The 121,896-nt window shown below is 36.0% G+C and overlaps 5 protein-coding genes across 5 annotated transcripts; all 5 read left to right on the top strand.

Annotated features, from left to right (window-relative positions):
* Positions 1 to 266: 266 nt before the first annotated feature.
* Positions 267 to 11,885, top strand: LOC100373166 (solute carrier organic anion transporter family member 5A1-like). The gene is made up of 9 exons (XM_006816180.3): positions 267 to 586; positions 2,667 to 3,404; positions 4,067 to 4,411; positions 5,320 to 5,484; positions 7,097 to 7,328; positions 8,293 to 8,443; positions 9,587 to 9,765; positions 10,085 to 10,149; positions 10,892 to 11,885. The coding sequence occupies exons 2-9, from the start codon at positions 2,681 to 2,683 to the stop codon at positions 11,173 to 11,175; spliced, it is 2,145 nt and encodes a 714-aa protein (XP_006816243.3). The 5' UTR covers positions 267 to 586; positions 2,667 to 2,680; the 3' UTR covers positions 11,176 to 11,885.
* A 3,229-nt stretch (positions 11,886 to 15,114) lies between these two features.
* LOC146734609 (solute carrier organic anion transporter family member 5A1-like) lies at positions 15,115 to 25,763 on the top strand. The gene is made up of 9 exons (XM_085508055.1): positions 15,115 to 15,160; positions 15,689 to 16,433; positions 17,193 to 17,501; positions 18,680 to 18,844; positions 19,256 to 19,454; positions 20,938 to 21,103; positions 21,199 to 21,506; positions 23,129 to 23,193; positions 23,752 to 25,763. Exons 2-9 carry the CDS (start codon positions 15,719 to 15,721, stop codon positions 24,018 to 24,020), a joined length of 2,196 nt encoding a protein of 731 aa, XP_085364181.1. The 5' UTR covers positions 15,115 to 15,160; positions 15,689 to 15,718; the 3' UTR covers positions 24,021 to 25,763.
* A 7,546-nt stretch (positions 25,764 to 33,309) lies between these two features.
* Positions 33,310 to 60,685, top strand: LOC144355221 (solute carrier organic anion transporter family member 1B3-like). The gene is made up of 9 exons (XM_085507707.1): positions 33,310 to 33,408; positions 52,641 to 53,360; positions 54,101 to 54,445; positions 55,017 to 55,181; positions 55,831 to 56,059; positions 57,069 to 57,219; positions 58,365 to 58,543; positions 58,885 to 58,949; positions 59,692 to 60,685. Exons 2-9 carry the CDS (start codon positions 52,655 to 52,657, stop codon positions 59,973 to 59,975), a joined length of 2,124 nt encoding a protein of 707 aa, XP_085363833.1. The 5' UTR covers positions 33,310 to 33,408; positions 52,641 to 52,654; the 3' UTR covers positions 59,976 to 60,685.
* A 3,225-nt stretch (positions 60,686 to 63,910) lies between these two features.
* LOC100373020 (solute carrier organic anion transporter family member 5A1-like) lies at positions 63,911 to 74,571 on the top strand. Its single transcript, XM_085508054.1, has 9 exons — positions 63,911 to 63,977; positions 64,497 to 65,241; positions 66,001 to 66,309; positions 67,488 to 67,652; positions 68,064 to 68,262; positions 69,746 to 69,911; positions 70,007 to 70,314; positions 71,937 to 72,001; positions 72,560 to 74,571. Exons 2-9 carry the CDS (start codon positions 64,527 to 64,529, stop codon positions 72,826 to 72,828), a joined length of 2,196 nt encoding a protein of 731 aa, XP_085364180.1. The 5' UTR covers positions 63,911 to 63,977; positions 64,497 to 64,526; the 3' UTR covers positions 72,829 to 74,571.
* A 7,546-nt stretch (positions 74,572 to 82,117) lies between these two features.
* LOC102809545 (solute carrier organic anion transporter family member 1B3-like) lies at positions 82,118 to 109,727 on the top strand. The gene is made up of 9 exons (XM_006811881.3): positions 82,118 to 82,216; positions 101,438 to 102,157; positions 102,898 to 103,242; positions 103,814 to 103,978; positions 104,628 to 104,856; positions 105,866 to 106,016; positions 107,161 to 107,339; positions 107,691 to 107,755; positions 108,350 to 109,727. Exons 2-9 carry the CDS (start codon positions 101,452 to 101,454, stop codon positions 108,574 to 108,576), a joined length of 2,067 nt encoding a protein of 688 aa, XP_006811944.3. The 5' UTR covers positions 82,118 to 82,216; positions 101,438 to 101,451; the 3' UTR covers positions 108,577 to 109,727.
* Positions 109,728 to 121,896: the final 12,169 nt, after the last annotated feature.

The following is a 121,896-nucleotide window of genomic DNA, read 5'->3' as shown; positions in this document are numbered from 1 at the left end:
CCTCCCAATTAAAGCTAATTGCGATATAACCGCAAACTTAAAAAAAAAGAATATTCGCCATGATCTAAAAATATCTTTATTACATGAAGATTTGATGCATATTTCAGAAATAACACATTTTGTAGATTCTAAGTACTCAAGCACTACTATTGGAGGCTACGGACAGGCGCTTATAGCTTCCGACGTGTACCGTCAACACGCCGGTCATTGAGGTGGCTGATCTACTTACGCATAATTGAACTAGCTTGGCAGCGCTAAGTAAGTTGACGTAGGGAAGTATTTCTCATAGAAGCATCAAGCTATTCTCATGCCCTTTCGGTTGAACCTTGATGTAAATTAGCGGCGAGCAAAGAATACATGTCTAGATGGGATTGCCGTACGGGGCATGCACACTGACTGATTTCAAAGCCCGGGTCAAAACATAATGGCTACAGCTTTTGCGTGGTTGGCAGTGGACACTATCAGAACAGACCCCGTGTTTTAATTGAATTACAAGTACTCTGCAACGAAGAAACTGCGTGGAATAACCGCGACACATAGTAAGCAATTGTTCAGTTGATATTTTGCAGGGACGCCGACGGAACAGGTGAGTGTACATTGCTACAGTTTACAGGTAAAACTCGTTTAAGAGACATCGTGAAATGATTACCAAACACGCAAAACAAACTGTTTAAGTTGGCGTGATACGTCGATCTGAAGTTGCACTTCTTCTGGTTAGGTTTCCCAAAAGACGTGATGCGGCAATCATGTATCCGAGCGCGTGAGTGCAAACACATTCCGATTACACATTTGTCGCTCGTGTCGTAGAACTATGTGACAACTCCAACTAGCCACGATCAGTCATAAAACCCAGGTTAACAATAATATGTCACAACACTTTCAAATAATAATCGTGCCGTAAATTTGACAGAAACATGGATGCACTGTGTGAACGGATTAGACATTACCCTAAAATTATCGTTAACTGTAAAACATTATGGGCTGTCCTGACAAGACCACCTTTTATCGTAGGACAATGCGGCCTCGCAATTCAAAAATACCAGGTACTGACATTTGTCAACGAAGGTCAAGCTGACAGAGTGGTCTTGTCTTGTGATATATTCGCACGGTTTGTAGATTAGCCATTGGCGGTCCACGCTTTCAAATGACAATCGTCTGGGGGTGACCCCAGAGACGCACTTAGCGGTACCAACGACCCTCTTTTTTATGAGCTAGCATTATACGAGAATAAACACCTCAATAAATGAATGGCAATCTAAGTTCGACCCCAGCCACCCAGACTAGGCATTTAATGGACGAAAATGAACACTTCTGAACCGAGTACCTGTTGCCTTGCCTCAAGACAAATATACCGAGACCAAACTTGGAACTGCTGATATTTAATGATATTTATAATATCATTATTTATTTTATGGGATAGTCATTGGCAAAATGTCTTACGTCATATGTCAACTATATGCAAATTATATTAACTACTGTTTAACTTTATTACATAATAAGTTATCAAAAAATACGTTTTTCAAAAATGAGTTATCATTAATTTTAAAAGCAACGACTCGAAAAGTCATGGCGAGCAATGATGCACTTACTTGGTATAAACACACATGTTTAATGCAATATTGGACCCAGCAATGTTACACGACATAAATGCTAATAATAATATAACAAATATGTTAAAACATATTTTATACTGACCGGGAGAGTTCCCCATGCTGCGTTCACTTTCGCATGCCGGCGTGTCATGCTACAGCTCTGGTTACAGCATAATTTGTTTTAATAAAACGCAGCCGCGTTATCTACACTATTGCCCTATGTCATAGATGGAAGCGACCTGGCAATGAGACGAAATGTAAATAACGTTAATTAAACAATAAATTGGAAACGCGTATTTTATTATATCATTATATATATATTCTTGTCAACATGGCCATATTATCATACCTACACTTTCTTGCTGGCATGCCCACGTTTATCGTCAGGTTAATTAAGTTAGATGCAAGAATATTTTATGAACTGATTTGTAGAAAATACTGTGGCTGTGATGTTGTGTAAGATCGATTCTAGTGAAACTTATCTTTCAGAATGGCATTGTACGTCTTCCAACTTTTCTTTTATGCTTAAAGTTTCTAGAAGTCAAACTCCTCAAACACAGCTACGTTGCACATGCTGTACACGGGACTGGCGACATTTTTCTCTTATAAAGAAAGTTTTATTGAAATGAACGCTGAAAACATAATGCTCACACATTTTTCTAAATTATTCCCAAGAGGAACAAATTTCGGATATCCGAACTAGTATTTGGGTTATTAACCTCTATTTTATGTATTTTGAATAATTTTCAATTGAAAATAGCATTTAAAGGGAAATCATAAAACCATGGATTATTTGGAAAAAATATTCGGGCACCATATTCACAGCGCTCTTAGCCATTTATTCGATGGATCACATCGATCGGCAACATATTAGAAATTTCAAAATTGTTTGATGGTTTTTATCAGCAACGGAAGCCCGATAAAATCCTCTTAATGCCGAAACGTATCAGGGACAGTTGGCGGCGGGCCACGTCTATATATAGTTTTTCCAATGAAGTGATCTCTTCCTGGGGTTGCTGACATTTGCATTACATCGTCAAAGACTGATATACTGAACTATCATTATTATTTCAGAACCTTAGGCGGAGATGGAAATTACGGAGAACAACATAGATGGTGGCAATAGACGGATTGGAAAAGAGCAGCTCATCAACGAGAATGGAAACGAGAAGAAAGAATCGGACGACGACATCAAAGTTATTGATCCTGATATGATGTGCGGTATTGGAAGATGGCAACCCAAATTCCTCCAGTGTTTTGCAAATATAAAGTGTGTCTTCTTCCTCTTCTGTACCGCAAATTTTCTCTTCAGCTTCAGTTTCAGCGTCTTCATATCCACCATAACAAGTATCCAGAAGCGTTACGCGCTTCCGAGTTTGTTCTTCGGTCTAAATGCGACTCTTTTTGATAGCGCGACTTTACTAAGCGTCCTGTTCGTTGCGTACTTGGGAGGCAGACCCGGAAGCCATCGCCCGCGTTGGGTTGGTATAGGATTAGTGCTCGGGGCGATAAGCTTATCGTCTATTTCTTTGAACCATTTCATGTCGTCGCCATATGAATACGGTAAAGTGGATTTAAAATCAAATATAACTACACTGTGTTCCGAAGAGTATGACTACATGAAAGTAAACCGTAGCTTAACGGATTGCTCGTCGGACAGCGCACGCGCGGCAGAGTCGGATAGTGTAAGGATGGCAGTTATGATGCTATTAGGGCATACATTGGCAGGAATATGCTACACTCCGTTAGTTGTATTAACACCTACATACTTAGACGATTTCATTGGTAAAAAGAAATCACCACTATATTTAGGTAAGTTGGAATTGCACTCAGTATACAATACGATTGTAGTTATTGTGAACTATTTCAAAAGTTTTTTCTTTTACCCACAAAGTCGATGCTGGCACGCAGCTTTTATTCTAATTTTTAAATTGTCAAAATAATTATGCTTTTAATTTGATTTTTAATAACAACGTTTTTTAAAATTCGAACAAAGTCCTAACAAAAAGTTGTGACGCTGTAACCAGAAATGTTATACATTTTGTCTGGGTCTTAAAAACAGCGTTGAACTACGGTTAATTAATATAATTCGACAGTGGTATAGTGTACATTCTCTCATTTGCTCATCATTGATTCAATGCATGCCGCGTGACATTTAAAACACCGTTTCAATACATGTATGTACAGAGAACCACTATCCACAAATTGTCTGTAGAACGTGTTTGAACTTAACCCTTTTCTGTATTGGCTGTGAAGAAAGTCACAATTAATAGCATGTAAGTCGCAATCCAGTTGTAGCAAATATTGAAGTGTGACTCAGAATGGCATTACAAACCGAAGCAATTGCATTGTTCTGGCGAGAACATGAGAGAAGGAACTGATTCATCAATGCATTGTGTGTTGCTGGAAAAGTTTGTGTATGTCTGTTCCATGCTTAAATGTCACGTAATGTAAATATGTCTCTTTCTATCCAGGTATATTCTACGCTATGTATTCTCTTGGACCAGTCGTTGGATTCCCCTTCTCCTCTATCTTCGTCAGCATATATGTGGATGTGGGTCGGGTTGACTTGACAACCGTGGATTTAACTCCAGACGACGCGCGATGGGTCGGCGCTTGGTGGTTGGGGTTCATCGTGGAAGGGATTTTGACGTTGATGGTTGCCATTCCGTTGTTATTTGCACCAAAGAAACTGGCGCTGTCAAAAGATAAATTGAATGATGTGATGCAGGAGAGAAAACACGAAATATCGCTGAAAAACAACGATGGGGATGACGATGAAAACGCTGCGGGCCAAGAAGCGTTGAAACGAATCAAAGGTAGCTGGTCTACGCACGAAAGGGCGGTAGTCGTCGCGCTGCGCATGTGCGACATTTGTGTTGATAAACATTGATTTTCCCACAATACAATGCGCTCATCCATGTACGAGGTTCGACCTGGGTGCGACTAGCACTAATTACCGCTGATGACACCTTCGACACCTTCTAAATACCTAATAATATACGCAATTAAAGCTTGACAACGTCTCAGTTCGTACTCTGATCTGCGCATTAGTCAAAGTCGCAATCTTTGTTTATATAGACCCATATATCTCGCGTATGCGTGGCGCGACGACTACCGCCCTTTAATAAAAATAACATTAAAATTATTGAAGATGTTAACATAATTTTGTTTGGTCATGTGGATTGTTGGGACAGTCTGGGAAAAATGAGAAGCATTCTGGCAAAATGTGTGACAGCACAATTATTGAGTGTATTCAAAACATGAAAACTTTGACATTGACCCAAGCTTGGCCTTTAGAACATGACAACGATGGACAGTTTTTCTTTTTGTTACCTTAATGAGCTGTAATAGTCAATATAACTTTGTTATTGTGTAAACACCTGTTCTCAGCCACTGAGTTAAAAGGCAATGGTCGTCGCACCACGCATGTGCGACACTTATGCTGATAAATATTTATTTTCACATAATAAAATACATATCTTGCGCATGCGTGTCGTGACGACCACCGTCATTTAACAAACAATTTAGACAGGTATGGCAAACTGGACATATTTACTGTGCCAATAGTATTCGTATATATAATTATTTCACATGGTTAGAATCTAAGATACAGTGTTATGAATTTACTTTGAGTAGTATATATTATTTTTACATAAACAAATTACATATATTATTCTAATTCAAACTATTGGATTCATTTCTGTGTCAATAATTTATTTTATAGAATTTCCAAAAGCTCTTGGTCGGTTATTCACAAACTTGTCCCTCATTTCTATCGCAATCGCTTACGGACTAGAGGTTGCCATTATCTCGGGATTGGTGACTTTCGCCACTAAATACACAGAGGTACAATTTCGCATTTCTGCTACAATGAGCGCTAATATAACCGGTAAGTAATCATTGAGGTTACATTCACACTGTGCAAATATGTAAAATCTCCACTCTCATGTATGACAAGCAAAGCCTCGTAACTCAGCCAGTGTACATTGTTTACTATAAATCCAAATTAATTTAACATTTTCACCACCAGACTTTCTCGACCAAATTTGTCTGTACTTTTTTCTTATATTCTTCGATATTTCTGGAAAAAAACCTTAATTCTTTGAGTTAATTTTTCTGTTTTTACAATAACAATTGGCGATTCTTGTCCCAGTCTTCTGAAGGAAAGTAAAAACTATAAAAGGGAGTATTTTGTGAATTAAGAAACCTGCTCACATTCATATTTTTAGCTCCACTGTTGACAAAGTCAACACAGCGGAGCTGTTCATATTACTGGTTGTCCGTCGCCGTTGTCGTCAACTTTACAATTTCAACTTCTTCTTCGAAACCGCAAGTCAGAATGTTTATGAATTTGATATGCAAGTACCTTTGATGGTTCTTTCTCAGATTTTTTCATTTCATGTCAAAATCTCAAATACTCTATTTTTGGAGAATATTTTTGTCATTTTTGATAAAAAGTGATATTTTCGACTCGTTAAAAACTTCGAGTTCAATTCCTTTGATATTACATATATAGATACTACATGTGGACCTTTCTCAGATTTGTTCATTTTGTCATGATATCTTCAATTCTCTAATTTTGGTGAATATTTTTTGCAATTCTTGGTAAAAAGTGATATTTTCGACTTCTTGTCGAAAACCGCAAGTCAAATTGCTTTGATATTACATATATAAGTACTACATGTGGATCTCTCTCAGATTTGTTCATTTTGTAATGATATTTTTAATTCTCTAATTTTGGTGAATATTTTTGTAATTTTTGGTAAACAGTGATATTTTCGACTTCTTGTTAAAAACCCAAAGTCCAATTGCTTTGATATTACATATATAAATACTACACGTGGACTTTTCTCAGATTTGTTCATTTCGTGATGATATCTTCAATTCTCTAAATTTTGGTGAATATTTTTGTCATTTTCGGTAAAAAGTGATATTTTAGACTTCTTGTTAAAACCCGGAAGTCCAATTGCTTTGATATTACATATATAGGTACTACATGTGGACCTCTCTCAGAATTGTTCATTTTGTGATGATATCTTAAATTCTCTTATTTTAGTGAATATTTTTGTAAGTTTTGGTAAAAAGTGATATTTTCGACTTCTTGTTGAAAACTGTAAGTCCATTTGCTTTGATATTATGCATATAGGGTACTACACGTGGGCCTCTCTCATATTTGTTCATTTCATGATGATATCTTCAATTATTCTATTTTGGGGAATATTTTTGTTATTTTTGGTGAAAAGTGATATTGTTGAATTCTTGTTGAAAATAGCAATTCCGATTGCGTTGATACTATACATATTGTTTATTTTCTAATGATATCTTCAGTTATTTAATTGAAATGTGCATTGCTAACAGCGGAGCTATCTCAGCCGACAGACTGCTTGTTCATTTCAATTATATCAATCATTTTATGGTGTATATTGGCCTGAATATTGTTTGTGTAGTGAAATGTTGAACTATTTATATGTAAATGTCACCACGTGACTATTCGATTTCAGGTGTTGGTCTCGTTATATCTTCTACCATTGGTACATTGCTTGGTGGATACTTCCTGAGACGTTTCAAACCCGACCTGGTAACAACTGTCAAATATGTTGTTATTATTGCTATATTAAACGTATTTCTACCGATACCATTGTTGTTCTTGGGATGTAATAATGAAGAGTTTGCTGGGGTAACCATTCCATACCAAGAGAGAAACATCGTCACTGTCAATGACACATGGGAAAGGTAAGTTGATATACAAATGCTGGGGATTACATTTTTGTTATTATGATATTAACAGGGGTAAAACGTGACACAGATCTCTCTAACGATTACTGAATATGCTACTATAAAAACCTATACATCATCTGAAAGCTTAGATATATATGCGAATATATTTGACTGCGATGAGCCCCGATGTTACAGAGTAACTTGGCCGTTCTGAAATGTATATAAATAATAAATAAAAGAACATACGGTAGTGTATAAACTGTACAAATGCTTCCCTGGACGATTAACTGACGCTCAATTTCTCTATTGTGCTTTTTTGACTGTTGAGACGAGAATGACCTGTACATTGCACAATATGTTGGTAACGCCCAAGGCATTTATATAAATATGAATATGGTTTCTAGGTACGACCAGATAAATACAGACATGGTTCCGATAATTAGTATTTATCATGCATCATATACTAGTATTAACCTTTTTCTCACCTGTCGCTTTACATCCAATACTACGATAACGATGTTCCGTTTTCGACATGGTGTGAAAATCTTTCTTTTTTGAGAAAAAATATTTTGACAAGACAAGAAATTCATAAATATATTAAAAATAAGTCTTAGCGAAATGTATTCCATATGCACACGAATGAAAACATTCACAATTATCAATTACGCAATTATTTTACAGAAAAAAAATTGCTATATTATTTTTTGCTTTTTATTTTTCTTTACGGCTGAAAGAAGTTGAATAAAATTAGAAACTGTATTGTGTGTATGAACAATAACTTTAATACATATGATTCTACTTGGTTAAAACACTGTATTTTGTGCATAAAAACAAAATTTCACAATGTCGAAAACGATCTTTATCGTAGTGTCCACAAAGCAAATGAACATTTCCCAACAAAAACTTTATAAGAAGAGGCACCAAATAGGGTACCAAATTTGAAATTGTAATCTGCTAGATTGCTCCATTTCTGTTTCAGTGAAGACTTGTGGCCTGACTCCCCACTGGTGTCACCGTGTAACATATATTGCGACTGCACAGATAGTAGGTACGATCCGGTGTGTGGCAGTGACGGTATTACATACTTTTCCTCGTGCTTTGCAGGCTGCACTGAAACAGCCACACATAAGGTAATTAAGTGATACCGCCCATGGCGCCTTTAACATTATGTCTCAAAGTATTTTCCATGTATGATAGCCACTCGCGCTGATAGTTTCTAGGCTGAATGAATGAGTATTTGCAAATTATTTCTTTTCACTACTATATACGATGGAAACTGAGAAAATTATTATTTTAACACACATATACACATCCAAAATGCGGTAGAGCTTCGACTTTTCGTGTGAATATAAAAGATCAACACGCACTCTACCCAGCTAGTAAATATATTACACCTAAACTTGTTTTTAAAAATCGGTGCGTGACTAAATAGCAAATGACACTGGACATGAACCAGAGAATCCGAGAAAACAGTACCTCGCCTGAAACCACCAAAGTAAAAAAAATGATTCCATAGGCACAGACAAACAATACTAAACAAACGAATCTATTGAATCGTACACGAGTATGACTAATACCTCAACTTTGTTTAAGCCCATATGTAAAGAAACCATTGTCCAACACTCCACTATTAACTTACCTACGGACAACTGACACCCATTTGTGATAAAGAAGGCTCTAACATGAAAAGGATTAAGATCGAGATCTCGAAAAAAAAAATACATTGAAGCAAACTAATTGGGCAACCTTGCAAATCTAGGTCGGTAGTTAGAGTACCATTGCCCTCGAGGTGTCAAGTACGATTATTAGAAAAGTTAATCGTAGACTGTAGTTTAGCATCCCAACTGTGAAACAAGTTTTTATTTCACAATACAAGTTTCTGCACATTATCTTGGGTTATTGACATTATCAAATAGGAAGTCTTCCACATTGAGTTAACGAATTGTATAGGAATTCATAAGCGGTTTTTATTATGGTTTCACACTACAGTTACTTTATGTGTAAAGGCGTATTTTGAATTAAACAAAAAAAAACATTTTGCAAGAAGAAGCGGCATGAATGTATTTGAAACGGTTTTATTGGATATGACGCAAGAATAACCAAGTCGTATATTTGTAAGTGGCATTTTACTAAAGGGGACTACTCTGGGGAGGGGGGGGGGTGTCTAATATTTCTATAGGTAAAATAGCCCTATTTGCAGTGTTGTCTTTTTTAGGGGGATTGAACTTGATGCATAAGCAGAAAGTTTATTTTTTATTAACTTTTTTTTATAGAACTTTAGTTCGTGTTCATGTATAAACCCTGGAACGTCAGTATTATCCGAACAGACAGCCCAGATTGGCATATGTGGATGGCAGTGTACATCTATGTTGATCCTTTTCACAGTCGTCATCTTTATCGAGAGTCTCATCGCTTCACTACCACTAACTGCTTTTGTGATTATAACATTTCGGTAAGTTCGTCAAGTGCATACTAGTATCATATCTTCATATTGGTATTAATAATCCTAAAAAAAACTGTGTTTAGGTATTTCTATTTTCAATAATGTGCGTTCCGAATCCAACGCAGGTAACTGACTTGTTCGTTTGATGACCACGCAATTTGTATTGCATAGTTCTTTGTTGGTTTTGTTTTAAAATGTAAAGCGGAATACAGAAAGAAGCAAAAATGCATGACTGCAAACATATCTAGAAATACGCCTTATATGTGTTATATGTGATACATATCACATGACATTGTGTCACGATAATTATGTATAATGTATGTTTCAGTTGTGTTGCTCCCGCTGATAAACCGTTTGCCCTTGGGATTCGTCAACTGTTTGCTCAAGTACTCGGTAAGTCGATACGCAGTTATATAGTTTTCAAGCTTCTACTTAAGACAGAATGCTACTCGTACATTTTCGACATGCGTGCATATTTTAGCGTAAATAACATTGATAATATGTCGTAGCAAAAACTATAATTAATCGTTTTAGTATTAGTCAACAATATGTTGTCTTTTTAATTCACTGTCAATCTGTTTTTGAGAGAAAATGTCAAATAATATATATGCATGAAGTGACAATAGACCACAAAGAAAAAAAAACATTGAAATAATTTAATGTTTTAATTACATCTACCATGAACAAGTACATTTTTAAACACGGTATATCATTTCATGTCACGAAGGGAAATTTTGAGATATTGAGATATATCTTTGTCATAGAAAACAACGGTAAACTGACATACAACCTAATATTTTTTTCTCATCTTCGTTATATGAAATGTCATATATATATATATAAATGACATTATTTTGAAACATAATAAATAACTAATTGGGATTAGTGTGAATAATCAGTACACATGAATGCGACATGTATGGAAGGACAACAGCAAATGGCGTAATTAAGTTGGCAAGGACAAGTTACAGCTGGTAGACCTAGAATGAGATGTCTCAACCCATTTTCAACATCCGGTTAGGTGTAGTCATATTGCAGACCATGAAACGTTGTTTATTCAAATAAGTCTGCCAGTTTCACGGTCAGCTAAAATGTATTTTAGTGATCAGTTTATCATCTTTTACTTTTCCTACAGGATGGGTACCAACGCCTATTTATATGGGCATTATCATCGACTCGACCTGCTTGTTATGGAGCCAAAGTCAGTGCAGCGAATTCAGCACTTGTTGGCAATACGATCTCTTTGATTATCGTTATAAGCTATTCACCTTTCAAATAGTTCTCAAGATATTAGCTCTTCTTATGTACACCATATGTTGGCAGTCGCTAAAACGAAAAGAAGAGAAAGGTACGCTCCTTGAAATTAGGGATGTGAATCTGAATTTGAACACTGACAATGCGGAAGTTGTCTACTTATAATCGCTCATAACAACACGTGTGACGTTTAACACCCAAATACACCTCTTAGGTAAATAAATAGCGCCCTCTTACGACAAATCGCCTGTATGACATAGGTATGACGTAGGGCAGTGTTCACAGTGTCGTTATTGTTTTGATAGGTGGACGTTTTTCGATAAAACTACCGTTTCTCTTTAGAGATTTACTATATTATAAAAGGCCTACACAACAGGAAAATTAAAACTGTTTATTTGAATGATATTGTTTTACCATGTACGTCATTTTGACGTCACAGAAGCGTTTTGTCGCAGTATTTTGTATTGTAAGTTTGAGAACATATACACACTTCAACCGTATGTTAATTAGAATGTGCATTTCTTTTACATCATATTATATTGTAGATTTGAATTTGTAATAATAATAATTGAATTTCATATATTTTATTTCACTTGGATATTTACTTTGCTATTTTTACTCGTTCATTCGGATTTTAACAGAGTTAATATTAATTTTACTTCACACAAATGAAAATTAACATACTGCGTCATTCAATGTGAGTTTATTGCTTTTCACACGGGTTAGCAATTATTCGTATTTAAGTTTCCGATAATCATTTCGTAAACAGAGGTACGATAATTACAAATTAAATGATATTGTACTTACGTTTTCTATGTGAATAATAACACAATATTTGAATGTATACATTTAATAATAAAGTTCATCGAACTATACCATGGGAATTGTGGCCCTATATTTCAATAAAAAAATACGCATAACACCCTATTTAATCGAAGTTTCTGTTTCTCTTGAACCATAATCAGTGACAATCAGTAAATATTGGTATAATGTAAAATGTTGGTAAAAGGTATAATCTCATGTACCTGATATGTTCATTTTAATACCAATGTGTCCATTGCATTGCATATATAATGTTCTCGTGGATATGCATGCATTAGCAATATTCTGTAAGCACCACTGACAGATGGATACAAGTTATGATCATTTTTTGACCCACCCCCAAAAAACTATGTGTGTTTTAATTTGTGTTTCGTGACAAAAAATGATTTTGGTGTTCAAACAGTTAATCACGTATACGTTTAACCTTTATATAACCACAAGACTTGCTCGCCCAAATTATTCTACATCCTTTTTTCTTATATTCTTCAATATGTCTGGAAATTTCTGTTATTTTAAAGACCCGAAATTTGCGTCATTTTTAGTTTTTATTCAAAAAATTTGGCTATTTTTGTCCCAATTTTCTGAAGGATAGTGCAGATTATAAACGGGAATATTTTATGAATTTGTGATGAAAACAGGGAACTGGTGGTGAAAAGGTTGAAAAGTATGCGTAGTTAGCGTTGTTGTTATTACAGAGCAATGAATTACAGGACAATACCCCCGAAGGCACCAACCTGATCAATGTTTTACAGCTGTGAATGTTAACCTGACCTTAATCTGTATACGAATGTAATTCGCATGGCGATACTCACGTTGCCTCAACATTTCCTCTCGTTCACATTTGTGGATATCATGCGCGATTAATTTATTAAATTCTTGTGTATTGTAACCCCTGGAGTTTAGTCAATTTCAACTGTGATAACAGTTTTAGATATATGAAATATATCACAAATTTGATAACTTTTATTACCAGAAGTAAATACAAAATACTATTTATGTGAACAGAAATTAAAATATTGAAAAAGGAAATTACTAATAATGGTAAAACAAAATAATATTTAAAAAGATAAAAAGTATGCAACTGATATGATATGCGATTTATTTTTTAATACGATTTTTAAAACTCTATGCAAATGAGGGGAGTTTGGAAAATCATGTTGTGCGTCCTGTTTACGCATTCGAAACTTTCCAAGCGATCTGTGCGTTATCTAATGAGTTACATGACACATTCGACTCACGCGCATAGAACCTGCAACATCGGGAAATCTGCGTCGCATGTCACCGTACACCGCGCCTCGCATTCTAAGCAGACGCACGCCTTGTCATGCTAATCTAACCGCCCGCAGCTTCAGCCTGAAGAAGTAATAATTGTTACAAACATACCCGGCGCCACCCAGTGTGGAGCTTTAAACTACACGGCGTCCCGGCCAGTTCGCATTTTAACACTGAAACGAGCTGCACCCCGTAGCGGCATACTGCTTAAATATAGGATTGTTTCAACACCTTTCTCTTTCAAAAAATACTTTGTACAAAACACACAAATTGCGTAAAAATTTCAAATACAGCGGCGCTGTTCTACGACAAATTTGAGATTATAAAATTGCTCTAGTAAATGACCTGTGTTTGTCCTATTTTTACGTTAGATTTCTTGTATAACGCAGGATGATGTATGTAGCAGTAAACAAATTGTTGGTGGGCGTGGCGTATTTACTGAAATTAGTTAAACTATCAGCACACATTTGTGTCAGATAACTACCACTAAACTACACCGAAATATCATTATATTCAAATGTAATACCCAAAAGCATTCACAGTTGAGTCGAGGCATATATACAACGCATATGCGTCAAAAAACACGTCAACAAGCAAGCTGCTTTCTGATTGATCCGACTGTTACGTGTTAGCGTTGGCTGGCAAATCAGATATAATCTTGTTAGTAGCTTCGCATTCAACTTTCGTTTCGGGGGCGACGCATCGCACGCACTTGCGCAGTAACACAAAATAACACTGAATAACTGACCCGTTTGCTTAGCACGCTTCATGTAATTGGAGTCCTCGAGGCAAAGACATACCAGAAATGTTTATAATTCAAACGCGATGGACACCAATAGTACGGCACAGATTAGCATGTGCTGTTATTGTTCTCTGTTTGTTCCAGATTGTCCCGTTCACCTCGACATTCAGTCACGGTCAAGTGGATATCGAGGTATCTTTCAAAACATGGATCTGCTTGTGGTACTTTACGTTCTTGTACACAACGAATTCATTGTTTATAGGATATTATTCTACCACTAAGTATGAACATTTCAGATTCAACGCACCTGCAAATGCAATACCAGATCTAGATTTGCTGAAAGTCAAATTGAGGCCTCGACCCTGGTGATCCAATCACGCAAGCAAGCTGCGTATGATTGAGGTGGCGTGATAGGGAAAACGTTAGAATACCATGTTGTCTGTCATATTGATTTTGTTTCGTTGTATGATTTACATTTTAAATATTTACTGCGATACACCATACCGTCAATCATTTGTTGTGCATTCCATAGACTATTTCTAAGCATTCGTTGACATTTAATGTGCCGGTTGGAGATCGAAGATTTGTTCTAAACTGATTACAGAATCTTTATTGTTGAATCTAAACATAGAACATCACTAGACTAGGACACCTCCACTTCGTATCTTATATGTCGCCTTGCCGATTGCAAGGACACCCTTCAGTTTAATAGATATTAGCACGCTGATAATCTGAATATGCTAATTTTCCGAACCACGAATGCCAGTTTTATGTCCCCGCAAGCATTGTCTCAACTGTAAGGCTATCGAACCCGTTGCGTACACATTTCCATTGTTAAGTAGCTTATAAATCTCCCGTTGATGAAACGATCGGCGAGCGTAAACGCTCTTGGCAATGACGTGACATTCCGTCTTTATGCATATCACTCCGTTCCTTTGTCAACAAACACAAAGTAAATTCGAATAAAAAGTTGGAGCTATGGTATGCAATTTTATAAATATTGTCTTCATCGGATGCAGTTGTTATGGGAACGAGTGATTTGTCTGTTCATACATCTCCATTACAATCCATACTGAAGCATAACCATAAACACTGTAAAATACTGTAAAATACAACCATGTTTGATATGATTTACTACGCACTAGTTAGTTATAAAAGTTTCGAGTACTTTACAATACATTCTTGACTTGTTTAACCTTGTAAGCAAAGAACCATGAATATAACGACCACGTGACAAAATGTAAATACACAACCATTCTTTCAACTTCACCAAGGACGTCGACGCATCAGAACAGTACCTTAACAAGCACACAGGTGAGTTACTGCGCACTCGATTCTAAAAAAACATAAATCTAGATAGCATCGCCATCTTTCTTAACTGGTCTAAACAATAATATATTTTTGGATAGTTAGGACCAAGTGTATGTATAACCTTGAATGGACGAGTCATGGTGGCACAGATTTGGTAAACAACGAGTCAACGTTATTCTCAATACAAATGTATGCAGGTGATTTAACGTGACGTGAAATTCATTACATTGCCTTAGATTTCTCAATAATCTAAACTATAGAATATGTTATAAACCGTGTTTGGCTACAGTGGAGTCTTTAGTTGCAATGGAACACTGGTTCTACGGCGTCATTTGAAAATTACTACTTAGCATAAGAAAATGAAAGAAAATGGCGAGCATTGTGATATTTAGGTGGATTTACAATTGTTTGTCTGCAATGCAAAACACATATATGTCTACAGTGTTACGTGGGATTTAAGAAAAACAATCGTCCATTGATGAACAATGCTTTGTGTGTAAGTGTTTAAAAGCGTGCATGTTGGTATTTCAGGTGATTCCTGTCGTCCCCCGAGATATAAATATGGATAACAATGGGAAAAAGAACAATAACCATGATGTACGGACAGAAACGGAGGGATCTCTGCTTAATCACCCGACCGTGAATGTCACCTTTAAAACGTCTAAGACCGACGAGAATGATTATAGATGCGGAATAAGTACATGGCGCCCTTTGTGTATACAAGTATTTGCGAAGTTTCATGTTGCGCTCGCCGGTCTCGTGGTAGCAACACTGTGCGTGACTTTAAATTTTGCAAGTATGACAACCTCTGTTAGTAATTGGGAGAAACGCTATAGTTTACCGTCTAAGGTAGTCGGTCTTGCATTCACTCTCACCGATGTTGCCCAGCTTGTGGCATTGCTTCTAGTTGGTTACATTGGTGGTAGACGAAACAGCCACACGCCACGTTGGATAGGAGGCGGCATGGTACTTGCGGGAATAGGATTATACATAGTCAGCTGCCTACAGTTTATGTCTGAACCATATCAATACGGTACCATTCACAGTGACAACTCGACTTCGGTTCTCTGCAGTGCCGGAAATGACGTAGAATATTCCGTTAACGACACCGGGGATGGATGCAACGATGGGGCTATTAGTGGCGATCAGTTTAAAGTGTTGCTACTGATATTCGCAGGTCTAACGATGTTCGGCATCGGTATATCTCCAATCTTCATTCTCGGAGTCACGTATATTGACGATAACGTTGTCAAAAATAGAGCGCCGTTCTATTTAGGTATATGCATGCTATTTTTATAGAAAGTACTGAGTAGTATTAGACATTTTGTCAGTTGTTGGACCTTTTTATCACTGATTGCTAATCGCGAAGACACAGCTCATGTGTAAAATTAAACGTTGTCGCTGAAATTGAAATATTCCGACAGAAATGTAGTTTTTGGATTTTACCCATGTCTCCCCATAACTAGTTTCGCTGTTATTACATTATTCTCAATAAAACATTATATTCAAGATATTGGGACGTGTAATCCATCCATTAAAATCATACAACCGAACACATGACAGTATTTGGCAATAAAGTTCTATCATAGGATATCAATGTTAAATAAAGTCCTATCATTGTGATTTTCGGAAATCGAACTCAAAATTACAATTTCTACACAATATATTTTTTCCAAATTATATTTGTGTACCAGGGAGTAGTGTTCACTGTCAATGACACATATCTTAATATACATACTCATGTATCCTAATTTGGGCATTACTTAAACTTCTAATGGTCACGATAACACGACAGGTGTAGTTTCATCACCAATACGCCTTTCACACCCTAGTGACGAAACGTCTTTTTCTGATGTTATAAGTGTAAGCAAGCATTTAATAACATTGATATTATTTCGATATAAAAACACTATTTTTGAACGACTGCACTCAATCGTACACGATTTTGATTTCAAGGATGCAATCCACCACCATTGAGCACAATAAAAAATGGGCATGTAAATAGCTGTAATTTTTACTATATTGTTCGATCTAGGTATGATGTTTGCTATGTATGCGATTGGTCCGCTCATCGGCTTTCCGTTATCAGCCGCATATAGTAACCTTTACGTAGATTTCTACCGTGTTGATACATCAATGGTTGGTATTACTCCGTATGATCCACGCTGGGTCGGTGCATGGTGGCTACCTTTTATTATCAACGGTACATTGTGTATTATGATTGGGATACCATTTATGCTACTCCCAAAAAGGTTCCATGCTAAGATTGGAGGCGAAGATACATATAAGCAAGGAGTAGACGAATCTAAGAATGCTGCACCTGTTCGGAAGCAAAAAATGAAAGGTATGTTATTGTTTTAAGTTGGTTTCCATTATTACGATGTACAGATATTCAAGCAATAACCACCCGTCAAAGGTGGTCATACCACAATATATTGCGAGTGTATATAGGAATGAATTGTTCAATATCGCTTAATATACCCAACTTCAAGTCAGCATTTCCCTCCGTTGTTTGTAGCGACGGAAACATTAAAATGATCAAAATCAGGGTAACAAAATCAAACTGCAACGGAGCGTTTTTGATGCGTCAGGAGCAAAATATAATTGTACCTGGAACTCGCATTTTTCTATTGAAGATATACTGAGCAGCAACGTAAATAAACAAGCCATGGTTAAAATTAAGTTAGATTGTGAAGAGTATATCTTTGTGGAAACTTTGATGTGAACATAATACACCTACTTTTGAAATATATCAGTTGCCGGACAGTCAAGCTAGGCCGAGGGAACAGATTTATAATGTTATAGTACTGGTTACTCTTTTTTTTCAGCAAAGAGACTTTTCCCTTTAACAAACTGTCTAAGTATATATCACGTTTTCCCAGCATAAAACAGTTAATTCAAATTTTCGAAAGATACATATTTCGTATCAATATTTAATATTCATATTCTGGGGCATAACATTGTTACTATAACCCATGGATAATGTGCAAATATACTAACCGCAAAATGCGCGAATCTGATTGGTTGTTAGGGTTACGAGGTATAATAATATCAAATCATAGAAAAAAGGGAAATTAATGTATGAGGATAATATGATTCCTTACTATGTTCTTAATTCGCAATTAAACAATGACATGATAATTTCCACTTCCGTGGACACAGTTGCTAGTTAATTCATTCGTTTGTGGCAATATCAGACATATGCAATACAATTCAGAAGGAAAATACGCATTTTAACTATCTTTGTAGGACGCAAGAGAAACAAAAACAAAACAATTCCGTAATAAAATCATTTATTTAGAAATGTGTTGTTGTCTTACCCTTTTCGTTTTTAATGGTAGCCTCAACACATATCACCGTGCACACACCACAGATAGATACTACTATCGCCTCAGCTAATTTTTACAGCAATCTTTCTAGAGTGTATTTTGGCACATTCATAGAATTGTTTACTATCAATTTAACGAAATTGTGTTTGTAGTATTACTAAAAGTGCGAATCCGAACTTCTGTTATATTTCAGATCTACCGCAGGCACTGAAGCGTCTCATCTGCAACAAAACTTACCTGGCACTTATGTTCGTACGTACATCCGATATGGCCCTAATGGCAGCATTCGCACCTTTTTGTGTTAAATACATCAGTGACCAATTCAGAGTTACCATGTCAATAGCAGGAATCATTGTCCGTAAGTATGACAACATTTAGAACTAATGATATTGTAGATATAGAAGGTATAGTAATATAGGTATAGTAAGGTAGTAGATTCTAGTACAAACCTCGGCAAACAACAATAAACTAATCGAGAATTCTGTGTTGAATGACGTCATGTTTTGTACAAACATACGTGGTATAAGTGGTGACCACGTGACATAATCGTAAACATACACTGCGCATAAATGACGTAAGTACTAGTATCACATATTGCATTGCGCAGACGGAAATGACATAATATACTAGTATCCCACAATCGTTTGCGATGAGCGGTGATAATGTAACCGCCGTAACTGCATCAAAGATACTAGTATATAATTTTCTCACATTCCAACAGAAAAGCGTGATTGACAAACCAACGTTCGTTACTTTTATGTTTTCTCAGCTTTTGCATTTGTTATACCGAGTGGACTGGCGATTTTTGTTGGAGGCACACTCATGCGAAAATACAAACCAAAGTTAAAGACAACAGCTAGAAATATCGTAATTGCAGCGGCACTCACAGCACCTCTCTCTGTCATGCTAATTTTCATTGGTTGTAGTAATTACAGATTTACTGGCATTAATACAGAATACGCAGTCGGGTTTGTACAATTATATTATTACACAGCGTTTACAATAGGCATAAACATTACCATACAAAAATACCATCATATGATAAAACTATGTTTATTGTTTATATGCGAAATAAGGATCCTGAACCAAATTGTTGAGTGTTAATATGTTAACCTGATTATTGGGGTTAAGTACATTTTAATCCGATTTGAATGTATTCAGGTAGCAACAGGGGTAACACGATTTACAAATTTATATGTAATTCAGACATTTTCTAGAAGTTACTAAGCATGCTACTACTGTACAAAATATACATCATCTGATAGATTTGATATATGTATACGGCAGTGCGCATATGCAAATTGCAAATATGTTAATTAACCATGACCACCATGAGGGAAATTAACTACATGTTCCGTAAATTAAAAGTTTTGTTCTCTAAAGATTTTTTACTGTGAATTTAATGATTTGTTCTAAAAGTAGTCGGTATTCCTAGACCCGTACAAGATATAAAGTGACTAAATAATCCAATACGGCGGGAAATATCACTTGACCGCTATATTTCTCAAGATTTGGGAAGTCTATCGGTCGATGATGCCACACTAAAAAAATAGGAATTCTGAAACCCCTAAAGCATGGTGATAATGTTCACTTTCGGTTGTTCAATATAAGATCTCAGACAAAGTAATTGAACAATCAAAATACCAGAAAAAGATTAGACATGTACTAATCCTCATACCAAGTTTCAAAAATGCAGCTGCAATTCTGAAAAAAATATATACCCATAATGCACCATAACTGGGTCCTCTTCCCAACACTGGTTGAAAAAAATGAGCAGAAATTTTGCAATACGAAATGTCAAAACAAAATGGCTGCCATACTATGACTAATCGCCATTTTGAAGTAAGTGTTTAGCCATACTCTCTAGCGCATTGACAAAAAGGTGAGGTAAAAAAAAAGAAAAATAACAAAAGGGGCTTAGTACTTCGAGTCGGGGCCTTTAAAACCGAGAAGCGATCGTCTTGACATATTTACTAGCCTACGTTCATTTATTGGGCCGTCTCATCACAATTGTATCTTGGTAGAACTCTCACTCTAAACCTATATTTATCGTTGACAAAACCTAACACAACTTCGCGGGCTTTGGTGCGTTTCATGGTAAACCTGGTTAAGTAATTATTTTCTGAACACGATCACGCACGCTTTCCCGGCCATGGGTGGTCGTTTGTTTTCAGCGAAACCGTGTGTATGGGTCGATGTCATATAGCCTAAAGTACCACGAATGTTCGGTGCAATTCACAGGATATTCGCGTTACTAAAAACGATGTTTTCAATAATTGGAATAGTTAAAAAGCACAATAGCAGAATTTCCTGTCAAGTAATCCATTAGACATACATTGGTACGTCATATGCACAAGCGTATTCAACTATATTTAAACTTTCAGATGATACATAGGTTCTTATATTAGCATGCTGAATCAAATCACGTTTTGAGCCTGTTCATTTTTCCAGATTTTATGGCAATGATAGCAATGTGAACAATGTAACTTCCTGTAACGCTGAATGTATATGTCAAGATGATGTTTTTGATCCGGTATGTGGATCAGATGGAATAACGTATCCTTCACCATGCCATGCAGGATGTCAATCATTCAATTCCCCGATGTCACATGTAAAGGTAATGTTTAATTCAATTTATATCGACTTTGACAGGGAATACATTATATTATTATAATAAACAAGACTTTATAAAATCTGTTTTTTTTTAAATAGAACTTCACGGAATGCATCTGTACCAGCACAACTATCAGTGCCATGTCTAGTAAAATCAGTTTTGTTTTCCCAAGTAATCATTCCTTGATGGCCAGTAATAGTTCTGATACAGTGACGCACAACTATGTAATGGACAACAACCCTGCATACTTTCCCAGCGAAGACGACTTGTCAATACTTGGCTATGCTAAGACTGGTATATGCAGGGAAGCATGTACTCACTCTGTTATAGTGTTTGTTATCGTTTTCTTCATTTTTACCTTCATCGGGTTCCTTCCTGCGACATTTAGTCTGGAGCTCGTTTTAAGGTAAGTGTTTCAAACTTTTTATAATGAGCAACACATCACACAAGTCAGACCGTAAAACGCCACACACCATGTCACCCCGGACATGTCAACCCGCACCATGTCACCACACCGCAATGCACCACGTTATGCCTCGCATCGTATCAAACCAGCCAGACTGTACAACGCCACACACCATGTCACCCCGGACATGTCAACCCGTACCATGCGACCACACCGCAATGCACCACGTTATGCCTCGCATCGTATCACATCAGCCAGACCATACAACGCCACACACCATGTCACCCGCACCATGCCACCACACCGCAATGCACCACGTTATGCCTCGCATCGTATCACACCAGCCAGACCGTACAACGCCACACACAATGTCACCCCGGACATGTCAATCCGCACCATGCCACCACACCGCAATGCACCACGTTATGCCTCGCATCGTATCACACCAACCAGACCGTACAACGCCACACACCATGTCACCCCGGACATGTCAACCCGCACCATGCCACCACTCCGCAATGCACCACGTTATGCCTCACATCGTATCACACCAGCCAGACTGTACAACGCCACACACCATGTCACCCCGGACATGTCAACCCGCACCATGCCACCACACCGCAATGCACCACGTTATGCCTCGCATCGTATCACACCAGCCAGACCATACAACGCCACACACCATGCCAACCCGCACCATGCAACCACACCGCAATGCACCACGTTATGCCTCATATCGTATCACACCAGCCAGACCATACAACGCCACACACCATGTCACCCCGCACCATGCAACCACACCGCAATGCACCACGTTATGCCTCACATCGTATCACACCAGCCAGACCGTACAACGCCACACACCATGTCACCCCGGACATGTCAACCCGCACCATGCAACCACACTGCAATGCACCACGTTATGCCTCGCATCGTATCACACCAGCCAGGCCGTACAACGCCACACACCATGTCACCCCGCACCATGCAACCACACCACAATGCACCACGTTATGCCTCGCATCGTATCACACCAGCCAGACCGTACAACGCCACACACCATGTCACCCCGGACATGTCAACCCGCACCATGCAACCACACCACAATGCACCACGTTATGCCTCGCATCGTATCACACCAGCCAGACCGTACAACGCCACACACCATGTCATCCCGGACATGTCAACCCGCACCGTGCAACCACACCGCAATGTACCACGTTATGCCTCGCGTCGTATCACACCAGCCAGACCGTACAATGCCACACATCATGTCACCCCGGACATGTCAACCCGCACCATGCAACCACACCGCAATGCACCACGTTATGTCTCGCATCGTATCACACCAGCCAGACCATACTACGTACACACGCCGCACCATAACGTATATTACACTAACCACGCCTCATCACAGTGTGACACATGACATCACGCTGCGCTTCACCACACCACATCTCACCACACCACATCTCACCACACCACATCTCACCACACCACGGCCAAACCAACCATAACTCAACACGTCACACTATCAACACGACACCAATCCACACCACGCCACGCACACAAGCTACAATATTCTTTACATGTCTTGAAAACCATGTCTATCTTTGTTGTAGGTGCGTAGATCCAATTGATAAACCGTTTGCACTTGGAGTTCAAAACATGGTCACTCAGCTATTAGGTAAACAACTTATTAAGTCATACTTAAGATAAAACGACTTTGAAAGTAAAAACAGTTATACATTATATCTCATTTGCCCCCATTCAGTCAACAATATATATTTTCGAATTAAATCACAATTTTGTCGATTGGCGATGATGAATGTTACTTTCCTTACATAACGTATATTTCGACTTAACAGTAAAAGAAAAAGCGCATTTTAGGGGCAATCCTAGCAGGGCGGATCGCCAATATATTGTACAAGCTCTTGTTCACGGTGCCCGAAACACGTCACACAGTTCTTATGTGTCTTTACTTTGACAGATTATTATTAGAAACGCGAAGATAACAATTACAAAAAACTATAACTGCTTACTACGTGTTTGCTATTGTCTTTAATACAAACTTTCGACACATGAATATGCATAAAATGGTGACGTATATTGTAAATATCATGATGTTTATCGTAACATATCAGCAGTCATATTTTACACGAATGGTCACAACTGTGAAATATATGTACCATTGTCATGTGTCAAGTATTCAAATGATCTTATGTTATTTTTCTTATTATTTCAGCGTGGATTCCTACGCCCGTATTCGTTGGAGCGATCATTGATTCTTCGTGCATATTATGGGAAACAAAAGCATGTGGCGATGATGGCGCTTGTTGGATATACGACTTACCGCAATATCGCATGAAATACATGTTAGTGATATTAGCTATAAAGATCATTGGTCTGTTCTTCAAAGTGCTGACGTGGTGGACTCTTAAGGATCACGTGGATGGAGATATTAAATATGATAACGTTCCAACAAACAAACCTAAAAATGAAACAGTCTTTTAAATTACAAAATGGATTAAATATTCTTATTATATTATTCATGCTGTTCAATAAAAAAATACATGATTTCACGAAATATATTCAAAAGTTTAGCGTAAATCATATATTAGTCTATCTAGCACAATATAAGGTAATGGGAGTAAAAAAAATATACTAGTAATTTACATATAATAGTATAATTTAAATGTGATAACAAATATAGGACAGTATAATGTACAGGTGATAATAAATGTAAGACAGTATAATGTACAGGTGATAATAAATGTAAAGAGTATAATGTACAGGTGATAATAAATGTAAGACAGTATAATGTACAGGTGATAATAAATGTAATACAGTATAATGTACAGGTGATACTTAATGTAAGACAGTATAATGTATAGGTGGTAATAAATGTAAGACAGTATAATGTACAGGTGATAATAAATGTAAGACAGTATAATGTACATGTGATACTTAATGTAAGACAGTATAATGTATAGGTGATAATAAATGTAAAACAGTATAATGTACAGGTGATAATAAATGTAAGACAGTATAATGTACATGTAATAATGGGAGTAACACAGTATAATGTACTAGTGATAATAAATATAAGTCAGTATAATGTACAGGTGATACTTAATGTAAGACAGTATAATGTACAGGTGATAATAAATATAAGTCAGTATAATGTACAGGTGATACTTAATGTAAGACAGTATAATGTACAGGTGATAATAAATGTAAGACAGTATAATGTACAGGTGATACTTAATGTAAGACAGTATAATGTACATGTGATAATAAATGTAAGACAGTATAATGTACTGGTGATAATACATGTAAGACAGTATAATGTACAGGTGATACTTAATGTAAGACAGTATAATGTACAGGTGACACTTAATGTAAGACAGTATAATGTACAGGTGATAATAAATGTAAGACAGTATAATGTACTGGTGATAATACATGTAAGACAGTATAATGTACAGGTGATACTTAATGTAAGTCAGTATAATGTACAGGTGATACTTAATGTAAAACAGTATAATGTACAGGTGATAATAAATGTAAGACAGTATAATGTACATGTAATAATGGGAGTAACACAGTATAATGTACTAGTGATAATAAATATAAGTCAGTATAATGTACAGGTGATACTTAATGTAAGACAGTATAATGTACAGGTGATAATAAATATAAGTCAGTATAATGTACAGGTGATACTTAATGTAAGACAGTATAATGTACAGGTGATAATAAATGTAAGTCAGTATATTGTACAGGTGATACTAAATGTAAGACAGTATAATGTACATGTGATAATAAATATAAGTCAGTATAATGTACAGGTGATAATAAATATAAGTCAGTATAATGTACAGGTGATACTAAATGTAAGACAGTATAATGTACATGTGATAATAAATGTAAGTCAGTATATTGTACAGGTGATACTTAATGTAAGACAGTATAATGTACAGGTGATAATAAATATAACTCAGTATAATGTACAGTGATAATGAATATAAGTCAGTATATTGTATATGTGATAATTGGAGTAAACAACACTATTTTATATTGTAATATATTGTATAACATATATTAAAGACATTTTGCACAGCAAAAATATCGAATATTTATTGTCATTTTAACTATTACGCGGTGATCGCCATACTATGTTTGTTTTAACACTATCTGTTAATACATTTAATATTTTTACCGTATTCCTTATAAATAAAAGATAATATTTCACTATATCTGCAACATCAACAACGCCACCAGCAACGATGTGTACACTTCAGTACATTTATAAATGAATAAGTGAAAGCTGTCTGGTCATCGTGGCAAACATAGTACTATATCATTTATTCGAAATGGATGGGCATACCCTGCTCTATATGTGGCACCCAACTTATAGCACTCAGAGTCATAATCAAATGATAAAGTAGTCCAGTCAATTTAGCAAAAATAATAGGGAAACCTGTCACTAATTGCAACAGAACTGTGTTCTTGCCTATGCGTTTGACAATGGTCTTTAGACCCACATATAAAAAGTCTAAATAAATATAAAGAGAGCAAGTAGGTCGAATTTGCATAACTGAAAATCAGGTATTTTGCACATTTCAGAATTATCATAATATCTCTATTTTGATACAACTTTCCCCGTAGATGTCATTTTAAGCATATCTGAGTTGTCAGACTATATTTTGAGCATGGGAAATGCTACATGTACATCTGAACAACTTTCAAGGAATCACCGTCTAAATCATGTTGTCTCGACCCAATTCCCACATATTTATTCAAGAAAGTTCAATCACAGATCATACCCTGGTTCATGTATCTCATCAACCTATCTTTCCAACATTGACTCGTACCAGCTAATCTGAAGTTTGCAGTTGTCATACCACTGCTTAAAAAAAAAACACTTGATCAGCAAATACTCAATAATTACCGACCTATCTCTAACCTACCTTTCCTTTCAAAAGTTCTGGAAAAAGTCGTCACCGGGAGACTAAATGACTACCTTGCTAGGAACTCTCTTCTGGAACCTCTTCAGTCTCCATACAGGAAATTTCACAGCACCGAGACAGCACTCATCAAAGTCCACAATGAAATATCAATGTGTATTGATGCAGGACAATATGTTATCCTTTTCCTCCAAGACCTGTCTGCTGCCTTTGACACGATCGACCGTGACATCCTTCTTGCACGGCTAGCAGATATGGACATATGTGATCTTGTCTGGCAATGGCTAGCTTCATATCTCACGAACAGATATCAGTCAATTGTCATTAATGGTCATTCATCTAAAGAAACAACTCTTCATTATGGAGTTCCCCAAGGATCAGTACTCGGTCCCATGTTATTCTCAATTTACATCTCATCACTTGGTCAAATTATTCGTCACCACAATCTTCATTTTCACCAATACTCTGATGACAATCAACTTTACTTTTCTTTCACTAAAGATAACATTTCAGCTGCCACATCACAAATTGAAAATTGCCTATCTAACATCAAGGCTTGGATGGTTAACAATAAACTACAGCTAAATGATGGTAAAACAGAGATATTGCTAATCCGTTCAAAATTTGAACCCCTTGCATGGTATCAACATTGGATCAACACTCGTTAAACCAGTTAAAGCAGCTCGCAACATTGGTGTCATCTTCGATGATTAACTTCAGTTCAGTAAACACATCATCAGTACATGCCAGAGTATATACATGCATATCAGACGCATAGGACTCATTCGCCAACATCTATCTGAGCATACCTGTCTTAAACTCATTAACTCTATTATAACCGCTAAACTGGATTACGGCAATGCCTTACTCTATGGCTTACCAAAATAACAGATACACCTGCTTCAGAGGGCTCAAAACTGTGCTGCCCGTCTAATTACACGTATCAAAAAATTTGATCGAATCACTCCTGTTCTTCGTAAATTACATTGGCTGCCAGTTCACCATAGGATACACTTCAAAATTTTACTACTCACGTACAAGTCACTACATGGATTGACACCATCCTACATATCGGACCTTATTCACAAAAATCAAAACCAGAGAACCCTTTGCTCAAGTAAGAAACATACACTTGCCATACCTAGAACTCATCTCGAGAATTATGGTGACCGGTCATTCGCCTATTCCTCGCCATCTTTATGGAATCAATTACCGAATGACATCTGTTCTGCACCAAATGTTAACATCTTCAAAACCAAACTCAAATCTTACCTTTTTCAGCAAGCCTATCTGTGAAACTAAGCGTCATTGAGCATCACTGCGATGGATACTAAGCGCTATATAAACTTATATTTATTATATTATTATTTTATTATTATTACCTACCATGTGTAGTGTAAATTTTCGCACCAGAAAGCAAATTCCAAAGGAATATACTTCATGCCAAAGTGTTTCAACATTGAGTCTCAAGAACAATGTCTCAAGGTCTTGCTAAAAAGATTTTTTGTTGAAAAAAAGGTAGGTGTGAAACTGGCACCTCTTGGACAGGCCATTATGCAAGCAGTCAGACCCTGTATCCTACTCACTCCACTACAGCTGGGATTGGCAGTAAAGCTTCAGCATCATTGACTCACTTCATCATTATTGATTCTGCAGTTCCTACAATGAGGTACAGAGGTTTGGACAAAATGAATGGTAATGATACATTCCATGATATGCGGATAATTGCCACTGTAACACCTGGTACTAAACAAGGTCACCCTGTTCCAAGAAGAAGGGTCAGTCCTCAAGATATATCAACAGGTCATATTCAAATACAGTTTCATAGAGTAGAAGGTCAAGGTATAGTGGACATGTTGTACAACGACATAATTACCGAGATAGTCAAGGACACAACAGAAAATCTAAATATCTTGTGGAATACATCACTATTGTTTGGGTCATACAGACCTGCATGGTCTGGAATCATGCAGTTTGACCATCATGGACACCATCCCGGAAATCATTTGTAGTATTTCACCCTATGATTGATGTGAGTTTATGTGATTATTTGAAATTTGTCTCTGAACATGCACTGCGACATAATGTAACACCAATCGTCACATTTGACCTTCCACTGTGGTGAAAAGCTTTCACCATCCATACTGAGATGAGTTTTACTTTTGAGTATAGATCACCTTATGGCTAATTCAGGTCTCCCAGAATTGCTCAAAACAATATATGCCTCAAAAGACATATCAAGAGCTGCTCATGCACATCGTCTGGTAGATATGGTATGTTATGCACTTTGAAGTTGCAATATCAAATGCAATTTCACCTCAGACAACCCTGATCTGCAAGAAGCACATTCTGTCTATACCCGGTTAATGAAAGGACATCAATTTGCAGAGGAGGCTAGTAAATCTGAAATGTTGCGCACATTAAAAGGCCATCTCCAAAGACGGAAGGAAACGATGAAGACTAATCGAACAGCCTTCGTGTGGCTACAGTACATAGACATGTGGGCATTCGTCGGCAATTTGTGAAGGCATCTTCAAGCTGTATCAGAAATGTTCCCCTATCTAACTACTTCTGGACACAACCTGCGTGCCAAATCTGCTTGATTGTATCTACAATCCATGTCTAGCCTTGAGACTTACCTGTGTACAGGCACTTTGAAGCTTACTCATGACGAGGAGCTTGAAGATGAGTGTAAAACTCACCAGGGGACTGAACATGAACGTCTGGCGTGGCTTCTATCTATGCCAGCATGTGCCGAAGTCAATGGAGTCATGCAGAAACTCACAGGGGTAAAATACTGCACCGGAGAGCAAAACAAAAAGTTACAACAGCAAGACAACTTCGTGATATGAGAGACACCAACACCTTGTTGCTAGCTCTGACATACAAAAATCCCTTTTCACCAAATACAGGGATACGAAACATAATGAATAGTGTTAATGCTGACAGTTATGTCAATGTAAAGAAAGCTAAAAGGTATTCAATGATTAGGCAGTCAGCGGCTGAATTCACATTGAAACGAAGTTATCACATTTATTTCCAAGTCGTCAATTATAATTGATGGTCAACAAATTCAGGTAGATATATATCTTCTCTTCAACGTCTAAACATTGCTTGCAAATCGTTCGATATCATGGAATCCGTTTTCAAATTTCAGCTCTGTTTGATTCTTCACTCATACTTCGGAAGCCAGTACTTGCAGATGCTATCTTGGCTAAGTTGACTCCTGCTTTATCAGGTCCGTGGAGGAGGAGTCCAGTATGTGTTAGATGGTACATTTTCAGTCCAATATTCAGCCATAACTTCCAATAAATTTACATTTCCCAAACTTGGAAAAACTATTGTAACAGCATTCTTAATCCTGCTGTACGTCTTCTATTTTATCTTGTAATACTTGCAATATACCGTTTCCTACCTGGTGACCAATAAACTCTAAATTAGTAATTAGTAGTTAATCCTGTTAATCCTTAAACGAGCCAAAACATCCTGTACAATCTGTACATAATCCTTCGAAAATTTTGAATAAATTAAAATGTAATCAATTAAATTCTTAACTCTGCCTTCAAGACCTTCGTCACGAACTACATATGTAGCACTGACTTCTTGTGAATTATTATTTTTATTCAGACATATTAACATTGCAGCTGAATTATCCTAGCTTGGAACTTTTATAACAATTAGGACAACTGACAGAAGAGTGATTTGGAACACCGCAAATATAACAGCCTGACTTAGACCTACACCTTTACCTTTCCAACCTGTGCACAATAACTGACCTTTCTGACTACTATTTTGAAATCGGCTAGATTTCAGATTTTTACCACATGCCAGATTACGTGAATCTCTATCTTATCAGCTACGTCAGCCATTTCTTTAACTTACTTAGGTGACATTTCGCCTACGAAAATGGGAAACTTTTTACCAAAAGTGCTCATCAACTGATCTCTCATCACTAAGTCCTTAGCTTCTTCAAAACTCTTATCAACTCCAGCAGGTCTACCCATTGGTCAAAATAACTACTTAAGGTAGAGATGCAGGTTCGTGGGCACTTGGGAATGATTTTTTTTGTTGCTTTTTATTATCCAAACAGTCTTGGCAATAGACTGTTAAAATTTTGTAGAATTGTGAATAGTGGAAAGATTTAAAAATATAGATAACAGGTGCAAACATTCTCTCTTTTGAATGCTTAGCAAGATTTAGCAAGGCTGTACATAAATAATAAAAAGAAACATGGTGAAAAAAGAAATGACGGGATCTCCATATTATGCACTATACTTAACTGTTATCAAAACGATAATACATTTAAATTTGGAACTGTTACAGCCATTTTAATTATGAGCATTTTTACTGAGTGAATTGTTATGCAAATTCGCAATTATCTCAGCTTCTTTTTAGTGTACATCCCAGAACTTTAAACAAAAATAGCTCCTAGACGCTTTTACCTTTTGTTTTAAAATTTTCACAAATGATTGACAATGTGTTTATCTTCAAAACACCGTCGGGGCATTGTTTTTGGTTGAACAGTGTTACAACAATCATACAGACAACTAGCCTGGTTGTTAATTTATGCATAAACTAGTAGTAAAATTTGAGCTGCTGCCCTGCAAAATTGACAAGTGATAGAAAGTTTTTGAGACGGCACTTTCTTCATAGTAAACAGATATACCCCTTAAATACATTTTGACAGGAAACAGAAGCATGGTTGAGAAGCTATTTTTTTAAAATCACTTTTGACCGAAAAAGCACATTTTTGTTCAAACTACATAACAAAAATACTAAAAAAAAATAAAATTCATACAATAAGTTTTACGAAAATATATAGTTTTGTGGACAAGGGAGGTCATCTTGGTTTCCTAATTAACTAATTAAAATACCTGTCATCTCTACTTTAAACTAGCTGCAAATGAAAAATGCTCTATCCACTTTCTGCCCTGTTCATATCATAACGCTTCCACAAAGCTGCCTTTAAACATTTAAACATGCACTAAGAATCATAACCTAACTCTCACGTTTCTGAGATGCAGCAAATCGCTCAAACCTTAAAATAAGTGCTTTCGTCTTGCCACTAGTCTCATCAAACACTGGTAGCTTTGGAACCTTAGAACTAACAATAGGCTCAGCCCACTGTTCTATGCCTTCATTTTAACCATTTAAAGTTAAAGGTCATGGCTATAATACCTCTCAAAATAATTACAAGAAACAAAGCAAAGAATAATACAATGAATAAATTCACTAAAATATGGGATTGCCATTGATGAAGTGTGCACATAACTTACCGTTCCTGACCGTAGAAATTGATGACAGTCAATGGCTTCTGCAACACAACAACGAAATAAATACAGAAGTTTTGCTTGCAGAAGAACGCTGTTATTCTGGAGGGCACCACTGATAGCTAGAGATCACAGAGCAGTTCATACAAGTCTAAGAGAATGATGATTGAAGCCTGTCCACTTGTATCACAGTATTGCAGCAGCAGCAACACACTTGTACTCGGTTGAAATGGTGGTCCACTACTATTCTCAGTCTAGCCAATTTATAGACATAAATGGCCGAAATTCAGCATTGCAATGAAAAAGAACTACATGTGTAAAATAAATGATAAGAAATACAATTTACCCTATGTCCCCTCTCCTCATTTATAGTATGCTTTCAAATAGATTGCTAGCTCTTCTATACGTAATATTAATGAATAATGGCACTTTTGACATTAGACTATCCTAAAGTTCATAATTTTGGCGCATTCTAAAATTACTCTTCATTATTTCGACGGAACTCAATCTCAGTTTATGGTCACTGAGTTCACAACAAATTTTCAAATTAAAATTGTATTTTTATGATATTGAATGTGTTTAGCTTTTCTCCTCACCATCAACACTACCTGATTTATTTTTTGTTTGGTTATCATTTAGATTTGAAAACAATAGTAAACTGGTTAATATTTATATTTTACTCTCTTTCTATTTTCAGCAAATCATAATAACACAGGATTTTGTCTATATTCTTAAGCCTAGCTTTACCATTGGTGACTGAAAATTTACATTTGCTAGACACACACATGTGGCTGTTGGACGACCGACTCCAAGATCAGGATTCTACAGAAGTTGTAATATCACATCTCGACCTAAATGTATCTGCAAACCCGCTGCAGGAGTTGTTTGTCGACGTATCCAGCGTCGACTGTCTGCTATTTATCGCAACTATAGTAGGCGCCATTTTGTGCAATGATTTCTGGGTGTGACATGCTAATGATGTCAGAGAATGTCGAGAAAATCAAACCTTGAGATAACCAAATGTCAAGACAGTCAAATGTGAGAAAATCGAATATCAAAACAACTGAATAATAACAGATATTAACATAATATCCAAATAATTTTGAAATAACTACAAATCATGACAAGAAAATAGAACCGATAATACCTAAATTTTGATTACACAAAATGATTAGGTTACATATAAAAATACATTGATTGCGTAACTGGTCATTGTTGTACTTTTATATAGCACTTCCAAGCGCATTTTATGACTTCGATGGTATGAAATTGCATCCGTCGGAAGTCAAATCACTCATTGCTATCCACAGTGGAACACACATTTTAAAGCAATTGGCATGTATCGAATACCATCGAGTGTGGATGGCGAACGTGATAGGTAAATATTTTTTCTTGCCCTACAAGTTGTATTTACATGGACCTATTTAGGATGTAACTGTATAAACCCTGTCTGAAACCTTTCTAAATATATAAAAAAGATACTAGTTGTCACTCACAAAGGATTTCAAGAGATTAGTCGATAATATCAATAAAAATAGTTAGGGTATAAATGATGGCAGTTAAACGCGCAGCGCAAAAGCTAAAATAAACACAGTAGAACTACGAACAGGCAATACACAACAACAGTGAGTGTATATATTGAGAGACTGAATGAAAACACAGGTAAGACTATATGGTGATTTCATTTTTTTCCCTATCATATTGTTTGAATCAACACCAACACATATCATTCAGTTTTCATTTGTTGTTTGAAATTAACTAGTCACAATACACATGAATTTACTTCCGACCTGTATGCAATTTATGAAATTGGAATCTTAGGTCATAATATGAAATATATCTCCGCGTCGTATTCGATTTGGAACGGCGTACACAACACGTGTAAAATACGTTGTTTGTTTACTTGAAATTCGAACACGCGCTGCGCGACGACCACCGCCCTTTAACGCAACATATGCTTGGTGTTTTCTCCAATATGGCGGCAACCTCATCACCAAAATGTTATTCCATGCCTTGGTGATGACGAGTTAAAAAACGGAAACTTTACGTTGTAGGATGTGTTTTGTGACCACTAGTAATATTGACTAAATTAATCACTAACTCCATATTTAAGCATACAGAGTTAAACGGAAACACACACAAGTGTCTGATTCAGCGTTGAAATGATGTATTTGTATTCTGAAATTACGCATTGCAGTGTGTCAGTGAACATTATTTATTTGATTTCGTGAAATTTTGAACGTGTCGTGTGACTAATGCATTCCACTGGAATGATGTAAGAGTGGACACAACATGTACTTTATGTACATTTCCTGACTGACAAAATATGGTGAATTCAACGAAAAAAGAAGTATTCTGGTTTGTTATCACTCACTGATTGGAGTGGAAATCCGTATCAAACAAAAAGAGTGCCATCTCCAGCAATATCGCCAATTCCCGCAGTAGTTCAACGCTCAACGCAGCCTGCACTAACGTGGGTACATGCACTGCACACACCACAACAAATTTAGCAAGAACACATTTGAATGACTTATGTATTAACGTTTTCCTTCTCAAAAACAGAAATAAAAAAATGATCTCAACTATAGAGGGCCTCAATCACATCTGAAACAACAGAAAACAACAGCTTTTGCAATATTCTACTATAAATAAAATAATGCCTCACATATAATTAAAATTAGAAATTTAACGATAAAAGAGAGACAAGGGGGATATAGCTGGTACAGGTTACTAGAAATAAAAACGGCATTTTACGTTTTAAAATGAAAGTTTTCATTTACAGTAAAAATAGTTTTGTTTGCACTTTTTTTTCTCTTTACACAATTTTATTTCATTTGATTACAAACATTACAGTAAACATTAATTACATAATACAAAACGACAAAGACAAGCAAACAAAAGTAAAAAAATAAAACAAAAACAAAATAATTGCTAATACACTGAAATCAAAAAATTTACACATCAGAGATAATAGACCACTTCCGTAAATGTAATTCCAATTTGTTTTTAGATATAGCTATATGCTTTTCAATCTCGCATGCTTCAGTTACCACCTTACACAGATATACATCACTCGGTATACTCTTACTCATTTTACAATTATAAATATATTGCTTCCCTAAAAGTACCAAATAATTCGCCAACACTGAAAAATCAGTACAGCCTAAAATTATCTGCCTGAGGGAAAGAGCATCTGGACCAAAGATATTTTTAAATACATCACTAAAGGCAAACCAAAATTTTTTTGTATATTTACAATAATAAAAAAGATGGTAAGTAGTTTCCGTTTCCTGATGACAGAACGAACAATTCGGACTACTAACGTTTGATGATTTCATTTTAAAAAGATCATAATTAGTAAACAAAATTTTATGTAGTAACTTAAATTGAAATTCTCTTGATTTCGTGTCGATTGCTGTCCTAAATAGTAAAACGTAATATTTAGACATTGCAGCAAAATTGAGTTTAAAATCTTTTATAAAATACTCTGAACTATTTGGATGAAAAGTCTTTGCACGAAGAAAGTTATTTTTTATACAATTTTTACTTAGCACAGATGCCAGTATATTCTTACCATCAATACAAATATTTGGCACTGAATCGTACGAAAACCTTCGGATAGGATAGGAAACATGTGACCAAGCTTCCCTCGTGGTTTTTGTAATTGCATTAAAAACACAAGTCACAAGATATATTTCAAGTCTGGTTAGGTTATGTTTAGCAGATAAGACAGCAATACTAACGGGTGTGTTATTTGAAAATAAATCACCAATGCAACTGATACCCTTATTGGCTATTGTAGGGAAAAACACAGATTTGTTATCAATTAGGATATCCTTGTTGTTCCAAATTATATGATGTGATATTTGATTTTTAATATCTAAATTTTGAAGAGTAGACCAAGCTACCAAGGCGTCACGATAAAATTCGGACAGGTTGATTTTCAAATATTCAAGTCCGTAGTTACAACTAAATATTAAGTTGCCTCTAACAGGCTTTATCGTTTTTAAGAATAATTTTTTCCATGCATGGGTCGCTGAATGGTCAAAGTACCTTTTCAACCACATTATACGAAATGTACCATACATTGTAAAGATATCAGGGGCTTTCAAGCCACCTTCTCCTATGTCTGCAATCATAACATTGCGGGCCACCCGGTCATGACCTTGCCAAATAAAATTGAAACACTTTCTATTTACCTCAAGTAAAACTTTCTTTGGTACAGAGACCATTCTCATAAGATACACAAACTTTGATATAGCAAAGCTCTTCACATTCTGTATTCTACCAATTAAAGTTAAATTTCTTTGCTTCCACAGATTCAAGGTTAACTGTAAATTTTCCATTGGCTTGGCGTAATTTAAAGTAGCAGCTCAAACATAAACACCAACAATCTTGATTGGCTCCTTAGGCCATTTAATACCAAAATGTGTGTCTTTTCGACCTTTCCAGGGCCCAAGCCAAAGGGCTTCAGTTTTTTCTGTGTTTACTTTTAACCCTGATACTTTTTGGAAGCAATTCAAAAGCTTAAACAAATGTATTACAGAACATTCATCTTGCAAGAAACATGATAGGTCATCAGCAAATGTTACATCTGTTACAAGTTCATCACCCAACTTAATACCTTGAATATTTAGATTTGCCCGCATGGAGATTAAAAACACTTCCAGCGCCAGAATAAACAATGTAGGGGACAAAGGGTCCCCCTGTCTGACCCCCTTCTGAACTTTAAAATAACCCGTGGTAAAACCATTATTGATAATCGAACTTTCCACGTTACAGTAATACGATTTCACCCAACGAATTAATGATGGACCAAAATTAAAAGTTTTCAGGCAATCAAACAAAAAAGGCCACTCTAAAGAATCGAAAGCTTTCTCAAAATCAATGGCAACTAAAATACCTGGAATATTATTCTCATCAGTACTAAGGAGTACCTCCTCAATTAACCTAATTAAATCCGTGACGTCCCTCCCCTTAACGAAAGCTGATTGTGTATAGTGAATAAGTTTTGGTAAAAACTTTTCCATCCGCTTTGCAATACAAAGAGAACCAATTTTAGCATCTACATTGATTAGCGATATTGGCCGCCAATTTTTAATATATTGTTTGTCTTTACCCTTTTTCTCGATGAAAGTGATTATACTCTAGCGCTGGGAGTTTGACAGACAGCCATGGTCATAGGCATAGTTAATGGAATTAAGTACATAAGAACTAATAATAGACCAAAAAGCAATATAAAATTCTACTGGGAGACCATCGTTTCCAGGTGTCCTGCCTTTTGACATGGACAACAGGGAACGGTGCGCCTCCCCGAGTGAAATATGACCTTCACACTCATTCATTTCATCATTCGAAAGTTTTGGTATGGTTAACCCCGAAAAGAAATTTACGTCCAAAGTTGTATTTGTGTGATTTGAACTGTAAAGGGTGGCATACTATTTTTTCAATTCGGCCAAAATTTCAGATTTAGATTGTTTTAATTTATTGTCGGAGCCTATAATTCTCGTTATATGAGATCTATGTTGATTTCGTTTTTCCAGTCCCAGAAAAAACTTTGTGCTCTTCTCTCCCTCTTCCACCCATTGGGCCCTTGACCGAACAATTAAACCCTTTACAGCATAATCACACAGTGAATCAAGTTCCGCTTTAATGTCGTTTAAATATTCAATATTTTTAGGGGTGGGATTCAAGCCACATAAAATATCAAGATCATTCAATTTATGTTCCAATTCTTCGATTTTTGAACGACGTTGTCGTGCTTTTTGTTTACTATATTGAATAGTAAATTTGCGTATTTCATACTTCAAGAGATCCCAAAGAAGCCCCTTATCACATATGTTACTATAATTGTTTTCCCATTCAACAAAACGTTCGCTAAATTGGTTATGATAATTGTTGTCATCTAAAAGACTGCAGTTGAATTTCCAAAAGGAAGGTCCACGTGGTGAATCATGTGGATCTAAAACAAGGGCAACAGCCGAATGGTCGCTAAATAAAACTGGGCTGAAGTCGACAGAGTCAACAATGTTTTGTATATGGTCAGATATAAGAAAATAATCAATCCTACTGGCAATAGGTGTGGTCCCACCTCTCCTCCAAGTAAAACGTCGAGTATCCATATTGCGGATACGCCATATATCTACCAAGTCATGTTTTTCTAGCAAATTTGAAAATGATTTCTTAGATTTAACCCAGGTATGGGGGTTGCCTCCCTGACGGTCAATGTTAATATCGTAGGTAAAATTAAAATCGCCCCCAATGATAATCTGAGTGTCAGGATCATAATCTAAGTTGTCGATACATGACTGAATATGTTCCAGAAAAGAACAGTGTGACTTTTCGTCATTTGGGGCGTAAATATTAAGCAACAAGAAAGGGTTATTTTCAATTAACGTATGTATAAGAACAAAACGACCATCAGGGTCGATGACAGTGTTTTTAACATCAAAGTCTATATCACGAATAACAGTAAGCACTCCCCTACTACTATTAGTACCATGTGAAAAGAAACCCTGACCTCTAAGTTGCGACGACCAACTATACTGATCTGTGGAGAGACTATGGGTCTCCTGGAGGAAAATAATATTCACTTGTTTTCTATTTAGCCAATTCCATACTTTCTTTCTTTTGACGAGATTTCTTATACCATTGACGTTCAACGTCACAATTTAAATTTTTGGTACCATTTCTCACGATGAGATAACTTGTAGTCTCTTATACAAAACAGTGCAAATAACATAATTAAAAATAAACTACAGTACATAAAACATATAATTTTTTTTACACTTTACAGATAAAGCAAATTCCTAATTACATTTGTAAAATATATGTTTTGGAAATTGCGTACGAATTACGACATTTAATGCGGTAAATGCTTTATATGCTTGCAAAAAAATAAGATCTTTGTACAAATTACGGACGAATAAAATAGATTACATTTTACACCTTGCCCATGTTTACGAACGTTTTTTTATTTATTTAAATTACATTATTACGAAAGTGAAAACAAATGATTACAGCTTACAAAAATACTCTTGCCTTGCCAACCCCCATAAACATTTACTGTGTTGTGGAGTTTACGGAAATTTACTTAAACAATGACAAAGCTTATAATTTCAAACTAATTAAATTAAATAATTAAATCCCCAAAACTCGCTACATTTCCCCCGCATATATCATAATTACTACTCGCCCACCCTTAATGCAGCAATCATACATATACAAGACCATTCCAGCTATAATGAGAACATATCACTTCTGATAGACAAGTAATGGTGTTTAATGCAGTTCACAATGTCTTATCAGATTTTAAAACATTAGTATCAAACTAATTAAAGCGGTAGGGTCGTCACCTGCGGACGCACGGGAATTGCGTCGCAAGCGACGATAACAACATACGCTAAAAACGCAAAGGCTTATGGGTAGACTCTTGTTTGTAAATAATGACACGCTATGGCCATCTGACGCATGCGCAGATGACGACTCCTCCGCTTTAAATTAAATAATTAAATCCTCAAAACACACTACAACCCCTACATATGCAGCAATCATACATATACAGGAACATCCCAGCTATAATGAGAGAATATCTCTTTTGGTAGACAAGAAATGTTGTTCAATGCAGTTCGCAATGTCCTATCAGATTTCAAAACATTAGTATCTTTTGTTTATCTATCTTTTTTTTATTTATCTTTATTGCATACAATAGAAATTAGTTACAGCACAATGTCAATATACAACAAATGTCACAACTAATATAACTCATTCAAAATATACACTGCATACCCATTAACAATTAAAGTCTCCCCACTTGTCCAGGAAAATGAAAATTGTATGTCTTCTTTTTGAAATTTCTAACTCTATCTTTTGCGTGTAACGTATATCTGATTTTACGAGATCAAAGCATGGTAGTTCCTTTCTTTAATTTACACTTATAGTAGATATTTCTATTAACAATTATAATTATATGGTTTAGTAGAGGGGGGAAGTACTTGTCTCCTAATATAAACTGTTTTGCTGACAATGTTCTTGGGCATCCTAGTTTTGTTCCCCATAGATTAAAAATTTATGTCCAGAGGACTTTAATAGACTCGCATTCAACAAAAAGATGCACTAGGTTCTCGATGGTACCATGACAAAATGAGCGTAAATCTGACGATACTAATGATGAATTCATCTAGAATAACGTTTCATTTGTGTACAGAATATTGTGGTTTAATTTCCACTGAAACCCCTGTAGTTTACTGCATAGAGTTACCAAAAAAGGCATGGAATAATGAAATTCCCAATCCTTGTTATCCAGATTACACAAAGAATTAAGAAAGTGTTGACTTTCGGGTGTTGTAAAAACATGGGAGATGAGCAGTTTACATAATTGTATTTGGGTGGTATTTTCAAGTACAATTCAACATTGAGTAAGTCAACTCAAAAATTACATTTAAAAATGAAATATCCTCCCACATACTCCAGGTAATTGGTGAAAAATAATTTTCAAGGGTGAAATTTAGGAGATAGGTATCGTTTTACCCACCCAACATTAATGGCTTTTTGCATTGCATGTGTATCAATCAAACCCAAAACTTCTTGGCCTATGTCTCCTGTCAGTGTGTTGCGTGCTACTCTATCGTGTCCTTCCCATATGAATGTAAATCTTTTAGTATTTATGAATTTAATATCCCGTTGTAGAATTGTAATATGGTTGACAATAAATAGTAATTTTGGAATAACGAAAATTTCAATAATCTGAGGTCTGCCAATAATTGTCAAACTACGTTTAGACCAGTTAGTATCTTCATTTAGACTGACATCCAAATGGTTCTAATTAATTCTCTGTCAGCATGACAGTGGCTCTTTGGTGCACTATATCCATAGGTATATTTCATTTGAATACATCAGTCATCATGACTTTCACAATGAAACATGATTGATACATCCTACAAGTGAACTGATTCAATGTATATTCATGAATGTCGTGAAACAAACAAAACTTGCGGGTGAGCGGGTATCTGCATGAACTCTTTGCGGAAAACAATGGATGTTGAGGTCCAAAAGGCGTACCATCATACCCCATGGTGAATTTATATTCGTGTGAAACACTGACAAATACAAAACGAAACTATGAACATATGTCGAATGTTTGGTAGGAATTTACAATCGTTGTATAATTGAGACAAGCAATTCTGTTAATTGTAGTTGGAAAATAATTTTGTATCATCGTTTTAACGGAATATTCTAACGTCAGGAAACCGTTCATATTGTATATTTTGTATTAAATTAAAAACAAAACAAATTATTTGTGAGGAAGAGTTGGAGTGATGCTGTCCCAAGATTTGATTTGGAAAAACAATATTGATCATGTGATGAAGAAAGTATCATATATAAATTATGATATAAGATAAATTTTACTATTACTGTATAATTCATTTTGCCACATATTTAATAAACTCATTTACATACAATATATAGTGTACGCCAATTGTCTTTGTTAGTTCAATTTTGTGACATTTCAAAAATCTAAACAAATCTAGCTAGCTATGATAGAACGAATATTTTAAATCTTGGAAGAAACGTGTAAGGGGCTGCACTTAAACTTGTTGATCCGCATTTCAGCCACTGCTATTTCAGCATTTCAGTTTACTGCGTGGAACATGTGTTGTTTGGTGAAGAATGTGTGTCACATTAAAGTGTACAAATGCAGGTATTTGTAAAACGAATGATACTTTTGGATGAGTGAATTGACTGAAAAACTGCCTATGCTACCTCTACATCAAAAAACTACCAAGTATTGATTACAGCGGATTTCTTAATTTAATATAGAAAAATTATATCAGTTTGTAGTACAATACAGCGGATGTTGACCTGCAGACAAGATTACCACACCCTAACGAAACACAGACGGCGTATTTTATGTGCGAATCTGGTGTGGCCGTGACCAGCTAAAAAGCCTTTTTTTTACAAAGCTTGCATTGAAACAAAATATTTTCTCCAATTCAAATAAAAATAATGTTGCACCGTATATCCCCGACTGTGTCGGTGCGCGGTAATGCAGAGTAAATAATCACAAAGGAAACGGAGAAATAATGGGGCACTCTCTTGACATGAACGGCTACAGGTAGGTTTAAAAAACGTAATCAATACCACAAATAAAAGCAATGACTGGTTTTGTTTTTAGCAATCACTGTATAGTTACAATTATCTGACCTGACAGTGTTATATTTATTAAGACTTATAAATTAACGTCACCAGTACGGGTTATTATACATCGTACGTTTAACATGCAGGCTTGTTTGAGCAAAATATTACCGTATTACCGAATCCAAGTCGCCGACAATGATGTACTGATATTGAGCTAGCGTTTTAGTTGGACAACCGGAATGCATTGTTTCATACAATTATACCATGACAACCGGTTTGACATCGAGAACGATGCATTTTTTTTCAGTTTATGAGCAGTCTGCTATTCTTTTTTCGTGAATTCACTCCCCTGTTAATCGAGCCGAGCCTAACAAGTATACGAACATAACTCGGCATGTGCCGAGAATGCTCCCGGTCAAAGAAGCGGACCCAAACGGTTAGAAGGTTCTCAAACTCATTTCGACGAATCAACTCTGACATTGCTTCCAGCGTCTCTTTTGTTACATTATTCAATCACGAGAATGTAAAGTTCCACCTCGTCCTAAAACGTCCACACTGTAATGTTTATATTCCAATGAACATAAAACAGGAGGCTTTATAGTATTCAGTGCCTAGCTTACAACTAACTACTTTTATTGTACTTGAACTATACAGTCATGTTATATATACAGTCATGTGATACATACATTAATATATTATGATAATGACGATACTTAATACTTCATTACATAGCAATATGTCACATCTCCCCTTTCAAAGTAGTTCTTGCTAATGGGAGGTATTAGCTCTGAATAATATTTCAATACGTCTAACATAACTGAATGTTCACTGTCCATTCATGATTGTTTCTTAAATTGTATTACAAAACTAAAACTTCTGATGACATTGTATCATGTGAGTCCGGTTTCATCATAGAAACAAACAAAACAACAAAATAATAAAATACAATAAAAATGTGATTATGCGAATTGTACTAACAATAATTTTTTAAACATGCAATTAATTATTGAAGTGAGAGGTTCCAGCACTTGACTTTCCGGTGGAGAGGATCTTTACCATCCACTCATCATAAAACAATCACTAATTATGAGGTCAGAGGTCGCTAGTACTTGACCTGCCGTTGGAGTAGAAGTTCACTGACTACCCATTAAGCTCATATTCATCCCTATATCTCATTGGTAATTTGATTACTCGTCGACTTGCTGTGCGTTTTTGGTCTGGTGGTGTTGTCATCTTTATTTGGGGATGTTATTGACTCTGGTTCTTCTACAGACACTTTTTCAGTTGATTGAATTTCATCCTGGTATGATGGTATCATACTCGATTTTGGCATATGTGCTTTTAACAGGTGTTTTCTATTACGCCTGTATTGTTGACTTTCTGGTGTTGTTACTATGTAGGATCTTGGATTTTCATGCTGTCTTGTCATAATTGCTGGCTTCCAAATCTTGTCAGATCTGATTCCTACAGTGTCGTTTACTTGTCAGGTAGTTGTTTGGTGTGTCTATCATAACATTTCTTTTGCTTTTCTTGACGCTTGACTAGTTGGGCTCTGGCGTCATGAACGATCTTTGGTTTTAGCATCTCAGGTGAAACTGGTAGTTTAGATTTTAACATTTTGCTCATTAGTAATTGTGCTGGTGATGCAGTCATACCTGACACAGGTGTGTTTCGGTAGTCCAGTAATGCTAAATATGGATCTTTCCCGTCTTCCTTAGCTTTCTTGATCAGCCGTTTAACGGTTTGTATTGCTCTTTCACTCATTCCGTTTGATTGAGCATAGGTCGGACTTGATGTAGTTAGCTTAAATCTCCAGTCATTTGCAAATTTGCGGAATCGTTGACTTGCGAATGGTACATTGTCAGCGAATACTTCATCGGGTATTCCATGACGTGAAAAGATTGAAGACATTCGAGTGATCACTGAGTCTGCTGTCCTAGCTGTCAGCAAGCTTATCTCTGGAAATTTAGAGAAATAATCAGTGATTAATAAGTAATCCTTGCCATTCAGATGAAATATGTCACTTCCAATCTTTTGCCATGCTCTCTCTGGTATTGGGTGTGGTATCATTGGCTCTCTCTGATTCGCTCTTCTATGTTTGGTACATGTTCCACATCGAGATACAATGTCCTCAATGTCTGTTGACATTCCTGCCCAATATAATACAGATCTTGCTCTTGACTTGCATTTTTCAATGCCTAGATGGCTTTCATGAATGATCTCTAACATTTGCTTTCTCCAAGATGTTGGTATTATCATTTTTTCTCTAACAAACATGAGACCATCTGCTTCATGCATTTCATCTCTCAGTGACCAATATGCCGTTACATGACCACGTAAATGGTATTTGTGTAGTGGCCATCCTTCCTTCACAACTTTTTTTAATGCTTGAAGGGTTTCATCTTCTGAAGTCGCTGCTCTCAACTCATCTAACCTATTGGGTGTGGCGGGGAAAATGTCTACTAATGAATGAATTACCACATTCATTTCTGCATCTAGCTTTTCATCATCTTTATTGTGATTAAGGTATGCTCTCGACAGAGTGTCTGCAACATACATTTCTTTCCCAGCCACATATCTGACATTGAGTTGATATTTCTGCAGTCTCATCAACATGCGTTGTAGTCTAGGTGATGCCTTGCATAATGGTTTCTTCGGTACTGTTTCCAGTGGCTTACGATCTGATTGTACATCAATCATTTTTCCATACACGTACTGGTTGAATCGTTCACACGAGAACACAATAGCAAGCATTTCTTTTTCTATATGTGCATAGTTTTGCTCTGCTTCGGTTAGCGAACGTGATGCATATGCTATTGGGTGGTCATCCTGAAACAAACATGCTCCAAGTCCTCTCTGTGATGCATCTGTTTGTATTCTCACTGGTTTGTTTACATAGAAGAATTTTAACACTGGCTTGCTGGTTAGACTTTCTGTAATGCGCTGTAATGCTTTGTCTTGTTCATGTCCCCAACTCCATTGAACATTTTCAGTAAGAAGCTCTCGTAATGGTGCTGTCATTTCAGACTTATTTGGAATGAACTGAGACAAATAGTTGACCATACCAAGTAGACGTCTGAGGTCTTCTTTATATTCAGGTTGTGGTATCTCAACTATAGCTTTAACTTTATCGTCATCCGGTATTCTGTCCATCAGCTGTGACGATATTTCCCACGTATTTAACCTCAGTAACGCATAAAGTTATTTTCTTCTTACTTAATTTGACGTTGTTTTCTCTAGCTCTCTACATCACTTTCCTCAGTATCTCATCTGCCTCTGTCTAATCTTTGCCTGCGATTATTATATCATCTACGATGACTTGAACACCGTGAATGTCTCCAAACACTTGTTCATTTCTTTTCTGAAATACTTCGCTGGCTGAGCATATTCCAAATGGTAGTCTTTTGAAGCGATATCGACCAAATGGTGTGTTGAATGTGCAGAGATATGAACTGTCTTCATCAAGTTTAACATGCCAGTACCCATCCTTCATATCAAGTATAGAACAAACTTTCTTCCCATGCAATTTGGTTGCTATATCTTCCGGCGTTGGAATCCGAAAATGTTCTCGTTTTATCGACTTGTTTAGATCTCTTGGATCAAGACAAACTCTCAGAGACCCATCTGGCTTCTCCACAATTACAAGACTGTTTACCCAATCTATTGGTTTGTCTACTTTCGCAATTACTCCACTAGCTTCCATTGTCAACAATTTCTTCTTCAGTTTAATTTGTATGCTGAAAAGGACTTTCCTTACAGGGTGAATCACTGGCTGTATAGCATCATTTAACTCAATGTGATATTATCCAGGCAGTTGACCAAGCCCAGTGAAGAGGTCGCTGAACTCTTCTATTAGTGACTCCTTAGTGAGGTATTTATTATCACCCACTGCATCAATTCGTTGGATCAAGTTTAACTTTAAACAATCTTGAAGACCCAATAGTGGTGGAGAGTCTACATCTGCTATGTAGAATTCCAGCATTTCAGTTTTGTTTTTAATGACCCATGGGGTATTACTTTACTGTTCCCATAGACAGACAACACAGTTTTAGTTGGCTGTAAGTTTATCTTAGGTTTCAAGGTTGGCTGTTTTTGTTTAAATATCCTCATTGGCAGTACATTAGCACTAGATCCAGAGTCAAGTTTTATCTTCACTTTCAACCCATAAATCATCAGTGGTTTATACCATGCCCTGTCACTATTGTTGCCTTGACAACCATGTACATCAACAGTAGTCAGTTCACCAACAAACAGCTGGCTATCCTTATCATCACTGTCATCTGAGTCCACATCAAGGGTGTGTACACGTTTCCCTTTGCAAACCCTCGTAAAGTGACCTTTCTCTTTGCATAAATGACATTCTTTACCAAAAGCTGGACATGACCAAGGCCCATGTAGGGTAGCACATTTCCTACACTTAAATAATTTGCCCTTCCATTTTCCATACGTTTGCATAGACTTTTTTCTTATTATAGACTGAATGGACCTGTTTATCCCGGCCTGTCATTGCTTCAATTTGAGATTTGCTAGTTTCTGCAGCACGACACATATCAACAGTCTTTTCTAGTGTATTTGGTGCCTCTCTTAGCAATCTTTCTTTCAAATGCACATCTCTGATCCCTTGTACAATTTTATCCAAAATGTTCAGATCTTCTTGATTGCCTTTATTAAATTCGCATGATTTTGTTCTTTTTTCAATTCAGTCAAAAATTGATCAATAGTCTCGCCATCACTTTGAGAACATTCCCAAAATCTGTATCGCCCACGAACACGAACAAGGGAGTTGTGTTTCATTACAGCTCCCTACACGAATCTAATTCGGGAAAGTAGTGTGACGTGAGTGTATTGGTCAATTGTTATGTAAGCAAACTCATTTATTTTAGTAAAACACATCCAGTCGCGTTTTATGTTTGAGAATATGTTTGTCGTATTTTTGTACGTAAAGGAACAGGTGAGAGAAATCGCCATTAACAATGAAGCAGATTTAAGTAAAATACACTAGAACATTTTCAATTAAAATAAGTTATTATTGTACATAGAATTACATTTTAATTAATTCATCCAATTTCAAACCTTGACTATGTTCAAGTAGAAACTTATTTAGGAAATAAATCACTCTCTCCTTCAGCATTTGATAAAATAATTGACACTCCTAACAATTTACTTACTGTTTCCCATGAAAATATTCGCTCTCTTGGCAAATATTTTGATAGTTTTAAAATACTATTTATAATAATTGGCCTATCCGAAATATGGCAAATTGATAACCCCAATTTATTTAGCCAGCCCTCATACTCGTTTGAATACAAATGTAGAAATGTTGAAAGGGGAGGTAGGGTTGGTGCTTATATCAACAACTCCATTGATTATGAAATTGTGAATCACAATGTAGAACATGCTGAGAGCCTTTGGTTTGAGGTACTAACCCCCAAAAAGAAAGTTATTATAGGGATAATTTATAGGAATCCAGGTACTCATATTGGTGAATTTGAAAACAGTTTAATACTCTTATCTCAACTGAAACTTGAAAAATACAATTGTGTGCTCATGGGAGTTTTAAGTATTGACTTATCAAAACATGAATCATGTACTGATATTTTTTGTTATAACTCTTAAAAATGTTTATCTACACCAACTTATTACAGTCCCAACTCGAGTCACAAATACCAGTAGCAGTGTAATATATCATACATATTCTAATTTAAATTTGTGTTGTACTCGGGCTGTAGTCATTACCACAGATGTCTCTTTTTGATATTGTCCTTTCTACAAATATGTCACACACAGTAAAAAAAAGTTATAGATATTTCAAGAATTTTAAAGCTGATAAATTAAATGAAGACTTACTAAGTGAATCATGGGATGATGTATAAACATGTAATGATGTTAATATGGCATATGACAAATGTTATTCAATATTCAACAAGATATGTGATAAGCATGTACCATTATTTTTTAAAAATGTTAAATATAATAAGTAGAAGAACAGTAAACACTGTATTACATCTACTATTAACAAATCGATCAAGACAAAACAAAAATTATATACAAAGGTTCTTTGAAAACGAGCTTGCACAGTATAGACAATATAGAAACCTACTGACCAGAGTGTTAAGGGAAGCTGAACAAAATTATTATTCTACCTAGTTTATTAAATGCCATAATGATTCAAGTAGGACATGGGGGATCAATGAACTAATGAGCAATGTACAAAACAAATCAAAAGACTTCCCAGAATTGAATGTGAAGCACAATAATACCGAATATACGACACAGAATCTAAGAGAAATTGTAGATGCGTTCAATGTTTATTTTGTTAATATTGGTGCCAATCTTGCCTCAAATATCAAATAATTCCAAACGATTTCCACTAGTATCTTAGAAAGTCTTATAATAATTCCTTTTTCATTAGCCCAACTACGCCAGAAGAGGTTGCATTAATGTTACGACATTTTGACCAAAATAAATCCCCTGGCTGCGTTAACCTGCCAGCAAAGCTTCTTAAACAGGCTGCAACAAAAATGTCCAAACCACTTTAAGAATTGCTTAGGTAACCCCCTTTTCAAAAAAGGCGCAGTTGATATCCCTGGCATTTATAGACCAATAACTGTGTTGCCCCTTTTAAGTAACATTTTAGAGAAAATAAACAATTGCAGCAGTATTTAGAGATACAAAATATTTTTTTTGAACAACAGTACGGCTTTTGCATTAACTACAGCACAAGGCTTCCAGTGATTAATTTAATTAACAACTTACTAACCCAAATTGATGAAGGAAAAGTAACTGTTGGTATTTTTATTGATTTCACGAAAGCCTTTGACACCATAAATCACGATATACTCATGTCAAAACTGAATCACTATGGCATACGGGGTAGTCCAAATAAATGGCTCAGAAATTATTTGCAACATAGAACACAGTTTACTTACTCAGCTTCAACTTCTTCCTCACTTCTCCCTATGTCGTGTGGCGTCCCTCAGTTCAGTCAGTTCTTGGTCCAACATTATTTTTGATTTATATTAATGATTTTACAAATTCTACAGGCTATTTCGACTTTAGGTTATTTGCAGATGAATCAAATTAATTTCACACATTCTAATCAGGTTCTGACATAGATTTATCTACTGTTAAAGGGGCACTTCCAGTTTCATGGGAATTGAAATTGACAGACATTTGACATGGGAAAAACATAAAACAAAAATTACTAATCTTATCCGGAAAAAGATAGGGTCCTACTGAAGTCATGGCATTGTGTTCCCCAACATATTTTACTGTTGTAATACCAAACACTAATTGAACCTCATGTCAATTTTGGATTAGAAGTCTGCGGGAACACATATCCTCAAATTTGAAAAGCATTATAACAGCACAAAAACAGATGGCAAGATTGATAACTCTCTCTGATTTTATCGCCCATTCTGCACCTATTATTAATTCTTGATGTCCCTAAATTTTGCACATATTCAATTTGTAATTTTGTATAGGATTTTATTCATGGTTATCTTCCACACTCTATGCAAACATATATATATATTCTGCATTGTCACAATATCAGATAAAGGCACCGATGTGACTTACTTGTTCCAAAGATGAATACAACTGTGGGCCAATTTTCAATCTCGTATTTAGGAACTAAATTATGGAACTGTCTGCATGTCACATTGAGATCACAACCAAAGCATATATTCAAACACAAACTGAAGGCTTTACTATTGGCGAGATACGCTACATAACTTTATTTTGTTTCTTTATTATATTCTTCGTTTTTGTAAAAACAGTATTGTCATGAAGTACTATATGGCTGCATTTTTTCTATTTACTTATTCAGTTATTTATGTTTAATGAGAATTGACAAGATTAGCTCCCTAAAGCTATTTCAAATTCTTTTTACCTGTAAATATATATATTTTCCTATTTCAGAATTGTATTTCTCACGAATAATAACACTATTTTAGCTATCGATTGCGTCGTTCGTTACTTTTTCCAAAGATCTGCCAACGCTTGCTGCTAGCATCGGCCACTCAGAATTCCAAGTCCATTGAAATGTGTTTGTCACACGCAACGTAATATTACCGTAATTGGTATAGTACAGGCGTGATGGTTCAAATACCAAAATGGCAACAGCAACAGAAAGACTTCCCTGGCGGCGATGATAACATGCGAACACGGAGCCAACAGATGAGGTTTCAATTGGTACTGGTATTATTATACCCTGTAAACATCAAGTACAATAACGCGGTAAAACTCCACTACTCCAATAACTAAATACTTAAACTCCAATACAATTCAACGAGATCTCCGATCTGAAATAGACCATTACATCAGCATACATAATGAGTCTGGAATTTACTACAAATTTCTAGAATGTTCCATTAGCTTCTATTATCTTCTACAGTGTTCTGTGACCTATTCAACCAGTTTCTAAAAAAATCTAGAATATTCCACCTAGACACAGTACGGTTCTAGAACATTCTCAGTGACACGGAAGTGGTAAACAAGTCGTATGCGACAGTGTTCCCTGTCAACAAATAACCCATTTTTCCGATTTCGAAGCAGGGTTGTTTTTGTCGACTAACTATTTCATGCTTAGCGCATTTAACAGACTATTATTCTGTGACAAAGCATTTTCTAACAAAAAAAACAAAAAAAACAGACATATTTCGCACCGTCATTATCTTGCGAATATGCGAGTTTGAACGTCCTAGTCCGAACACACTTTATTTCCCGGCGGTCCCAATGAGTACATTAATACCCTGGGTTACTCAACATAGGTGAGTTGATTTGTAAATTGTGTTACGTCAGGTGGAATCAGATGGTTATAACAATTTTAAATTAAATTAAATTATAACATTTGGAATGCATATACAAGGTAGAAACTGTTATTGTATTGTAACCAAAGCGTTTCGTTTTGAAAACAGCGTTTACCCGCATCTAGCAAGACAATGACAAGATTCCAATTGTGGGCGTTCCAACACAACGGCGCCATCAAGTCTAGATTGGAAAAGACCCAAGTTTCAAGATATATTGTTACCTGACTGTACAAATAATTCTCAGAACGGCTTTATTTGCTTTATGAATATTTATAACTGACCTGAACTCTAAAACAATTCCTGGGACTGCGACAAGGGGCGATAAAAACTGGCCGTGACGTTGCTTTCGTGAATTTATTAAAAAAAATACCCTCCTTCTTTTGTCTACATAGTCACACTCTAAAGGGACTGTACTTATTTCAACCCACCCCTTATCTCGGAGATCTTACATAACCAAAGCTTTTTATTAACAGTTTATTTGTTCACAACTCACGACTTCGGACAAATTTCTATTCTTGATTTTTTTTCTTTTCACAAAATTTTATTCCATATAGTTTCATTACATACATTACAGTAAACATTTATTACACGATACAAAGCGAAAAAGACAAGCAAACAACAGTAAAAGAAAAAGAAAAACCAAAAAGGATAATTGCTAATGCACTGAATTGAAAAAATGTTTACACACTATCAGAGATAATAGACCACTTCCGTAAATGTAATACCGATCTGGTTTTAGATATAGCTATATGCTTTTCAATCTCGCATGCTTCAGTTACCACCTTACACAGATATACATCACTCGGTATACTTTTACTCATTTTAAATTTACAAATATAGTGTATATATATATATTAAGTTGCCTCCAACAGGCTTTATCGTTTTTAAGAATAATGTTTTCCATGCATGGGTCACTGAAGGATCAAAGTACCTTTCCAACCACATTATACGAAATGTACCATACAGTGTAAATATATCAGGGGCTTTCAAGCCACCTTCTCATATGTCTGAGATCATAACATTGCGGGCAACCAGATCATGGCCATACCAAATACAATTGAAACACTTTCTATTTATCTCAAGTAAAACTTTATTTGGTACAGGGCCCATTCTCATAAGATACACAAACTTAGATATAGCACAGTTGTTCACATTCTGTATTCCACCAATTAAAGTTTAGTTTCTTTGCTTCCACAGATTCAAAGTTAACTGTAAATTTTCCATTGGCTTGGAATAACTTTAAGTAGTAGCCCAATGTGTATCATAGGAAACATAAACACCCACAATTTGTTGGATATGGGACTTATAGCAACGTATACACCACGTGTAAACATTGTTTGTTTACATGAAGTTCGACAAAGCGTTGCGTGACGACCAGCGGCCTTCAAACATGTTTTTATGCTTAAAGTTTCTAGAAGTCATAATTGTCAAACACAGCTAGTTTGCACATGCTGTCCACGGGGCTGGCGACATTTTTCTCTTATAAAGACAGTTTTATTGAAATGGACGCTAAAAACATAATGCTCACACATTAAATTATTCCCGAGAGGAACAAATTTCGGATATCCGAACTAGCATTTGAGTTATTAACCTCTATTTTATGTATTTGAACAATTTTCAATTGAAAATAGCATTTAAACGGAAATCATAATACCATGGATTATTTGGAAAAATATTCGAGCATCCTATCTTTTTACTGCACTCTTACCCGTTTATTCGATGGAACCTTCCTGGCGGCACCATATCGGGAGTTTCAAATGTTGTTGATGTTTTTTATCAGCAACGGAAGCCCGAGGAAATCCCTTAATGCCGAAACGTATCGGGGACAGTTGGCGGCGGGCCACGTCTATATATAGCTTTTCCAATGAAGTGATCTATTCCTGGGGTTGCTGTCATTTGCATTACATCGTCAAAGGCTGATATACTGAACTATCATTATTATTTCAGAATCTTAGCCGGAGATGGAAATTACGGAGAACAACATAGATGGTGGAAAAGAACGGATTGAAAAAGCGCAGGTCATCAACGAAAATAGAAACGAGAACATCATAGTTACTGATCCTGATATGATGTGCGGTATTGGAAGATGGCAACCCAAGTTCCTCCAGTGTTTTGCAAATATAAAGTGTGTCTTCTTCCTCTTCTGTGCTGCAAATTTTCTCCTCAGCTTCAGTTACAGCGTCTTCATAGCCACCATAACAAGTATCCAGAAGCGTTACGCGCTTCCGAGCTTGTTCTTTGGTCTAAATGCAACTCTTTTTGATAGCGCGATTTTACTAAGCGTTCTGTTCGTGGCGTACTTGGGAGGTAGACACGGAAGCCATCGACCGCGTTGGGTTGGTATAGGATTAGTGCTCGCAGCGATAAGCTCATCGTCCATCTCTCTGAATCATTTCATGTCGTCGCCATATGAGTACGGTAAACTGGATTTAAAATCAAATATAACTACACTGTGTTCCGAAGACTATGACTACATGAAAGTAAACCGTAGCTTAACGGATTGCTCGTCGGACAGCGCACGCGCGGCGGAGTCAGATAGTGTAAGGATGGCAGTTATGATGTTGTTAGGGCATACATTGGCAGGAATATGCTACACTCCGTTTATTGTATTAACACCTACATACTTAGACGATTTCATTGGTAAAAAGAAATCACCACTATATTTAGGTAAGTTGGAATTGCACTCAGTCTTCAATACGATTGTATACTGATACCGCCCCCACCAAAGTTTCTTCTTTTACCTACAAAATCGATGCTGGCACGCAGCTTAATGATAATGACAATGACAATGTTTTTAAAATTCGAACAAAGTCCTAACAAAAAGTTGTGACGCTGTGACCAGAAATTATATATTTTGTCTTAAAGACAGCGATTGATCTAATTCGAAAATGGTATATTATACATTATCTCATTTGCTCATCATTGATTCAATGCATTCCACGAGACATTTAAAGCACCGTTTTAATGTATGTACAAAGAACCACTATCCAAAATTTGCATGTCTCTGTCTTGTCTGTAGAACGTGTTTGAACTTAATCTTTCTCCGTATTGGCTGCGAAGGAAGTCATAATTAATAGCATGCAAGTCGCAATCCAGTTGTAGTTAATATAGACGTGTGGCGTTTACAAAACTCCTCTGTTTGAAGCGTGCTGTTTGCTATGTAAAGTTTCCTAATGCACATACAGGCAAACATACAACTATGTTTTCAGGAATAACCAGATGAACCTCAGACTAGTATTATAGTATGAGGATGAACTGAACAATAGATCACATGACTCAGAATGGCATTACAAACTGAAGCAATTGCATCGTTCTCGCAAGAACATGAGAGGAGGAACTCATTCATAAATGCGTGCCTATGCCATGCTTAAAGCCAGTTAGGGCTAAATGTGTCTCTTTCTATCCAGGTATATTCTACGCTATGTATTCTCTTGGAGCAGTCGTTGGATTTCCCTTCTCATCAATCTTCGTCAGCATATATGTGGATGTGGGCCGGGTTGACTTGACAACTGTGGATTTAACACCAGACGACGCGCGATGGGTCGGCGCTTGGTGGTTGGGTTTCATCGTGGACGGGATTTTGACATTAATGGTTGCCATTCCGTTGGTATTCGCACCAAAGAAACTGGCGCTGTCAACAAATAAATTAAATGATGTGAAGCAGGAGAGGAAACATGAAATATCGCTGCAAAACAACGATGGGGATGATGATGAAAATGCTGTGGGTCAAGAAGCGTTGAAACGAATCAAAGGTAGTTGGTCTACGCACTAATCTATTAATATGAATAACATTACAATTATTGAGGATGTTAAAGGGCGGTAGTCGTCGCGCTGCGCATGTGCGACATGTGTGTTGATAAACATTAATTTTCCCGTAACCCAAAGCGCTCTTCTAACGGAATCGCAAGTATTAAGTTTGCCCTGGATGCGACTTGTACTTATTACCGCCGTTGATTCCTTCGATATCTTCCAATCATCGATAAAATATATAATTAAACGTTGGTAACGTCTCAGTTTGTGCTCGTCGATTTGCGCAACAGCCAAAGTTGCCATCTTTATTTATATGAGACCCATATGTCTCGCGCATGCGTGTCGTGACGATCACCGCCTGTTAATAAAGAATTTAGACAGGTATGGCAAACTGGACATATTTACTGTGCCAATAATATTCGTATATATCATTATGGCACATTGTTGGAATCTAAAATACAGTGTTATGAATTTACTTTGAGTAGTATATATTATTTTTGCATAAACAAATTACATATTGTATTCTAATTCAAACTATCTGATTCATTTCTGTGTCAATAATTTATTTTATAGAATTTCCAAAAGCTCTTGGTCGGTTATTCACAAACTTGTCCCTCATTTCTATCGCAATCGCTTACGGACTAGAGGTTGCCATGATCTCAGGATTGGTGACTTTCGCCACTAAATACACAGAGGTACAATTTCGCATTTCTGCTACAATGAGCGCTAATATAACCGGTAAGTAATCATTGAGGTTACATTCACACCGTGCAAATATGTAAAATCTCTACTCTCAGAACAAGCGAGAAAAGCAATGAAAAAGAAAGCCTCTTAACTCATCGAGTGTATATTGTTTACTAATCGAAATTAATTTAATCTTTTCACCACCAGACTTCCTTGCCCGAATTTTTCTGCACTTTTTTCTTATTTTCTTCAAAATTTCTGGAAATGAACCCTAGTTTTGGAGCCAACAAACAAAATTTGAGTTAATCTTCAGTTTTTACTAACAAATGGCTATTTTTGTACCCGTCTTCTGATGGACAATGCAAACTATAACATGGACTATTCTGTGAACTAAAAAGCCTGCTCACATTTATATTTTTCTTTACCCATCCACAATCAATCATTTTATATTGGCCTGAGGGTTGTTTGCGTAGTGATATGCTTAACTATTTATATATTGCGATTTTTCACAATCCCGCAGATCAGTAACTGTCTTTAACGTTTCGGGTTTTTAAAAATATAGTTTGTATCACACCACATAGTTATTATTCACTAACAACTGTATTTGTTAAATATTGTCATTTCACCAATAAATCTGATTAGAAATATAACAATTATAGCAGAGTATAGGCAACATTGACACCTCGTTATTATTCTATTTCAGGTGTTGGGCTCGTTATATCTTCTACCATTGGTACCTTGCTTGGTGGATACTTCCTGAGACGTTTCAAACCCGACTTAGTAACAACTGTCAAATATGTCGTTATTATTGCTATATTCAACGTATTTCTACCGATACCATTGCTTTTCTTGGGATGTAATAATGAAGAGTTTGCTGGGGTAACCATTCCATACCAGAAATACAATGTCACTGTCAATGACACATGGGAAAGGTAAGTTTATATACAAATGTTGGGGCTTTCATTCTTGTTATTGTGATAGTATAGATTTTTGTTATTATGATAGAAAAGGGGTAAAACGTGTTAAAAAAATTGAACCGTGACACATCTCTCTAAAGATTATTGAGTATGCTACTATAAAAACCTATACATCATCTGAAAGCTCAGATAAATATGCGAATGTATTTGACAGCGATGAGCCTCGATGTTACAGAGTAACAGAGTAACTTGGCCGTTCTGAAAAATATATAAATAATGAATAAAAGAACATACGGTGGTGTATATACTGTAGAAATGCTTTTCTAAACGATTAATTGTCGGCCAATTTCTTTATTGTGCTTTTTGACTGTTGTGTCTATTACAATTGTTTTTATATGTCACACGAATGACTTGTACATTGCACAATATGTTGGTAATGCTGAAAGCATTTATATATATGTATATACATTAATTTGGTTTCTAGGTACGACCAAATAACTGCAGTCATGGTTTCGATAATTAGTATTTATCATGCATCATATACTAATATTAACCTTTTTCTCACCTGTCGCTGTACATCAAATACTACGATAAAGACTTTCCGTATTCGACATTGTGAAATTATTTCGTTGTTTCGAAAAAAAACTGATTTTGACAAGACAAGAAATTAGAAATCTATTGAGAATAAGTCTTAGCGATATGTATGCACACCAATAATAATTTTCTTAATTATCGATAATATTACAGAAAAATATAATTCGCTGTATTATTTTTTGATTTTTATTTGAATGAAATTACAAACTGTATAGTGTGTATGAACAGTAACTTCAATAAATATGATTTTATTTGGTAATAATATATTATATTTCGCATGAAACAAAATTTCACAATGTCGAAAACGATCTTTATCGTAGCGTTAACATTGCAAAATAAACATTTCCGAACAAACTTTATAAGAAGAGGCACCAAATAGGGCACCAAATTTGAAATTGTAATCTGCTAGATTGCTCCATTTCTGTTTCAGTGAAGACTTGTGGCCTGACTCTCCACTGGTGTCACCGTGTAACATATATTGCGACTGCGCAGATAGCAGGTACGATCCGGTGTGTGGCAATGATGGCATTACATACTTTTCCTCGTGCTTTGCAGGCTGCACTGAGACAACCACACATAAGGTAATTAAGTGATACCACCAATAACGCTTTTAACATTATGTTTCAAACTTTTCTCAATGTATGATAGCCACTCGCGCTGATAGTTTCTAGACAAAATGTAGGCTGGGTGAATGAGTATTTGCAAATGATTCATTTTCACTAGTATATACGATAGAAACTGAGAAAATTATCATTTTAACACACATATACACATCCAAAATACGGCAGAGCTCCGACTATTTGTGTGAATATAAAAGAGCAACATGCACTCTAGCCAGCCTGTCCATGCATTTATATCACATCTAAACTTGTTTTTTATAAATCGGGGCGTGACTCAGCAGCAAATGACACTGGTCATATACCAGAGAATCCGAGAAAACAGTACCTCGCCTGAAACCACCAAAGTAAAAAAATGATTCCAAAGGCACAGACAAACAATACTAAACAAACGAATCTATTGAAGTGTACACTACTACCTCAACTTTGTTTAAGCCCACATGTAAAGAAACCATTGTCCAACACTCCACTATTAACTTACAACTGACACCAATTTGTGATCAAGAACTTCAGGGCTCTAACGTGACAAGATTTAAGATCGAGATCTCGAAAAAAAAATGAAGCAAAGTAATTGGGCAACCTTGCAAATCTAGGTCGGTAGTTAGAGTACCATTGCCCTCGAGGTGTCAAGTACCATTATTAGAAAAGTTAATCGTAGACTTTAGTTTAGCATCCCAACTGTGAAACAAGTTTTTATTTCACAATACAAGTTCCTGCACATTATCTTGTGTTATTGACATTATCAAATAGGAAGTCTTCCACATTGAGTTAACGCATTGTATAGGAATTCATAAGCGGTTTTTATTATGGTTTCACACTACAATTACTTTATGTGTAAAGGCGTATTTTTAATTAAACAACAAAACATTTTGCATGAAGAGGCGGCATGATTGTAGTTTCAAACGGTTTGTATTGAATATGATGCAAGAATAACCAAGCCGTATATTTGCAAGTGTCATTTTATTAAAGGGGACTTCTCCGGGGGGGGGGGGGTATAATGTCTCTATATAGGTAAAATATCCATATTTAGAGTGTCGTTTTGGGAGGGGGTTTGAACGTGATGAGATGCATAAGCAAAACGTTTATTTTTTATTAACTTTTTTTTATAGAACTTTAGTTCGTGTTCATGTATAAACCCTGGAACGTCAGTATTATCTGAACAGACAGCCCAGATTGGCATATGTGGATGGCAGTGTACATCTATGTTGATCCTTTTCATAGTCGTCATCTTTGTCGAGAGTCTCGTCGCTTCACTACCACTAACTGCTTTTGTGATTATAACATTTCGGTAAGTTCGTCAAGTGCATACTAGTATCATATCTTCATATTGGTATTAATAATCTTAAAAAAAACTGTGTTTAGGTATTTCCATTTTCAATAATGTGCGTTCCGAATCCAACGCAGGAACTGACTTGTTCGTTTGATAACCACACAATTTGTATTGCATAGTTCTTTGTTGGTTTTGTTTTAAAATGTAAAGCGGAATACAGAAAGAAATTAATAACATGAATTAAAAGTAGCAAAAATGCATGACTGCAAACATATCTAGAAATAGTCTTTATATTTGTTATATGTGATACATATCACATGACATTGTGTCACGATAATTATGTATAATGTATGTTTCAGTTGTGTTGCTCCCGCTGATAAACCGTTTGCCCTTGGGATTCGTCAACTGTTTGCTCAAGTACTCGGTAAGTCGATACGCAGTTATATAGTTCTCAAGCTTCTACTTAAGACAGAATGCTACTCGTACGTTTTCGACATGCGTGCATATTTTAGCGTAAATAACATTGATAATATGTCGTAGCAAAAACTATAATTAATCGTTTTAGTATTAGTCAACAATATGTTGTCTTTTTAATTCACTGTCAATCTGTTTTTGAGAGAAAATGTCAAATAATATATATGCATGAAGTGACAATAGACCACAAAGAAAAAAAAAACATTGAAATAATTTAATGTTTTAATTACATCTACCATGAACAAGTACATTTTTAAACACGGTATATCATTTCATGTCACGAAGGAAAATTTTGAGATATTGAGATATATCTTTGTCATAGAAAACAACGGTAAACTGACATACAACCTCATATTTTTTTTTCTTCATCTTCGTAATATGAAATGTCATATATATATAAATGACATTATTTTGAAACATAATAAATAACTAATTGGGATTAGTGTGAATAATCAGTACACATGAATGCGACATGTATGGAAGGACAACAGCAAATGGCGTAAATAAGTTGGCAAGGACAAGTTACTGCTGGTAGACCTAGAATGAGATGTCTCAACCCATTTTCAATATCCGGTTAGGTGTAGTCATATTGCAGACCATGAAACGTTGTTTATTCAAATAAGTCTGCCAGTTTCACGGTCAGGTAAAATGTATTTTAGTGATCAGTTTATCATCTTTTACTTTTCCTACAGGATGGGTACCAACGCCTATTTATATGGGCATTATCATCGACTCGACCTGCTTGTTATGGAGCCAAAGTCAGTGCAGCGAATTCAGCACTTGTTGGCAATACGATCTCTTTGATTATCGTTATAAGCTATTCACCTTTCAAATAGTTCTCAAGATATTAGCTCTTCTTATGTACACCATATGTTGGCAGTCGCTAAAACGAAAAGAAGAGAAAGGTACGCTCCTTGAAATTAGGGATGTGAATCTGAACTTGAACACTGACAATGCGGAAGTTGTCTACTTATAATCGCTCATAACAACACGTGTGACGTTTAACACCCAAATACACCTCTTAGGTAAATAAATAGCGCCCTCTTACGACAAATCGCCTGTATGACATAGGTATGACGTAGGGCAGTGTTCACAGTGTCGTTATTGTTTTGATAGGTGGACGTTTTTCGATAAAACTACCGTTTCTCTTTAGAGATTTACTATATTATAAAAGGCCTACACAACAGGAAAATTAAAACTGTTTATTTGAATGATATTGTTTTACCATGTACGTCATTTTGACGTCACAGAAGCGTTTTGTCGCAGTATTTTGTATTGTAAGTTTGAGAACATATACACACTTCAACCGTATGTTAATTAGAATGTGCATTTCTTTTACATCATATTATATTGTAGATTTGAATTTGTAATAATAATAATTGAATTTCATATATTTTATTTCACTTGGATATTTACTTTGCTATTTTTACTCGTTCATTCGGATTTTAACAGAGTTAATATTAATTTTACTTCACACAAATGAAAATTAACATACTGCGTCATTCAATGTGAGTTTATTGCTTTTCACACGGGTTAGCAATTATTCGTATTTAAGTTTCCGATAATCATTTCGTAAACAGAGGTACGATAATTACAAATTAAATGATATTGTACTTACGTTTTCTATGTGAATAATAACACAATATTTGAATGTATACATTTAATAATAAAGTTCATCGAACTATACCATGGGAATTGTGGCCCTATATTTCAATAAAAAAATACGCATAACACCCTATTTAATCGAAGTTTCTGTTTCTCTTGAACCATAATCAGTGACAATCAGTAAATATTGGTATAATGTAAAATGTTGGTAAAAGGTATAATCTCATGTACCTGATATGTTCATTTTAATACCAATGTGTCCATTGCATTGCATATATAATGTTCTCGTGGATATGCATGCATTAGCAATATTCTGTAAGCACCACTGACAGATGGATACAAGTTATGATCATTTTTTGACCCACCCCCAAAAAACTATGTGTGTTTTAATTTGGGTTTCGTGACAAAAAATGATTTTGGTGTTCAAACAGTTAATCACGTATACGTTTAACCTTTATATAACCACAAGACTTGCTCGCCCAAATTATTCTACATCCTTTTTTCTTATATTCTTCAATATGTCAGGAAATTTCTGTTATTTTAAAGACCCGAAATTTGCGTTATTTTTAGTTTTTATTCAAAAAATTTGGCTATTTTTGTCCCAATTTTCTGAAGGATAGTGCAGATTATAAACGGGAATATTTTATGAATTTGTGATGAAAACAGGGAACTGGTGGTGAAAAGGTTGAAAAGTATGCGTAGTTAGCGTTGTTGTTATTACAGAGCAATGAATTACAGGACAATACCCCCGAAGGCACCAACCTGATCAATGTTTTACAGCTGTGAATGTTAACCTGACCTTAATCTGTATACGAATGTAATTCGCATGGCGATACTCACGTTGCCTCAACATTTCCTCTCGTTCACATTTGTGGATATCATGCGCGATTGATTTATTAAATTCTTGTGTATTGTAACCCCTGGAGTTTAGTCAATTTCAACTGTGATAACAGTTTTAGATATATGAAATATATCACAAATTTGATAACTTTTATTACCAGAAATAAATACAAAATACTATTTATGTGAACAGAAATTAAAATATTGAAAAAGGAAATTACTAATAATGGTAAAACAAAATAATATTTAAAAAGATAAAAAGTATGCAACTGATATGATATGCGATTTATTTTTTAATACGATTTTTAAAACTCTATGCAAATGAGGGGAGTTTGGAAAATCATGTTGTGCGTCCTGTTTACGCATTCGAAACTTTCCAAGCGATCTGTGCGTTATCTAATGAGTTACATGACACGTTCGACTCACGCGCATAGAACCTGCAACATCGGGAAATCTGCGTAGCATGTCACCGTACACCGCGCCTCGCATTCTAAGCAGACGCACGCCTTGTCATGCTAATCTAACCGCCCGCAGCTTCAGCCTGAAGAAGTAATAATTGTTACAAACATACCCGGCGCCACCCAGTGTGGAGCTTTAAACTACACGGCGTCCCGGCCAGTTCGCATTTTAACACTGAAACGAGCTGCACCCCGTAGCGGCATACTGCTTAAATATAGGATTGTTTCAACACCTTTCTCTTTCAACAAATACTTTGTACAAAACACACAAATTGCGTAAAAATTTCAAATACAGCGGCGCTGTTCTACGACAAATTTGAGATTATAAAATTGCTCTAGTAAATGACCTGTGTTTGTCCTATGTTTACGTTAGATTTCTTGTATAACGCAGGATGATGTATGAAGCAGTAAACGAATTGTTGGTGGGCGTGGCGTATTTACTGAAATCAGTTAAACTATCAGCACACATTTGTGTCAGATAACTACCACTAAACTACACCGAAATATCATTATATTCAAATGTAATACCCAAAAGCATTCACAGTTGAGTCGAGGCATATATACAACGCATATACGTCAAAAAACACGTCAACAAGCAAGCTGCTTTCTGATTGATCCGACTGTTACGTGTTAGCGTTGGCTGGCAAATCAGATATAATCTTGTTAGTAGCTTCGCATTCAACTTTCGTTTCGGGGGCAACGCATCGCACGCACTTGCGCAGTAACACAAAATAACACTGAATAACTGACCCGTTTGCTTAGCACGCTTCATGTAATTGGAGTCCTCGAGGCAAAGACATACCAGAAATTTTTATAATTCAAACGCGATGGACACCAATAGTACGGCACAGATTAGCATGTGCTGTTATTGTTCTCTGTTTGTTCCAGATTGTCCCGTTCACCTCGACATTCAGTCACGGTCAAGTGGATATCGAGGTATCTTTCAAAACATGGATCTGCTTGTGGTACTTTACGTTCTTGTACACAACGAATTCATTGTTTATATGATATTATTCTACCACTAAGTATGAACATTTCAGATTCAACGCACCTGCAAATGCAATACCAGATCTAGATTTGCTGAAAGTCAAATTGAGGCCACGACCCTGGTGATCCAATCACGCAAGCAAGCTGCGTATGATTGAGGTGGCGTGATAGGGAAAACGTTAGAATACCATGTTGTCTGTCATATTGATTTTGTTTCGTTGTATGATTTACATTTTAAATATTTACTGCGATACACCATACCGTCAATCATTTGTTGTGCATTCCATAGACTATTTCTAAGCATTCGTTGACATTTAATGTGCCGGTTGGAGATCGAAGATTTGTTCTAAACTGATTACAGAATCTTTATTGTTGAATCTAAACATAGAACATCACTAGACTAGGACACCTCCACTTCGTATCTTATATGTCGCCTTGCCGATTGCAAGGACACCCTTCAGTTTAATAGATATTAGCACGCTGATAATCTGAATATGCTAATTTTCCGAACCACGAATGCCAGTTTTATGTCCCCGCAAGCATTGTCTCAACTGTAAGGCTATCGAACCCGTTGCGTACACATTTCCATTGTTAAGTAGCTTATAAATCTCCCGTTGATGAAACGATCGGCGAGCGTAAACGCTCTTGGCAATGACGTGACATTCCGTCTTGATGCATATCACTCCGTTCCTTTGTCAACAAACACAAAGTAAATTCGAATAAAGAGTTGGAGCTATGGTATGCAATTTTATAAATATTGTCTTCATCGGATGCAGTTGTTATGGGAACGAGTGATTTGTCTGTTCATACATCTCCAGTACAATCCATACTGAAGCATAACCATAAACACAGAGCTAAAACTAAATGAATATTTTACTATAAAATACAACCATGTTTGATATGATTTACTACGCACTAGTTAGTTATAAAAGTTTCGAGTACTTTACAATACATTCTTGACTTGTTTAACCTTGTAAGCAAAGAACCATGAATATAACGACCACGTGACAAAATGTAAATACACAGCCATTCTTTCATCGTCACCAAGGACGTCGACGCATCAGAACAGTACCTTAAAAAGCACACAGGTGAGATACTGCGCACTCGATTCTAAAAAAAACATAAATCTAGATAGCATCGCCATCTTTCTTAACTGGTCTAAACAATAATATATTTGTGGATAGTTAGGACCAAGTGTATGTATAACCTTGAATGGACGAGTCATGGTGGCACAGATTTGGTAAACAACGAGTCAACGTTATTCTCAATACAAATGTATGCAGGTGATTTAACGTGACGTGAAATTCATTACATTGCCTTAGATTTCTCAATAATCTAAACTATAGAATATGTTATAAACCGTGTTTGGCTACAGTGGAGTCTTTAGTTGCAATGGGACACTGGTTCTATGGCGTCATTTGACAATTACTACTTAGCATAAGAAAATGGCGAGCATTGTGATATTTAGGTGGATTTACAATTGTTTGTCTGCAATGCAAAACACATATATGTCTACAGTGTTACGTGGGATTTAAGAAAAACAATCGTCCATTGATGAACAATGCTTTGTGTGTAAGTGTTTAAAAGCGTGCATGTTGGTATTTCAGGTGATTCCTGTCGTCCCCCGAGATATAAATATGGATAACAATGGGAAAAAGAACAATAACCATGATGTACGGACAGAAACGGAGGGATCTCTGCTTAATCACCCGACCGTGAATGTCACCTTTAAAACGTCTAAGACCGACGAGAATGATTATAGATGCGGAATAAGTACATGGCGCCCTCAGTGTATACAAGTGTTTGCAAAGTTTCATATTGCGCTCGCCGGTCTTGTGGTAGCAACACTGTGCGTGACTTTAAATTTTGCAAGTATGACAACCTCTGTTAGTAATTGGGAGAAACGCTATAGTTTACCGTCTAAGGTAGTTGGTCTTGCATTCACTCTCACCGATGTTGCCCAACTTGTGGCATTGCTTCTAGTTGGTTACATTGGTGGTAGACGAAACAGCCACACGCCACGTTGGATAGGAGGCGGCATGGTACTTGCTGGGATAGGATTATACATAGTCAGCTGCCTACAGTTTATGTCTGAACCATATCAATACGGCACCATTCACAGTGACAACTCGACTTCGATTCTCTGCAGTGCCGGAAATGACGTAGAATATTCCGTTAACGACACCGGTGATGGATGCAACGAGGGGGCCATTAGCGGGGAGCAGTTTAAAGTGTTGCTACTGATATTCGCAGGTCTAACGATGTTCGGCATCGGTATATCTCCAATCTTCATTCTCGGAGTCACGTATATTGACGATAACGTTGTCAAAAATAGAGCTCCGTTCTATTTAGGTATATACATGCTATTTTTATAGAAAGTACTGAGTAGTATTAGACATTTTGTCAGTTGTTGGACCTTTTTATCACTGATTGCTAATCGCGAAGACACAGCTCATTTTAAAATTAAACCTTGTCGCTGAAATTGAAATATTCCGACAGAGATGTAGTTTTTGAATTTTACTCATATCTCCCCATAACTAGTTTCGCTGTTATCACATTATTTTCAATAAAACATTATATTCAAGATATTGGGACGTGTAATCAATCCATTAAAATCATACAACCGAACACATGACAGTATTTGGCAATAACGTTCTATCATAGGATATCAATGTTAAGTAAAGCCCTATCATTGTGATTTTCGGAAATCGAACTCAAAATTACAATTTCTGTACAATATATTTTTTCCAAAATATATTTGTGTACCAGGGAGTAGTGTTCACTGTCAGTGACATATATCTTAATATACATACTCATGTATCCTAATTTGGGCATTACTTAATCTTCTAATGGTCACGATAACACGACAGGTGTAGTTTCATCATGAATACGCCTTTCACACCCTAGTGACGAAACGTCGTTTTCTGATGTTATAAGTGTAAGCAAGCATTTAACAATATTGATATTATTTCGATATAAAAACACTATTTTTGAACGACTGCACTCAATCGTACACGATTTTGATTTCACGGATGCAATCCACCACCATTGAGCACAATACAAAGATGGGCATATAAATAGCTGTAATTTTTACTATATTGTTCGATCTAGGTATGATGTTTGCTATGTATGCGATTGGTCCGCTCATCGGCTTTCCGTTATCAGCCGCATACAGTAACCTTTATGTAGATTTCTACCGTGTTGATACATCAATGGTTGGTATTACTCCGTATGATCCACGCTGGGTCGGTGCATGGTGGCTACCTTTTATTATCAACGGTACATTGTGTATTATGATTGGGATACCATTTATGCTACTCCCAAAAAGGTTCCATGCTAAGATTGGAGGCGAAGATACATATAAGCAAGGAGTAGACGAATCTAAGAATGCTGCACCTGTTCGGAAGCAAAAAATGAAAGGTATGTTATTGTTTTAAGTTGGTTTCCATTATTACGATGTACAGATATTCAAGCAATAACCACCCGTCAAAGGTGGTCATACCACAATATATTGCGAGTGTATATAGGAATGAATTGTTCAATATCGCTTAATATACCCAACTTCAAGTCAGCATTTCCCTCCGTTGTTTGTAGCGACGGAAACATTAAAATGATCAAAATCAGGGTAACAAAATCAAACTGCAACGGAGCGTTTTTGATGCGTCAGGAGCAAAATATAATTGTACCTGGAACTCGCATTTTTCTATTGAAGATATACTGAGCAGCAACGTAAATAAACAAGCCATGGTTAAAATTAAGTTAGATTGTGAAGAGTATATCTTTGTGGAAACTTTGATGTGAACATAATACACCTACTTTTGAAATATATCAGTTGCCGGACAGTCAAGCTAGGCCGAGGGAACAGATTTATAATGTTATAGTACTGGTTACTCTTTTTTTTCAGCAAAGAGACTTTTCCCTTTAACAAACTGTCTAAGTATATATCACGTTTTCCCAGCATAAAACAGTTAATTCAAATTTTCGAAAGATACATATTTCGTATCAATATTTAATATTCATATTCTGGGGCATAACATTGTTACTATAACCCATGGATAATGTGCAAATATACTAACCGCAAAATGCGCGAATCTGATTGGTTGTTAGGGTTACGAGGTATAATAATATCAAATCATAGAAAAAAGGGAAATTAATGTATGAGGATAATATGATTCCTTACTATGTTCTTAATTCGCAATTAAACAATGACATGATAATTTCCACTTCCGTGGACACAGTTGCTAGTTAATTCATTCGTTTGTGGCAATATCAGACATATGCAATACAATTCAGAAGGAAAATACGCATTTTAACTATCTTTGTAGGACGCAAGAGAAACAAAAACAAAACAATTCCGTAATAAAATCATTTATTTAGAAATGTGTTGTTGTCTTACCCTTTTCGTTTTTAATGGTAGCCTCAACACATATCACCGTGCACACACCACAGATAGATACTACTATCGCCTCAGCTAATTTTTACAGCAATCTTTCTAGAGTGTATTTTGGCACATTCATAGAATTGTTTACTATCAATTTAACGAAATTGTGTTTGTAGTATTACTAAAAGTGCGAATCCGAACTTCTGTTATATTTCAGATCTACCGCAGGCACTGAAGCGTCTCATCTGCAACAAAACTTACCTGGCACTTATGTTCGTACGTACATCCGATATGGCCCTAATGGCAGCATTCGCACCTTTTTGTGTTAAATACATCAGTGACCAATTCAGAGTTACCATGTCAATAGCAGGAATCATTGTCCGTAAGTATGACAACATTTAGAACTAATGATATTGTAGATATAGAAGGTATAGTAATATAGGTATAGTAAGGTAGTAGATTCTAGTACAAACCTCGGCAAACAACAATAAACTAATCGAGAATTCTGTGTTGAATGACGTCATGTTTTGTACAAACATACGTGGTATAAGTGGTGACCACGTGACATAATCGTAAACATACACTGCGCATAAATGACGTAAGTACTAGTATCACATATTGCATTGCGCAGACGGAAATGACATAATATACTAGTATCCCACAATCGTTTGCGATGAGCGGTGATAATGTAACCGCCGTAACTGCATCAAAGATACTAGTATATAATTTTCTCACATTCCAACAGAAAAGCGTGATTGACAAACCAACGTTCGTTACTTTTATGTTTTCTCAGCTTTTGCATTTGTTATACCGAGTGGACTGGCGATTTTTGTTGGAGGCACACTCATGCGAAAATACAAACCAAAGTTAAAGACAACAGCTAGAAATATCGTAATTGCAGCGGCACTCACAGCACCTCTCTCTGTCATGCTAATTTTCATTGGTTGTAGTAATTACAGATTTACTGGCATTAATACAGAATACGCAGTCGGGTTTGTACAATTATATTATTACACAGCGTTTACAATAGGCATAAACATTACCATACAAAAATACCATCATATGATAAAACTATGTTTATTGTTTATATGCGAAATAAGGATCCTGAACCAAATTGTTGAGTGTTAATATGTTAACCTGATTATTGGGGTTAAGTACATTTTAATCCGATTTGAATGTATTCAGGTAGCAACAGGGGTAACACGATTTACAAATTTATATGTAATTCAGACATTTTCTAGAAGTTACTAAGCATGCTACTACTGTACAAAATATACATCATCTGATAGATTTGATATATGTATACGGCAGTGCGCATATGCAAATTGCAAATATGTTAATTAACCATGACCACCATGAGGGAAATTAACTACATGTTCCGTAAATTAAAAGTTTTGTTCTCTAAAGATTTTTTACTGTGAATTTAATGATTTGTTCTAAAAGTAGTCGGTATTCCTAGACCCGTACAAGATATAAAGTGACTAAATAATCCAATACGGCGGGAAATATCACTTGACCGCTATATTTCTCAAGATTTGGGAAGTCTATCGGTCGATGATGCCACACTAAAAAAATAGGAATTCTGAAACCCCTAAAGCATGGTGATAATGTTCACTTTCGGTTGTTCAATATAAGATCTCAGACAAAGTAATTGAACAATCAAAATACCAGAAAAAGATTAGACATGTACTAATCCTCATACCAAGTTTCAAAAATGCAGCTGCAATTCTGAAAAAAATATATACCCATAATGCACCATAACTGGGTCCTCTTCCCAACACTGGTTGAAAAAAATGAGCAGAAATTTTGCAATACGAAATGTCAAAACAAAATGGCTGCCATACTATGACTAATCGCCATTTTGAAGTAAGTGTTTAGCCATACTCTCTAGCGCATTGACAAAAAGGTGAGGTAAAAAAAAAGAAAAATAACAAAAGGGGCTTAGTACTTCGAGTCGGGGCCTTTAAAACCGAGAAGCGATCGTCTTGACATATTTACTAGCCTACGTTCATTTATTGGGCCGTCTCATCACAATTGTATCTTGGTAGAACTCTCACTCTAAACCTATATTTATCGTTGACAAAACCTAACACAACTTCGCGGGCTTTGGTGCGTTTCATGGTAAACCTGGTTAAGTAATTATTTTCTGAACACGATCACGCACGCTTTCCCGGCCATGGGTGGTCGTTTGTTTTCAGCGAAACCGTGTGTATGGGTCGATGTCATATAGCCTAAAGTACCACGAATGTTCGGTGCAATTCACAGGATATTCGCGTTACTAAAAACGATGTTTTCAATAATTGGAATAGTTAAAAAGCACAATAGCAGAATTTCCTGTCAAGTAATCCATTAGACATACATTGGTACGTCATATGCACAAGCGTATTCAACTATATTTAAACTTTCAGATGATACATAGGTTCTTATATTAGCATGCTGAATCAAATCACGTTTTGAGCCTGTTCATTTTTCCAGATTTTATGGCAATGATAGCAATGTGAACAATGTAACTTCCTGTAACGCTGAATGTATATGTCAAGATGATGTTTTTGATCCGGTATGTGGATCAGATGGAATAACGTATCCTTCACCATGCCATGCAGGATGTCAATCATTCAATTCCCCGATGTCACATGTAAAGGTAATGTTTAATTCAATTTATATCGACTTTGACAGGGAATACATTATATTATTATAATAAACAAGACTTTATAAAATCTGTTTTTTTTTAAATAGAACTTCACGGAATGCATCTGTACCAGCACAACTATCAGTGCCATGTCTAGTAAAATCAGTTTTGTTTTCCCAAGTAATCATTCCTTGATGGCCAGTAATAGTTCTGATACAGTGACGCACAACTATGTAATGGACAACAACCCTGCATACTTTCCCAGCGAAGACGACTTGTCAATACTTGGCTATGCTAAGACTGGTATATGCAGGGAAGCATGTACTCACTCTGTTATAGTGTTTGTTATCGTTTTCTTCATTTTTACCTTCATCGGGTTCCTTCCTGCGACATTTAGTCTGGAGCTCGTTTTAAGGTAAGTGTTTCAAACTTTTTATAATGAGCAACACATCACACAAGTCAGACCGTAAAACGCCACACACCATGTCACCCCGGACATGTCAACCCGCACCATGTCACCACACCGCAATGCACCACGTTATGCCTCGCATCGTATCAAACCAGCCAGACTGTACAACGCCACACACCATGTCACCCCGGACATGTCAACCCGTACCATGCGACCACACCGCAATGCACCACGTTATGCCTCGCATCGTATCACATCAGCCAGACCATACAACGCCACACACCATGTCACCCGCACCATGCCACCACACCGCAATGCACCACGTTATGCCTCGCATCGTATCACACCAGCCAGACCGTACAACGCCACACACAATGTCACCCCGGACATGTCAATCCGCACCATGCCACCACACCGCAATGCACCACGTTATGCCTCGCATCGTATCACACCAACCAGACCGTACAACGCCACACACCATGTCACCCCGGACATGTCAACCCGCACCATGCCACCACTCCGCAATGCACCACGTTATGCCTCACATCGTATCACACCAGCCAGACTGTACAACGCCACACACCATGTCACCCCGGACATGTCAACCCGCACCATGCCACCACACCGCAATGCACCACGTTATGCCTCGCATCGTATCACACCAGCCAGACCATACAACGCCACACACCATGCCAACCCGCACCATGCAACCACACCGCAATGCACCACGTTATGCCTCATATCGTATCACACCAGCCAGACCATACAACGCCACACACCATGTCACCCCGCACCATGCAACCACACCGCAATGCACCACGTTATGCCTCACATCGTATCACACCAGCCAGACCGTACAACGCCACACACCATGTCACCCCGGACATGTCAACCCGCACCATGCAACCACACTGCAATGCACCACGTTATGCCTCGCATCGTATCACACCAGCCAGGCCGTACAACGCCACACACCATGTCACCCCGCACCATGCAACCACACCACAATGCACCACGTTATGCCTCGCATCGTATCACACCAGCCAGACCGTACAACGCCACACACCATGTCACCCCGGACATGTCAACCCGCACCATGCAACCACACCACAATGCACCACGTTATGCCTCGCATCGTATCACACCAGCCAGACCGTACAACGCCACACACCATGTCATCCCGGACATGTCAACCCGCACCGTGCAACCACACCGCAATGTACCACGTTATGCCTCGCGTCGTATCACACCAGCCAGACCGTACAATGCCACACATCATGTCACCCCGGACATGTCAACCCGCACCATGCAACCACACCGCAATGCACCACGTTATGTCTCGCATCGTATCACACCAGCCAGACCATACTACGTACACACGCCGCACCATAACGTATATTACACTAACCACGCCTCATCACAGTGTGACACATGACATCACGCTGCGCTTCACCACACCACATCTCACCACACCACATCTCACCACACCACATCTCACCACACCACGGCCAAACCAACCATAACTCAACACGTCACACTATCAACACGACACCAATCCACACCACGCCACGCACACAAGCTACAATATTCTTTACATGTCTTGAAAACCATGTCTATCTTTGTTGTAGGTGCGTAGATCCAATTGATAAACCGTTTGCACTTGGAGTTCAAAACATGGTCACTCAGCTATTAGGTAAACAACTTATTAAGTCATACTTAAGATAAAACGACTTTGAAAGTAAAAACAGTTATACATTATATCTCATTTGCCCCCATTCAGTCAACAATATATATTTTCGAATTAAATCACAATTTTGTCGATTGGCGATGATGAATGTTACTTTCCTTACATAACGTATATTTCGACTTAACAGTAAAAGAAAAAGCGCATTTTAGGGGCAATCCTAGCAGGGCGGATCGCCAATATATTGTACAAGCTCTTGTTCACGGTGCCCGAAACACGTCACACAGTTCTTATGTGTCTTTACTTTGACAGATTATTATTAGAAACGCGAAGATAACAATTACAAAAAACTATAACTGCTTACTACGTGTTTGCTATTGTCTTTAATACAAACTTTCGACACATGAATATGCATAAAATGGTGACGTATATTGTAAATATCATGATGTTTATCGTAACATATCAGCAGTCATATTTTACACGAATGGTCACAACTGTGAAATATATGTACCATTGTCATGTGTCAAGTATTCAAATGATCTTATGTTATTTTTCTTATTATTTCAGCGTGGATTCCTACGCCCGTATTCGTTGGAGCGATCATTGATTCTTCGTGCATATTATGGGAAACAAAAGCATGTGGCGATGATGGCGCTTGTTGGATATACGACTTACCGCAATATCGCATGAAATACATGTTAGTGATATTAGCTATAAAGATCATTGGTCTGTTCTTCAAAGTGCTGACGTGGTGGACTCTTAAGGATCACGTGGATGGAGATATTAAATATGATAACGTTCCAACAAACAAACCTAAAAATGAAACAGTCTTTTAAATTACAAAATGGATTAAATATTCTTATTATATTATTCATGCTGTTCAATAAAAAAATACATGATTTCACGAAATATATTCAAAAGTTTAGCGTAAATCATATATTAGTCTATCTAGCACAATATAAGGTAATGGGAGTAAAAAAAATATACTAGTAATTTACATATAATAGTATAATTTAAATGTGATAACAAATATAGGACAGTATAATGTACAGGTGATAATAAATGTAAGACAGTATAATGTACAGGTGATAATAAATGTAAAGAGTATAATGTACAGGTGATAATAAATGTAAGACAGTATAATGTACAGGTGATAATAAATGTAATACAGTATAATGTACAGGTGATACTTAATGTAAGACAGTATAATGTATAGGTGGTAATAAATGTAAGACAGTATAATGTACAGGTGATAATAAATGTAAGACAGTATAATGTACATGTGATACTTAATGTAAGACAGTATAATGTATAGGTGATAATAAATGTAAAACAGTATAATGTACAGGTGATAATAAATGTAAGACAGTATAATGTACATGTAATAATGGGAGTAACACAGTATAATGTACTAGTGATAATAAATATAAGTCAGTATAATGTACAGGTGATACTTAATGTAAGACAGTATAATGTACAGGTGATAATAAATATAAGTCAGTATAATGTACAGGTGATACTTAATGTAAGACAGTATAATGTACAGGTGATAATAAATGTAAGACAGTATAATGTACAGGTGATACTTAATGTAAGACAGTATAATGTACATGTGATAATAAATGTAAGACAGTATAATGTACTGGTGATAATACATGTAAGACAGTATAATGTACAGGTGATACTTAATGTAAGACAGTATAATGTACAGGTGACACTTAATGTAAGACAGTATAATGTACAGGTGATAATAAATGTAAGACAGTATAATGTACTGGTGATAATACATGTAAGACAGTATAATGTACAGGTGATACTTAATGTAAGTCAGTATAATGTACAGGTGATACTTAATGTAAAACAGTATAATGTACAGGTGATAATAAATGTAAGACAGTATAATGTACATGTAATAATGGGAGTAACACAGTATAATGTACTAGTGATAATAAATATAAGTCAGTATAATGTACAGGTGATACTTAATGTAAGACAGTATAATGTACAGGTGATAATAAATATAAGTCAGTATAATGTACAGGTGATACTTAATGTAAGACAGTATAATGTACAGGTGATAATAAATGTAAGTCAGTATATTGTACAGGTGATACTAAATGTAAGACAGTATAATGTACATGTGATAATAAATATAAGTCAGTATAATGTACAGGTGATAATAAATATAAGTCAGTATAATGTACAGGTGATACTAAATGTAAGACAGTATAATGTACATGTGATAATAAATGTAAGTCAGTATATTGTACAGGTGATACTTAATGTAAGACAGTATAATGTACAGGTGATAATAAATATAACTCAGTATAATGTACAGTGATAATGAATATAAGTCAGTATATTGTATATGTGATAATTGGAGTAAACAACACTATTTTATATTGTAATATATTGTATAACATATATTAAAGACATTTTGCACAGCAAAAATATCGAATATTTATTGTCATTTTAACTATTACGCGGTGATCGCCATACTATGTTTGTTTTAACACTATCTGTTAATACATTTAATATTTTTACCGTATTCCTTATAAATAAAAGATAATATTTCACTATATCTGCAACATCAACAACGCCACCAGCAACGATGTGTACACTTCAGTACATTTATAAATGAATAAGTGAAAGCTGTCTGGTCATCGTGGCAAACATAGTACTATATCATTTATTCGAAATGGATGGGCATACCCTGCTCTATATGTGGCACCCAACTTATAGCACTCAGAGTCATAATCAAATGATAAAGTAGTCCAGTCAATTTAGCAAAAATAATAGGGAAACCTGTCACTAATTGCAACAGAACTGTGTTCTTGCCTATGCGTTTGACAATGGTCTTTAGACCCACATATAAAAAGTCTAAATAAATATAAAGAGAGCAAGTAGGTCGAATTTGCATAACTGAAAATCAGGTATTTTGCACATTTCAGAATTATCATAATATCTCTATTTTGATACAACTTTCCCCGTAGATGTCATTTTAAGCATATCTGAGTTGTCAGACTATATTTTGAGCATGGGAAATGCTACATGTACATCTGAACAACTTTCAAGGAATCACCGTCTAAATCATGTTGTCTCGACCCAATTCCCACATATTTATTCAAGAAAGTTCAATCACAGATCATACCCTGGTTCATGTATCTCATCAACCTATCTTTCCAACATTGACTCGTACCAGCTAATCTGAAGTTTGCAGTTGTCATACCACTGCTTAAAAAAAAAACACTTGATCAGCAAATACTCAATAATTACCGACCTATCTCTAACCTACCTTTCCTTTCAAAAGTTCTGGAAAAAGTCGTCACCGGGAGACTAAATGACTACCTTGCTAGGAACTCTCTTCTGGAACCTCTTCAGTCTCCATACAGGAAATTTCACAGCACCGAGACAGCACTCATCAAAGTCCACAATGAAATATCAATGTGTATTGATGCAGGACAATATGTTATCCTTTTCCTCCAAGACCTGTCTGCTGCCTTTGACACGATCGACCGTGACATCCTTCTTGCACGGCTAGCAGATATGGACATATGTGATCTTGTCTGGCAATGGCTAGCTTCATATCTCACGAACAGATATCAGTCAATTGTCATTAATGGTCATTCATCTAAAGAAACAACTCTTCATTATGGAGTTCCCCAAGGATCAGTACTCGGTCCCATGTTATTCTCAATTTACATCTCATCACTTGGTCAAATTATTCGTCACCACAATCTTCATTTTCACCAATACTCTGATGACAATCAACTTTACTTTTCTTTCACTAAAGATAACATTTCAGCTGCCACATCACAAATTGAAAATTGCCTATCTAACATCAAGGCTTGGATGGTTAACAATAAACTACAGCTAAATGATGGTAAAACAGAGATATTGCTAATCCGTTCAAAATTTGAACCCCTTGCATGGTATCAACATTGGATCAACACTCGTTAAACCAGTTAAAGCAGCTCGCAACATTGGTGTCATCTTCGATGATTAACTTCAGTTCAGTAAACACATCATCAGTACATGCCAGAGTATATACATGCATATCAGACGCATAGGACTCATTCGCCAACATCTATCTGAGCATACCTGTCTTAAACTCATTAACTCTATTATAACCGCTAAACTGGATTACGGCAATGCCTTACTCTATGGCTTACCAAAATAACAGATACACCTGCTTCAGAGGGCTCAAAACTGTGCTGCCCGTCTAATTACACGTATCAAAAAATTTGATCGAATCACTCCTGTTCTTCGTAAATTACATTGGCTGCCAGTTCACCATAGGATACACTTCAAAATTTTACTACTCACGTACAAGTCACTACATGGATTGACACCATCCTACATATCGGACCTTATTCACAAAAATCAAAACCAGAGAACCCTTTGCTCAAGTAAGAAACATACACTTGCCATACCTAGAACTCATCTCGAGAATTATGGTGACCGGTCATTCGCCTATTCCTCGCCATCTTTATGGAATCAATTACCGAATGACATCTGTTCTGCACCAAATGTTAACATCTTCAAAACCAAACTCAAATCTTACCTTTTTCAGCAAGCCTATCTGTGAAACTAAGCGTCATTGTGCATCACTGCGATGGATACTAAGCGCTATATAAACTTATATTTATTATATTATTATTTTATTATTATTACCTACCATGTGTAGTGTAAATTTTCGCACCAGAAAGCAAATTCCAAAGGAATATACTTCATGCCAAAGTGTTTCAACATTGAGTCTCAAGAACAATGTCTCAAGGTCTTGCTAAAAAGATTTTTTGTTGAAAAAAAGGTAGGTGTGAAACTGGCACCTCTTGGACAGGCCATTATGCAAGCAGTCAGACCCTGTATCCTACTCACTCCACTACAGCTGGGATTGGCAGTAAAGCTTCAGCATCATTGACTCACTTCATCATTATTGATTCTGCAGTTCCTACAATGAGGTACAGAGGTTTGGACAAAATGAATGGTAATGATACATTCCATGATATGCGGATAATTGCCACTGTAACACCTGGTACTAAACAAGGTCACCCTGTTCCAAGAAGAAGGGTCAGTCCTCAAGATATATCAACAGGTCATATTCAAATACAGTTTCATAGAGTAGAAGGTCAAGGTATAGTGGACATGTTGTACAACGACATAATTACCGAGATAGTCAAGGACACAACAGAAAATCTAAATATCTTGTGGAATACATCACTATTGTTTGGGTCATACAGACCTGCATGGTCTGGAATCATGCAGTTTGACCATCATGGACACCATCCCGGAAATCATTTGTAGTATTTCACCCTATGATTGATGTGAGTTTATGTGATTATTTGAAATTTGTCTCTGAACATGCACTGCGACATAATGTAACACCAATCGTCACATTTGACCTTCCACTGTGGTGAAAAGCTTTCACCATCCATACTGAGATGAGTTTTACTTTTGAGTATAGATCACCTTATGGCTAATTCAGGTCTCCCAGAATTGCTCAAAACAATATATGCCTCAAAAGACATATCAAGAGCTGCTCATGCACATCGTCTGGTAGATATGGTATGTTATGCACTTTGAAGTTGCAATATCAAATGCAATTTCACCTCAGACAACCCTGATCTGCAAGAAGCACATTCTGTCTATACCCGGTTAATGAAAGGACATCAATTTGCAGAGGAGGCTAGTAAATCTGAAATGTTGCGCACATTAAAAGGCCATCTCCAAAGACGGAAGGAAACGATGAAGACTAATCGAACAGCCTTCGTGTGGCTACAGTACATAGACATGTGGGCATTCGTCGGCAATTTGTGAAGGCATCTTCAAGCTGTATCAGAAATGTTCCCCTATCTAACTACTTCTGGACACAACCTGCGTGCCAAATCTGCTTGATTGTATCTACAATCCATGTCTAGCCTTGAGACTTACCTGTGTACAGGCACTTTGAAGCTTACTCATGACGAGGAGCTTGAAGATGAGTGTAAAACTCACCAGGGGACTGAACATGAACGTCTGGCGTGGCTTCTATCTATGCCAGCATGTGCCGAAGTCAATGGAGTCATGCAGAAACTCACAGGGGTAAAATACTGCACCGGAGAGCAAAACAAAAAGTTACAACAGCAAGACAACTTCGTGATATGAGAGACACCAACACCTTGTTGCTAGCTCTGACATACAAAAATCCCTTTTCACCAAATACAGGGATACGAAACATAATGAATAGTGTTAATGCTGACAGTTATGTCAATGTAAAGAAAGCTAAAAGGTATTCAATGATTAGGCAGTCAGCGGCTGAATTCACATTGAAACGAAGTTATCACATTTATTTCCAAGTCGTCAATTATAATTGATGGTCAACAAATTCAGGTAGATATATATCTTCTCTTCAACGTCTAAACATTGCTTGCAAATCGTTCGATATCATGGAATCCGTTTTCAAATTTCAGCTCTGTTTGATTCTTCACTCATACTTCGGAAGCCAGTACTTGCAGATGCTATCTTGGCTAAGTTGACTCCTGCTTTATCAGGTCCGTGGAGGAGGAGTCCAGTATGTGTTAGATGGTACATTTTCAGTCCAATATTCAGCCATAACTTCCAATAAATTTACATTTCCCAAACTTGGAAAAACTATTGTAACAGCATTCTTAATCCTGCTGTACGTCTTCTATTTTATCTTGTAATACTTGCAATATACCGTTTCCTACCTGGTGACCAATAAACTCTAAATTAGTAATTAGTAGTTAATCCTGTTAATCCTTAAACGAGCCAAAACATCCTGTACAATCTGTACATAATCCTTCGAAAATTTTGAATAAATTAAAATGTAATCAATTAAATTCTTAACTCTGCCTTCAAGACCTTCGTCACGAACTACATATGTAGCACTGACTTCTTGTGAATTATTATTTTTATTCAGACATATTAACATTGCAGCTGAATTATCCTAGCTTGGAACTTTTATAACAATTAGGACAACTGACAGAAGAGTGATTTGGAACACCGCAAATATAACAGCCTGACTTAGACCTACACCTTTACCTTTCCAACCTGTGCACAATAACTGACCTTTCTGACTACTATTTTGAAATCGGCTAGATTTCAGATTTTTACCACATGCCAGATTACGTGAATCTCTATCTTATCAGCTACGTCAGCCATTTCTTTAACTTACTTAGGTGACATTTCGCCTACGAAAATGGGAAACTTTTTACCAAAAGTGCTCATCAACTGATCTCTCATCACTAAGTCCTTAGCTTCTTCAAAACTCTTATCAACTCCAGCAGGTCTACCCATTGGTCAAAATAACTACTTAAGGTAGAGATGCAGGTTCGTGGGCACTTGGGAATGATTTTTTTTGTTGCTTTTTATTATCCAAACAGTCTTGGCAATAGACTGTTAAAATTTTGTAGAATTGTGAATAGTGGAAAGATTTAAAAATATAGATAACAGGTGCAAACATTCTCTCTTTTGAATGCTTAGCAAGATTTAGCAAGGCTGTACATAAATAATAAAAAGAAACATGGTGAAAAAAGAAATGACGGGATCTCCATATTATGCACTATACTTAACTGTTATCAAAACGATAATACATTTAAATTTGGAACTGTTACAGCCATTTTAATTATGAGCATTTTTACTGAGTGAATTGTTATGCAAATTCGCAATTATCTCAGCTTCTTTTTAGTGTACATCCCAGAACTTTAAACAAAAATAGCTCCTAGACGCTTTTACCTTTTGTTTTAAAATTTTCACAAATGATTGACAATGTGTTTATCTTCAAAACACCGTCGGGGCATTGTTTTTGGTTGAACAGTGTTACAACAATCATACAGACAACTAGCCTGGTTGTTAATTTATGCATAAACTAGTAGTAAAATTTGAGCTGCTGCCCTGCAAAATTGACAAGTGATAGAAAGTTTTTGAGACGGCACTTTCTTCATAGTAAACAGATATACCCCTTAAATACATTTTGACAGGAAACAGAAGCATGGTTGAGAAGCTATTTTTTTAAAATCACTTTTGACCGAAAAAGCACATTTTTGTTCAAACTACATAACAAAAATACTAAAAAAAAATAAAATTCATACAATAAGTTTTACGAAAATATATAGTTTTGTGGACAAGGGAGGTCATCTTGGTTTCCTAATTAACTAATTAAAATACCTGTCATCTCTACTTTAAACTAGCTGCAAATGAAAAATGCTCTATCCACTTTCTGCCCTGTTCATATCATAACGCTTCCACAAAGCTGCCTTTAAACATTTAAACATGCACTAAGAATCATAACCTAACTCTCACGTTTCTGAGATGCAGCAAATCGCTCAAACCTTAAAATAAGTGCTTTCGTCTTGCCACTAGTCTCATCAAACACTGGTAGCTTTGGAACCTTAGAACTAACAATAGGCTCAGCCCACTGTTCTATGCCTTCATTTTAACCATTTAAAGTTAAAGGTCATGGCTATAATACCTCTCAAAATAATTACAAGAAACAAAGCAAAGAATAATACAATGAATAAATTCACTAAAATATGGGATTGCCATTGATGAAGTGTGCACATAACTTACCGTTCCTGACCGTAGAAATTGATGACAGTCAATGGCTTCTGCAACACAACAACGAAATAAATACAGAAGTTTTGCTTGCAGAAGAACGCTGTTATTCTGGAGGGCACCACTGATAGCTAGAGATCACAGAGCAGTTCATACAAGTCTAAGAGAATGATGATTGAAGCCTGTCCACTTGTATCACAGTATTGCAGCAGCAGCAACACACTTGTACTCGGTTGAAATGGTGGTCCACTACTATTCTCAGTCTAGCCAATTTATAGACATAAATGGCCGAAATTCAGCATTGCAATGAAAAAGAACTACATGTGTAAAATAAATGATAAGAAATACAATTTACCCTATGTCCCCTCTCCTCATTTATAGTATGCTTTCAAATAGATTGCTAGCTCTTCTATACGTAATATTAATGAATAATGGCACTTTTGACATTAGACTATCCTAAAGTTCATAATTTTGGCGCATTCTAAAATGACTCTTCATTATTTCGACGGAACTCAATCTCAGTTTATGGTCACTGAGTTCACAACAAATTTTCAAATTAAAATTGTATTTTTATGATATTGAATGTGTTTAGCTTTTCTCCTCACCATCAACACTACCTGATTTATTTTTTGTTTGGTTATCATTTAGATTTGAAAACAATAGTAAACTGGTTAATATTTATATTTTACTCTCTTTCTATTTTCAGCAAATCATAATAACACAGGATTTTGTCTATATTCTTAAGCCTAGCTTTACCATTGGTGACTGAAAATTTACATTTGCTAGACACACACATGTGGCTGTTGGACGACCGACTCCAAGATCAGGATTCTACAGAAGTTGTAATATCACATCTCGACCTAAATGTATCTGCAAACCCGCTGCAGGAGTTGTTTGTCGACGTATCCAGCGTCGACTGTCTGCTATTTATCGCAACTATAGTAGGCGCCATTTTGTGCAATGATTTCTGGGTGTGACATGCTAATGATGTCAGAGAATGTCGAGAAAATCAAACCTTGAGATAACCAAATGTCAAGACAGTCAAATGTGAGAAAATCGAATATCAAAACAACTGAATAATAACAGATATTAACATAATATCCAAATAATTTTGAAATAACTACAAATCATGACAAGAAAATAGAACCGATAATACCTAAATTTTGATTACACAAAATGATTAGGTTACATATAAAAATACATTGATTGCGTAACTGGTCATTGTTGTACTTTTATATAGCACTTCCAAGCGCATTTTATGACTTCGATGGTATGAAATTGCATCCGTCGGAAGTCAAATCACTCATTGCTATCCACAGTGGAACACACATTTTAAAGCAATTGGCATGTATCGAATACCATCGAGTGTGGATGGCGAACGTGATAGGTAAATATTTTTTCTTGCCCTACAAGTTGTATTTACATGGACCTATTTAGGATGTAACTGTATAAACCCTGTCTGAAACCTTTCTAAATATATAAAAAAGATACTAGTTGTCACTCACAAAGGATTTCAAGAGATTAGTCGATAATATCAATAAAAATAGTTAGGGTATAAATGATGGCAGTTAAACGCGCAGCGCAAAAGCTAAAATAAACACAGTAGAACTACGAACAGGCAATACACAACAACAGTGAGTGTATATATTGAGAGACTGAATGAAAACACAGGTAAGACTATATGGTGATTTCATTTTTTTCCCTATCATATTGTTTGAATCAACACCAACACATATCATTCAGTTTTCATTTGTTGTTTGAAATTAACTAGTCACAATACACATGAATTTACTTCCGACCTGTATGCAATTTATGAAATTGGAATCTTAGGTCATAATATGAAATATATCTCCGCGTCGTATTCGATTTGGAACGGCGTACACAACACGTGTAAAATACGTTGTTTGTTTACTTGAAATTCGAACACGCGCTGCGCGACGACCACCGCCCTTTAACGCAACATATGCTTGGTGTTTTCTCCAATATGGCGGCAACCTCATCACCAAAATGTTATTCCATGCCTTGGTGATGACGAGTTAAAAAACGGAAACTTTACGTTGTAGGATGTGTTTTGTGACCACTAGTAATATTGACTAAATTAATCACTAACTCCATATTTAAGCATACAGAGTTAAACGGAAACACACACAAGTGTCTGATTCAGCGTTGAAATGATGTATTTGTATTCTGAAATTACGCATTGCAGTGTGTCAGTGAACATTATTTATTTGATTTCGTGAAATTTTGAACGTGTCGTGTGACTAATGCATTCCACTGGAATGATGTAAGAGTGGACACAACATGTACTTTATGTACATTTCCTGACTGACAAAATATGGTGAATTCAACGAAAAAAGAAGTATTCTGGTTTGTTATCACTCACTGATTGGAGTGGAAATCCGTATCAAACAAAAAGAGTGCCATCTCCAGCAATATCGCCAATTCCCGCAGTAGTTCAACGCTCAACGCAGCCTGCACTAACGTGGGTACATGCACTGCACACACCACAACAAATTTAGCAAGAACACATTTGAATGACTTATGTATTAACGTTTTCCTTCTCAAAAACAGAAATAAAAAAATGATCTCAACTATAGAGGGCCTCAATCACATCTGAAACAACAGAAAACAACAGCTTTTGCAATATTCTACTATAAATAAAATAATGCCTCACATATAATTAAAATTAGAAATTTAACGATAAAAGAGAGACAAGGGGGATATAGCTGGTACAGGTTACTAGAAATAAAAACGGCATTTTACGTTTTAAAATGAAAGTTTTCATTTACAGTAAAAATAGTTTTGTTTGCACTTTTTTTTCTCTTTACACAATTTTATTTCATTTGATTACAAACATTACAGTAAACATTAATTACATAATACAAAACGACAAAGACAAGCAAACAAAAGTAAAAAAATAAAACAAAAACAAAATAATTGCTAATACACTGAAATCAAAAAATTTACACATCAGAGATAATAGACCACTTCCGTAAATGTAATTCCAATTTGTTTTTAGATATAGCTATATGCTTTTCAATCTCGCATGCTTCAGTTACCACCTTACACAGATATACATCACTCGGTATACTCTTACTCATTTTACAATTATAAATATATTGCTTCCCTAAAAGTACCAAATAATTCGCCAACACTGAAAAATCAGTACAGCCTAAAATTATCTGCCTGAGGGAAAGAGCATCTGGACCAAAGATATTTTTAAATACATCACTAAAGGCAAACCAAAATTTTTTTGTATATTTACAATAATAAAAAAGATGGTAAGTAGTTTCCGTTTCCTGATGACAGAACGAACAATTCGGACTACTAACGTTTGATGATTTCATTTTAAAAAGATCATAATTAGTAAACAAAATTTTATGTAGTAACTTAAATTGAAATTCTCTTGATTTCGTGTCGATTGCTGTCCTAAATAGTAAAACGTAATATTTAGACATTGCAGCAAAATTGAGTTTAAAATCTTTTATAAAATACTCTGAACTATTTGGATGAAAAGTCTTTGCACGAAGAAAGTTATTTTTTATACAATTTTTACTTAGCACAGATGCCAGTATATTCTTACCATCAATACAAATATTTGGCACTGAATCGTACGAAAACCTTCGGATAGGATAGGAAACATGTGACCAAGCTTCCCTCGTGGTTTTTGTAATTGCATTAAAAACACAAGTCACAAGATATATTTCAAGTCTGGTTAGGTTATGTTTAGCAGATAAGACAGCAATACTAACGGGTGTGTTATTTGAAAATAAATCACCAATGCAACTGATACCCTTATTGGCTATTGTAGGGAAAAACACAGATTTGTTATCAATTAGGATATCCTTGTTGTTCCAAATTATATGATGTGATATTTGATTTTTAATATCTAAATTTTGAAGAGTAGACCAAGCTACCAAGGCTTCACGATAAAATTCGGACAGGTTGATTTTCAAATATTCAAGTCCGTAGTTACAACTAAATATTAAGTTGCCTCTAACAGGCTTTATCGTTTTTAAGAATAATTTTTTCCATGCATGGGTCGCTGAATGGTCAAAGTACCTTTTCAACCACATTATACGAAATGTACCATACATTGTAAAGATATCAGGGGCTTTCAAGCCACCTTCTCCTATGTCTGCAATCATAACATTGCGGGCCACCCGGTCATGACCTTGCCAAATAAAATTGAAACACTTTCTATTTACCTCAAGTAAAACTTTCTTTGGTACAGAGACCATTCTCATAAGATACACAAACTTTGATATAGCAAAGCTCTTCACATTCTGTATTCTACCAATTAAAGTTAAATTTCTTTGCTTCCACAGATTCAAGGTTAACTGTAAATTTTCCATTGGCTTGGCGTAATTTAAAGTAGCAGCTCAAACATAAACACCAACAATCTTGATTGGCTCCTTAGGCCATTTAATACCAAAATGTGTGTCTTTTCGACCTTTCCAGGGCCCAAGCCAAAGGGCTTCAGTTTTTTCTGTGTTTACTTTTAACCCTGATACTTTTTGGAAGCAATTCAAAAGCTTAAACAAATGTATTACAGAACATTCATCTTGCAAGAAACATGATAGGTCATCAGCAAATGTTACATCTGTTACAAGTTCATCACCCAACTTAATACCTTGAATATTTAGATTTGCCCGCATGGAGATTAAAAACACTTCCAGCGCCAGAATAAACAATGTAGGGGACAAAGGGTCCCCCTGTCTGACCCCCTTCTGAACTTTAAAATAACCCGTGGTAAAACCATTATTGATAATCGAACTTTCCACGTTACAGTAATACGATTTCACCCAACGAATTAATGATGGACCAAAATTAAAAGTTTTCAGGCAATCAAACAAAAAAGGCCACTCTAAAGAATCGAAAGCTTTCTCAAAATCAATGGCAACTAAAATACCTGGAATATTATTCTCATCAGTACTAAGGAGTACCTCCTCAATTAACCTAATTAAATCCGTGACGTCCCTCCCCTTAACGAAAGCTGATTGTGTATAGTGAATAAGTTTTGGTAAAAACTTTTCCATCCGCTTTGCAATACAAAGAGAACCAATTTTAGCATCTACATTGATTAGCGATATTGGCCGCCAATTTTTAATATATTGTTTGTCTTTACCCTTTTTCTCGATGAAAGTGATTATACTCTAGCGCTGGGAGTTTGACAGACAGCCATGGTCATAGGCATAGTTAATGGAATTAAGTACATAAGAACTAATAATAGACCAAAAAGCAATATAAAATTCTACTGGGAGACCATCGTTTCCAGGTGTCCTGCCTTTTGACATGGACAACAGGGAACGGTGCGCCTCCCCGAGTGAAATATGACCTTCACACTCATTCATTTCATCATTCGAAAGTTTTGGTATGGTTAACCCCGAAAAGAAATTTACGTCCAAAGTTGTATTTGTGTGATTTGAACTGTAAAGGGTGGCATACTATTTTTTCAATTCGGCCAAAATTTCAGATTTAGATTGTTTTAATTTATTGTCGGAGCCTATAATTCTCGTTATATGAGATCTATGTTGATTTCGTTTTTCCAGTCCCAGAAAAAACTTTGTGCTCTTCTCTCCCTCTTCCACCCATTGGGCCCTTGACCGAACAATTAAACCCTTTACAGCATAATCACACAGTGAATCAAGTTCCGCTTTAATGTCGTTTAAATATTCAATATTTTTAGGGGTGGGATTCAAGCCACATAAAATATCAAGATCATTCAATTTATGTTCCAATTCTTCGATTTTTGAACGACGTTGTCGTGCTTTTTGTTTACTATATTGAATAGTAAATTTGCGTATTTCATACTTCAAGAGATCCCAAAGAAGCCCCTTATCACATATGTTACTATAATTGTTTTCCCATTCAACAAAACGTTCGCTAAATTGGTTATGATAATTGTTGTCATCTAAAAGACTGCAGTTGAATTTCCAAAAGGAAGGTCCACGTGGTGAATCATGTGGATCTAAAACAAGGGCAACAGCTAAATAAAACTGGGCTGAAGTCGACAGAGTCAACAATGTTTTGTATATGGTCAGATATAAGAAAATAATCAATCCTACTGGCAATAGGTGTGGTCCCACCTCTCCTCCAAGTAAAACGTCGAGTATCCATATTGCGGATACGCCATATATCTACCAAGTCATGTTTTTCTAGCAAATTTGAAAATGATTTCTTAGATTTAACCCAGGTATGGGGGTTGCCTCCCTGACGGTCAATGTTAATATCGTAGGTAAAATTAAAATCGCCCCCAATGATAATCTGAGTGTCAGGATCATAATCTAAGTTGTCGATACATGACTGAATATGTTCCAGAAAAGAACAGTGTGACTTTTCGTCATTTGGGGCGTAAATATTAAGCAACAAGAAAGGGTTATTTTCAATTAACGTATGTATAAGAACAAAACGACCATCAGGGTCGATGACAGTGTTTTTAACATCAAAGTCTATATCACGAATAACAGTAAGCACTCCCCTACTACTATTAGTACCATGTGAAAAGAAACCCTGACCTCTAAGTTGCGACGACCAACTATACTGATCTGTGGAGAGACTATGGGTCTCCTGGAGGAAAATAATATTCACTTGTTTTCTATTTAGCCAATTCCATACTTTCTTTCTTTTGACGAGATTTCTTATACCATTGACGTTCAACGTCACAATTTAAATTTTTGGTACCATTTCTCACGATGAGATAACTTGTAGTCTCTTATACAAAACAGTGCAAATAACATAATTAAAAATAAACTACAGTACATAAAACATATAATTTTTTTTACACTTTACAGATAAAGCAAATTCCTAATTACATTTGTAAAATATATGTTTTGGAAATTGCGTACGAATTACGACATTTAATGCGGTAAATGCTTTATATGCTTGCAAAAAAATAAGATCTTTGTACAAATTACGGACGAATAAAATAGATTACATTTTACACCTTGCCCATGTTTACGAACGTTTTTTTATTTATTTAAATTACATTATTACGAAAGTGAAAACAAATGATTACAGCTTACAAAAATACTCTTGCCTTGCCAACCCCCATAAACATTTACTGTGTTGTGGAGTTTACGGAAATTTACTTAAACAATGACAAAGCTTATAATTTCAAACTAATTAAATTAAATAATTAAATCCCCAAAACTCGCTACATTTCCCCCGCATATATCATAATTACTACTCGCCCACCCTTAATGCAGCAATCATACATATACAAGACCATTCCAGCTATAATGAGAACATATCACTTCTGATAGACAAGTAATGGTGTTTAATGCAGTTCACAATGTCTTATCAGATTTTAAAACATTAGTATCAAACTAATTAAAGCGGTAGGGTCGTCACCTGCGGACGCACGGGAATTGCGTCGCAAGCGACGATAACAACATACGCTAAAAACGCAAAGGCTTATGGGTAGACTCTTGTTTGTAAATAATGACACGCTATGGCCATCTGACGCATGCGCAGATGACGACTCCTCCGCTTTAAATTAAATAATTAAATCCTCAAAACACACTACAACCCCTACATATGCAGCAATCATACATATACAGGAACATCCCAGCTATAATGAGAGAATATCTCTTTTGGTAGACAAGAAATGTTGTTCAATGCAGTTCGCAATGTCCTATCAGATTTCAAAACATTAGTATCTTTTGTTTATCTATCTTTTTTTTATTTATCTTTATTGCATACAATAGAAATTAGTTACAGCACAATGTCAATATACAACAAATGTCACAACTAATATAACTCATTCAAAATATACACTGCATACCCATTAACAATTAAAGTCTCCCCACTTGTCCAGGAAAATGAAAATTGTATGTCTTCTTTTTGAAATTTCTAACTTTATCTTTTGCGTGTAACGTATATCTGATTTTACGAGATCAAAGCATGGTAGTTCCTTTCTTTAATTTACACTTATAGTAGATATTTCTATTAACAATTATAATTATATGGTTTAGTAGAGGGGGGAAGTACTTGTCTCCTAATATAAACTGTTTTGCTGACAATGTTCTTGGGCATCCTAGTTTTGTTCCCCATAGATTAAAAATTTATGTCCAGAGGACTTTAATAGACTCGCATTCAACAAAAAGATGCACTAGGTTCTCGATGGTACCATGACAAAATGAGCGTAAATCTGACGATACTAATGATGAATTCATCTAGAATAACGTTTCATTTGTGTACAGAATATTGTGGTTTAATTTCCACTGAAACCCCTGTAGTTTACTGCATAGAGTTACCAAAAAAGGCATGGAATAATGAAATTCCCAATCCTTGTTATCCAGATTACACAAAGAATTAAGAAAGTGTTGACTTTCGGGTGTTGTAAAAACATGGGAGATGAGCAGTTTACATAATTGTATTTGGGTGGTATTTTCAAGTACAATTCAACATTGAGTAAGTCAACTCAAAAATTACATTTAAAAATGAAATATCCTCCCACATACTCCAGGTAATTGGTGAAAAATAATTTTCAAGGGTGAAATTTAGGAGATAGGTATCGTTTTACCCACCCAACATTAATGGCTTTTTGCATTGCATGTGTATCAATCAAACCCAAAACTTCTTGGCCTATGTCTCCTGTCAGTGTGTTGCGTGCTACTCTATCGTGTCCTTCCCATATGAATGTAAATCTTTTAGTATTTATGAATTTAATATCCCGTTGTAGAATTGTAATATGGTTGACAATAAATAGTAATTTTGGAATAACGAAAATTTCAATAATCTGAGGTCTGCCAATAATTGTCAAACTACGTTTAGACCAGTTAGTATCTTCATTTAGACTGACATCCAAATGGTTCTAATTAATTCTCTGTCAGCATGACAGTGGCTCTTTGGTGCACTATATCCATAGGTATATTTCATTTGAATACATCAGTCATCATGACTTTCACAATGAAACATGATTGATACATCCTACAAGTGAACTGATTCAATGTATATTCATGAATGTCGTGAAACAAACAAAACTTGCGGGTGAGCGGGTATCTGCATGAACTCTTTGCGGAAAACAATGGATGTTGAGGTCCAAAAGGCGTACCATCATACCCCATGGTGAATTTATATTCGTGTGAAACACTGACAAATACAAAACGAAACTATGAACATATGTCGAATGTTTGGTAGGAATTTACAATCGTTGTATAATTGAGACAAGCAATTCTGTTAATTGTAGTTGGAAAATAATTTTGTATCATCGTTTTAACGGAATATTCTAACGTCAGGAAACCGTTCATATTGTATATTTTGTATTAAATTAAAAACAAAACAAATTATTTGTGAGGAAGAGTTGGAGTGATGCTGTCCCAAGATTTGATTTGGAAAAACAATATTGATCATGTGATGAAGAAAGTATCATATATAAATTATGATATAAGATAAATTTTACTATTACTGTATAATTCATTTTGCCACATATTTAATAAACTCATTTACATACAATATATAGTGTACGCCAATTGTCTTTGTTAGTTCAATTTTGTGACATTTCAAAAATCTAAACAAATCTAGCTAGCTATGATAGAACGAATATTTTAAATCTTGGAAGAAACGTGTAAGGGGCTGCACTTAAACTTGTTGATCCGCATTTCAGCCACTGCTATTTCAGCATTTCAGTTTACTGCGTGGAACATGTGTTGTTTGGTGAAGAATGTGTGTCACATTAAAGTGTACAAATGCAGGTATTTGTAAAACGAATGATACTTTTGGATGAGTGAATTGACTGAAAAACTGCCTATGCTACCTCTACATCAAAAAACTACCAAGTATTGATTACAGCGGATTTCTTAATTTAATATAGAAAAATTATATCAGTTTGTAGTACAATACAGCGGATGTTGACCTGCAGACAAGATTACCACACCCTAACGAAACACAGACGGCGTATTTTATGTGCGAATCTGGTGTGGCCGTGACCAGCTAAAAAGCCTTTTTTTTACAAAGCTTGCATTGAAACAAAATATTTTCTCCAATTCAAATAAAAATAATGTTGCACCGTATATCCCCGACTGTGTCGGTGCGCGGTAATGCAGAGTAAATAATCACAAAGGAAACGGAGAAATAATGGGGCACTCTCTTGACATGAACGGCTACAGGTAGGTTTAAAAAACGTAATCAATACCACAAATAAAAGCAATGACTGGTTTTGTTTTTAGCAATCACTGTATAGTTACAATTATCTGACCTGACAGTGTTATATTTATTAAGACTTATAAATTAACGTCACCAGTACGGGTTATTATACATCGTACGTTTAACATGCAGGCTTGTTTGAGCAAAATATTACCGTATTACCGAATCCAAGTCGCCGACAATGATGTACTGATATTGAGCTAGCGTTTTAGTTGGACAACCGGAATGCATTGTTTCATACAATTATACCATGACAACCGGTTTGACATCGAGAACGATGCATTTTTTTTCAGTTTATGAGCAGTCTGCTATTCTTTTTTCGTGAATTCACTCCCCTGTTAATCGAGCCGAGCCTAACAAGTATACGAACATAACTCGGCATGTGCCGAGAATGCTCCCGGTCAAAGAAGCGGACCCAAACGGTTAGAAGGTTCTCAAACTCATTTCGACGAATCAACTCTGACATTGCTTCCAGCGTCTCTTTTGTTACATTATTCAATCACGAGAATGTAAAGTTCCACCTCGTCCTAAAACGTCCACACTGTAATGTTTATATTCCAATGAACATAAAACAGGAGGCTTTATAGTATTCAGTGCCTAGCTTACAACTAACTACTTTTATTGTACTTGAACTATACAGTCATGTTATATATACAGTCATGTGATACATACATTAATATATTATGATAATGACGATACTTAATACTTCATTACATAGCAATATGTCACATCTCCCCTTTCAAAGTAGTTCTTGCTAATGGGAGGTATTAGCTCTGAATAATATTTCAATACGTCTAACATAACTGAATGTTCACTGTCCATTCATGATTGTTTCTTAAATTGTATTACAAAACTAAAACTTCTGATGACATTGTATCATGTGAGTCCGGTTTCATCATAGAAACAAACAAAACAACAAAATAATAAAATACAATAAAAATGTGATTATGCGAATTGTACTAACAATAATTTTTTAAACATGCAATTAATTATTGAAGTGAGAGGTTCCAGCACTTGACTTTCCGGTGGAGAGGATCTTTACCATCCACTCATCATAAAACAATCACTAATTATGAGGTCAGAGGTCGCTAGTACTTGACCTGCCGTTGGAGTAGAAGTTCACTGACTACCCATTAAGCTCATATTCATCCCTATATCTCATTGGTAATTTGATTACTCGTCGACTTGCTGTGCGTTTTTGGTCTGGTGGTGTTGTCATCTTTATTTGGGGATGTTATTGACTCTGGTTCTTCTACAGACACTTTTTCAGTTGATTGAATTTCATCCTGGTATGATGGTATCATACTCGATTTTGGCATATGTGCTTTTAACAGGTGTTTTCTATTACGCCTGTATTGTTGACTTTCTGGTGTTGTTACTATGTAGGATCTTGGATTTTCATGCTGTCTTGTCATAATTGCTGGCTTCCAAATCTTGTCAGATCTGATTCCTACAGTGTCGTTTACTTGTCAGGTAGTTGTTTGGTGTGTCTATCATAACATTTCTTTTGCTTTTCTTGACGCTTGACTAGTTGGGCTCTGGCGTCATGAACGATCTTTGGTTTTAGCATCTCAGGTGAAACTGGTAGTTTAGATTTTAACATTTTGCTCATTAGTAATTGTGCTGGTGATGCAGTCATACCTGACACAGGTGTGTTTCGGTAGTCCAGTAATGCTAAATATGGATCTTTCCCGTCTTCCTTAGCTTTCTTGATCAGCCGTTTAACGGTTTGTATTGCTCTTTCACTCATTCCGTTTGATTGAGCATAGGTCGGACTTGATGTAGTTAGCTTAAATCTCCAGTCATTTGCAAATTTGCGGAATCGTTGACTTGCGAATGGTACATTGTCAGCGAATACTTCATCGGGTATTCCATGACGTGAAAAGATTGAAGACATTCGAGTGATCACTGAGTCTGCTGTCCTAGCTGTCAGCAAGCTTATCTCTGGAAATTTAGAGAAATAATCAGTGATTAATAAGTAATCCTTGCCATTCAGATGAAATATGTCACTTCCAATCTTTTGCCATGCTCTCTCTGGTATTGGGTGTGGTATCATTGGCTCTCTCTGATTCGCTCTTCTATGTTTGGTACATGTTCCACATCGAGATACAATGTCCTCAATGTCTGTTGACATTCCTGGCCAATATAATACAGATCTTGCTCTTGACTTGCATTTTTCAATGCCTAGATGGCTTTCATGAATGATCTCTAACATTTGCTTTCTCCAAGATGTTGGTATTATCATTTTTTCTCTAACAAACATGAGACCATCTGCTTCATGCATTTCATCTCTCAGTGACCAATATGCCGTTACATGACCACGTAAATGGTATTTGTGTAGTGGCCATCCTTCCTTCACAACTTTTTTTAATGCTTGAAGGGTTTCATCTTCTGAAGTCGCTGCTCTCAACTCATCTAACCTATTGGGTGTGGCGGGGAAAATGTCTACTAATGAATGAATTACCACATTCATTTCTGCATCTAGCTTTTCATCATCTTTATTGTGATTAAGGTATGCTCTCGACAGAGTGTCTGCAACATACATTTCTTTCCCAGCCACATATCTGACATTGAGTTGATATTTCTGCAGTCTCATCAACATGCGTTGTAGTCTAGGTGATGCCTTGCATAATGGTTTCTTCGGTACTGTTTCCAGTGGCTTACGATCTGATTGTACATCAATCATTTTTCCATACACGTACTGGTTGAATCGTTCACACGAGAACACAATAGCAAGCATTTCTTTTTCTATATGTGCATAGTTTTGCTCTGCTTCGGTTAGCGAACGTGATGCATATGCTATTGGGTGGTCATCCTGAAACAAACATGCTCCAAGTCCTCTCTGTGATGCATCTGTTTGTATTCTCACTGGTTTGTTTACATAGAAGAATTTTAACACTGGCTTGCTGGTTAGACTTTCTGTAATGCGCTGTAATGCTTTGTCTTGTTCATGTCCCCAACTCCATTGAACATTTTCAGTAAGAAGCTCTCGTAATGGTGCTGTCATTTCAGACTTATTTGGAATGAACTGAGACAAATAGTTGACCATACCAAGTAGACGTCTGAGGTCTTCTTTATATTCAGGTTGTGGTATCTCAACTATAGCTTTAACTTTATCGTCATCCGGTATTCTGTCCATCAGCTGTGACGATATTTCCCACGTATTTAACCTCAGTAACGCATAAAGTTATTTTCTTCTTACTTAATTTGACGTTGTTTTCTCTAGCTCTCTACATCACTTTCCTCAGTATCTCATCTGCCTCTGTCTAATCTTTGCCTGCGATTATTATATCATCTACGATGACTTGAACACCGTGAATGTCTCCAAACACTTGTTCATTTCTTTTCTGAAATACTTCGCTGGCTGAGCATATTCCAAATGGTAGTCTTTTGAAGCGATATCGACCAAATGGTGTGTTGAATGTGCAGAGATATGAACTGTCTTCATCAAGTTTAACATGCCAGTACCCATCCTTCATATCAAGTATAGAACAAACTTTCTTCCCATGCAATTTGGTTGCTATATCTTCCGGCGTTGGAATCCGAAAATGTTCTCGTTTTATCGACTTGTTTAGATCTCTTGGATCAAGACAAACTCTCAGAGACCCATCTGGCTTCTCCACAATTACAAGACTGTTTACCCAATCTATTGGTTTGTCTACTTTCGCAATTACTCCACTAGCTTCCATTGTCAACAATTTCTTCTTCAGTTTAATTTGTATGCTGAAAAGGACTTTCCTTACAGGGTGAATCACTGGCTGTATAGCATCATTTAACTCAATGTGATATTATCCAGGCAGTTGACCAAGCCCAGTGAAGAGGTCGCTGAACTCTTCTATTAGTGACTCCTTAGTGAGGTATTTATTATCACCCACTGCATCAATTCGTTGGATCAAGTTTAACTTTAAACAATCTTGAAGACCCAATAGTGGTGGAGAGTCTACATCTGCTATGTAGAATTCCAGCATTTCAGTTTTGTTTTTAATGACCCATGGGGTATTACTTTACTGTTCCCATAGACAGACAACACAGTTTTAGTTGGCTGTAAGTTTATCTTAGGTTTCAAGGTTGGCTGTTTTTGTTTAAATATCCTCATTGGCAGTACATTAGCACTAGATCCAGAGTCAAGTTTTATCTTCACTTTCAACCCATAAATCATCAGTGGTTTATACCATGCCCTGTCACTATTGTTGCCTTGACAACCATGTACATCAACAGTAGTCAGTTCACCAACAAACAGCTGGCTATCCTTATCATCACTGTCATCTGAGTCCACATCAAGGGTGTGTACACGTTTCCCTTTGCAAACCCTCGTAAAGTGACCTTTCTCTTTGCATAAATGACATTCTTTACCAAAAGCTGGACATGACCAAGGCCCATGTAGGGTAGCACATTTCCTACACTTAAATAATTTGCCCTTCCATTTTCCATACGTTTGCATAGACTTTTTTCTTATTATAGACTGAATGGACCTGTTTATCCCGGCCTGTCATTGCTTCAATTTGAGATTTGCTAGTTTCTGCAGCACGACACATATCAACAGTCTTTTCTAGTGTATTTGGTGCCTCTCTTAGCAATCTTTCTTTCAAATGCACATCTCTGATCCCTTGTACAATTTTATCCAAAATGTTCAGATCTTCTTGATTGCCTTTATTAAATTCGCATGATTTTGTTCTTTTTTCAATTCAGTCAAAAATTGATCAATAGTCTCGCCATCACTTTGAGAACATTCCCAAAATCTGTATCGCCCACGAACACGAACAAGGGAGTTGTGTTTCATTACAGCTCCCTACACGAATCTAATTCGGGAAAGTAGTGTGACGTGAGTGTATTGGTCAATTGTTATGTAAGCAAACTCATTTATTTTAGTAAAACACATCCAGTCGCGTTTTATGTTTGAGAATATGTTTGTCGTATTTTTGTACGTAAAGGAACAGGTGAGAGAAATCGCCATTAACAATGAAGCAGATTTAAGTAAAATACACTAGAACATTTTCAATTAAAATAAGTTATTATTGTACATAGAATTACATTTTAATTAATTCATCCAATTTCAAACCTTGACTATGTTCAAGTAGAAACTTATTTAGGAAATAAATCACTCTCTCCTTCAGCATTTGATAAAATAATTGACACTCCTAACAATTTACTTACTGTTTCCCATGAAAATATTCGCTCTCTTGGCAAATATTTTGATAGTTTTAAAATACTATTTATAATAATTGGCCTATCCGAAATATGGCAAATTGATAACCCCAATTTATTTAGCCAGCCCTCATACTCGTTTGAATACAAATGTAGAAATGTTGAAAGGGGAGGTAGGGTTGGTGCTTATATCAACAACTCCATTGATTATGAAATTGTGAATCACAATGTAGAACATGCTGAGAGCCTTTGGTTTGAGGTACTAACCCCCAAAAAGAAAGTTATTATAGGGATAATTTATAGGAATCCAGGTACTCATATTGGTGAATTTGAAAACAGTTTAATACTCTTATCTCAACTGAAACTTGAAAAATACAATTGTGTGCTCATGGGAGTTTTAAGTATTGACTTATCAAAACATGAATCATGTACTGATATTTTTTGTTATAACTCTTAAAAATGTTTATCTACACCAACTTATTACAGTCCCAACTCGAGTCACAAATACCAGTAGCAGTGTAATATATCATACATATTCTAATTTAAATTTGTGTTGTACTCGGGCTGTAGTCATTACCACAGATGTCTCTTTTTGATATTGTCCTTTCTACAAATATGTCACACACAGTAAAAAAAAGTTATAGATATTTCAAGAATTTTAAAGCTGATAAATTAAATGAAGACTTACTAAGTGAATCATGGGATGATGTATAAACATGTAATGATGTTAATATGGCATATGACAAATGTTATTCAATATTCAACAAGATATGTGATAAGCATGTACCATTATTTTTTAAAAATGTTAAATATAATAAGTAGAAGAACAGTAAACACTGTATTACATCTACTATTAACAAATCGATCAAGACAAAACAAAAATTATATACAAAGGTTCTTTGAAAACGAGCTTGCACAGTATAGACAATATAGAAACCTACTGACCAGAGTGTTAAGGGAAGCTGAACAAAATTATTATTCTACCTAGTTTATTAAATGCCATAATGATTCAAGTAGGACATGGGGGATCAATGAACTAATGAGCAATGTACAAAACAAATCAAAAGACTTCCCAGAATTGAATGTGAAGCACAATAATACCGAATATACGACACAGAATCTAAGAGAAATTGTAGATGCGTTCAATGTTTATTTTGTTAATATTGGTGCCAATCTTGCCTCAAATATCAAATAATTCCAAACGATTTCCACTAGTATCTTAGAAAGTCTTATAATAATTCCTTTTTCATTAGCCCAACTACGCCAGAAGAGGTTGCATTAATGTTACGACATTTTGACCAAAATAAATCCCCTGGCTGCGTTAACCTGCCAGCAAAGCTTCTTAAACAGGCTGCAACAAAAATGTCCAAACCACTTTAAGAATTGCTTAGGTAACCCCCTTTTCAAAAAAGGCGCAGTTGATATCCCTGGCATTTATAGACCAATAACTGTGTTGCCCCTTTTAAGTAACATTTTAGAGAAAATAAACAATTGCAGCAGTATTTAGAGATACAAAATATTTTTTTTGAACAACAGTACGGCTTTTGCATTAACTACAGCACAAGGCTTCCAGTGATTAATTTAATTAACAACTTACTAACCCAAATTGATGAAGGAAAAGTAACTGTTGGTATTTTTATTGATTTCACGAAAGCCTTTGACACCATAAATCACGATATACTCATGTCAAAACTGAATCACTATGGCATACGGGGTAGTCCAAATAAATGGCTCAGAAATTATTTGCAACATAGAACACAGTTTACTTACTCAGCTTCAACTTCTTCCTCACTTCTCCCTATGTCGTGTGGCGTCCCTCAGTTCAGTCAGTTCTTGGTCCAACATTATTTTTGATTTATATTAATGATTTTACAAATTCTACAGGCTATTTCGACTTTAGGTTATTTGCAGATGAATCAAATTAATTTCACACATTCTAATCAGGTTCTGACATAGATTTATCTACTGTTAAAGGGGCACTTCCAGTTTCATGGGAATTGAAATTGACAGACATTTGACATGGGAAAAACATAAAACAAAAATTACTAATCTTATCCGGAAAAAGATAGGGTCCTACTGAAGTCATGGCATTGTGTTCCCCAACATATTTTACTGTTGTAATACCAAACACTAATTGAACCTCATGTCAATTTTGGATTAGAAGTCTGCGGGAACACATATCCTCAAATTTGAAAAGCATTATAACAGCACAAAAACAGATGGCAAGATTGATAACTCTCTCTGATTTTATCGCCCATTCTGCACCTATTATTAATTCTTGATGTCCCTAAATTTTGCACATATTCAATTTGTAATTTTGTATAGGATTTTATTCATGGTTATCTTCCACACTCTATGCAAACATATATATATATTCTGCATTGTCACAATATCAGATAAAGGCACCGATGTGACTTACTTGTTCCAAAGATGAATACAACTGTGGGCCAATTTTCAATCTCGTATTTAGGAACTAAATTATGGAACTGTCTGCATGTCACATTGAGATCACAACCAAAGCATATATTCAAACACAAACTGAAGGCTTTACTATTGGCGAGATACGCTACATAACTTTATTTTGTTTCTTTATTATATTCTTCGTTTTTGTAAAAACAGTATTGTCATGAAGTACTATATGGCTGCATTTTTTCTATTTACTTATTCAGTTATTTATGTTTAATGAGAATTGACAAGATTAGCTCCCTAAAGCTATTTCAAATTCTTTTTACCTGTAAATATATATATTTTCCTATTTCAGAATTGTATTTCTCACGAATAATAACACTATTTTAGCTATCGATTGCGTCGTTCGTTACTTTTTCCAAAGATCTGCCAACGCTTGCTGCTAGCATCGGCCACTCAGAATTCCAAGTCCATTGAAATGTGTTTGTCACACGCAACGTAATATTACCGTAATTGGTATAGTACAGGCGTGATGGTTCAAATACCAAAATGGCAACAGCAACAGAAAGACTTCCCTGGCGGCGATGATAACATGCGAACACGGAGCCAACAGATGAGGTTTCAATTGGTACTGGTATTATTATACCCTGTAAACATCAAGTACAATAACGCGGTAAAACTCCACTACTCCAATAACTAAATACTTAAACTCCAATACAATTCAACGAGATCTCCGATCTGAAATAGACCATTACATCAGCATACATAATGAGTCTGGAATTTACTACAAATTTCTAGAATGTTCCATTAGCTTCTATTATCTTCTACAGTGTTCTGTGACCTATTCAACCAGTTTCTAAAAAAATCTAGAATATTCCACCTAGACACAGTACGGTTCTAGAACATTCTCAGTGACACGGAAGTGGTAAACAAGTCGTATGCGACAGTGTTCCCTGTCAACAAATAACCCATTTTTCCGATTTCGAAGCAGGGTTGTTTTTGTCGACTAACTATTTCATGCTTAGCGCATTTAACAGACTATTATTCTGTGACAAAGCATTTTCTAACAAAAAAAACAAAAAAAACAGACATATTTCGCACCGTCATTATCTTGCGAATATGCGAGTTTGAACGTCCTAGTCCGAACACACTTTATTTCCCGGCGGTCCCAATGAGTACATTAATACCCTGGGTTACTCAACATAGGTGAGTTGATTTGTAAATTGTGTTACGTCAGGTGGAATCAGATGGTTATAACAATTTTAAATTAAATTAAATTATAACATTTGGAATGCATATACAAGGTAGAAACTGTTATTGTATTGTAACCAAAGCGTTTCGTTTTGAAAACAGCGTTTACCCGCATCTAGCAAGACAATGACAAGATTCCAATTGTGGGCGTTCCAACACAACGGCGCCATCAAGTCTAGATTGGAAAAGACCCAAGTTTCAAGATATATTGTTACCTGACTGTACAAATAATTCTCAGAACGGCTTTATTTGCTTTATGAATATTTATAACTGACCTGAACTCTAAAACAATTCCTGGGACTGCGACAAGGGGCGATAAAAACTGGCCGTGACGTTGCTTTCGTGAATTTATTAAAAAAAATACCCTCCTTCTTTTGTCTACATAGTCACACTCTAAAGGGACTGTACTTATTTCAACCCACCCCTTATCTCGGAGATCTTACATAACCAAAGCTTTTTATTAACAGTTTATTTGTTCACAACTCACGACTTCGGACAAATTTCTATTCTTGATTTTTTTTCTTTTCACAAAATTTTATTCCATATAGTTTCATTACATACATTACAGTAAACATTTATTACACGATACAAAGCGAAAAAGACAAGCAAACAACAGTAAAAGAAAAAGAAAAACCAAAAAGGATAATTGCTAATGCACTGAATTGAAAAAATGTTTACACACTATCAGAGATAATAGACCACTTCCGTAAATGTAATACCGATCTGGTTTTAGATATAGCTATATGCTTTTCAATCTCGCATGCTTCAGTTACCACCTTACACAGATATACATCACTCGGTATACTTTTACTCATTTTAAATTTACAAATATAGTGTATATATATATATTAAGTTGCCTCCAACAGGCTTTATCGTTTTTAAGAATAATATTTTCCATGCATGGGTCACTGAAGGATCAAAGTACCTTTCCAACCACATTATACGAAATGTACCATACAGTGTAAATATATCAGGGGCTTTCAAGCCACCTTCTCATATGTCTGAGATCATAACATTGCGGGCAACCAGATCATGGCCATACCAAATACAATTGAAACACTTTCTATTTATCTCAAGTAAAACTTTATTTGGTACAGGGCCCATTCTCATAAGATACACAAACTTAGATATAGCACAGTTGTTCACATTCTGTATTCCACCAATTAAAGTTTAGTTTCTTTGCTTCCACAGATTCAAAGTTAACTGTAAATTTTCCATTGGCTTGGAATAACTTTAAGTAGTAGCCCAATGTGTATCATAGGAAACATAAACACCCACAATTTGTTGGATATGGGACTTATAGCAACGTATACACCACGTGTAAACATTGTTTGTTTACATGAAGTTCGACAAAGCGTTGCGTGACGACCAGCGGCCTTCAAACATGTTTTTATGCTTAAAGTTTCTAGAAGTCATAATTGTCAAACACAGCTAGTTTGCACATGCTGTCCACGGGGCTGGCGACATTTTTCTCTTATAAAGACAGTTTTATTGAAATGGACGCTAAAAACATAATGCTCACACATTAAATTATTCCCGAGAGGAACAAATTTCGGATATCCGAACTAGCATTTGAGTTATTAACCTCTATTTTATGTATTTGAACAATTTTCAATTGAAAATAGCATTTAAACGGAAATCATAATACCATGGATTATTTGGAAAAATATTCGAGCATCCTATCTTTTTACTGCACTCTTACCCGTTTATTCGATGGAACCTTCCTGGCGGCACCATATCGGGAGTTTCAAATGTTGTTGATGTTTTTTATCAGCAACGGAAGCCCGAGGAAATCCCTTAATGCCGAAACGTATCGGGGACAGTTGGCGGCGGGCCACGTCTATATATAGCTTTTCCAATGAAGTGATCTATTCCTGGGGTTGCTGTCATTTGCATTACATCGTCAAAGGCTGATATACTGAACTATCATTATTATTTCAGAATCTTAGCCGGAGATGGAAATTACGGAGAACAACATAGATGGTGGAAAAGAACGGATTGAAAAAGCGCAGGTCATCAACGAAAATAGAAACGAGAACATCATAGTTACTGATCCTGATATGATGTGCGGTATTGGAAGATGGCAACCCAAGTTCCTCCAGTGTTTTGCAAATATAAAGTGTGTCTTCTTCCTCTTCTGTGCTGCAAATTTTCTCCTCAGCTTCAGTTACAGCGTCTTCATAGCCACCATAACAAGTATCCAGAAGCGTTACGCGCTTCCGAGCTTGTTCTTTGGTCTAAATGCAACTCTTTTTGATAGCGCGATTTTACTAAGCGTTCTGTTCGTGGCGTACTTGGGAGGTAGACACGGAAGCCATCGACCGCGTTGGGTTGGTATAGGATTAGTGCTCGCAGCGATAAGCTCATCGTCCATCTCTCTGAATCATTTCATGTCGTCGCCATATGAGTACGGTAAACTGGATTTAAAATCAAATATAACTACACTGTGTTCCGAAGACTATGACTACATGAAAGTAAACCGTAGCTTAACGGATTGCTCGTCGGACAGCGCACGCGCGGCGGAGTCAGATAGTGTAAGGATGGCAGTTATGATGTTGTTAGGGCATACATTGGCAGGAATATGCTACACTCCGTTTATTGTATTAACACCTACATACTTAGACGATTTCATTGGTAAAAAGAAATCACCACTATATTTAGGTAAGTTGGAATTGCACTCAGTCTTCAATACGATTGTATACTGATACCGCCCCCACCAAAGTTTCTTCTTTTACCTACAAAATCGATGCTGGCACGCAGCTTAATGATAATGACAATGACAATGTTTTTAAAATTCGAACAAAGTCCTAACAAAAAGTTGTGACGCTGTGACCAGAAATTATATATTTTGTCTTAAAGACAGCGATTGATCTAATTCGAAAATGGTATATTATACATTATCTCATTTGCTCATCATTGATTCAATGCATTCCACGAGACATTTAAAGCACCGTTTTAATGTATGTACAAAGAACCACTATCCAAAATTTGCATGTCTCTGTCTTGTCTGTAGAACGTGTTTGAACTTAATCTTTCTCCGTATTGGCTGCGAAGGAAGTCATAATTAATAGCATGCAAGTCGCAATCCAGTTGTAGTTAATATAGACGTGTGGCGTTTACAAAACTCCTCTGTTTGAAGCGTGCTGTTTGCTATGTAAAGTTTCCTAATGCACATACAGGCAAACATACAACTATGTTTTCAGGAATAACCAGATGAACCTCAGACTAGTATTATAGTATGAGGATGAACTGAACAATAGATCACATGACTCAGAATGGCATTACAAACTGAAGCAATTGCATCGTTCTCGCAAGAACATGAGAGGAGGAACTCATTCATAAATGCGTGCCTATGCCATGCTTAAAGCCAGTTAGGGCTAAATGTGTCTCTTTCTATCCAGGTATATTCTACGCTATGTATTCTCTTGGAGCAGTCGTTGGATTTCCCTTCTCATCAATCTTCGTCAGCATATATGTGGATGTGGGCCGGGTTGACTTGACAACTGTGGATTTAACACCAGACGACGCGCGATGGGTCGGCGCTTGGTGGTTGGGTTTCATCGTGGACGGGATTTTGACATTAATGGTTGCCATTCCGTTGGTATTCGCACCAAAGAAACTGGCGCTGTCAACAAATAAATTAAATGATGTGAAGCAGGAGAGGAAACATGAAATATCGCTGCAAAACAACGATGGGGATGATGATGAAAATGCTGTGGGTCAAGAAGCGTTGAAACGAATCAAAGGTAGTTGGTCTACGCACTAATCTATTAATATGAATAACATTACAATTATTGAGGATGTTAAAGGGCGGTAGTCGTCGCGCTGCGCATGTGCGACATGTGTGTTGATAAACATTAATTTTCCCGTAACCCAAAGCGCTCTTCTAACGGAATCGCAAGTATTAAGTTTGCCCTGGATGCGACTTGTACTTATTACCGCCGTTGATTCCTTCGATATCTTCCAATCATCGATAAAATATATAATTAAACGTTGGTAACGTCTCAGTTTGTGCTCGTCGATTTGCGCAACAGCCAAAGTTGCCATCTTTATTTATATGAGACCCATATGTCTCGCGCATGCGTGTCGTGACGATCACCGCCTGTTAATAAAGAATTTAGACAGGTATGGCAAACTGGACATATTTACTGTGCCAATAATATTCGTATATATCATTATGGCACATTGTTGGAATCTAAAATACAGTGTTATGAATTTACTTTGAGTAGTATATATTATTTTTGCATAAACAAATTACATATTGTATTCTAATTCAAACTATCTGATTCATTTCTGTGTCAATAATTTATTTTATAGAATTTCCAAAAGCTCTTGGTCGGTTATTCACAAACTTGTCCCTCATTTCTATCGCAATCGCTTACGGACTAGAGGTTGCCATGATCTCAGGATTGGTGACTTTCGCCACTAAATACACAGAGGTACAATTTCGCATTTCTGCTACAATGAGCGCTAATATAACCGGTAAGTAATCATTGAGGTTACATTCACACCGTGCAAATATGTAAAATCTCTACTCTCAGAACAAGCGAGAAAAGCAATGAAAAAGAAAGCCTCTTAACTCATCGAGTGTATATTGTTTACTAATCGAAATTAATTTAATCTTTTCACCACCAGACTTCCTTGCCCGAATTTTTCTGCACTTTTTTCTTATTTTCTTCAAAATTTCTGGAAATGAACCCTAGTTTTGGAGCCAACAAACAAAATTTGAGTTAATCTTCAGTTTTTACTAACAAATGGCTATTTTTGTACCCGTCTTCTGATGGACAATGCAAACTATAACATGGACTATTCTGTGAACTAAAAAGCCTGCTCACATTTATATTTTTCTTTACCCATCCACAATCAATCATTTTATATTGGCCTGAGGGTTGTTTGCGTAGTGATATGCTTAACTATTTATATATTGCGATTTTTCACAATCCCGCAGATCAGTAACTGTCTTTAACGTTTCGGGTTTTTAAAAATATAGTTTGTATCACACCACATAGTTATTATTCACTAACAACTGTATTTGTTAAATATTGTCATTTCACCAATAAATCTGATTAGAAATATAACAATTATAGCAGAGTATAGGCAACATTGACACCTCGTTATTATTCTATTTCAGGTGTTGGGCTCGTTATATCTTCTACCATTGGTACCTTGCTTGGTGGATACTTCCTGAGACGTTTCAAACCCGACTTAGTAACAACTGTCAAATATGTCGTTATTATTGCTATATTCAACGTATTTCTACCGATACCATTGCTTTTCTTGGGATGTAATAATGAAGAGTTTGCTGGGGTAACCATTCCATACCAGAAATACAATGTCACTGTCAATGACACATGGGAAAGGTAAGTTTATATACAAATGTTGGGGCTTTCATTCTTGTTATTGTGATAGTATAGATTTTTGTTATTATGATAGAAAAGGGGTAAAACGTGTTAAAAAAATTGAACCGTGACACATCTCTCTAAAGATTATTGAGTATGCTACTATAAAAACCTATACATCATCTGAAAGCTCAGATAAATATGCGAATGTATTTGACAGCGATGAGCCTCGATGTTACAGAGTAACAGAGTAACTTGGCCGTTCTGAAAAATATATAAATAATGAATAAAAGAACATACGGTGGTGTATATACTGTAGAAATGCTTTTCTAAACGATTAATTGTCGGCCAATTTCTTTATTGTGCTTTTTGACTGTTGTGTCTATTACAATTGTTTTTATATGTCACACGAATGACTTGTACATTGCACAATATGTTGGTAATGCTGAAAGCATTTATATATATGTATATACATTAATTTGGTTTCTAGGTACGACCAAATAACTGCAGTCATGGTTTCGATAATTAGTATTTATCATGCATCATATACTAATATTAACCTTTTTCTCACCTGTCGCTGTACATCAAATACTACGATAAAGACTTTCCGTATTCGACATTGTGAAATTATTTCGTTGTTTCGAAAAAAAACTGATTTTGACAAGACAAGAAATTAGAAATCTATTGAGAATAAGTCTTAGCGATATGTATGCACACCAATAATAATTTTCTTAATTATCGATAATATTACAGAAAAATATAATTCGCTGTATTATTTTTTGATTTTTATTTGAATGAAATTACAAACTGTATAGTGTGTATGAACAGTAACTTCAATAAATATGATTTTATTTGGTAATAATATATTATATTTCGCATGAAACAAAATTTCACAATGTCGAAAACGATCTTTATCGTAGCGTTAACATTGCAAAATAAACATTTCCGAACAAACTTTATAAGAAGAGGCACCAAATAGGGCACCAAATTTGAAATTGTAATCTGCTAGATTGCTCCATTTCTGTTTCAGTGAAGACTTGTGGCCTGACTCTCCACTGGTGTCACCGTGTAACATATATTGCGACTGCGCAGATAGCAGGTACGATCCGGTGTGTGGCAATGATGGCATTACATACTTTTCCTCGTGCTTTGCAGGCTGCACTGAGACAACCACACATAAGGTAATTAAGTGATACCACCAATAACGCTTTTAACATTATGTTTCAAACTTTTCTCAATGTATGATAGCCACTCGCGCTGATAGTTTCTAGACAAAATGTAGGCTGGGTGAATGAGTATTTGCAAATGATTCATTTTCACTAGTATATACGATAGAAACTGAGAAAATTATCATTTTAACACACATATACACATCCAAAATACGGCAGAGCTCCGACTATTTGTGTGAATATAAAAGAGCAACATGCACTCTAGCCAGCCTGTCCATGCATTTATATCACATCTAAACTTGTTTTTTATAAATCGGGGCGTGACTCAGCAGCAAATGACACTGGTCATATACCAGAGAATCCGAGAAAACAGTACCTCGCCTGAAACCACCAAAGTAAAAAAATGATTCCAAAGGCACAGACAAACAATACTAAACAAACGAATCTATTGAAGTGTACACTACTACCTCAACTTTGTTTAAGCCCACATGTAAAGAAACCATTGTCCAACACTCCACTATTAACTTACAACTGACACCAATTTGTGATCAAGAACTTCAGGGCTCTAACGTGACAAGATTTAAGATCGAGATCTCGAAAAAAAAATGAAGCAAAGTAATTGGGCAACCTTGCAAATCTAGGTCGGTAGTTAGAGTACCATTGCCCTCGAGGTGTCAAGTACCATTATTAGAAAAGTTAATCGTAGACTTTAGTTTAGCATCCCAACTGTGAAACAAGTTTTTATTTCACAATACAAGTTCCTGCACATTATCTTGTGTTATTGACATTATCAAATAGGAAGTCTTCCACATTGAGTTAACGCATTGTATAGGAATTCATAAGCGGTTTTTATTATGGTTTCACACTACAATTACTTTATGTGTAAAGGCGTATTTTTAATTAAACAACAAAACATTTTGCATGAAGAGGCGGCATGATTGTAGTTTCAAACGGTTTGTATTGAATATGATGCAAGAATAACCAAGCCGTATATTTGCAAGTGTCATTTTATTAAAGGGGACTTCTCCGGGGGGGGGGGGTATAATGTCTCTATATAGGTAAAATATCCATATTTAGAGTGTCGTTTTGGGAGGGGGTTTGAACGTGATGAGATGCATAAGCAAAACGTTTATTTTTTATTAACTTTTTTTTATAGAACTTTAGTTCGTGTTCATGTATAAACCCTGGAACGTCAGTATTATCTGAACAGACAGCCCAGATTGGCATATGTGGCGGGCAGTGTACATCTATGTTGATCCTTTTCATAGTCGTCATCTTTGTCGAGAGTCTCGTCGCTTCACTACCACTAACTGCTTTTGTGATTATAACATTTCGGTAAGTTCGTCCAGTTCATACTAGTATCATATCTTCATATCGGTATCAATAATCTTAAAAATATAGCTTGTTAAATTTATTTTAAGCAAACTGTGTTTAGGTATTTCCATTTTTAATATCGTGCGTTCAAAACCCAGCGCAGATTACTGTATCTTACTTGTTTGTTTGATGACCACAAGATATGTATTGCATAGTTCTTTGTTGGTTTTGTTTTAAAATGTAAAGCGGAATACAGAAAGAAGCAAAAATGCATGACTGCAAACATATCTAGAAATAGTCTTTATATGTGTTATATGTGATACATATCACATGACATTGTGTCACGATAATTATGTATAATGTATGTTTCAGTTGTGTTGCTCCCGCTGATAAACCGTTTGCCCTTGGGATTCGTCAACTGTTTGCTCAAGTACTCGGTAAGTCGATACGCAGTTATATAGTTCTCAAGCTTCTACTTAAGACAGAATGCTACTCGTACGTTTTCGACATGCGCGCATGTTTTAGCGTAAATAACATTGATAATATGTCGTAGCGAAAACTATAATTAATCGTTTTAGTATTAGTCAACAATATGTGTTTCTTTTAAAATTCGCTGTCAATCTGTTTTTGATAAAAATTGTCAAACAATATATATATATATATACATGAAGTTCTCATAGACCACAAAGAAAACAAAATTAAAAATAATTTAATGTTTTAATCTACCATGAACAAGTACATTTTTTAGACACGGTATATCATTTCTTTAGCTCATGTCACGAAGGGAATTTTTGGGATATTGAGGTATATCCTTGTCATAGAAAACATCGGTAAACTGGTAGACAACCACATATTTTTATTTTTTCTTCATCTTTGTGATAATGAGATGTCACAACCCATTTTCAACATCCTGCGGTTAGATGCAGTGATATACAGACCATGAAACGTTGTTAGAAAGATATTTATTCATATAGTGCTGCCAGTTTCACGGTCAGTTTTAGTGATCAGTTTATTTTTTACTTTTCCTACAGGATGGGTACCAACGCCTATTTATATGGGCATTATCATCGACTCGACCTGCCTATTATGGAGCCAAAATCAGTGCAGCGAATTCAGCACTTGTTGGCAATACGATCTCTTTGATTATCGTTATAAGCTTTTCACCTTTCAAATAGTTCTCAAGATATTAGCTCTTCTTATGTACACCATATGTTGGCAGTCGCTAAAACGAAAGAAAGAGAAAGGGACACTCCATTAAATTAGGGATGTGAGTCTGAACTTGAACTCTGGCAAAGCGGAAGTTGTATACTTATAATCGCTCATAACAACACGTGTGACGTTTAACACCCAAATACATCTCTCAGTAAATAAATAGTGCCCTCTTACGACGAAGCGCTTGTATGACATAGCTATGACGTAGGGCAGCGTTCACAGTGTTGTTTTGATAGGTGGTCGTTTTTAGATAAAACTACCGTTTCTCGTTAAAGATTTACTATATTCTAAAAGGCCTGCACAACAGAACAACTAAAACCGTTTATTAAAAACCGTTTGACGTCACATAATCGTTTCGTCGCAAAGGGCGTTATTTATTGTAAGTTTGAGAACGTACAACATTTCAACCGTATGTTAATTAGAATGTGGATTTCTCTTACATCATATTATATTGTAGATTTGAATTTGTAATAATAATTGAATTTCATATATTTTATTTTATTTCACTTGGATATTTACTTTGCTATTTTTACTCGTTCATTCGGATTTTAACAGAATTAATATTAATTTTACTTCACATAAATGAAAATTAACATATGTGGCATTTAATGTGAGTTTATTGCTTTTCAGATGGGTTAGCAATTATTTGAATGTATACATTTAATAATAAAGCTCGTCGGACTATACTGTGGGAATTGTGGCCCTATATTTCAATAAAAAATACGCATCACACCCTATTTAATCGAAGTTTCTCTTTCTCTGTTGGTAAAATATATAATATTATGTACTTCTTTATGTTCATTTTAATACTAATAAGTTCATTGCATTGCATTCATTTGTGGACCACCTTCAAAAATCTATGTGTGTTTTAATTTGTGTTTCGTGACAAAAATTGATTTTGGTGTTCAAACAGTTAATCACGTATACGTTTAACCTTTGTATAACCACAAGACTTGCTCGCCCATTTGGCTATTTTTGTCCCAATTTTCTGAAGGGAAGTGCAGATTATGAACGGGAATATTTTATGAATTTGTGATGAAAACAGGGAGCTGGTGGTGAAAAAAGTATGAGTAGTAAACGTTGTTGTTATTACAGAGCAATGCATTACAGGACAATGCCCCCGACGGCACCAATATGCTCAATGTTTTACAGCTGTGCAGACAAGGTTATATTAAAATTATGAGAAGGTTAACCTGACCTTAATCTGTATACGATTGTATATCGCATGGCGATACTTACGTAGCCCCAACATTTCTTCTGGTCCACATTTGTGGAAATCATGCGTGGTTGATATAATAGATTCTTCTATAATGTAACCCCTGGAGTTTAGTCAATTTCAACTGCGATAACAGTTTAAGATATATGAAATTTGATTACCAGTTTGATTACCAGAAATAAATACAAAATACTATTTATGTAAAAATAAAATAAAATATTGAAAAAGGAAATTACTAATTAGGTAAAACAAATTAAAATATTGAAAAGGAAAAATGTGACAATGTATAATGAAACATATATATGACCAGGCTATGCAAGTGATATAATATGCGATTAATTTCTCAGTACGATTTTGAAACATGTAAAATCATGTTGTGCGTGCTGTTTACGCATTCGAAACTTTTCAAGCGATCTCTGCGTTAACTGATATATGACATGACACGTTCGACTCAATCGCATAGAACTTTCATTGAAGACGAAGAGTTAAAAAATTAAAAGGGATATCAACATTTTTTTCTTGAAAACATGGGAAACATAACAGTCAAAGTAATTTTGCACAATTTTTTTCAGTCATCACAACAATGGAAGTTGTTAATTTTAACCACAGTTCTGTTCTATTTTTGATAGAGCACTGACATTTTCATTGAAAATAAGATATCTTTGAATTTCATAAAGTATAACAATTAATTTTGATTAACATGTTCCAAAAAAACACATCCTTATACTGTCATTAAAATGTTTCTGACAAAAATTGTAGAGTAATGTTGATTTGATTTCACCCTCATGAAGTTCAAACCATGATCAAATAGCACATTTGTAAATATTTCCAAAGGTGAATAATAAGTAGTTGTTTATATTAATGAACAAATTGTGAAAAATTGGGATATTTTAATCATAACAAATAAAATATAAACGAATATTATCCATAGCTTACAATAAAAATGACAATTTTAAGAAAATAAAAAAAATATTTATTACGCTAGTTTCACAGTCAGAGCTGTGATAAAAAGAGTTTTTGAACAAAACGAAAATCGATCGAATATTTACCACAATATAATAAAATTATAACATTCAAAGTGTGTTTATATCGGCATGTGGAGCTCAGTAAATACGCTTGTCATTAAAAGACAATAACATCGATTATGACTTACATTAAATGGAGAGTGCTATTGCGTGTTGCACCATATAATACTTCAAGCAAACGTTGCAACTTATGCATTAGAGAGAAATATATTATAATTTTCCAACCACATTACTGTAGTTTAAATAAAAGAAATAAGCTTTAATATCGCAAACCCGCTCCATTGTTATGCAATGGTGGTTTATTTAATAAAGTCTTAACTCCTGATGAGTGAGGTACCCCTTGTACCTTACGAAACAGTACTGTAGAGTCAACTTTACTCATGTAGTCGTGTCTTAATTTCTCTGTCCACGTATGTAAATCTGCTCTACCAACTCATCGTTTAGTATCGAGCAGTCTCACCTGGAATAATCGTTCACAAACAGCCCATCATTCTACCAGGCCGCCGACAAGTGGGAGTAGCCAAAACAGGTTTCAAAAATACAAAATATATTTCATTTTTAGAGTACATTCAAGAATGGAGGTGTTCAGATGCTTCCATATCACAACTTGAAGATGAACACAAAGGGAATGTTGAGCGGTTGCATTTTCCTTTGGTGGTAGGCGATCTTTCCCTTAGCTGCTTGCTTCTTGAACTTAAGATAGCGAGACTTTTCGAGAGGAGTATCCCCATAACCATATGTGATCTGCATTGCTTATACTCCGGCTGTTCGAATTTCGGAGACAGGTGAAGTGTTACTTGTGAATGTTATGATGACACTGGCAGGAAATTTGCATTTGTAGAGAGCAAATTTGGTATGTCCATGAATGCATGACAGTGTCGTTTTTAGACCAGACATACTTGAAGAGGAACTCCTCACGGTCGGACACCAATGTCTATGGTACAGATGTCGTAAAGACCACAAAGTATGCTTGAAGATACAAGTTAGTACAGTCGATAGGTCTATGGTAACAGAGCAAAATCTAAATATCAGTGTCCTGGGCGACAACAACAACTGGGGAATTAACACCTACGACCAAATCCATTGCAGATCTAACTATCACCATCATCCTTTGCTTGGCGTACAGTGATATGCTGTCTTGCCATCTCTGTAGATATCATCGTCATTAAGGTTCCTTTGTTCTTGTCATTTGCCAGGAATACCTCTCTATCTCATGACACATTCAGGTCCGGATAAACCTTCTTTCCAGCCATCCGGCGTATATGCTCATGATCTTTCATTGATGATTCCTCCCCGTAGCCAACAAACACGACAGTAGCATTCTTGAATTTGTTGTCAACATACATGACATAAGAATGAACTATAGCCTTGATAGTTGCTCCGCTGGCCCGTTTTACCTGATGAAGAAGCCATCCTCCATCATCCACATGCACCCTGCTGTTCATGTCTACGTCGAGTTTTGTAGCTTTCTCCTTTAGCATCTTGCAAAATTTATGTTTTTTTTGGTTTTCTCATCATGCGGTCCATTGTGAAGACAGATGTTGGGATAGGGGTCAACTCAAATTTGAATATGTCTTCCATACCTTAATTGCTCTCTGCCATGATGATCAATCTATTGAAGAGTAGTGTCTTCTCGATGTAGATGTTCTGTCCCCTACCTTTACTTTCGTCTGGAGGTCAGCTAGATTTTTGCATTTCTTTGATGTCTCTATGATTGTAATAGGTGACTCATCATCAAGATCCTTCTGCATTTCATGTCCTATTCTCACTGCATCATCACAATTGACAACTGCCTTGTCGATGGTTATTAATCCACTAGACAGTGATGCAATGGTGTTGACATCGTTTACCTGAAATGAAAAATGAAAAATCATTTTAGATGATAAGCAAACTATTTCAAAAAATTTTGCTCAAATGTGGACTGTGGAATGATTTATCAGACACTATAAGTAAATGATACAGGTCTATACTAACCTCTATGAATGGGTTGTGAGCTGAAAACCACGCAGATATCATCCTGACACACTGGCTTTCTTTTTTAGATGCTTTGCTCCAGTGTCTTTTCAAGTCCTCTTACTCCGTTTACCACCGATCAGATCTTCCATCAGGTTGCTTATAAGCTTCAGATGTGAACATTTTCCAGCCCATATTTTCACAGAGTTTTCGTTGCGCATTCTTCCGCGTGTCAAACCTCCATTTGACTTTGCTTTCATCATAAGTGTCTCTTCAATTGTCTGGTCAGAAAATTGTCCTGAAAATTGTTTATTGCTGTAACGTGTTGTATGATTTCCTTCCATGAATGCATCATACACCTGCCAATAACACAAATAGTCAGATCTTTAGTATGATAACAAGCAACAATTAATGAAAAAGACGGATAATGATTTTACTTGCAAAAAGATTGATTGAAGTTCGTTTATACTCACCTCAGAATAATCTTCTGGAAGTCTGTGCATCTCTTGTAGGTACATGCGTCCAGATTGCGAAGGTACCAACCATCTTAGAAACAGCATTCAGATGTCCGTGCCAGTCGTGGAGTCTTTCTTCTGTTCTTACACGTTTGTGGTACAAAACCCATAGTTTTGTGGTTCTTGATGTTTTCTGCAAGTCTTAGAGTGTCTCATCAAAACCTTCTTTGTCACTTCCACCAATCATGTGTTTGACCAGCACGGCATCTGTCAAGAAGTGTGCTCTCAGTGCCTTTGAGTATGTTGCACCTTTCATGATGTACTTGACAGTGGTAGGTCAATAGGTGACTACCACTGCTATCCATGATGTATTCGATGCAGCCAAGGTAACCCTTGTGGAAGGGGAAAATCTTCCAAGCCTCACAACAACTGCAAACTTTTGCTCCTTAACAATTCGAGATGCCTTAATGAACAGAGGCAAATCAAATGTTATTATTGCTGAAGATTTGTACGTTCTCTTGATGGTGGTGTATAGTGTCTGCATGTCATTAGGATTCGCATTGATGATTCCCAGAAACTCAATTGAGGATTTCAGTGCTAGTCCATTGTAGGTCTGATGCATGAAACCCATTGTTGGGATGAACGGTTCTTCCCTCTATCCATCCATTGTACCAGTCTATGACGGAATCAACTGTTGGGATGGATTTCCAGTAGGGCGTTTGTTCGCTGTGGCACATGATTATGCAGGCCTTCAATATTTGACAGAGTTTCACTCTTCACAATTGGCTTTCTCAGTAACTTCCGATTCGCATCAACTTCAAGTTTATTGGAGTATTCTGGAGTCGGTGGAATCGGTTGATCGGAATTCCACGCATTCTGACAACTAAAGCCATTATGTTATTGCTGAGATACAATTTATATTGTTTAAGTTCATGGTTAATGACCTTTGAACCCATTAGACCATTATCTATCTACCTAGCACAACATAAGGTAATTGGAGTAAAAATATACTAGTAATTTACATGTGATAATAATTGTAAGACAGTATAATGTATAGATGATAATAAATGGAAGACAGTGTAAGTACAGGGGATAATAAATGTAAGACAGTATAATGCACAGGTGATAATAAATGCACAGATGATAATAAATGTAAGACAGAATAATGTACAGGTGATAATAAATGTAAGACAGTATAATGTACAGGTGATAATAAATGTAAGACAGTATAATGTACAGATGATAATAAATGTAAGACAGTATAATGCACAGGTGATAATAAATGTAAGACAGTATAATGTACAGGTGATAGTAAATGTAAGACAGTATAATGTATAGGTGATAATAAATGTAAGACAGTATAATGTACAGGTGATAATAAATGTAAGACAGTATAATGTATAGGCGATAATAAATGTAATACAGTATAATGTACAGGTGATAATAAATGTAAGACAGTATAATGTATAGGTGATAATAAATGTAAGACTGTATAATGTACAGGTGATAATAAATGTAAGACAGTATAATGTATAGGTGATAATAAATGTAAGACAGTATAATGTACAGGTGATAATAAATGCAAGACTGTATAAGGTACAGGTGATAATAAATGTAATACAGTATAATGCACAGGTGATAATAAATGTAAGACTGCATAATGTACAGATGATAATAAATGTAAGACAGTATAGTGTACAGGTGATAATAAATGTAAGACAGTATAATGTACATGTGATAATAAATGTAAGACAGTATAATGTACATGTGATAATAAATGTAAGACTGTATAATGTACAGGTGATAATAAATGTAAGACAGTATAATGTACAGGTGATAATAAATGTAAGACTGTATAATGTACAGATGATAATAAATGTAAGACAGTATAATGTACAGGTGATAATAAATGTAAGACAGTATATTGTACAGGTGATAATAAATGTAAGTAAGTATATTGTACAGATGATAATAAATGTAAGTCAGTATATTGTACAGGGGATAATAAATGTAAGACAGTATATTGTACATGTGATAATGGGAGTAAACAACACTATTTTATATTGTAATATATTGTATAACATATATTAAAGACATTTTTCACATCATAAAAATATCAAATATTTATTGTCATTTTAATTATTACGCGGTGATCGCCATACTATGTTTGTTTTAACACTATCTGTTAATACATTTAATATTTTACCGTATTCCTTAGAAATAAAAGATAATATTTTACTATATCTGCAACATCAACAACGCCACCAGCAACGATGTGAACACTACAGTACATTTATAAATGAATAAGTGAAGGCTGTCTGGTCATCGTGGCAAACATGGTACTATATCATTTATTCGAAATGGATGGGCATACCCTGCTCTATATGTGGCACCCAACTTATAGCACTCAGAGTCATAATCAAATGGTAAAGTAGTCCAGTCAATTTAGCAAAAATAATAGGGAAACCTGTCACTAATTGCAACAGAACTGTGTTCTTGCCTATGCGTTTGACAATAGTCTTTAGAACCACATATAAAAAGTCTAAATAAATATAAGGAGAGCAAGTAGGTCGAATTTGCATAACTGAAAATCAGGTATTTTGCACATTTCAGAATTATCATAATATCTATATTTTGATACAACTTTCCCCGTAGGTGTCATTTTAAGCATATCTGAGTTGTCAGGCTATATTTTTGAGCATGGGAAATGGTTTTAGATTCTATTTGCATATATCAAAATATGGCTGCCAAATTAATATTTTATGTTGTATTTAGTGATTTAATTTGACTGAATCACACACATGAGTACCATTTGATACACTTATCATGCAGGAACATATGTTTAGTATTTGTTGTAAGCAATATTTATTTCTGATTCAATGGTCATTGTCATTTTAATTTCATGTACGTGTCACTAACACTGCTGCAATATTAATGCAGATTCAATAGAAATTTTGCTCAGAGCCTAATAGTTTATGTGAGTAAATTATTTTATTATACAATACCACTGTGAGCGCTGTACTTGCTTCTCAAACGACTACTTATGGTTTGTGTGAAGTTGTACAATATGTGAGATGTCATAAATAATATGCGTGACAAGACTTAGTAAAATGTACATACCCAATTCACCAGTGATTGCTGCACAATCTGGATTGAAAGTCGTGCTCAGTTAATTATAGGTACTTTGCTACTTCTTTATGAAAGTTGTTGTGAATTGACAATGAATTTCCAAAATACGTTTCAAATATTAAATTAAAAAGTGTGTATTCATTCATAACTATTATTTATTTGCCAGTTACATGTTTTATAATGCCGCCATGTTGCCCAGTACATGTTCGACGATGAAAGGAAATGTTATATATAAAAAGCCTCTGTCAGATGAAAATCTAGCCTTGGTGAGAAGTGCAACATGACCCTACTATCAACACTGTGCCTGGACAACGGGTTCATCAAACCTACCATCGTATTCATTGCAATCCAATTAAAATAGCCCAAGCTTCCAAAGAAATAAGTCAGATCCCAGGCCCTAATACTCGTCATTCTCTATTGCGTTTAGCTGAAGAAAACTTTAATTTCAACACTGATTGTCTATTTTGTAATACACCAATCAATCACAAAGAACGATGGAAAATAAGTGAGGATTTATTCTCAGAAACCACCATAGAAACCGTTGTTAGCAACATGCAGTGAAATACATGATTCATGGTCGAACAGTGTACACTCAAGAATTATGAGTGTCCATGATTTACCATCTGCTGATGCTATATACCATTGGATATGTACAGGAAAGCAAATTCCAAAGAAATGTACCACACGCCAAAGTGTTTCTAGAAATACAAAGTTAATTAGAGATGATATCAAATCAACAGAGACATCTAATAACTCGTATCCCGCATCATCTGAAATAGAGTCCGAAGAACAATGTCTTAACTTTCTACCAGAATCTCTCAAAGAAATTATTGTAGAAAAAGGGATAGGTGAAACTGGCACCCCTTGGAGAAGCCATTATACCCTGTGTCCTACTCGCTCCACTAGAAATAGGATTGGCAGTACATGTTTCATCATCATCAGTTTCGTCATTGACTCACTTCATCATTATGGATTCTGCAGTTCTTACAATGAGGTACAGAGGTTTGGACAAAATGGATGTAATGACACATTCCATGACATGGGGATAATAGCCACTGCAACACCTGGTACTAAACAAAATCACCCTGTTCCAACAAGAAGGGACAGTCGTCAAGATATATCAACAGGTCATATTGAAATACAGTTCATGGAGTAGATGATCAAGGTATAGTTGACGTGTTGTACAATGACATAATTACCAAGAAAGTCAAAGACCAAATAGAAAATCTAGATATATCTTTTAGAAGACACTGCATGGTCTGGAATGTTGCAGTTTGACCATCATGCACACCATTCCTGAAACAAAATCATCTGTTGTATTTCCCCCTATGATTGATGTGAGTTCAAGTGATTATACATGCATATTCTCCACTTAGAAATGTGTCTCAGAACATGCACTGCGTCATAATGTAAAACCAATCGTCACAATTGACAAGCCACTTCAGTAGAAAGCTTTCACCATCACAGTATCAGCACCTATTGAATCTGATCTACACAAAATAGTCTTACGCTTGGGTGGGCTCCATACTGAGATGAGTTTTACTGGGAGTATAGATCACCTTATGGCTGGTTTAGGTCTCCCAGAATTGCTCAAAACAAATTATGCCTCTGAAGCAGTTGAGCATAAACATACCAGTAAAGCCATATCAAGAGCTGCTCATGCGCATCATCTAGTAGATGCCGTACTTAATGCACTTATCCTAGCCAAGGCTCTGGAAGTATCATTTCCTGAATGTCAAGTTGATGCTACTGAAGAAGATAGAGAAACAGGCCATGAATTGGAGGAAGTCGCAAATGCAGTTTCAATCTCAGACAACCCTGAACTGCAAGAATCACATTCTGTATATACCCGGTTAATGACGGGAGAACAATCTGCAGAGGAGGCTAGTGAATCTGAAACGTTGCTCACAATAAAAGGCCATCTGCAAAAACGGAAAGAAACGATGAAGACTAATCGAACAGCCTTCGTGTGGCTACAGGGTATGAACATGTGGACATTCTTCGGCAATTTGTGAAGGCAGAACATACTGGAAACTGGACTTTGCATCTTCAAGCTGTATGCTTCTGGACACAACCTGCGTACCATATTGATTGTATCTACAATCCATGTCTAGCCTTGTGACTTACCACCCTTTGAAGCTTGCTCATGATGAGGAGCTTGAAGACTAGTGAAGAACTCACCAGAGGACTGAACATCAATGTCTGGCGTGGCTTCTGTCCTTGCCAGCATGTGCCGAAGTCAATGGAGCTATGCAGAATCTCACAGGAGAAAAATACAGCACCGGAGAGCAAAACGAAAAAAAGTTACAACAGCAAGACAACTTCGTGATATGAGAGACACCAACACCATGCTGCTAGCGTTCACAGAAAAAAAATCCCCTTTCACCAAATACAGGGGTACGAAACATAATGAATGGTGTTAATGCTGACAGTTATGTCAATGTAGAAAAAGCTAAATCCATTGGCTTGAAAGTATTGAATTCAATGACTGGGCAGTCAGTGGCTGAATTCGCATTCAAATGAAGTTGTGAAGTCATCACACTTGTTTCCAAGTCGTCAATTAGAATTGATGGTCGACAAATTCATGCGTATCCATATCTTCTCTTCAAAGTCTAAAAATTGCTTGCAAATTGTCCGATAACATGGAATCCATTTTCAAATATGAGTTTATCAACAGTTCTGTTTGATTCTTCAATCATGCTTCGGGAGTCACAGAAGCCAGTAGTTGCAGATGCTATCTTGGCTAAGTTGACTCCTGCTTTATCAGGTCCGTGGAGGAGGAGTCCAGTATGTGTTAGATGGTACATTTTCAGTCCAATATTTAGCATGAACTTCTAATAAATTTATATTTCGCAAACTCGGAAAAAAATATTGTAACAGCATTCTTAATCCTGCTCAAATAGTCTGCACCTATATTTTCTTTACCTTTAATTGCTATAATGCGGTAGCTAATCGATATAGGGCCAACCAGATTAACCTACTGTTTACTGCCAAATTACTTTCCCCATTGCAGAATAATACTGCACTCTGTCTAGCAATTTACGACTGGCGTATGTCACTGGAAATTTTTTTCTTATATTGTTGCAATAAGACTGCACCTAGCTCAACTTCTGATGCATCACATCCCAAAATAAAACTCGTAGTAAAATCAGGAAATCTTAAAATTGGTCGTTTACTCAATAAAACTTTCAAGTGATTAAATGGGGATCTCCCAAGACTACCTTTCTAGGCTGAACTTTTTTGGCCAAATGACTGAGAGGAGCTGCTATTGTGGTACAAATTTGCGATAGTATCCAGCCATGCCTAAAAATGACTTACTTGCTTTACTGTTTCAAGTCTGGCTGCATGCATTTTATCTGGTAATACTGGCAATATACCGTCTCCTACCTGCTGACCAATAAACTCTAAATTAGTAAAATCAAAAAAGACTTTGAAGGTCTTGCAGTTAATTATGCCTTCCTTAAACGAGCCAAAACATTCTGTACAATCTGTATATAATCCTTCCAAAATTTTGAATAAATTAAAATGTAATCAATTAAATTCTCAACTCTGCCTTCAAGACCTACGTCATGAATTACACATGTAGCATTTTTATTCAGACATTGCAGCTGAATTAATCTTTGCTTGGAACTGTTATGACAATTAGGACAACTGACAGCAGAGTGATTTGGAACACCGCACATATAACAGCCTGACTTTGGCTTAGACTGGTCAAATAGACTTACACCTTTACCTTTCCGACATGTGCTAAATAACTGACTTTTCTGACCACCATTTTGAAACTGGCTAGATTTCAGATTTCCACCGCGTGTCAGTCCACGTGCATCTCTAAACTTATCAGCTAAATCAGTCATTTCTATAACTGACTTGGGTGACCTTTCACCTACGAACATGGGCAACTCGTTACCAAAAGTGCTCATCAACTGATCTCTTATCACTAAGTTCTTAACTCCTTCAAAACTCTTATCAACTCCAGCAGGTCTACCCATTGGTCAAAATAACTACTTAATCTAGCTGCAAAATTAGAAATGCTCTCTCCAACTTCTGCCCTACTAGTTCGAAATCTCTTTCTATAACTTTTTTCATTTATATCATAACGCTTCAACAAAGCTGCCTTTAAGCATTTAAACATGCACTAAGATTCATAACCCAACTGCCACGTTTCTGAGATGCAGCAAATCGCTCAATCGCTCGGTTTTGTCTATATTCTTAAGCCTAGCTTTACCATCTTTGGCTGAAAATAGCGTTACATAAATTGACATTTACTAGATACACACATGTCGCTGTTGCACGACCGACTCCAAGATCAGGATTCTACATAAATTCTACAGCAGTTGTAATATCACATCTCGACCTCAAGGTGTCTGCAAACCCACTGTCGGAGTTGTCATGTCGACGAATCCAGGGTCGACTGTCTGACATTTATGGCAACTTTAGTTGGCGCCATTTTGTGCAATGATTTATGGGTGCGACATGCGAATGAGGTCCGAGAATGTTGCGACGATCAAACCCTGAGATAACCAAATATGAGACAATCAAATATCAAAACTGAATAATGACAGATAATAACATAATATCCAAATAATTTTGAAATAACTACAAATCATGACAAGAAAAAAGAACCGATAATACCTACATTTTGATTACACAAAATGATTAGATTACATATACAAATACATTGTAGTGAACATCGAGTGTGGATGGCGAACGTGATAGGTAAATATTAATTCTTGCCCTACAAGTTGTATTTACTTACTTAGGATGTAACTGTATAAACACTGTCTGAAACCATCCTAAATATATAAAAAAAATACTAGCTGTCACTCACAAAGGATTTTAAGAGATTAGTTAATAATATCGATAAAAATACTTAGGGTATAAATGATGGCAGTTAAACGTGCAGCGCAAAAGTTAACAACACACATTGTACTCAGTTGAAATGGTGGTCCACAACTCTCCTAAGTCTAGCCAATTTATGGGCATAAATGGCCCAACTTCAGGGTTTCCACATGAACCAATCAAAATGTGCTCTTGCTAGCAGCTACCTCACGTAAAAAGTCAGCACTTGTTCATCACCCAGATACTTATCCAATGAAGTGCAGAGATGACATCTGTGGGCATGGAAACCTATCTATGATCACAGGCTGTTATCAGTTCATACTATGATAATAATTAAGTACAACATGTAATTCACTTTAATAAATATATTACATCTTGTCAACACAACACCTAATTCATGTCTTATAAAAGTATCCGAAATTATCATATTACCACACATTTACAGCAATATCCTACTTTCATGTACATTTCTGTAATCTGTATTTCATATTATTGTGAATAATTTAGGTCTTCACCCGATTGTTATATATTAATAAGTCATCTTTACTAATTGTATCATAAGAGGTGCCGTATAGCATCAGTAATAAAAAGGAACTGTAAGTTTAAAATACTTGACACGAAATACAATTTACCCTATGTCCCCCTCTCTCTTCATTTATATTTTATGCTTTTCAAATAGATTGCTAGCTCCTCTATACGTAATACTAATGATTACTGACACTTTTGACATTAGACTATCCTTAATTTCA

Source organism: Saccoglossus kowalevskii, chromosome 14 (genome assembly GCF_978046115.1).
Source record: "Saccoglossus kowalevskii chromosome 14, keSacKowa6.1, whole genome shotgun sequence".
Lineage (NCBI taxonomy): Eukaryota > Metazoa > Hemichordata > Enteropneusta > Harrimaniidae > Saccoglossus > Saccoglossus kowalevskii.
The sequence above is the reverse complement of the archived record's forward strand: the minus strand, read 5'-3'. Positions and strand labels throughout refer to the sequence as shown.

Bases quoted from the DNA above. Each gene is read 5' to 3' on its own strand.
- LOC100373166 (XM_006816180.3), top strand. From the start codon at position 2,681: ATGGAAATTACGGAGAACAACATAGATGGTGGCAATAGACGGATTGGA. The intron at 3,405-4,066 runs GTAAGTTGGAAT...CTTTCTATCCAG, and splicing joins GAAATCACCACTATATTTAG to GTATATTCTACGCTATGTAT. The intron at 4,412-5,319 runs GTAGCTGGTCTA...TTTATTTTATAG, and splicing joins AGCGTTGAAACGAATCAAAG to AATTTCCAAAAGCTCTTGGT.
- LOC146734609 (XM_085508055.1), top strand. From the start codon at position 15,719: ATGGATAACAATGGGAAAAAGAACAATAACCATGATGTACGGACAGAA. The intron at 21,104-21,198 runs GTAATGTTTAAT...TTTTTTAAATAG, and splicing joins CCCCGATGTCACATGTAAAG to AACTTCACGGAATGCATCTG. The intron at 23,194-23,751 runs GTAAACAACTTA...TTATTATTTCAG, and splicing joins CATGGTCACTCAGCTATTAG to CGTGGATTCCTACGCCCGTA.
- LOC144355221 (XM_085507707.1), top strand. From the start codon at position 52,655: ATGGAAATTACGGAGAACAACATAGATGGTGGAAAAGAACGGATTGAA. The intron at 54,446-55,016 runs GTAGTTGGTCTA...TTTATTTTATAG, and splicing joins AGCGTTGAAACGAATCAAAG to AATTTCCAAAAGCTCTTGGT. The intron at 58,544-58,884 runs GTAAGTTCGTCA...TGTATGTTTCAG, and splicing joins TTTGTGATTATAACATTTCG to TTGTGTTGCTCCCGCTGATA.
- LOC100373020 (XM_085508054.1), top strand. From the start codon at position 64,527: ATGGATAACAATGGGAAAAAGAACAATAACCATGATGTACGGACAGAA. The intron at 65,242-66,000 runs GTATATACATGC...TGTTCGATCTAG, and splicing joins TAGAGCTCCGTTCTATTTAG to GTATGATGTTTGCTATGTAT. The intron at 67,653-68,063 runs GTAAGTATGACA...ATGTTTTCTCAG, and splicing joins AATAGCAGGAATCATTGTCC to CTTTTGCATTTGTTATACCG.
- LOC102809545 (XM_006811881.3), top strand. From the start codon at position 101,452: ATGGAAATTACGGAGAACAACATAGATGGTGGAAAAGAACGGATTGAA. The intron at 102,158-102,897 runs GTAAGTTGGAAT...CTTTCTATCCAG, and splicing joins GAAATCACCACTATATTTAG to GTATATTCTACGCTATGTAT. The intron at 104,857-105,865 runs GTAAGTTTATAT...TTTCTGTTTCAG, and splicing joins GTCAATGACACATGGGAAAG to TGAAGACTTGTGGCCTGACT.